Source organism: Pleurodeles waltl, chromosome 6, assembly GCF_031143425.1.
Source record: "Pleurodeles waltl isolate 20211129_DDA chromosome 6, aPleWal1.hap1.20221129, whole genome shotgun sequence".
In the NCBI taxonomy this organism is placed as follows: Eukaryota; Metazoa; Chordata; class Amphibia; order Caudata; family Salamandridae; genus Pleurodeles; species Pleurodeles waltl.
In genome coordinates this window covers 120,278,078-120,422,256 of record NC_090445.1, presented here as the reverse complement: position 1 = coordinate 120,422,256, position 144,179 = coordinate 120,278,078, and the positions used below count along the sequence as shown (strand labels likewise).

Sequence of the window (144,179 nt, the reverse complement as noted above, 5' to 3'; positions counted from 1 at the left end):
TCAATCCAGGATTCCTTTATAATGCAGAACAGCAACATACCCCAGCTGATGTCATAACTGCATCCAGCGAGTGCCTGGTTGATTGGTAAGTCACGTCTGTCCTGATGGTGGGGGTGTGCAGTGTCAGGTGCTACAATCATAAAGTGATTGACTCAGTGTTGCACTTATGTCCCATTCCTTAACAGGAGACTCCACATATCCAAACCATCCTTGGTTGTTTAACGCTGCTGAGGAATCCAACTACTCCAGAGGAAGTCTGCATCAATGAGACCCATGGAAGAACACAGCGGCCAGTGGAGCAGGCTTTCGGGCTCCTGAAGGCCACATTTCAAGTTTCTCTACAGGACTGGTGGAGCCCTCCTCTACTCACACGGGAAAGTGTGTCAGCTCACTATGGCATGCTGCATGCTCCACAACATCGCCCTGTGGAGGAATATCCTGTACATCCCAGAGGAAGGGTAGGCTGCAGTGCCACCGGGTGACACTCCTGAAGTGCCAAGTGACCACAGTGGTAAAGAGTAAAGAACTGACTTGCGAGATCAACAACTACTTCTCATGAGTGTATGTGATGTAATGACTGACTGTACAATGAACTGTAGTTGGGAGAATGTGTGAAGTTGAGTGTTTTGGAAACCGCTTGGGAGCAGATACTCTGCAATATGCAGCCAAAGGCTGCTTGACCTTAGACACATCCCCACCTTGATGATGTGGCTTTGTACATCAGTTTCCTTGCAACCTACTTAGTTTTCCAGTTGCTTGCTAAATGACTTGTGTCATAGGTATGGTTTCAAGGCTATACGCTTTTTTTTTTATCCTTTGTACAGGTACATTCACCATGACATCTTCAAATGGGTATTTCTAAATTGTGACATTAGCAGGTATCTGAGGCTGTTCTGACATTCAAAGTAGACATGGATTGTTCAAGGTAATGTAGGTTGCAGAGTTTAGATGTACGAAACCTGTACCAAGACAGTTTGCAGTGTTTGGGTGGAGGTATGTACGTGCCCATTGCACTTGTTTTGTGTCTTTTGGTGGGCCTGATGCATCACGTATCATGTGGTCAGAAAATATGTAGTCCTAGCTTTGGATCAAGTTAATTACTTCACATTGGTTAAACACTATGACCTGTATGCAGCTGTAGATGTGTTTCAACATTGCAGGCCACAGTGCCTGTACAGTAACACTAAAATATGATTGTGACATACCACAAGATGAATTGGATTATGATGTCCCTGTGATCAGGGACTGTTGTACTCCCATCTGTCTGTATCTCAGATTATGTGATGTTGAATTAGTTTGGTATGGTATGTGATAAGGCTTGAGCTGCTGACAACCACTTTAATGTCTGCCTATTCCACAGGACCATGTCTGACAAATTGCTACCTTCCATCGGCTGGGGGTCTGTACCTGTAAATATGTTCATTTACTAAGTATGAGCCACTCATTCTTGATTTCCAATAGTCCAGACATACTGAGAGCCTATAAGCTGAACGCTAAGATTTGTTTGGATTTGACCAGACACTTGTATGTATGTGTTGGTTTGTAATGGTTGCAATCCAGAGCTGGACTCTGTACCTGTAACGTGTCACTGCCTGCACAAGTAGCTTGTATCTTCAATGATGGTTCAAATGGTCTTGCATCTCTACATATCTAAATGTGAAATTCAAGATAGCAGACGGAGTTTGTGATGGCTGAATTTATTACAATGCTAATACAGAAAACAAATATCGGCCAAAGACAAAAATGTAAAGTGAAGCGGTCAGTGATGGTGAATGAAATCATTGGAGTAGATGCCACACCATTGGTAGCCCACCGGCCATAGTACTCCTCTTATTGGAACTGGTTGGTAGTTCAGGATCAGTCAACACAGTGAATGTTTGGCACACAAAGGAGGTCCTTTAGGAAGAGGTCACTTGATGGCAGTGGTGGCTGCCTTGCCATCCGCACCTCCTGGATCTGCTGCTACAGAGGCAGATGTGACTGGGGCTATTCGTTCTCTGGCAGGTCCCAGTGGCAGGAACTCATGTGGATGTGCCTGGTGTTGATGAGCCAAAGGAAGGGTTAGACTGTTGTTGAAAAACGCTGCTCAGTATGGTATGTCCCTCAGCACCCCGGTTAGAGAGACCATGTTGTTTTGTGGGCCTCCATCTGTTCCTGCATGTCTGTACATGTTCCTCTGTAACCGTTTGATTTCCCAGTTTTGTTAATACCTGGCCCATCAAGCCTTGGGACTCCTGATAGACCCCCAAGATGTGGCTGATAGTGTCCTGGCCAAGAACCGCCCCGGTGTCCTGGCCTTGCTGGTCCACAGGGTGCACTATCCAACTTGTTCCTGAACCCTCATTGTCCGAAGTGTTGCGCTGCAACTCAGAACCCAGGACCTTTTGGGGTCGGGGGGTGTTCAGTTGCCTAGGATGAAGAAGCAACAGGGTTTGGAGGTGAGGTTGTGGCCAAAGTGAGACTCAATGCTGGCATCTGATCAAGCCGCCCAGATGGGCCAGAACTACCCTCCATGTTTAGGAGTGTCATCTTCACTGAGGGCTTCATCCAGGTGGGTAGTGGCAGTCTGTTCTGTGGCCTTTGTGTGGCCAGCAGCAGCTCAACCTGTTAATGTAAAATGTACAATGGTACTGGTTGTATTGTGACTTACTTCCAACGGTTTAGAGTTACAGTAAACAGAGACCTTGTATAAAGTTAAGTTGCAGTTAATCCTGTGGTAGCAAATAGCCATGGTATTGGGTGTATTGACATGAATGAGGCATGGTAATTCATTTTGACTAAAACAGCTGCTGAAATGTGCAGATAATTTGCACTTGGGAGGATGGCCTGGAAATGCAATCTTGCCACCAGTACAGGCAAAACAGGGGCTAGGCAAGATATGGCTTTGGCCATTTGGAGGCCTAGTTGTGTGATGCAGGTAAACCCAGGACTTTGTTGTATATGTGACTGGAGCCATGTGCACAGTTTTGCCAATACCAATCCGGTGTGGCATCTTGAGGCTTTATGAATACTTGTTATACACACACTGGGTAGGGTGTCATTCCGGTCCTCAAATATTTTATCTTGTGTTAGCAAGTCAAGATGGAGCTATGCTGACAGATACATCTCCGATTTGGGCATGGTCTGTGCTTGGTCACTCCCAGGTGAGTATATTGAATTTGGGAGATGACAAATAAGAGTATTTGGACAACTGCCCACTGTGCTGGTGGTTGGAGTTAGAGTAACCGGGCCTATTAAACTTTGCAGTCAGGTCAATCCCTCTACTCCCAAACCAAATTTGTGAGTTGACAAGCGGGCCTTTGGACAAGAGTGCACTGGGCTGGCGGTTGGAGCAACACTTATAGAGCCTCCTGGCCTTAGTCATGTCAAGCCTTGTACTACACACTATGCAAATGTTATTCTCCCCCACCCCCAGGTGGGCCCTTTCAATTGAAAGAAACAGGTGTATTAGGCATGTGACCGCTGGTTTGGTGGCTGGCGTTGTAGACACAAGGCCTCCTGTGAGTTGCAGATGTCACTCCCTCTACTACACACGTTATGACCCCAAGTAAACTTAATTTGTGGGTTGACAAACTGGTCTTTGGACAAGAAAACACTGGGCTGGTGGTTGGAGTAACGATAACGGAGCCTTCTGGCCTTAGCAGTCATGTCAATCCCTGTACTACACACTATACAAATGTTATTTCACCACCCCCTACCCACCACCTGGTAAGCCCACTTCAACTGAGTTAAACAATGTATCGGCCCATGTGACCACTGGTTTGGGGGTTGGAGTTAGACACAAGGCTTCCTGGGAGTTGCAGTCAAGTGCCTCTACTCCAGACATTATACAAATGGTATCCTCCTATGTGAGGACAATACAACTGAGAGATAACAAACAGGTGTATTTGGGCAAGTGAACACTGGTCTGGTGTTTGGAGTTAGAAAAAAGGTATCTCCTGGGAGCAGCAGTCGGATGACTGTACTACACACACTATACAAATGTTAGATTTTACATATTTGTATGCAGACTGCATTTAGGTTTGGGCATACATTTACCTGTTGAGACATACCATGAGTCCTGGGATTATTGTATATTGAAAGACATACAGGCCCCATTTGGACATAAGGCATGCAATGGATCTTAGTAGCTGTGCAGTTGGGTCCAACAATACAGACTGACCGTGTCAACCCCCAGATACTCTGGATATTGAATGTTGGTTGGGTACATGAACAAGACAGGGTAAAAGCTGAACTATGAGCATGCATGACATTTCTTGGACATTTTTTGTTGCGACTTACCTGACTCCACTCCCCAGGTATGTCTGTCAAGCCTTCAGGATGGTCAAGACCTCCTCCTCCCAGGGAAAGATGTAATGGGATCTGGGAGGGCCACCACCAGTCTTCTTGGCCTGCAGCTGGTGCCTTGAGAACAGGTAACGAACCTTGCCCCTCAGGTCATTCAACCTCTTCCGGATATCCTCCTGTGTGCGCAGGGTGGTGCCTACAGCATTCACTGTCAACAAACCTGTCGTACATTTCAATTTAGCTACTGAGAAGAGTATGATGGGCTTGTGCTCCAAACAGTTGTGGCTCTACTCTAATGATTTCATCCACTGTGACTCTTACCTCATCTTCTGAAAAACAGAGTTTTTAGAAGGTGACAAGGTGGAATAAAATAAACAGGTGACAGTGACTTACTAAACAGGGGAAGCGTAAAAGGATGTGAATGGACAAAATGCGTGTAAGGTGTTCTATGGGATGGTGGGGGTGGAAAGCAAGGTGCCTAAACTATGAAGTCTACAGAAAACAAGGTGCTCTGGCTTCTGTATTTTGCGTTGGAAATACAAAGGATTGTGGTCTGTGAAGGGGGTGTTTTATGTCTTTTGCAGGTATGTCCACTGTGCCAATGTGTGTCAGCCATTGTTATTTTCATGTTCATCCAATGTGAACTAGTCTGTTACTTTGCTGACCGCAAACTGCTGTGGTTTGGACCGTCACTGGCTGACCCCCATGAAGGGACCGCCATCGTGACGGATTGTAATATGCTCAGCGGCTGGCCACAGTGCTGGAGGTCAGACTGTCTATTTCCAAACCGCCACACTGCTGGCAGGCTGCCATTTTTACTTGGTGGTCCTGCCTGTGTACCTCATAATAGGGCAATCTGAAAGACCACCTGCATGGGGGCCTGGTTTCAAGAGATGAGGAAATGGGGGGGCGGTCTGGTTTCAAAATTAGCAGTTTTTCCCTTTACCAGGGCTTATTTTATAATGTCCCTGTTTATAATTACACTTCACCCTACCCCCCGTCACCAAGGGTAGACTTTAGGGGTGACGTACAAATAAGGTAGTTTAAGACTTTGGAATTTGGGCTAAATTTTATTTTAAAAGCAGGCCTGCATTTAAAATAACACCAGAGCACCCATGGGTGGCCTAACCCCACTGGGGGCCCTGAACCTACATGCCCTACCATACACTAGGGACTTACAGGTAGGTTGTCAGAGCCAATTCTAATTACACCTAATTCGCATATACCTTTTAAACAGCACTGTCCATGGGCCTGGTTAGCAGAGCCCAGGACAAGCTCAGTCACTAACCAATCTGCAACTAGAATAGGTCTCTACCAGATATGTAGTTATCAAAAGGTAACTATCCTGTACATCTGATAGAGACTTCTGGTTACAGATTCCTTACCTTAGAATAGATACGCTAGCTAGCAATGCCATCCTCGCTGGTGGACTGTGAACCAAGATCACACTAGAAAGTCCTGCAAGACCGAACGACCAAAGTAGCTGTCTCGACGGACCTATCCAGGCAGTAATGCTTAGCTAACGTGTGCAGGGATGCCCACATAGCTGCCTGACAGCATGCGGAGTTCCTGGATATCTAACGCAGGGAAAGCAGCAATTGCTCTGGTGGAATGAGCATGCAAGCCTTAACCAAAAGGTAGCACATTTTGATGCAAAGAAGCACCCATCGAGAGATTTACGCTTTTGCACCGCCTTCCTTTTTTCACACCCACATAGCCAATGAAGAATTGATTGTCCACCCGGAAATCTTTAGTACGACTGAGGTAGAACGCCAAGACTCTTTTTGGATTGAGACAGTGGAGTCTCTCCTCCTCATGGGAAGGATGTGTGGGGTGCATAGAAGGTAGGCAAAGTGATGGACTGGCCTGCATGAAATGGTGTAACCACCTTAGGAAGGAAACTAGTGCATAACACTACTTTGTCAGGATGTACAGACAAGTATGGAGGTTGAGGAAAGGGCCTGAAGCTCACTCACCCTGAGAGCAGAGGTGATAGCAACCAGAAAGACAGTTTTGAAGGTGAGGAGCCGCAAGGGACAATTATGCATTGGCTCAAAGGGGTTACCCATCAAATAAGTAAATACAACATTAAGGTCCCACTGAGGCATGATAAATGGAGTGGGAGAAAATAAGTGGGTGAGCCCTTTTAGGAACCTACTCACAATAGAAGATTTAAAAAGTGAGGGCGGAATTAGATAGCCTAAGAAAGGCAGAAATGGCAGATAAATACCCTTTGAGAGTGTCCAAAGCACAGCCCTGCTGGGATAAAGAAAGAATAAACCAGAAGAACCTCTGACAGAGGGGCAGAAAGGGGATCAACTGATTTGTTGGTACACCATGCCACAAATGTATTCCAAACAACAGGAGTATACAATTTTAGTCAATGGATGCCTGGTTGCCAAGATAATATTGCAGACTTCGGGTGGAAGGGTAAAAGCCGTCAATTGTTGCTGCTCAAGCTCCACACATGAAGGCAGAGGTTGGACAGATTGGTGTGAAGAACCGTCCCCTGGTGCTGCGACAGAAGATCCACCCGAAGAGGCAGTCTGAGTGGAGGATCGATGGACATGCTCAATAGCTCTGGATACCTAACTCTCCGAGCCCAGTCCGGAGCCACCAAGATGACTTGGGCCTGGTCGTTCTTGATTTTCTTGAGAACTCTGGGCAGAAGAGGGATAGGCAGGGAGGCATAAAGGAGGCATGAGCTCCATTCGAGACGAAAAGCATTGCCAAGCGAGTGCCGCCTTGGAAACTCCAACATGCAAAACAGCTGACATTGAGCATTCTCTACGGAAGCGAACAGATCTAACCAAGGCTCTCCCCACTGCTGAAAGAGTCCTTGCGCCACCTCCTTATGGAGACGCCATTCGTGATCGGCTGTGCATCAACAGCTGAGTTAGTCTGCTCTGGCGTTGAGGGATCCCATCTGATGTTCCAGCCATGTCCAGAGGCGTAGTGTCTCCTGACAAAGGGTCCAGGACCCTACTCCACCCTGTTTGTTGGAGTACCACATGGCAGTAGTATGGTCCATGAACACCTGCACTACTTTTCCTTTAAGAGAGGGAAGAAATGCTTTCATACAAGCCTAATAGCCCGGAGCTCCAGCAGATTTATATGGAGTCCGGACTCCGCCGGACACCAGAAGCCTCTGATCTCCACCTCTCCCATGTGACCGCCCCAACCGAGAAGTGACCCATCTGTCATTATAGAGAGATCTGGTTGGGGAAGGGAGAGGTATCTGGTGTGGACCCACTTTGGATATGAAAGCCACCACTGCAGGTCTTTCACACTTCCCTCCAAAATCTGGACCAGGTCAGATAGATTCCCCTGATGCTGCGCCCACTGGAACTTCAGGTCCCACTGCAGAGCCCGCATATGCCATCTGGCATGTGTGACTAGCAGGATGCAGGAAGCTATGAGGCCCAGCAGCCTCAGAGTCAATCTCACCGAAACCCAAGACCAAGGCCAAAAGATCGGAATCATAGCCTGAATATCTTGGACTAGTTTGTTGGGAGGATAAGCCCGATATTGCACTGTGTCCAGAACTGTCCTGATAAAAGGGAGCGACTGAGAGGGAGTCAGGTGTGACTTCGGCATGTTGATAGTGAACCTCAGCATGTGCAGAAGGTTTGCCGTAGTCTGAAGGTGGGTGACTACTTTCTGGGGCGAGTCCGCCTTCAACAGCCAGTCGTGGAGGTAGGGGAAGACTGAGACCCCTAACCTGCCCCGATGAGCTGCAACCACCACCATCACTTTGGTGAACACCTGAGGGGTACTGGTAAAGCCGAAGGGGAGCATGGTAAACTGAAAGTGCTTGTGGCCTACCACAAATCTTAGGTAACATCTGTGGGCAGACAGGATAGGAATATGGAAATAAGCATCCTGCAAGTCCAATGCTACCATCCAGGCTCCTAGGTCTAAGGCAGACAGAACCTGAGCCAGGGTGAGCATTTTGAATTTCTCCTTCTTGAGGAAGTAGTTCAGGTCCCAAAGGTCTAGGATAGGACGTAAGCCCTTGTCCTTCTTTGGTATCAGAAAGTAGCAGGAACAACCACCACGACCTACTTCTGGCACAGGGACCTTTTCTATAGATCCCTTGGCCAAGAGAGCTGCGACTTCCTGGCGGAGAAGTGCCAAATGATCCTCCGGAAGGCGATGGAAGGATAGTGGCAGCATGTGTGGTGGAGCAGATTCGAAAGCGGGAGTAGCCCTTCCAAATGATCTGCAAAACCCACCCGTCCGTTGTAATATGTCCCCAGTGGGGCAGGTGATGGCGAATCCTGCCACCAACTGGGCGGGAGAGAGGGGACGGACTAGGAGGGTTTCAAGGCTGCAGCAGGGGCAGAGGTGGACTGGACAGACCTCTGGTTCCCTGCCCACGTGGGATTCCACATCTTCAGCCACGCAAAGGCTGGCCAGCGTACGTGGCACAGTGACTGTGTGGCAAACGCAACAGTGCGCCCCTTCAGTGTCCACAAAAGGGGCAAAAAGCGGACTGTTGTGGGCGAGAGGCAGAGGAAAGACAGAGGGACTGAGCCATAGCCCGGGAATCCTTGAATCTGTCCAAGGCCGGGTCCTCTGTGCCATCAAAGGGCATGTCCATGAGTGACTGTTGGACATCCGAGAAACCAGAAGAGCGTAACCAGGCGTTGCGCCGTAAGGCCACTGTCATTGCAACCGATCTGCCCAGAGTCAGTTGTATCCAGGACTGCTTAGACTTCTTAGCTGTGCCCGAAGACTTGGAGGAAGAACAGTGGTGGCTCCGCTAGAGACCTTCCCCTGGAGGTGGACCGGGACCTACGCGGAGTCAAGCACTGGGCTGCCATGAGCTTGAGTGACCGCTCCCTCAAGGCCTGGCACTAAGAGCATGACCAGGTGGTGGCACGCTCCAAGCACCACAAACAGACCCAATGCGGGTCTGTCACAGACATCATGCAGTGACAGTCCACACGGCTTGAAAACAGTCTTCAGGGACATCTCAACACACCAAACACTCGAAACAGTTGAACCCAGTCAACAAGAGACCAGGGCAGCTCTCTCCAGATCCGCGTGTGGCATGGAAAGAAAAGAACTCTCGTCACTGCACTGAGGCGGCATCTATGTACTTACTACTCCCAACGTCATCACAGCGACCAAGACGCCCACTGAGTCAACCTACACCACCTAGGGTATTGCTCGAAGAAAAAAATCTGATTGCGTCTGACCCCAGGGGGAAAATTCTAAGGTAAGGAATCTGCAACTAGAAGTGTCTACCTGATACATCAAAGTCTGAAAACCCAGGACTCACTGATTCAGAGGGTAGGCGGTGAACTGCACTGTCCAGAATGCTCTGGTGAAAAGGGTCCAACAGACGTGTGTCAGGTGTGATTTCGAACAGTTAATCCCAGCAAATTCAGGAGGTCTGCTCTACTCTGGTGGTGGGCAGTGACTAGCTGATGAAGACTGGCTCATCCCAGGCAGTCGTCAAGGTAGGTGAAGACTGGAACACCTAATCTCAGAAGATAGGCTGCAACCACCACTTTTGTGAACACCTGGGCACTAGTGAGACCAAAAGGGAAGCACCGCAAACTGAAAATGCTCATGGCCCACAGTGAACTGCAGGTAGAGCCTGTGGGCCAGCACGATGGCGATGTGGAAATACACATCCTGCAGGACCAGAGCTACCATCCAGTCTCTAGTGCAGACAGGAACAGAGCCAATGTGAGCATTTCAAACTTCTCTTTTTTTTAGGAAGCAGTTGAGAGGGCCCAACAGTAGTATAGGACAGAGGCTTCCGCCACCAGTAAATAGGGTCTGGTTGTTATTTCCACTGCTTCTGATGTGGGCACCTTTGACGGCTCCTCCTGGAAAAAGTCTGCACTTCCCGACAAACTAAGAAGAGCTGGTTCCTTGCAAGCCATTCTTGGGATGGTGGCGGGATGAAAGGGTTTTAAAAAAGGCATGTAGCTTGTAGGAAGTTGGCTCTGTATATACTATTTCAAAGTAAGAAATAGTGTGCACAGATTCCAAGGGTTCCCCTTAGAGGTAAGATAGTGGCAAAAGTAGATCATTCTAATGCTCTATTTTGTGGTAGTGTGGTCGAGCAGTAGGCTTATCAGAGGGTAGTGTTAAGCATTTGTTGTACACACAGGCAATAAATGAGGAACACACACTCAAAGACAATACCAGGCCAATAGGTTTTTATATAGAAAAGTATATTTTCTTAGTTTATTTTAAGAACCACAGGTTCAAGATTTACAAAAAATACTTTAAATGAAAGGTATTTCAATCCAGTATCTTAGGAACTTTGAATTATCACAATAGCATGTACAGTCTTGGCAAAAATGGCAATAAGCTATTTCAAAAGTGGACACAGTGCACAAATCAACAGTTCCTTGGGGAGGTAAGTAATTGTTAAGTTCACCGGTAAGTAAAACACTTACAGGGTTCAAAGTTGAGTCCAAGGTAGCCCACCGTTGGGGGTTCAAGGCAACCCCAAAGTCACCACACCAGCAGCTCAGGGCTGGTCAGGTGCAGAGGTCAAAGTGGTGCCCAAAACACATAGGCTTCAATGGAAATAGGGGTGCCCCGGTTCCAGTCTGTCAGCATGCAAGTACCCGCGACTTCAGAGGGCAGACAAGGGGTGTTTTGTAGGGCACCTGGAGGTTTGGGGGGGGGGGGGGGGGGGACAAGTAGGCACCGGGGCAGCCGGGTGCAGAGTGCAAACAGGTGTTGGGTTTCCAATAGGATTAAATGGGGAGATCCGGGGGTCTCTAACGATGCAGGCAGGCACGGGGGGCTCCTCGGGGTAGCCACCACCTGGGCTAGGCAGAGGGTCACCTGGGGGTCGCTTCTGCACTGGAGTTCGGTTCCTTCAGGTCCTGGGGGCTGCGGGTGCAGTGTGGTTTCCAGGCGTCGGGGTCCTTGAAGCAGGCAGTCACGGTCAGGGGGAGCCTCTGGATTTCCTCTGCAGGAGTCGCTGTGGGGGGGGGGGGGATCAACTCTGGCTACTCACGGGCTCGCAGTCACTGGTGAGTCCTCCCTGTAGAGTTAGTTTTCCACAGGACGAACCAGAGGCGTTGGGTGCAGAGTGGAAAGTCTCACGCTTCCGGCGGAAAATGTGTGGTCTTTAAAAGTAACTTCTTTGTTGCAAAGTTGCAGGTTTGTTGAACAGGGCCGCTGTTCTCTGGAGCTTCTTGGTCCTTTTAGATGCAGGGTAGTCCTCTGAGGCTTCAGAGGTCGCTGGACCCTGGGGGATGCGTTGCTGTTGCAGTTTTTCTTGAAATGGGGAGACAGGCCGGTAGGGCTGGGGCCAATGCAGTTGGTGTCTCAGTCTTCTCGGCAGGGCTTCAGGTCAGCAGTCCTTCGTCTTCAGGTTGCAGGAATCTAGTTTCTTAGGTTCTGGGGAGCCCCTAAATACTCAATTTAGGGGTGTGTTTAGGTCTGGGAGGGCAGTAGCCAATGGCTACTGTCCTTGAGGGTGGCTACACCCTCTTTGTGCCTCCTCCCTGAGGGGAGGGAGGGCACATCCCTATTCCTATTGGTGGAATCCTCCAAAATCAAGATGGAGGATTTCTAAAGGCAGGGGTCACCTCAGCTCTGGACACCTTAGTGGCTGTCCTGACTGGTGGGTGACTCCTCCTGGTTTTTCTCATTATCTCCCCTGGTCTTGCAGCCAAAAGTGGGGGCTGTGTCCAGGGGGCGGGCATCTCCACTAGCTGGAGTGCCCTGGGGCATTGCAAGACGAAGCCTGAGCCTTTGAGGCTCACTGCTAGGTGTTACAGTTCCTGCAAAGGGGGGGGGAAGGTGTGAAGCACCTCCACCAGAGCAGAAAGGCCCTCACCACATGGGGTCAGAAACTCGTCTCTCAACAGCAAGCTGGCACAGACCAGTCTGTACTGCACTGAACAATTGGGTAAAATACAGGGGGCATCTGTAAGATGTCCTCTGTGTGCATTTTTTAATAAATCCAACACTGGCATCAGTGTGGGTTTATTATTCTCAGAAGTTTGATACCAAGCTTCCTAATATTCAGTGTAGCCATTATGGAGCTGTGGAGTTCGTTTTTGACAAACTCCCAGACCATATACTTAATATGGCCACAACTGTACTTACAATGTCTAAGAATATACTTAGACACTGTAGGGGCATCTTGCTCATGCAGCTATGCCCTCACCTGTGGTATAGTGCACCCTGCCTTAGGGCTGTAAGGCCTGCTAGAGAGGTGCCTTACCTATGCCACAGGCAGTATTTTATGTGCATGGCATCCTGAGGGGGATTCCATGTTGACCTTTTTCTCCCCACCAACACACAATCTGCAATGGCAGTGTGCATGTGTTAGGTGAGGGGTCCCTTAGGGTGGCACAACATATGCTGCAGCCCTTAGGGACCTTCCCTGGTCACAGGGCCCTTGGTACCACTGGTTCCTTTTACAAGGGACTTATCTGTGTGCCAGGGGGGTGCCAATTGTGGAAACAATGGTACATTTTTAGGTGAAAACACTGTGCTGGGGCCTGGTTAGCAGGGTCCCAGCAAACTTCTCAGTCAAGTCAGTATCAGGCAAAAAGTAGGGGGTAACTGCAACAAGGAGCCATTTCCTTACAAAGCTGGTGTGTGGTGGGTACCAGAGGTACCCACCACCTTATACTAGGTCCAGGTACCCCCTGGTAGTGTAGTGTAGTGTAGGCTGTGTCTAGAAGGCAGGCTCTCTAGAGGCAGCTGTGGATGAGCAGCCAAGGATTATCTCGGAGACATGCAGTACCATTGTAGTCACACAGCACTTACACACATGAAACACTCAGTATTACAAAAAATAAAAGGTACTTCACTTTAGTGACAATACCAAAATTACTAAAAAGGCACTTCTCCAAAAGGAGGCAAGTAAACACTAACAATCAGAAATAGGCACAGGGTAGAAAACAGTGCAAAGGCAATAGTGACGCTAGGGGGAGCCCAAACCATATACTAAAAAAGTGGAATGCGAACACAGGACCCCCCCCCCCCCCCCCCCATCTCCCCTGCCTAGGTAAGTGGAATGTGTAGAAGGGAGCTGGGGGGGTACTAGGAAACCCCAAATGTAAGTACCACAGTGTCCCCCCCCTAGCAACCAGGAAGAAATTAGTAAGTTAGTGGATTTTCCCCAAACCACCCAAAAAGTAAGGGAAAGAAAAAAAAAAAAAAAAAAAAAGGCAACACCCAGGCAAGACTAAGAAGCCAGTGGTGGATTTCTGAAGACCTGTGGAAGAAGGGGACCAAGTCCAGAAGTCACAGAAGAGTTGATTGGGGGCAGGAGCCCCCACGCACCAGTCTAGGATTGCGGGAGTTGGTCGGCACTGCAGTCCTGGAGTCAGTGAAGAGTTCCTGAGGGATGCAGATGACGTCCCACGCTGGAACAATTGTAGTCTGGTTCTGATTTCACCAACAAGCCTTGGCAAATGTCTGGGTGGAGCTGCCGGGGACCAGCAAGGCCCTGGACAACTCCCCTGTGACCCCCCCAGTGGACCCTCAGTGGCACAGAAGCAGAGGCAGCACTCACAGGACAGGGACATTGAAGTCACGGAAGAGCCCACACAGCACTACTGGAGATGGGTCCCCTCGCTGCAGGACAGTGCGTCGCAGGAAGGAGTGCTGGAACTATACGTAGCCTGAAGATCCTTTGGCTGATATGCAAACGAGCCTTGGCAACTGCAAGGGATGCGGTGCATGGGAGTACTGCCCTGCGTGGGAAGGCAAGGGCTTACCTCCTCCAAAGTTGGACATCTGGCAGAGGACCAAGAGGACTACTCCGGACCACCACTCGTGATGCAGGATCCCTGCAGCTCAGGATGAAAGGAGATCCACGCAGTTGGTGTCTGCGGATGCAGGGAAGCGACTCCTTCCCTCCAAGGGAGATTCCTTCTTGTGCAGACTGAAGGCTTGCCACTCTTAGAGGATGAAAACAGTTGGGGAAATGTTGCAGAAGCTGGAAGGAGCCGCAGAAACAATGTTGCAAGCAAAGTCTTCATCATGGATGCAGACTGAGTTCCTGGAGGGTCCAGTTGCAGTTCCAGTGGTTAGAAGTCGAAGTATGGCTGCAGAGTCCTGCTGGAATCTTGCAAGCCGAAATCTGAGGGCCCACCCAAAATACACTAAGTAGCCCTGAAGAACGAGTTACTTACCTTCGGTAACGACTTTTCTGGTGGATACATTAGCTACCTGTGGATTCCTCACCTGATGAATACTCCCATGGCGCCAGCATTTGACGGAAATCTTCTTACTAGTCTCTGCACGTCGACGAGGACGTCACTCTAGCCCACGCGACGCCGTCTGACGTCATACAGGCAATAAGAAGTCCTCGCCGACGTGCCGATGACAGTACCAACATTTTTTACGTGCATGAGAATAATAATAATAACCCAATGCAATGAAAGAGCAAAGCAACATCTCTTAATATTGTAAATCACACAACATTGCAATAAAATAGCTGTAGATTTAATATAACCTTTTTTTTTTTTTTTTTTTAAACAAATAATGAAAATGTCACTTACCCAGTGTACATCTGTTCGTGGCATCAGTCGCAGTAGATTCGCATGTTCTGCAATAGCTCGCCATCTGGTGTTGGGCCGGAGTGTTACAAGTTGTTTTTCTTCGAAGAAGTCTTTCGAGTCACGGGACCGAGTGACTCCTCCTTTTGTCTCCATTGCGCATGGGCGTCGACTCCATCCTCGATTGTTTTTCCCCGCAGAGGGTGAGGTAGGAGTTGAATTGTAGTAATAGTGCCCATGCAATGGAGTGACTAAGTATGCACTTATTTAAGGTTGAGATGATACATATATAAATAATTGAAGGTAACTTCCAAACTGCTACAGGCTCCCGGGGAGGCGGGTGGGCACATGCGAATCTACTGCGACTGATGCCACGAACAGATGTACACTGGGTAAGTGACATTTTCAGTTCGATGGCATCTGTCGCTGTAGATACGCATGTTCTGCAATAGACTAGTAAGCAGTTATTTCCCCAAAAGCGGTGGATCAGCCTGTAGGAGTGGAAGTAGTCTGAAATAATGTCCTTAATACAGCTTGACCTACTGTGGCTTGTTGTGCGGATAACACGTCTACACAGTAGTGCTTGGTGAATGTGTGAGGCGTAGACCATGTGGCTGCCTTACATATTTCTTGCATTGGGATGTTTCCTAGAAAGGCCATGGTAGCACCTTTCTTTCTGGTTGAGTGTGCCCTTGGTGTAATGGGCAGCTGTCGTTTAGCTTTAAGGTAGCAGATTTGGATGCATTTAACTATCCATCTGGCTATACCTTGTTTTGAAATTGGGTTTCCTGCATGAGGTTTTTGAAATGCAATAAAGAGTTGTTTAGTCTTTCTGATGTTCTTTGTTCTGTCAATGTAATACATTAATGCTCTTTTGACATCTAATGTATGTAGTGCCCTTTCAGCTACGGTATCTGGCTGTGGAAAGAACACCGGAAGTTCCACTGTTTGATTTAGATGGAACGGTGAAATAACCTTTGGCAAAAATTTAGGATTGGTCCTTAGGACGACTTTATTTTTGTGTAGTTGTATAAAAGGTTCCTGTATAGTAAACGCCTGAATCTCGCTTACTCTTCTCAGGGAAGTAATGGCGATGAGAAATGCCACCTTCCAGGTTAGGAATTGTATGTCGCAGGAGTGCATGGGTTCAAAAGGTGGACCCATAAGTCTAGTTAGGACAACATTTAGGTTCCATGAAGGAACAGGTAGTGTTCTTGGTGGTATAATTCTCCTAAGGCCCTCCATGAATGCTTTAATGACTGGTATTTTATATAGGGAAGTTGAATAGGTAGTCTGCAGGTATGCAGATATTGCTGCAAGGTGAATCTTAATGGAAGAGAAAGCTAGGTTAGCTTTTTGTAAGTGAAGCAAGTAACCCACTACATGTTCTGGAGTTGTGTGTAATGGTTGTATTTGATTAATATGGCAGTAGCAAACAAACCTCTTCCATTTACTTGCATAGCAGTGCCTGGTGGATGGCCTTCTTGCTTGTTTTATGACTTCCATACATTCTTGGGTAAGTTGTAAGTGCCCGAATTCTAGGATTTCAGGAGCCAGATTGCTAGATTCAGCGATGCTGGATCTGGGTGTCTGATCCTTTGGTTGTGCTGTGTCAACAGATCTGGCCTGTTGGGCAATTTGATGCAGGGTACCACTGATAGGTCTAGCAGCGTTGTGTACCAGGGTTGCCTTGCCCAAGTTGGTGCTATCAATATGAGTTTGAGTTTGCTTTGACTGAGTTTGTTTACCAGGTAAGGAAGGAGAGGGAGAGGAGGAAAAGCGTAAGCAAATATCCCTGACCAGTTCATCCATAGGGCATTGCCTTGGGATTGTTTGTGTGGGTATCTGGATGCGAAGTTTTGGCATTTTGCGTTCTCCCTTGTCGCAAACAAGTCTATCTGAGGTGTTCCCCAGAGTTTGAAATAAGTGTTCAGTATTTGGGGGTGAATTTCCCATTCGTGGACCTGTTGGTGATCTCGAGAGAGATTGTCTGCGAGTTGATTTTGTATCCCTGGTATAAACTGTGCAATTAGGCGAATTTGGTTGTGAATTGCCCAATGCCAAATTTTTTGTGCTAACATGCTTAACTGCGTGGAGTGCGTCCCTCCCTGCTTGTTTAGATAATACATTGTTGTCATGTTGTCTGTTTTGACGAGAATGTATTTGTGAACTATTATTGGTTGGAAAGCTTTTAGTGCTTGAAAAACTGCAAGAAGTTCTAGGTGATTGATATGCAGTTTTGTTTGATGTACGTTCCATTGTCCTTGTATGCTGTGTTGATCGAGGTGTGCTCCCCACCCTGTCATGGAAGCATCTGTTGTTATTACGTATTGTGGCACTGGGTCTTGGAAAGGCCGCCCCTTGTTTAAATTTATGTTGTTCCACCACAGAAGCGAGAGGTAAGTTTGGCGGTCTATTAACACCAGATCTAGAAGGTGACCCTGTGCTTGAGACCACTGTGATGCTAGGCATTGTTGTAAGGGCCTCATGTGCAGTCTTGCGTTTGGGACAATGGCTATGCATGATGACATCATGCCTAGGAGTTGTAATACCATCTTTGCTTGTATCTTTTGTGTTGGATACATGCGTTGTATGATGGTGTTGAAATTTTGAATTCTTTGTGGACTTGGAGTGGCTACTCCTTTTGATGTGTCTATTATGGCTCCCAGGTATTGTTGTACCTTGCGTGGCCGAATTTTGGATTTTGTGAAATTGACGGTGAACCCTAGTTTGAAGAGGGTTTGTATGATATGATTTGTGTGATTTGAGCACTCTATTAACGAATGGGCCTTGATTAGCCAGTCGTCTAGATATGGGAACACATGTATTTGCTGCCTTCTGATGTGTGCAGCGACTACCGCTAGACATTTGGTAAAGACTCTTGGTGCGGTTGTTAATCCGAAAGGCAGTACCTTGAATTGGTAATGTATTCCTTTGAATACAAACCTTAGGTATTTCCTGTGCGATGGGTGAATTGGTATATGGAAATAAGCATCCTTGAGGTCTAAAGTTGCCATGTAGTCGTGCAGCTTTAGCAATGGCAATACTTCTTGTAGTGTGACCATGTGGAAGTGGTCTGATTTGATGAAAGTGTTGACTACTCTGAGGTCTAGGATTGGTCTCAGTGTTTTGTCCTTCTTTGGTATCAGAAAGTACAGTGAGTAAACTCCTGTGTTTATTTGTGTGTCTGGCACTAATTCGATTGCATTCTTTTGCAATAGTGCCTGCACTTCTATCTCTAGGAGATTGGAATGGTGTGTTGTTAAATTTTGTGCTTTTGGTGGTATGTTTGGAGGGAACTGTAGAAATTCTATGCAGTAACCATGTTGGATAATTGCTAGAACCCAAGTGTCTGTAGTGATTTTCTCCCATGCTCTGTAATAATGACCTATTCGTCCCCCCACTGGTGTTGTGTGGAGGGGGTGAGTGACATGTGAGTCACTGTTTAGTAGTAGGGGTTTTGGGGCTTTGGAATCTTCCTCTATTTCTAGGGAATTGCCCTCCTCTATATTGTCCCCGAAAACCTCCTCTATACTGTCCTTGGTAACTGGACGGTGTGGCTTGTGAGGTGCTGGCTTGTGTGCTTTGACCCCGAAACCCCCCTCGAAAGGGCGTTTTACGGGATGAGCTGTAATTCCCTCTGCTTTGCGGGGAGTAGAGTGCGCCCATGGCTTTGGCAGTGTCCGTATCTTTTTTGAGTTTCTCAATCGCTGTGTCCACTTCTGGACCGAACAGTTCTTTTTCATTAAAAGGCATATTGAGAACTGCTTGTTGAATCTCTGGTTTAAATCCAGACGTTCGGAGCCATGCATGCCTTCTGATAGTTACAGATGTATTAATTGTCCGTGCAGCTGTATCTGCAGCGTCCATGGAGGAGCGGATCTGGTTGTTGGAGATGGCCTGTCCCTCCTCAACCACTTGTTTTGCCCTATTTTGGAAGTCTTTGGGCAGATGTTCAATGAGATGTTGCATCTCGTCCCAGTGGGCTCTGTCATAGCGCGCAAGTAGTGCCTGGGAGTTCGCGATGCGCCACTGGTTTGCAGCTTGTGCTGCGACTCTTTTACCAGCTGCATCAAACTTGCGGCTTTCTTTATCTGGGGGTGGTGCATCTCCAGATGTGTGAGAGTTGGCCCTTTTCCTAGCTGCTCCTACAACAACAGAGTCTGGTGGCAGCTGTGTTGTGATGAAAGCCGGGTCTGTAGGAGGCGGCTTATACTTTTTTTCCACCCTTGGTGTGATTGCCCTACTTTTGACCGGGTCCTTAAATATGTCTTTTGCGTGCCGGAGCATACCAGGGAGCATAGGCAGGCTTTGGTAGGAGCTGTGGGTGGAGGAGAGTGTGTTGAACAAGAAATCATCCTCGACCTGTTCTGAGTAGAGGCTTACGTTGTGAAATTGTGCTGCTCTAGCCACCACCTGAGAGTACGCGGTGCTGTCTTCTGGTGGAGATGGTTTTGTAGGGTATGCCTCTGGGCTGTTATCTGACACTGGGGCGTCGTATAGGTCCCATGCGTCCTGGTCTTGGTCACCCTGGCTCATGGTGGTGTGAGCTGGGGAGTGTGATGGCGTTTGTGCTGGTGAAACGTTAATCACGGGCGGAGGAGAGGGTGGTGGTGTAACTCTTTTCACCACTTTTGGTTGTGGTGCTTGTTCCGTGTGGAACTCCAACCTTCTCTTTCTCCTAATGGGGGGAAGGGTGCTTATTTTTCCTGTCCCCTGCTGAATGAAGATACGCTTTTGCGTATGGTCCGCATCAGTTGCTTGTAGCTCTTCCTCAAACCTATGCTTCTGCATTTGGGAGGTTAGCGAGTGCTCTTCTGTATAAGAGCCTGAAGCTGGGTCGCTTGCAGTTTGTTTCGGCGTCGAAACTTTGTCTGCATGTTTTTTCGGCTCCGAGGTGACTTTTTTCTTTTTCGGGGCCGAAACCTCTCGGCGTCGATCTGTTTCGGTGCCGCTGTCTCGGCGTCGAGCCGTGTCCACACCGGCATCTCGGTGTCGAGGCTTGTCTCCAGCACTTTCTCGGTCCCGAGAAGGCTGCGTGCCGGTGTCTCGACCGGAGTCGGACGATCTCGGCACTGTTTGGGCCTTTTTCGGTGCCGACGGTCGGTCACCGATTTTATGGGTTGAGCCATGGCCTGGTGGCAGTGGCGTCCCCTGGGCCTTGTAAATGTTTCTTTGTGTGGTTTTCGACGTCTTACTCACGGTTTGTGTATCGTCGAATCCTTCGGAGTCTGAGTCTTGGATCGAGAAGGTACCTTCCTCTTCCTGTTCCTCGAACTCCCGTCGGGCTGTCGGTGCGGACGCCATTTGAAGTCTTCTGGCTCGACGGTCTCGGAGTGTTTTTCGGGACCGGAACGCACGACAGGCCTCGCAGGTGTCTTCGCTGTGCTCAGGTGACAGGCACAGGTTGCAGACCAAGTGTTGGTCTGTGTAGGGGTATTTATTGTGGCATTTGGGGCAGAAACGGAACGGGGTCCGTTCCATCGGCGTTCTTCAGCACGCGGTCGGGCCGACCAGGCCCCGACGGAGGATCGAAAAATTACCCCGAAGGGCACCGGAGCTCTTCGATCTTCGATGCGGTGTTGAATGTAAGTATGCCGATCCCGAACGCAACAATACCGACGAAAATCTTCCGAAATTAACTATTTTTTCTGTTCCGAAACTCGGAGCGACAGGAACACGTCCGAACCCGATGGCGGAAAAAAAACAATCGAGGATGGAGTCGACGCCCATGCGCAATGGAGACAAAAGGAGGAGTCACTCGGTCCCGTGACTCGAAAGACTTCTTCGAAGAAAAACAACTTGTAACACTCCGGCCCAACACCAGATGGCGAGCTATTGCAGAACATGCGTATCTACAGCGACAGATGCCATCGAACATATATTTATACATACGAATCATGTATATACCCAATATATATATAGATTTATATATAAATATACACATATATACAAATATCATACATGCAAAATGTATTGCAACTTTGAAGACCAAAAGGAGCACACTCAAGGATTGCTTGGAGAGACCAAAAAGGCAACGGGGAGGCGGGTGGGACCGTGAGGAATCCACAGGTAGCTAATGTATCCACCAGAAAAGTCGTTACCGAAGGTAAGTAACTCGTTCTTCTGATGGATACAACTACCTGTGGATTCCTCACCTGATGAATAGAGTCCCAAAGCAGTACCACGCCCGGCGGTGGGTGCCTAAATGGTCAAACCAAGAAATCCTGCAGCACTGACCGTGCAAAATGACCGTCCCTTCTGACCTCAGAGTCCAAACAGTAATGTTTCACAAAAGTGTGAAGGGACGACCAAGTTGCGGCCTTGCAGATGTCAACCACAGGAACACCCCTGGCCAAGGCCGAAGAGGCCGACTTAGCTCTGGTGGAGTGAGCTCTAATGCCCTCAGGCGGATCCTTCTTTGCCAAAGAGTAACAGATTTTAATGCAAAGAACAACCCACCTGGAGAGTGTTCTCTTGTGGACTGCCTTTCCTCTCCTCTTGCCCACGTATCCGACAAACAGCTGATCCTCCAGCCTGATATCCTTCATTCTGTCGATATAGAAGCTCAACGCCCTTTTTGGGTCCAGGCGATGTAGTCTTTCTTCCTCCTTTGAAGGATGAGGCGGAGGATAAAACGTGGACAAAGTGATTGTCTGAGCCAAATGGAAGGGTGAAACAACCTTCGGAAGGAAAGCAGCCTTGGTCCTCAACACCACCTTATCCCCATAAAACGTTATATAAGGGGGTTTAACCGATAAGGCCTGCAACTCACTCACTCTCCTTGCAGATGTTATAGCTACCAGGAATACTGTTTTAATAACCAAATACCTTAAGGGGCAAGAATGCATAGGCTCAAAAGGGGACCCCATAAGGAAAGTCAGGACCAAGGACAAATCCCATTGAGGCATAACGAATGGTTTTGGAGGATATTGATTCAGAAGACCTTTCAAGAATCTAAGAACAATAGGGGATTTAAATAACGATGGTTGGTCTGGAAGACAAATGAAGGCTGACAAGGCCGACAAATAACCCTTAATGGTAGCTACTGCACAACCTTTCTGCGCTAGAGACAGTGCAAAAGACAAAACATGTGACAGATGAGCATGTAAGGGATCAATCTGTCTCTCTCCACACCACATAACAAATTTAGACCACCTATTAGCGTAGATAGATTTAGTGGAGTGTCGCCTGGCCGCTAAGATAACATCCACTACATCAGGCGGGAGAGAGAAGGAACTCAGGTTGCCCCGTTCAATCTCCAAGCATGTAGGTGCAGACTCTGGAGGTTGGGGTGTAAAACCTGCCCCTGCGACTGCGAGAGGAGGTCTGCCCTGAGAGGGAGACGGAGCGGAGGGCACAGTGAGAGTTGGAGAAGGTCGGAGTACCATACCCTCCTTGGCCAATCCGGAGCTATTAAGATGACTTGGGCCCGGTCTTGGCGAATTTTCCTCAACACTCGAGGAATCAAGGGTATGGGGGGAAACGCGTAAAGCAACTGGTCGCACCAGGTTATCTGAAACGCGCCCCCCAACGCTCCCTGCATCGGATACTGGAGGCTGCAGAATAACGGGCAATGCGCGTTCTCCCGAGTGGCAAACAGATCTATCCGAGGAAACCCCCACATCTGGAAGATTAAACAGACTTGATCTGGATGGAGACGCCACTCGTGGTCTGCCGAGAATTGGCGACTGAGACTGTCCGCACGTACATTCAAGACCCCGGCCAGATGATTTGCCACCAAGCAAATCTGATGGTCCTTTGCCCAGGACCATAGCCGAAGAGCTTCTCTGCAGAGAAGGTACGACCCTACTCCTCCCTGTTTGTTTATGTACCACATCGTGGTAGTATTGTCCGTCAGGACCTGTACCGACTGACCACGAAGGGATGGGAGGAAGGCCTTGAGAGCCAAACGTACAGCCCGTAACTCCAACAGATTGATATGAAACACCTGTTCCTCTGGAGACCAAAGCCCTTTGATCTCCAGATCCCCCAGATGAGCTCCCCATCCTAGGGTGGAGGCATCCGTTATTACCGTGGCCACTGGTGGCGACTGCGCGAACGGCTTCCCCTGTGAAAGATTGTTGCCCGCAATCCACCACTTCAATTCCACAGCAGCATCTCTGGAGATCTTGACAGTACCTTCTAAATCTCCCTTGTGTTGAGACCACTGCCTTCGGAGGCACCACTGAAGAGCCCTCATGTGCCAGCGAGCATGCATGACCAACAGAATGCAGGAGGCGAACAGACCGAGCAGACGAAGGACCTTGAGGACTGGAACTACCGCTCCATTTCGAAACATTGGAACCAATTCCTGAATATCTTGAATCCGCTGAGGCGGAGGAAAGGCTCGACTCAATGTTGTATCCAGTACTGCCCCTATGAACAGGAGGCGCTGAGAGGGCTCCAGGTGAGATTTGGGCACGTTCACCGAAAAGCCCAGGTCGAACAACAACTGGGTTGTTGACTGCAGATGATGCGACACAAGCTCCGGGGACTTGGCTTTGATCAACCAGTCGTCCAAGTAAGGGAATACTGCTATCCCCTTCCTTCTGAGCTCCGCCGCAACCACTGACATCACCTTTGTGAAGACTCGAGGTGCTGAAGTAAGACCAAACGGGAGGACCGCAAACTGATAGTGCTGCGACCCTACCACAAACCGGAGATACTTCCTGTGCGACTTGAGTATCGGGATATGAAAGTAAGCATCCTGCAAGTCGACAGACACCATCCAATCTTCCTTGTTCAACGCCAAAAGCACCTGTGCTAGGGTCAGCATCTTGAACTTTTCCTGTTTGAGGAACCAATTCAAGATCCTCAGATCCAGGATTGGTCTCAACTGACCATCCTTTTTGGGAATCAGGAAGTATCTTGAGTAACAACCTCGACCCTTTTCCTGCTCTGGGACCAACTCTACCGCGCCCTTTGAAAGGAGGACTTGAACCTCCTGTTCTAGCAACAGGAGGTGTTCTTCTGAACAATAAGATGGGCGGGGCGGGATGAGGGGCGGGAACTCCCGAAAGGGAAGGGCGTAGCCTTTTCCCACAATGCCGAGAACCCAACTGTCCGTTGTGATAGACTTCCACTTGTGGAGAAAACGCTGTAATCTTCCCCCTACAGGAGAGGAGTGAGTGGGAAACGGTGGAAGCCTAAGGCTGCTTCCCCTGCTGCACCCCTCCAGAGGACGAGGAAGAGGCAGAGTGCTGTTGAGAGGCTCCTCTGGTACGGACCCCACCCCTCCCCCTAAATGACCTATAGGGGAGGGAAGAGGCGGGTTGCTGGAACCTCCCCCGAAAGGAAGAGGAATAAGAGCCACGCCCAAATCCCCGAAACCTCCTGAAAATTCTAGAAGAGGCAGAGGAAGAAGGAGCTTGCAGTCCTAACGATTTGGCTGTGGCTCTGCTCTCCTTAAATCGTTCCAAGGCTGAATCTGCCTTGGCTCCAAACAGTCTGTCCCCATCAAACGGGAGGTCCAGCAGGGTCGACTGCACATCCGCAGAGAACCCTGAGTTTCGGAGCCAGGCCTGTCTTCTTGCCACCACAGCCGTGCCCATCGCCCTGGCCACCGAGTCGGTCGTGTCCAGCCCAGACTGGATAATCTGGGTCGCGGCAGCCTGGGCGTCCGAGACCACATCCAAAAGACCCTGGGGAAGCTCCGTGAATGAAGACGAAATATCATCCATCAGCGCATGGCTGTACCTCCCCAGAATGCACGTGGCGTTGGTGGCCTTCAACGCCAAACTGCATGACGAAAATATTTTCTTGGACTGCGCATCCAGTTTCTTGGAGTCTCTGTCTCCAGGCACCGTCGGGAAGGAACCAGGCGCTGACTTTGAGGAACAGGAGGCTTGCACCACCAAGCTCTCCGGCGTAGGGTGTCTAGAGAGAAAGCCAGGGTCAGATGGTGCAGCTCGATACCTCCTGGCCACAGCCCTATGAACGGCCGAGGAAGACACCGGCTTCTTCCACACCTCCAACACCGGATCCAGCAAAGCCTCATTAAATGGCAAGAGAGGCTCAGCTGCAGCAGAGGCCGGATGCAATACCTCTGTCAGCAAATTCTGCTTTGCCTCTGCCACCGGCAAAGGCAGGTCCAAAAAGCTCGCTGCCTTCCTCACCACAGCATGAAAGGAAGCAGCCTCCTCCGTATATTCCCCTGGAGATGAAAGGTCCCACTCAGGGGAAGTGTCCAGCCCACTGGCTGTATCCAGACCATGCAGTCCGTCTCCAGAGTCCTCAATCTCTCCCTCCTCTAGGACTCGCTGGTACTCTTGTTCTTCTAAAAGACGGAGAGCACGCCTCCTCGAATGAAGTCTCTCCTCGATACGCGGAGTCGACATGGCCTCCGCCGACGTCGAAGAACGGCGCCGATCTCCAGAAGCATCTGACGCCGCGTCCGGCGCCACAGGCAGCTTCGGCGCCGAGGCAGGAGCCGGAGGACGAGGTCTTGGAGCCGATGGACCAACCGGAGTCACAGGGCAAAATCCTGACTTCGACGGAGGGGCAACCTCCGGGGCCGAAACATCCGAAGCCACCGGAGCGGCCACCGACGCCGGCACCGGCGCCGAGCCCACATTCCCAAAAGGGAGAAAGGGCATAAAGGGTGCCGGCCGAAGAGGCGCAGGATCACCCAACGAAAAGGCCAAGGGCCCCGAAGGACCAGCCGGAGCAGCTCCTGGAGCCATCTGCTGAAAGATGGTATACATCGCATTAAGAAACGCGGTACTATCGGCTCCAGGAGTGGGAAAAACCGGATACTGGGGTGCCTGGATCGAGGGCGACCCCGACGCCGGCCTCGACGTCTGCGACGCCGGAGAAAACACAAGAGGCTGCACCACCTCAATCACTGACGCCTGACCAGGTGAAGCCGGTGACGCCGGAGAGGGCAACGGCGTCGATGGATGCGGCGTGACCGTGGGGCTGACCTCCCAAGTCCTCCGACGCCGAGCCGAAGGTGACCTCGAATGAGACTCCTTGCTGGAGTGACGTCGTGAGTCTCTACGGCGCCGGGAGTCTCGATGACGCCGGTGAGACCTTGGCGAAGAAGACTTCCTATGATGTTTCTCCTTCTTCTTTGACTTTGCCATGAATAACTTGGCCTCGCGCTCTTTGAGGGCCTTCGGATTCATGTGTTGACATGAATCGCAAGTCGAGACGTCGTGGTCGGAGCTCAAACACCATAGACAGTCGGAGTGAGGATCTGTAACTGACATCTTGCCCCCACACTCTCGACAGGGCTTGAAACCCGACTTCCTCTGAGACATTGTTACCGCAGAGAAGACTACGCAGCAGACAATACACTGTAACCACGAAGGTAACAGTAACTCCCTCGAAGATAACCGTTTCGAATGCACGGAAAAAAGGGAACTGTCATCGGCACGTCGGCGAGGACTTCTTATTGCCTGTATGACGTCAGACGGCGTCGCGTGGGCTAGAGTGACGTCCTCGTCGACGTGCAGAGACTAGTAAGAAGATTTCCGTCAAATGCTGGCGCCATGGGAGTATTCATCAGGTGAGGAATCCACAGGTAGTTGTATCCATCAGAAAGAAGGATTTGTCACCTAGCCAGGTGAACACCTATCATGAGGTGGCTCTGACGTCACCTGCCTGGCCACTCATAACTCCCAGAAGTCCCTGCCAACCTTGGATTCAAGATTTCAGAACCGAGGGACCCTGTGGAGACTCTCTAGGCACCACCCCTGGGGTGGTGATGGACAGGGCGGTGGTCACACCCCTTTCCATTGTCCAGTTTCATGCCAGAGCAGGGACTGGAGGCCCCTGAATTGGTGTAGACTGGTTCATGCACGGAGGGTACCACGTGCCCTTTAAAGCATACCAGTGGCTTGGGGGACTACCTCTCCCAAGCCATATAAAATACCTATTTCCAAAGGGAGAGGGTGTTACCCCCTCACCCAAAGGAACTCCTTTATTCTGCCTTCCTGAACTTGAGCTGTTCAAGCAGAAGTGCAGAAACCAGTCTGAGGGGTGGCAACAGCTTGGGTTGCCTAGGTAACCCTGGAAGCCTGGTAGGAGCAATGCTGCAGGTCCTCTAAGGCAGTGGTTCCCAACCAATAGTCCAGGGACCCCTGGGGGGCCACGGAGCCTCCTTAGGGGGTCTGCGACTGCTTAGAAAAAGATTAGATCCCCAGCTTTCAGTAATGACTCACTTGGGGGGGGGGGGGGGGGTGTCCCCGGATTTCAATAAAGATTAGAAGAACAAAATGAGTAAGTCGACATGGCACTCCCCTCAGGGTGCCATGCCAGCCTCTCACTGCCTATGCAGTATAGATAAGACACCCCTCTAGCAGGCCTTACAGCCCTAAGGCAGGGTGCACTATACCATAGGTGAGGGTACCAGTGCATGAGCACTGTGCCCCTACAGTGTCTAAACAAAACCTTAGACATTGTAAGTGCAGGGTAGCCATAAGAGTATATGGTCTGGGAGTCTGTTTTACACGAACCCCACAGCACCATAATGGCTACACTGAAAACTGGGAAGTTTGGTATCAAACTTCTCAGCACAATAAATGCACACTGATGCCAGTGTACATTTTATTGCAAAACACACCCCAGAGGGCACCTTAGAGGTGCCCCCTGAAACTTAACCGACTGTCTGTGTAGGCTGACTAGTTCCAGCAGCCTGCCACACCAGAGACATGTTGCTGGCCCCATGGGGAGAGTGCCTTTGTCACTCTGAGGCCAGTAACAAAGCCTGCACTGGGTGGAGATGCTAACACCTCCCCCAGGCAGGAGCTGTGACACCTGGCGGTGAGCCTCAAAGGCTCACCCCTTTGTCACAGCCCAGCAGGGCACTCCAGCTTAGTGGAGTTGCCCGCCCCCTCCGGCCACGGCCCCCACTTTTGGCGGCAAGGCTGGAGGGAACAAAGAAAGCAACAAGGAAGAGTCACTGGCCAGTCAGGACAGCCCCTAAGGTGTCCTGAGCTGAGGTGACTAACTTTTAGAAATCCTCCATCTTGCAGATGGAGGATTCCCCCAATAGGGTTAGGATTGTGACCCCCTCCCCTTGGGAGGAGGCACAAAGAGGGTGTACCCACCCTCAGGGCTAGTAGCCATTGGCTACTAACCCCCCAGACCTAAACACGCCCTTAAATTTAGTATTTAAGGGCTACCCTGAACCCTAGAAAATTAGATTCCTGCAACTACAAGAAGGACTGCCTAGCTGAAAACCCCTGCAGAGGAAGACCAGAAGACGACAACTGCCTTGGCTCCAGAAACTCACCGGCCTGTCTCCTGCCTTCCAAAGATCCTGCTCCAGCGACGCCTTCCAAAGGGACCAGCGACCTCGACATCCTCTGAGGACTGCCCCTGCTTCGAAAAGACAAGAAACTCCAGAGGACAGCGGACCTGCTCCAAGAAAGGCTGCAACTTTGTTTCCAGCAGCCTTGAAAGAACCCTGCAAGCTCCCCGCAAGAAGCGTGAGACTTGCAACACTGCACCCGGCGACCCCGACTCGGCTGGTGGAGATCCAACACCTCAGGAGGGACCCCAGGACTACTCTGATACTGTGAGTACCAAAACCTGTCCCCCCTGAGCCCCCACAGCGCCGCCTGCAGAGGGAATCCCGAGGCTTCCCCTGACCGCGACTCTTTGAATCCCAAGTCCCGACGCCTGGGAGAGACCCTGCACCCGCAGCCCCCAGGACCTGAAGGACCGGACTTTCACTGGAGAAGTGACCCCCAGGAGTCCCTCTCCCTTGCCCAAGTGGAGGTTTCCCCGAGGAACCCCCCCCCTTGCCTGCCTGCAGCGCTGAAGAGATCCCGAGATCTCTCATAGACTAACATTGCGAACCCGACGTTTGTTTCTACACTGCACCCGGCCGCCCCCGCGCTGCTGAGGGTGAAATTTCTGTGTGGGCTTGTGTCCCCCCCGGTGCCCTACAAAACCCCCCTGGTCTGCCCTCCGAAGACGTGGGTACTTACCTGCAAGCAGACCGGAACCGGGGCACCCCCTTCTCTCCATTCTAGCCTATGTGTTTTGGGCACCACTCTGAACTCTGCACCTGACCGGCCCTGAGCTGCTGGTGTGGTAATTTTGGGGTTGCTCTGAACCCCCAACGGTGGGCTACCTTGGACCAAGAACTGAACCCTGTAAGTGTCTTACTTACCTGGTAAATCTAACAAAAACTTACCTCCCCCAGGAACTGTGAAAATTGCACTAAGTGTCCACTTTTAAAACAGCTATTTGTCAATAACTTGAAAAGTATACATGCAATTTTTATGATTTAAAGTTCCTAATGTACTTACTGCAATACCTTTCAAACAAGATATTACATGTTAAATTTGAACCTGTGGTTCTTAAAATAAACTAAGAAAATATATTTTTCTATACAAAAACCTATTGGCTGGATTTGTCTCTGAGTGTGTGTACCTCATTTATTGTCTATGTGTATGTACAACAAATGCTTAACACTACTCCTTGGATAAGCCTACTGCTCGACCACACTACCACAAAATAGAGCATTAGTATTATCTATTTTTACCACTATTTTACCTCTAAGGGGAACCCTTGGACTCTGTGCATGCTATTCCTTACTTTGAAATAGCACATACAGAGCCAACTTCCTACATTGGTGGATCAGCGGTGGGGTACAAGACTTTGCATTTGCTGGACTACTCAGCCAATACCTGATCACACGACAAATTCCAAAATTGTCATTAGAAATTGATTTTTGCAATTTGAAAAGTTTTCTAAATTCTTAAAAGACCTGCTAGGGCCTTGTGTTAGATCCTGTTTAGCATTTCTTTTAGAGTTTAAAAGTTTGTAAAAGTTTGAATTAGATTCTAGAACCAGTTGTAGATTCTTAAAAAGTATTCCAACTTTTAGAAGCAAAATGTCTAGCACAGATGTGACTGTGGTGGAACTCGACACCACACCTTACCTCCATCTTAAGATGAGGGAGCTAAGGTCACTCTGTAAAATAAAGAAAATAACAATGGGCCCCAAACCTACCAAAATACAGCTCCAGGAGCTTTTGGCAGAGTTTGAAAAGGCCAACCCCTCTGAGGGTGGCAACTCAGAGGAAGAGGATAGTGACTTGGAGGAAAATTCCCCCCTACCAGTCCTATCTAGGGAGAACAGGGTCCCTCAAACCCTGACTCCAAAAATAATAGTCAGAGATGCTGGTTCCCTCACAGGAGAGCAACACCTCTGAAATCACTGAGGATAACTCCAGTGAAGATGACCCCCTGTTAGCCAGGATGGTCAAAAGATTGGCTTTGGAAAAGCAGCTCCTAGCCATAGAAAGGGAAAGAAAAGAGATGGGCCTAGGTCCCATCGATGGTGGCAGCAACTTAAATAGGGTCAGAGATTCTCCTGACATCCTAAAAATCCCCAAAGGGATTGTAACAAAATATGAAGATGGTGATGACATCACCAAATGGTTCACAGCTTTTGAGAGGGCTTGTGTAACCAGAAAAGTAAACAGATCTCACTGGGGTGCTCTCCTTTGGGAAATGTTCACTGGAAAGTGTAGGGATAGACTCCTCACACTCTCTGGAAAAGATGCAGAATCTTATGACCTCATGAAGGGTACCCTGATTGAGGGCTTTGGATTCTCCACTGAGGAGTATAGAATTAGATTCAGGGGGGCTCAAAAATCCTCGAGCCAGACCTGGGTTGATTTTGTAGACTACTCAGTAAAAACACTAGATGGTTGGTTAACTGGAAATGAAGTGTGTGACTATGTTGGGCTTTATAATTTGTTTATGAAAGAACACATTTTAAGTAACTGCTTCAATGAAAAGTTGCATCAGTATCTGGTAGACCTAGGTCCAATTTCTCCCCAAGAATTGGGAAAGAAGGCAGACCACTGGGTCAAGACTAGGGTAACCAAAACTTCCACTGGGGGTGACCAAAAGAAAGGGGTTACAAAAACTCCCCAGGAGAAAGTGGGTGACACTAGAAACAAAGAAAAAGAGTCCTCTGTAGGCCCCCAAAAACCAGAACAGGTGGGTGGGCCCCAAGACACAACCCAAAACAAAGGTGGGTACCAGGGTAAGAACTGGGATGCCACTAAGGCATGGTGCCACAACTGTAAACAGTCTGGGCACCACACCAAGGACACTTCTTGTCCCAAAAACAAACCCCAGAACAAGATTCCTGGGGTAACCAGTGTAGCCATGGGAGATGACTCCTCAGATGAGGAGGTCTTCATAGCCTTCAACTGGAAACAGGGCCCAACAGGTGAGTTGGAGATTCCAGAGGGAAGTAGACACTTCCACCACCTACTGGTGAATGGAATCCCAACCACTGCCCTGAGAGACACTTGTGCCAGTCACACTATTGTGCATGACAGGCTGGTGCTCTCAAACCAGTACATCCCAGGTGAGACTGCCAGGGTAAGAGTTAGCCTAGACAGGGTCACTAAGAGGCCTGTGGCTTTAGTACCCATAGAAGTGGGTGGCACTCTTAGCTGGAGAAGGGTAGTAGTCAGTACAGACCTCCCCCTTGATTGTCTCCTTGGAAATGACTACCCAGAGGTTAGTCAGAGCCCAAGAGAGGAACTGGTCCAGTGCCAGTCCTCCCCCAAGGATTCTGGAAGTCCTGCCTCTGCAGTAAATGCCAGCAGGCCCCAGAAGAAGAAGAAAAGAAAACAGAGTAGGAAGGGTGGACAACCTTTAGCCAAGGTTACAGCAAACCAAGGAGATTCTGCTCCAGTAGGGGAGAACTCCAAAAATGGCCCTGATAAAGTCCAACCTGACCCACAAGAAGTCCTGGCTAGTCAGGCAACTGTTAAACCTGAGTGGGTGGCTCCTCAGCTAACAGAAGAAAGAGTGGAAGAAGGGTGTTTACTACAAGATGTGGTAACCCCCCACTCTAATACAGCAGACAGGCAACCTGAACCCAAAGAGGCCAAGAAGCGTGAGACTTGCAACACTGCACCCGGCGACCCCGACTCGGCTGGTGGAGATCCAACACCTCAGGAGGGACCCCAGGACTACTCTGATACTGTGAGTACCAAAACCTGTCCCCCCTGAGCCCCCACAGCGCCGCCTGAAGAGGGAATCCCGAGGCTTCCCCTGACCGCGACTCTTTGAATCCCAAGTCCCGACGCCTGGGAGAGACCCTGCACCCGCAGCCCCCAGGACCTGAAGGACCGGACTTTCACTGGAGAAGTGACCCCCAGGAGTCCCTCTCCCTTGCCCAAGTGGAGGTTTCCCCGAGGAACCCCCCCCCTTGCCTGCCTGCAGCGCTGAAGAGATCCCGAGATCTCTCATAGACTAACATTGCGAACCCGACGTTTGTTTCTACACTGCACCCGGCCGCCCCAACGCTGCTGAGGGTGAAATTTCTGTGTGGGCTTGTGTCCCCCCCGGTGCCCTACAAAACCCCCCTGGTCTGCCCTCCGAAGACGTGGGTACTTACCTGCAAGCAGACCGGAACCGGGGCACCCCCTTCTCTCCATTCTAGCCTATGTGTTTTGGGCACCACTCTGAACTCTGCACCTGACCGGCCCTGAGCTGCTGGTGTGGTAATTTTGGGGTTGCTCTGAACCCCCAACGGTGGGCTACCTTGGACCAAGAACTGAACCCTGTAAGTGTCTTACTTACCTGGTAAAACTAACAAAAACTTACCTCCCCTAGGAACTGTGAAAATTGCACTAAGTGTCCACTTTTAAAACAGCTATTTGTCAATAACTTGAAAAGTATACATGCAATTTTTATGATTTAAAGTTCCTAATGTACTTACCTGCAATACCTTTCAAACAAGATATTACATGTTAAATTTGAACCTGTGGTTCTTAAAATAAACTAAGAAAAGATATTTTTCTATACAAAAACCTATTGGCTGGATTTGTCTCCGAGTGTGTGTACCTCATTTATTGTCTATGTGTATGTACAACAAATGCTTAACACTACTCCTTGGATAAGCCTACTGCTCGACCACACTACCACAAAATAGAGCATTAGTATTATCTATTTTTACCACTATTTTACCTCTAAGGGGAACCCTTGGACTCTGTGCATGCTATTCCTTACTTTGAAATAGCACATACAGAGTCAACTTCCTACACCTGCCCTCTGTGCTAGAAGGACCTGCCATAGGGGCGACATAGTGACCTTTAGTGAAAAGAGTGCATGTACCCTTTCACTCATGGCTGCAATGGCATGCTTGCAGTAAGCATGAGCTCTCCATTAGCGGCAGAATACATGCTGCAACCCATGGGGATCCCCAGGTACCCTAATGCTCTGGGTACTATATACTAGGTACTTACATGGGGGCACCAGTGTGCCAAATGCAGGGGTGTAAAAACCAAGTTATGAGGGAGAGAACATAATCACTGGGGTCCTGGTTAGCAGGATCACAGTGAACAGTCACACTGACAACAGGTGGAAAATGGGGGTAACCATGCCAATAAAGAGGGTACTTTCCTACATCAGGGCATAACCCTTCTGGAGGTTCTGAAGCATCCACTTGTCAGACAATCACCAACCACTGACGTAAGTATTGCCCGATTCTGCTGCCAATGGGATGGCTAAGTGGAGGACACACTAAAGTGTTAAGGCTGCAGCAGCCAGAGGGTCTTGGACTAGACATGGTGGGATTGGGTCCTGCATCCTTTGCGGGCTCTGCAGTCCTATTCTTGAAAGGGCTGGGTAGGCTGATGGACCAGTTAAGGCTGGTATTGAAGGCGCCCGAATACCAACACCCCCTCGCTTCCCTCCCCCCACAGCCTTACCTGAGCAGCATGGGAAGCAGCTTTACAAGAGAATCCCATAAAACATGGGAATATCAGCCCAAGAGCCATGTGGTTTTTGACAGCAGGGCAAAGGTGGAAGAAAAATGCACTTGGATTCCTTAACCAGTGGTGTGGTAGGGAAGGCACTCAGGCTGACTTCTGCACTCAAGGCCTGAACCACCAGGTTCTAGGAGAGGAGGGCTGGTCTCCTGAGGCAGGACAGTGCAGACTGGAGAACCATGTGATGCAAGGTTTCACCCAGGACCATTGCGGCTATGGCTTCAATAAAGGACAGCATGGGTTCTACTGAGACTACTCCAGGCTGAAGAACCTCAGTTAAGACAGTCTTGACCTAGACGACTGGCACCTGGAGATAGAGGACCTCCGTCACTACAGATCACTTTGGCAAATGGTGCACCTTCCTCAGAGACTTGGCCCTGAAGGGAAACCATGTCAGCATCAGGGGAGATATCCAAGCTACTGGCACTGGAGGACCCAGATAATTGGTAGGAGGAGCTGGGCAGAGGACTATACAGCTTCTCCTTCAGAAAGCTAGGGGTCAGTGGGAATTTCAGGGGATGGGCAGTCCAGGACAGAGCTGGCAGAGACCAAGCAGTGCCAGGGCAAAAAAGGACCGGTGTCAGGAATGAAGATCGGCTTTGTGCTGGGAGGGACAGAGCCAGGGTGGGTGGAAGCACCTGTGAAGGCAGGGATCTGGTGGCAGATGCAGAGGGCCCAGCTGGCATCAAGGGCAAGTCTGCCAATGGTAACCTGGCAGGGGCACCAATCAATGTGGCACTTGTGCAGGAATCACTCCAGGAAAAAAAAAGAAAAGAAAAGCATGGAGCGGGCCTCAACACAGGCTCCATAGGTTGGAAGTGGGGGCCTGAAAGCACAATGTTGAGAAGGTTAAGTCAAAGAGAGCCTAGACTTGTGCTTTTTCAACTTACTCGACTGCAACAAGCAGGTCTTGGGGCACTCCCAGAGACTGTCTTCTTCCCACTCTAAGATCTTCCACAGGAATGTGCAAGGGTGGTGCCTACATAGGTACTGCAACATCACTTCCGACAGAACACCGAGCCGCACAACACCACCTACTGTGGCGCAGATGTACTGCTCAAGAGTTTACAGATCCAGTCTGACACGTGGGAAATATTCTAAGGCGAGGAATCTACGATTAGACGTCTGTCAGAAGAGCCTGGCAATCTGTCACTCAATTCTAGTTGAGACTTCATGGTCTGTAGTAGTTTCAAACTGTGCAGATATAAGCACTTCTTGATAGTGTACTGCACCCACCTGTCCCACTGGTGGTGAAGTCATTTTGCAAAGGCTATGGTCTCACCACAGAACCTTTGTTGCAATACGAGTGTTTCATAACCACGCCCCCAAACATGTCATTTTCATGTGAGGTATGTTACAGATTTCCAGTATGACCCTGTCAGTCATTCGTGGATGTATTACTCACCAAAGAGGCAGAAGTCTTTGGTTCCCCAGGCCTCCAGAGATTGAAATACAGTCAGTGTCCTACTGCTTTTATGGGCTCCAGGGGAGCTATCACAAGTCACCTCAAAAAAAGGGAGCACTTCTCCTAAGAAACTTGTATAATTTAGCCCAACAATAGAAGACAGGACTATGATCTACAGCAGCACATACACCAAACACCAAGACAACCAAGCAGACAAACATACTTAAATTAAGAAACTCAAAAGGATCAGTATTCCCCACTCACAAACGGGCTAGATCTAGAGTGGACTATGTGGCGAGTTGAGTGTTCATTAGTCACACCTCACTATCTAAAGTGATATTTGTTTTCAGCTGGACACTGAAATAAACACGATTTGCCTATAATGTACGCTGCTGTGTTTACATCCACCAAACACAATGACAACAGTGAATGATTAAAGTATCTGAATAGAAGAAAGATACGATTGGGAAGTTCAGTGAGAAGAAGGGGGGGGGGGGAGAAAAAAAAAAAAAAAAAAGAGACCTCCTACTCTTAATTTTTCCCCCTGTTAACTAAGGGTAGTCCAACTTTGTTTCTGCAAGAGTAACAATTCTATTCTACATTGACTCAAGTCATTCAGAACATTCTGGAAGATTACAGAGCTCAAAGCATTAGCACAGCACAACCTCACCCTCGCACCTGTTTTATAGGGCATCTTTAAGCAACGTCAACAAAACTACATTAAAAAAAAAAAACAATGTTGCAGTGTGAAAGACTGCTAACAAGATTAGCATACAGGATTACAAGGTAGGTAAGACGACAGAACAGGAACAAAGGTAGTCCTAACACCTTGGTTGAGTTTAGCTTGAACCCTAAAAGTGTCATAGTAGGTTCTAACAAGCTCGGAGGCACAGGCACCACATCCTTTCACACTTCATGATGGGTTGCACCCAGACCTAGAAACAGCACCATACAAAGCCCAGCCTATTCTAATCTGCAGGTAGGATCCCAGCTCTTCAGAACACTTAAGTGACGCCTTAATGATATGGGCCATCCTAGAGTGAAACTGAACACTATTTTTTAATGACCATCTGCCACTACATATGCATGCATTTAACAGCTTACAGGGACTAAAACACAGGCTACCGAGAGCACCCCACCCACCCCCCCCCAAATGAAACTACAAGTAAAATACAAATCTGATCAGGCAGCAAATGTTGAATAAAAAACAGAAATCCTTTCAAAAGACTTACACAAAAGAAGAAAAAAAAAACAACACTCATTGTTCCACAGATAAACAAGCCCACATGACCATGCACTGTGGGACACAGAAGCTGCCTTACAGTGTCAGCAACGTCTAACTGATGTTTTTTTGATTAATTGCATTTCCTTTTCAAGAATTAAAAATAAAATCACTGAAGTAACCTTTAAACATGTATTCTTTAAGAAATCCTTTTTAAAATAAATTCTATACAGGTGGTGACCTCCAAAGTACAGATGTACCATATAAGCTTTGAAAGTTGATACAAGCACAACATACACCAACAGCTACTAATTTAAATCTAGGTGGGTGCAATTACAATATTTCAGTAAACTGATCATGGAGTGTAATGGTCTCTGGCTTGGAAAATAGCTTACATCCAGCATTTGTCAAAGAATCATCCCTCTAGTGTTTTGAACAATAGATACAAAAACTGAAACAAAAATAGAGCGGCTTTATTTAAAAAAGAGAAAAGATGTGTTACCGGTTCATTAGCAAATCGTATTTCTGCATTAACTTCAACAGTTCAATAACCTCCAAAGCAGATGTGGTACACGTACAATACTTAAGTGCCAAGAGGATACCCAAAGGAAGTTGGAGAAAAAGTGGTAAATTTTTCCTACCAAGTTTTAGATACTTGACAAATACCTTTGTTGAATTAGTAACTGGTGAATTGGCTTGGTTACTATTCAGTCTCATCCAATGTAGTGCTTTAGTCTCAATACATCTATTTGAGCATTGTAGGGAAAGCAGTCACTACAGTATTTAATCCAATCCCAATAGAGCTACCCATGATTAACTAAAAATGTTAAAACGCAAAAGATGAGGTCAGAGCACCAGATAAATGATCTTCAAAACTAGAGCCAGCAGCTGAGTTCGAATCTAAACATGCATTTTTATGGAGTGATCCATTACTTAGAGAACTTCTGTTCAGTCCCAAGACACCTATGGAGGAGCTGGACGATGAAATAAGAGACGAGACACAGTGGACTGAAACTAGTCTGAGTGAGCTTTATTCTCCTGCTAGCCACAGCCCACAAAGGACAGAACAGGCAGCACTTATTGAGCCGATGCACGCCAGACTTCAGGAATGGCTTTAAAGGAACTCCACCCAAATCTTCATTTATTCCCAACACCCTCCCACCCCACAAAAAACCTCTCAACAAAAAAAAAAAAAAGTCCAAAGGCATAAGTAGAACTATGAGCCAGGCCCTGTCCCAGATGGGCAGTGGAGTCTAGCATCTGCTGTACTCAGCACAGATCATCCATTTTTCAACAGCCATTCTTTTTACATACTGGATGCTGTTACTGGCTCTGAGCAGCACATTTATGGATCTCAACCTGGCTCTTGAAGGCACATCTGATACCCTGTACAAGAGCTAGGAACGCTGCAGGTTGTACGGGCAACAGTCAGGGTCACCTGAGGGAATCGGGAACTTCGTTAAACTGCTTCATTGCATACGTACGTCCACCAGCCACTGAAGCCCCATCAGAAAACTAACCTTAATACGAGTCAGCAACTCTGAAAGAGGTTCATACCTCATGCAGAGGGGAAGAAAATAACTGCAAGTCATTTCATTGTAATATCTACTTATTGCTCTTTAGAACAGAGTTGAAGAGCCCCAAAAGCAAGAAATACCTTCCATCTTTTATTAGAATGTCAATGAGCTCAATGCAAAATGTTAAGGACATGGGTCAAATCAGCAGCACTCGTGCTACACGGTTTAAAAAAAAAAAATGAATATAAAGTGATGGGTCAGTCTTCTTCCACTCCGAAAGACCAAAGATACAAAATGTGTAGGGGGACGTGACATCATTTTATTAGTTTTCACCTGCAGTGGAAAAATAGAACCTTTTACAAGTGCTGTTTCATGTAAGCGCCAGTCGCTATATTTATATATATATTTATATTTCTTGCCTGTCATTTTAGTGCACCAAGACCTAATACCACATTAAATCCAATAAAAGCAGGGAAAAGGCCACATGAGTTAGTGGCGGCGTACCCACTTCAGCCCCCTTTTTTGTTGGAACAATAAATTTATGCTCATTTTGAATCCAAAATATTACCTGAAAGTCCAGTTTCAAACTCTTTGGCACAATGTTGTGGGCATTAGGGCTGTTCTTGTGGGAAATGCTGTACAGCTCATCCCTCTCTCCCCTTCCCAGATGTACAGAGTTGTTGCCAATTCAGGGCACTTTGTATTCGTCAAGTCCGAAATTGCTCATTTGATGGTAACATTTTAAGTCTGCAATTTCATCTTTAAATGAACAAAGATTTTGTTTTCAGGTCATTCACAGTTCTGTTAAGGAAGATAGACAGGTGTTCCCAAGGTGCTGCCGTTACAAGAGTCTGAACGTTTCCGCGATCAAACCTTTAATTTTACTTCTCTTGTGCTGTTTGAGAAAAAATTTCGTCATGAAATGCAACTGCTAACCTTTGTCACCTTAGGAAAGGTAAACTGCAAATGACGAAGCCAAGAATGTGGATACCACCTCACTCATACACATTCACTCCTGGACTGAAACTGCTCCAGTACAGCCTGGGTGTTCTTTCTCCCTCAACACCAATAGCAGGGCGTGGGAAGGTGACGGGAGCCGCAATTTACACCCAGGCTGCCATTTCAGTAGCATTAGGCCAGGCGTGAAACAAAAGCAACAGTCACTTCCGGCTCTGACCTGGCCCCCCAGACCAAAAGGCCAGCCTCTCCGTACACAGAAGGAAAGGCTGCTCTCGTTTTCAACATCGGTCCACGTTTCTCCTCTGACGAGAGCAGATGTTATGGTACGCTAGGTATATTTCAGTGCTCGCTTCCTTTCACCATGTTGCTGCGACGGGATTTCGATGTGGTGTCTTCCAAGCCTCACTCACTCACCCTCTCATTCCCAAACATTCAGCATCCGTGCACACTCCTCACGTCCAGGAGTTTTCAAAAGATTGGAGATCCAGTGGGGGTCTTGAGCATCGTCCCAATGGTAACAATCTGCAAGAAAATGGAGTATTACAGACTGAAACTGAGTAAGTCTAATCAAATCTTTATGATCATTTTCCACATACTATTCACAGGGTAGTACAAATCAACGCCATCCCAGTAGGTGTAATCCCCCTGCTTTCTCACCCAGGCTCAACTAACTGTCCCCCACCTCCCACCTCTCAATAAATCAGCATTAAGTAAATGACATCTTTCAAAGTCTACATCAACAGTTCACATTCTGCTCCCTCCAGCTTCTTCCCATCTTTCAACTGACAGAATTGATGTATCTAATACACAAGTCATTTTGCCAATTTACCTCCAATTTGAAAACCACGTTCAGTGCCCACTACCTCCACTCCACCATCTCTATCTTACTCTAATTGTAAACATCAGACACTTGCATAGACTGACACTGGAAGGAATATGATTGGATACAACTGGTATCTGGTCGGACTGAATAAGTCTGTCAAGGGGGATGGGGGGGGGGGGGGGGGGGGGGTCAAAAACCATAAGGTTAAAACTGGCATTTTATAGATTTAGACATTAGAACATAGACAAGTTTATTGTAGTACAAACTGACTGATGCATTTCAGGAAAAAATACTAAAGCATCCTTTTCATGCAATGATGGGACTATGGCTTTATTTTGTGCAGTATAAAGAACCAAGATTTTTCAAAAGACAGTGTTTTAACAATGAAATATTCATTCTACAGTGCTAAGCAGCAGAATGGCTTTAAAGTGAGGTATTTTAGGCTTCTGGTTGTAAATGTAAGGAAACAATAGGCCCCAAATAGAAAGCTGTATTTTTGAGGAAGATGCAGATTAAACAAAGCAACAGGTCGACTCTAGTGGTTTAAGGCCATTCTCTTCAAGAGGATACTCAATAATCATAAGCACTGAATATTACTGCCCTTGTGCAGTGAGCGCACGCTCGTGGGGATGACAATGTATATGCAGTACATAAATTGTATAATTTTAAAAGAAAAACATACATATTACACAGTTATTATTGCAGTCTATACTAAAAAGGGTACAAAAGTCACATTTTCATGGTTTCTTTTTAATAACTATGAAAATAAGACTCTAGGCATTCCTGTACATCAGAAAAAAAAGGAGACAACGTGCAATATTATCCTTTATTAAAGAGAAATCTGCAATGAAATGCAAAGACATTTTTAGCCAATAGGCTGTACCCTAATTACCATAGTAAATCAAATAAATTGCACTGTACCCTTTAGGCCTGCAGGACCTCGAATATCTCTCCATGTCTCAGAGGTGAGAGTGAGGTGACCGGTAATTAGGTCAGTTCTTTCAGAGAGGATCTCCGAGCACTTGCTCTTTAGTTTTTTTTTTTTTACTAAATAGGAAAAAATTACTAACAAAACAAAAAGATTGACTCTGGACTTTAAATACACAGTGTACTTAGAATTTTTTTTCTGACTGAATGTATTTTTTTCCTTATCAGTCACAAAATGCCATCTCTTTTTAACAAATGCCCCTTCTTGTGGGAGGAAGATGGCAATTTCTAAAAACACACTGTCTGCATTGCCTACTTACCAGTGTCTCATAACCATGAGACATGTTACCCGCTGTAAAAAAAAATTTTTTAAAGTACTCAGACTTCATAGAGGAGAGGCAGAGAAGGTGTGGGTGTCAAAAGCCTCTTTAAAGAGCCCTCCTCGCAGAAACAGAGAAAGATCAAGAGAGACAAGACATCCATCAACAGGTAGATCTGCAGCAACAGAAATCCCTCCGGTGTCAGGATCGACGCTAAGAATGCTAATTCGACCATCGATGTCAAGACAGACGGTGGAGAAGTCACTGTCGAGGCACTCTGATTACCCATGTGTTGACTGGGCTTTTGTAATGTCGAGGCAAGGTAGGTAGTGTAAGGAAATGCCTCCTTGTCATGGTTACCCCCCTGACCTTTTGCCTTTGCTGATGCTAAGTTTTGATTTGAAAGTGTGCTGAGGCCTGCTAACCCGGCCCCAGCACCAGTGTTCTTTCCCTAACCTGTACTTTTGTTTCCACAATTGGCACACTGTGGCATCCAGGTAAGTCCCTTGTAACTGGTACCCCTGGTACTAAGGGCCCTGATGCCAGGGAAGGTCTAAGGGCTGCAGCATGTCTTATGCCACCCTGGGGACCCCTCACTCAGCACAGACAATGCTTGGCAGCTTGTGTGTGCTAGTGGGGATAAAAAGACTAAGTCGACATGGCACTCCCCTCAGGGTGCCATGCCAACCTCACACTGGCTATGAAGTATAGATAAGTCACCCCTCTAGCAGGCCTTACAGCCCTAAGGCAGGGTGCACTATACCATAGGTGAGGGCATAAGTGCATGATAGCCATAGGAGTATATGGTCTGGGAGTCTGTCATGCACGAACTCCACAGCACCATAACGGCTGCACTGAAAACTGTGAAGTTTGGTATCAAACCTCTCAGCACAATAACTGCACACTGATGCCAGTGTACATTTTATTGTAGCATACACCCCAGAGGTGCCCCCTGAAACCTTAACCGACTAGCCGTGTAGGCTGACTAGTTCTAGCAGCCTGCCACACACCAGACATGTTGCTGGCCACATGGGGAGAGTGCCTTTGTCACTCTGGCTAGTAACAAAGCCTGTACTGGGTGGAGACGCTTTTCACCTCCCCTGCAGGAACTAACACCTGGCGGTGAGCCTCAAAGGCTCACCCCCTTTGTTACAGCACCCCAGGGCACTCCAGCTAGTGGCGTTGCCCGCCCCCTCCGGCCACGGCCCCACTTTTGGCGGCAAGGCCGGAGGAGATAATGAGAAAAACAAGGAGGAGTCAATGGCCAGTCAAGACAGCCCCTAAGGTGTCCTGAGCTGAGGTGACTAACTTTTAGAAATCCTCCATCTTGCAGATGGAGGATTCCCCCAATAGGATTAGGGATGTGCCCCTCTCCCCTCAGGGAGGAGGCACAGATGGCGTAGCCACCTTCAGGGCTAGTAGCCATTGGCTACTAACCCTCCAGACCTAAACACACCCCTAAATTCAGTATTTAGGGGCTCCCCAGAACCTAGGAACTCAGATTCCTGCAACCTAAGAAGAGGACTGCTAAGCTGAAAAACCCTGCAGAGAAGACTGAGACACCAACTGCTTTGGCCCCAGCTCTACCGGCCTGTCTCCCCACTTCTAAAGACACTGCTCCAGCGACGCTTTCCCCAGGGACCAGCGACCTCTGAAGCCTCAGAGGACTGCCCTGCATCTAAAAGGACCAAGAACTCCTGAGGCTAGCGGCCCTGTTCACCAAAGACTGCAACTTTGCAACAAAGAAGCAACTTTGAAACAACTCGTGTTTCCCGCCGGAAGCGTGAGACTTGGCACTCTGCACCCGACGCCCCCGGCTCGACTTGTGGAGAACAAACTTCAGGGAGGACTCCCCGGAGACTGCGAGACTGAGTAGCCAGTTGCCCCCCCTGGTCCCCCACAGCGACGCCTGCAGAGGGAATCCCGAGGCTACCCCTGACCGCGACTGCCTGCTTCTAAGAACCAGACACCTGGTAGGGACACTGCACCCGCAGCCCTCAGGACCTGAAGGATCCGACCTCCAGTGCAGGAGCGACCCCAGGTGGCCCTCTCCCAGGTGGTGGCTACCCAGAGGAGCCCCCCCCCCCCCCCCCTGCATCGCTGAAGAGACCCCTTGGTCTCCCATTGAAAACCCGACGCTTGTTTGCACACTGCACCCGGCCGCCCCCGTGCCGCTGAGGGTGTACTTGTGTCGTCCCCCCGGTGCCCTACAAAACCCCCCTGGTCTGCCCTCCGAAGACGCGGGTACTTACCTGCTGGCAGACTGGAACCGGGGCACCCCCTTCTCCATTGAAGCCTATGCACCTGACTGCCCTGAGCTGCTGGAGTGGTAACTTTGGGGTTGCTCTGAACCCCCAATGGTGGGCTACCTTGGACCCAAACTTGAACCCTGTAGGTGGTTTACTTACCTGCAAAAACTAACAAACTCTTACTCTTTTAAAATAGCTATATGTGATGTATGTGAAACTGTTCAAAGTTCCTAAAGTACCTACCTGCAATACCTTTCATTTGAAGTATTACATGTAAATCTTGAACCTGTGGTTCTTAAAATAAACTAAGAAAATATATTTTTCTATACAAAAACCTATTGGCCAGGAATTGTCTCAGAGTGTGTGTTCCTCATGTATTGCCTGTGTGTGTACTGCTCGACCACACTACCACAAAATAGAGCATTGGAATGATCTCTTTTTGCCACTATCTTACCTCTAAGGGGAACCCTTGGACTCAGTGCATACTATTCCTTACTTTGAAATAGTGCATACAGAGCCAACTTCCTACAGGTAGTCTGCGACAGCATCACCTTCGACCCATACGATGCCACACCGGACTAGACATCAAGATTTACTGCACACTGCTCAACACCGCCTGCGGCAACATCGACATCAAAAGACACCAGACGTGAACCATTATCGACATCAAGACAGAAAAGATGTCAACAGGACAGACCCAGATCGACAACACAACCAGATCATATCTATACATACAGACATTTTTTCAAATGCTTGTTAAGGATTTTCTGAAGGGCTAAACAAATGTTTTCCCTCCTATCCAATCACTCTCTCCGCCCCCAGGAAATAAATGTGGTACTTTCAAAACTCATGGGTCCACCTTTTGAACCTATACACAAGTCCTCTCTACAGCATATTACATGGAAAACAGCTTTTTTGGCACTATTGCCTCAGTAAGCAGTTAGTGAAATTCAGGCTCTGTGCTAAAGATTCGTACACAGTGTTCCATGATAATAGGGTAGTAATGAGAACCCACCCTAATTTTCTTCCCAACGTTATTTCTGATTCCCATTATGTCGCTCCCTATGTTCTTTCCCAAAACAAAACAAAAACTAGAGTACTAAAGTTTTAGCTAGATAAAACAAAAGACAGACAGTCTGATCACATCTGTGAACTATGGTCCAATGAGAACAGGCATCGCTGCTTCCAAACAAGCTATCTCCAGATGGATAGTGTCCTGCACTGTCTTTACCTACCAGATGACTAATAAGCAATTGACTGCCAGGCTGAAAGCCACTCGATAAGGGGCAAGGCAGCAACAAAAGCGCTCCTGAAATCTGCAAAGCTGTGACGTGGATATCAGAACATACTTTCACAAGACACTGTCTCAATTCAGATACTAAGAAACACCCAAGAGGGACAGGACTCCTTGCAAAACTTTTTTTTAAATAAAAAGGTAACCTGCTATTGCTTACGCTTGCTTCGTCTGCAGGGGTATGGGATGGGCTTGCTACTCTAATCTGTGCTTATGACTTGATGAGGATCCTCTGGAAGAGAGTGATAAGTTACCTGTAATCCTAGTGCTCTTCCAGAGGAATCCTCTTAAGTCATTACCCCCCCCCCCCCCCAAACTTCCCCAGACAAACCGCTCATACAACAGTTAATTCTTAGTGGTGTTGTTATTCATATCACCACAAAAAAAAAAAAAAAAACACAAATCTAACGGTCACCTCACCTCTGAGGCATGGTAGGATACTGGAGGGAGGTCCACATGCCATTTATTTGATTTACTGTGTTAATTTGGATACAGCCTATTGGCTAAAAAGGTCTTTGAATTTCATTTCAGTCTTCTCTTCAATAAAGCTTAATATTACACTATTTATGTAATAAGTAGTTTACAATGTCTTTTTCAGAAGCATGTAGTGGTTGAATTTGATTGTGGCAGTAATGAACAAATCGTTTCCATTTGTTTGCGTAACAATGTCTTGTAGTAGGTTTTCTAGCTTGTTTAATGACCTCCATACATTCTTGTGTAGGGTCTAAGTGCCCAAATTCTAAGACTTCAGGAGCCAGATTGCTAGATTGAGCGATGCTGGATTCGGGTGTCTGATCGGTTTGTGTTGAGTTAACAGATCTGGCCTGTTTGGTAATTTGATGTGAGGTACTACAGATAGGTCCAGCAGTGTTGTGTACCACGATTGGAGAGCCCAGGTTGGTGCTGTGAGAATTAGTTTGTTTTGACTTAGTTTACCAGATAAGGAATGAGTGGGAGGGGGAAAAGCGTAAGCAAATATCCCTGACCAACTGATCCATAATGCATTGCCCTTGGATTGAGGGTGTGGGTACCTGGACGCGAAGTTTTGGTATTTTGCATTTTCTTTTGTTGCAAATAGGTCTATTTTTAGTGTTCCCCAGCATAGGAAGTAATCCTCTAGGATCTGGGGATGAATTTCCCATTCGTGTGTTTGTTTATGATCTCGACTGAGATTGTCGGCCAACTGGTTCTGAATGCCTGGGATGTATTGTGCTATTAGGCGAATGTGATTGTGAATTGCCCAATGCCACATTTTTTGGGCTAAGAGACACAGTTGTGACAAGTGTGTCCTTCCTTGTTTGTTGAGATAATACATTGTCGTCATGTTGTCGGTTTTGACAAGAATGTGTTTGTGGGCTATTAGTGGTTGAAATGCTTTTAATGCTCGAAACACTGCCAACAGTTCTAAATGATTTATGTGGAGTTGTTTTTGTTGATTGTCCCATTGTCCCTGTATGCTGTGCTTGTTGAGGTGTGCTCCCCACCCCATCATGGAAGCATCTGTTGTGATCTCATCTTGAGGCACTGGGTCCTGGAATGGCCGCCCTTTGTTTAAATTTATAGGGTTCCACCATTGAAGCGAGAAGTGTGTCTGGCGGTCTATCAACACTAGATCTTGGAGTTGACCCTGTGCCTGTATCCATTGGTTTGCTAGGCACTGTTGTAAAGGCCACATGTGTAATCTCGCGTTTGGGACAATGGCTATGCATGAAGACATCATGCCTAGAAGTTTCATTACAAACCTTTCTTGGTAGTGTTGGTTTGGCTGTATGTTTGATGTTATATTTTGGAACGCTTGTACCTTTTGTGGACTTGGAGTAGCAATCGCTTTTTGTGTGTTGTGTTGCTCCCAACTATTGTTGTATTTGGGATGGCTGCAGATGTGATTTCTGGTAATTTATAGAAAATCCTAGTTTGTGTAGTTTCTATAACGTATTGCGTGTGAAGAAGACACTTGTTGAGTGCTGGTTTATATTAGCCAGTCATCTAAGTATGGGAATACGTGCATGTGCTGTCTCCTTATGTGAGCAGCTACTACTGCAAGGCATTTTGTGAATCCCCTTGGGGCCGTTATCCCGAACGGTAACACTTTGAATTGATAGTGCACGCTGTGTATTACAAACCTTAAGTATTTTCGGTGGGAAGGATGTATGGGTATGTGAAAGTAGGCATCCTTGAGATCTAAGGTTGACATGTAGTCCTCTTTTTTTTTTTTAGTAATGGAACCACGTCTTGAAGTGTTACCATGTGAAAGTGATCTGAGATGAAGAGATTCAGTGTTCTGAGGTCTAATATAGGTCTTAACGTTTTGTCCTTTTTTGGAATTAGGAAATATAGGTAGTAGACACCTGTTCCTTTCTGATGTTTGGGTACTAACTCTATTGCTTGTTTTTGTAATAATGCTTGGACCTCTAGTTGTAATAGGTCTAAATGTTGTTTGGACATATTGTGTGCCCTTGGGGGCACATCTGGCGGGAAATGTATGAATTCTATGCAATAACCATGTTGGATAACGGCCAGGACCCATGTGTCCATAGTTGCGTGTCCAGTTTCGGTAGTATGTGGTAAGTCTCCCCCCCAATGGTGTTAAGTGTTTGGGTTTTGTGACATTGAAGTCACTGTTTGGTTTGACTTTCCCTAGATGTTTGGAATTTTCCCCTTCCTCTTGGGAATTGTCCATCTCTATATGAGCCACGAAACCCTCCTCTCTGGTATTGTCCCTGATAGGTAGGTCTGGTTTGTGAGGTGGAAGGCTCTGGTGTTTGCATTTGAAACCCCCCTCTAAATTGTGGCTTTCTAAATGTGCCTCTGCTCTGTGGGGAGTAGAGCGTGCCCATGGCTTTGGCCGTGTCCTTCTTTAATTTTTCAATTGCTGTGTCCACTTCCAGCCCAAACAATTGTTCCTGGTTAAAAGGCATGTTTAACACAGCTTGTTGGATTTCTGGTTTGAAGCCAGATCTTCGTAACCATGCATGCCTGCGAATGGTTTCTGCAGTGTTGACTGTTCATTCTGCTGTGTCTGCCGAGTCTAATGTGGACCTTATTTGGTTGTTGGGTATTGCTGGTCCTTCTTCCACAACCTGTTGGGCACACTTTTGGTGTTCTTTGGGCAAGTGCTGTATAATGTGTTGCATCTCGTCCCAGTGTGCCCTGTCGTAGCGAGCCAGCAGGGCTTGTGAGTTTGCGATCCGCCATTGATTGGCTGCCTGTGCTGCCACACGTTTACCCGCTGCATCAAACTTCCTACTCTCTTTGTCAGGCGGTGGTGCGTCTCCTGACGATTGAGAGTTTGCCCTCTTTCTTGCTGCTCCTACAACCAGAGTCTGCTGTAAGTTGATGTGTTATAAACACTGGGTCCTTTGGGGGAGGTTTGTATGTTTTCTCCACCCTAGGTGTGATAGCCCTTCCTTTAACTGGGTTTTGGAAGACCTGTTTTGCGTGCTTGAGCATGCCCGGGAGCATTGGCAGACTCTGGTATGAAGGGTTGGGCAGATGCCAAGGTGTTGAATAGGAAATCATCCTATATTGGCTCTGAATGCATTGCTACATTGTGGAATGTAGCTGCCCTTGATAGTACCTGCATATATGCAGTACTGTCCTCTGGAGGTGACGGCCTTGCTGGTTAACAATCTGGGCTGTTGTCTGATACTGGAGCATCATATAAGTCCCATGCATCCGGATCATCCTGTGTCATCCCTGTACGAGTAGGTGACTGCATTGGAGGTGTTGTTACCGGGGACAGCTGTGGTGAGTGTAGTGGAGAAGGTTGTGGCGAAGGTTGTGGCGAAAACCTTGGTGGTGGGGTTTTATCTCTTGCCACCTTTGCCTTCGACTGCATTTCTGACTCATGAAATGCCAGCTTTCTCTTGGTTTTAATTGGAGGAAGAGTTTGTATTTTTCCAGTCTTACTGGATATGCAACCTCCTTTGGGTATGGTCTGGTTCCCCCATACTTATTTCCTGCTCAAATCGGTGTGTATGCATTTTGCTGGAAAGTCCTTGTTTTTCCTGTGTAAGAGCTTCTTTTCAGCTCCGAAGCCGCTTTTTTCAGTACCGATGCTTCCGATAGTCTTTTTCGGTTCAGACATTACTTTTCTCACCTTGGGTGAGTTGAACTCTCAGTGCTGAGATAGTTTAGAGCCTGAATCTTGACCGGAGTCAGATGTCTTTGGGAATTCTTTGCCCTTTTTCGGTGCTGATGCTTGGTCACCTTTTCGATGGGTTAAGCCTTGGCCTGCTGGCGGTGGCATCACCTTAGCCCTAACGATCTTTGTGAGAGTCTTGGACGGGGCAGTTTTACTCACTGTTTTCTTTATTGTCGTGGGTCGCTCACTTTCGGAATTGTCTGAGTCCGTCCCCTGGATGGAAATTCTTTCCTCCTCTTCGACGTCAAGTTGTTCTCTCGGTGTCAACGCCATTTGTAGTCTTCTGGCTCTTCGATCCCGTATGGTCTTTTTAGATCAAAACGCCCGACAGGCGTCACAAGTATCCTCCTGTGTTCTGGTGATAGACACAGATTACAGACCAAGTGTTGGTCTGTATAAGGATACTTCGAGTGGCACTTTGGACAGAAGCCGAAGGGGGTGCGGTCCATTAGTTTCGTCGATGGATGCGGTCGGGCTGACCAGGCCCCGCTGAAGAGCGGAAGCCCTGAAGGGCCGCCGGAGCACTTCTTCTATCGGTGTCGATACGCTAAAACTAAACCGGTACCGAGCAAAAGGATCACCTTCAGACTTCTCACCCACGCACACAAAGCCCTCTACGACAAGGGACCGGAATACCTCAACAGACGCCTCAGCTTCTACGTCCCCACCCGCCTCCTCCGCTCCTCTGGCCTCGCACTCGCTGCTGTCCCTCGCATCCGCCGCTCCACGGCGGGTGGGAGATCTTTCTCCTTCCTGGCGGCCAAGACCTGGAACTCCCTCCCCACCAGCCTCAGGACCACCCAGGACCACTCCGCTTTCCGGAGACTCCTAAAGACCTGGCTGTTCGAACAGCGATACCCCCCCCCCCCTTTTTCCCCTAGCGCCTTGAGACCCGCACAGGTGAGTAGCGCGCTTTATAAATGTTAATGATTTGATTTGACACACACAAACAGTTCAAGAAAAGATGTCCATGTATATTGAAAATGTCACTTACCCAGTGTACATCTGTTCGTGGCATCAGTCGCTGGAGATTCACATGTTCTGCATAGCTCGCCATCTGGTGTTGGGTCGGAGTGTTACAAGTTGTTTTTCTTCGAAGAAGTCTTTCGAGTCACGGGACCGAGTGACGACTCCTTCTGTCTCCATTGCGCATGGGCGTCGACTCCATCTTCGATTGTTTTCCCCGCAGAGGGTGAGGTAGGAGTTGTGTTGTAGTAATAGTGCCCATGCAATGGAGTGACTAAGTATGTACCTATTTAAGGTTAAAATAATATATATACAAATGTACAAAGTTGAAGCTAACTTCCAAACTGCTACAGGCTCCCGGGGAGGTGGGTGGGCACATGTGAATCTCCAGCGACTGATGCCACGAACAGATGTACACTGGGTAAGTGACATTTTCAGTTCGATGGCATCTGTCGCTGTAGATACACATGTTCTGCATAGACTAGTAAGCAGTTATCTCCCCAAAAGCGGTGGCTCAGCCTGTAGGAATGGAAGTGGTTTGAAATAATGTTCTTAACACGGCTTGACCTACTGTGGCTTGCTGTGCCGATAACACGTCTACACAGTAGTGCTTGGTGAACGTGTGTGGCGTAGACCATGTGGCTGCCTTACATATTTCTTGCATTGGGATGTTTCCTAGAAAGGCCATGGTACCACCTTTTTTTCCTGGTTGAGTGTGCCCTTGGTGTAATGGGCAGTTGTCGTTTTGCTTTAAGGTAGCAGATTTGGATGCATTTAACTATCCATCTGGCTATACCTTGTTTTGATATTGGGTTTCCTGCATGAGGTTTTTGGAATGCAATAAATAGTTGTTTTGTCTTTCTGATGTTTTTCGTTCTGTCAATGTAGTACATTAATGCTCTTTTGACATCTAATGTATGTAGTGCCCTCTCAGCTACGGAATCTGGCTGTGGGAAGAACACTGGTAGTTCCACTGTTTGATTTAGGTGGAACGGTGAAATAACCTTTGGTAAAAATTTAGGATTAGTCCTTAGGACGACTTTATTTTTGTGTAGTTGTATAAAAGGTTCTTGTATTGTAAACGCCTGAATTTCACTTACTCTTCTTAGAGATGTAATGGCGATGAGAAATGCAACCTTCCAGGTTAGGAACTGTATTTCGCAAGAGTGCATGGGTTCAAAAGGTGGACCCATGAGTCTTGTTAAGACAACATTCAAGTTCCATGAAGGAACAGGTGGTGTTCTTGGTGGTATAATTCTTTTAAGGCCTTCCATGAATGCTTTAATGACTGGTATCCTATATAGGGAAGTTGAATAGGTAGTCTGCAGGTATGCAGATATTGCCGCAAGGTGTATTTTAATGGAAGTGAAGGCAAGGTTAGATTTTTGTAAGTGAAGCAAGTAACCCACTACGTCCTTTGGAGTTGCGTGTAAAGGTTGAATCGGATTATGATGGCAGTAGCAGACAAACCTCTTCCATTTACTTGCATAGCAGTGCCTAGTGGACGGCCTTCTGGCTTGCTTTAGGACGTCCATACATTCTTGGGTAAGTTGTAAGTGTCTGAATTCTAGGATTTCAGGAGCCAGATTGCTAGATTCAGCGATGCTGGATCTGGATGTCTGATCTGTTGGTTGTGTTGTGTTAACAGATCCGGCCTGTTGGGCAATTTGATGTGGGCTACTACTGATAGGTCTAGCAGTGTTGTGTACCAGGGTTGCCTTGCCCAAGTTGGTGCTATTAAAATGAGTTTGAGTTTGTTTTGACTCAGATAAGGAAGGAGAGGGAGAGGAGGAAAAGCGTAGGCAAATATCCCTGACCAGTTCATCCATAGGGCATTGCCTTGGGACTGCCTGTGTGGGTATCTGAATGCGAAGTTTTGGCATTTTGTAAAGACTCTTGGTGCGGTTGTTAAACCAAAAGGCAATACTTTGAATTGGTAATGTATTCCTTTGAATACGAACCGTAGGTATTTCCTGTGCGACGGATGTATTGGTATTGGTATATGGAAATACGCGTCTTTGAGGTCTAAGGTTGGGATGTAGTCCTGTAGTTTTAGCAATGGTAACACTTCTTGTAGCGTGACCATGTGAAAGTGGTCTGATTTGATGTAGGTGTTTAGTATTCTGAGGTCTAGGATTGGTCTCAGTGTTTTGTCCTTTTTTGGTATTAAGAAGTACAGTGAATAGACTCCTGTGTTTGTTTGTGTGTTTGGTACTAATTCGATTGCATTCTTTTGCAATAATGCTTGAACTTCTATTTCCAGAAGTTCGGAATGTTGTTTTGATAAATTCTGTGCTTTTGGTGGTATGTTTGGAGGGAATTGTAGGAATTCTATGCAATAACCATGTTGGATAATTGCTAAGACCCAAGTGTGTAGTTATTTCCTCCCATGCTTTGTAATAATGACCTATTCTTCCCCCCACTGGTGTTGTGTGGAGGGGGTGAGTGACATCTGAGTCACTGCTTGGTTGTAGGGGTTTTTGGGCTTTGAAACTTTCCTCTATTCCTAGGGAATTGCCCTCCTCTGTATTGGCCCCGAAAGCCTCCCCTGTACTGTCCCTGGTAGCTGGACGGTGTTGCCTGCGAGGTGCTGGCTTGTGTGGCCTGACCCCGAAACCCCCCTCTAAAGGGTGTCTTGCGGAAGGTGCTGTAGGTTCCTCTGCTCTGCGGGGAGTAGAGCGCGCCCATGGCTTTAGCAGTGTCAGTGTCTTTAAGTTTTTCGATTGCCGTGTCCACTTCTGGTCCAAACAGTTGTTTTTCGTTAAATGGCATATTGAGCACTGCCTGCTGTATCTCTGGTTTGAACCCAGACGTTCTTAGCCATGCGTGCCTTCTAATGGTCACAGATGTATTAATTGTTCTTGCAGCTGTGTCTGCTTCGTCCATAGAAGAACGTATCTGGTTATTTGATATGTTCTGCCCTTCCTCGACCACCTGCTTTGCCCTCTTTTGTAGATCCTTGGGAAGATGCTCGATGATGTGTTGCATCTCATCCCAATGGGCTCTGTCATAGCGCGCAAGTAGTGCTTGAGAGTTAGCGATGCGCCACTGGTTTGCACCTTGTACTGCGACTCTTTTCCCAGCTGCATCGAACTTGCGGCTCTCTTTATCTGGGGGTGGTGCATCCCCAGATGTGTGGGAGTTGGCTCTTTTCAGAGCTGCTCCTACTATGACGGAATCTGGTGGCAGCTGTGTGGTGATGAAAACAGGGTCTGTAGGAGGTGCCTTATACTTCTTTTCCACCCTTGGCGTTATTGCCCTACTTTTGACCGGCTCCTTGAATATTTCCTTTGCGTGCCGAAGCATACCTGGCAGCATAGGCAGGCTTTGGTAGGAGCTGTGGGTGGAGGAGAGGGTGTTGAATAAAAAGTCATCCTCGACTTGTTCTGAGTGGAGGTTTACGTTGTGGAATTGTGCTGCTCTAGCCACCACTTGGGAGTATGCGGAGCTGTCTTCTGGTGGTGAGGGCTTTGTTGGATATGCCTCCGGACTGTTGTCCGACACTGGGGCGTCATATAAGTCCCAAGCGTCTTGATCCTGGTCACCTTGGCTCATGGTGGTGTGAGCCGGGGAATGTGACGGAGTTTGCGCTGGTGAGACGTTAATTACAGGTGGAGGAGAGGGTGGCGGAGTCACCTTTTTCACCATCTTTGTTTGTGGCGCCTGGTCTGTTTGAAACTCCAGTCTCCTTTTTCTCCTAATAGGGGGAAGGGTGCTTATTCTTCCCGTTCCCTGCTGTATGATAATACGTTTTTGCGTATGGTCCACTTCGGTGGATTGCAGCTCTTCCTCAAACCTATGCTTCCGCATCTGAGAGGACAGTGATTGTTCCTCTGTATAAGAGCCTGGACCTGGGTCGGTTACGGGTTGTTTCGGCACCGAAACCCTGCCTGTATCTCTTTTCGGCTCAGAGGTGGCTTTTTTCTTTTTTGGCGTCGAAACCTCTCGGCGTCGATCTTCGTCGGTGCCGCTGTCTCGGCGTTGAGCCGCTTCTACACCGCTATCTCGGTGTCGTTGCTTTTCTCCAGCACTTTCTCGATCCCGAGAAGGCTGCGTGCCGGTGTCTCGACCAGAGTCGGACGATCTCGGCACTGTTTTGGCCTTTTTCGGTGCCGATGGTCGGTCACCGAATTTAAGGGTGGAGCCATGGCCTGGTGGCAGTGGCGTCCCCTGGGCCTTGTCACTTTTCTTCTGTGTTGTTTTCGACGTCTTACTCACGGTTCTTTGATCGTCGAATTCCTCAGAGACCGATTCGTGGATCGAAAAGGTTTCTTCTTCCTCTTGTTCCTCGAACTCTCGGTGCGCTGTCGGCGTGGACGCCATCTGAAGTCTCCTGGCTCGACGGTCAAGGAGTGTCTTTCGGGACCGGAACGCACGACAGGCCTCGCAAGTCTCTTCACTGTGCTCAGACGACAGGCACAGGTTACAGACCAAATGTTGGTCTGTATACGGGTATTTGTTGTGGCATTTGGGACAAAAACGGAACAGGGTCCGTTCCATCGACGTTGTTCGACACGTGGTCGGGCCGACCAGGCCCCGACGGGGGATCGAAAACTACCCCGAAGGGCACCGGAGCGCGTCGATCTTCGATGCGGTGTGGACTCCAACTACGCCGATCCCGAACGCAACAATACCGACGAAAATCTTCCGATATTAACTAACTTTCCGTTCCGAAACTCGGAGCAACAGGAACACGTCCGAACCCGATGGCGGAAAGAAAACAATCGAAGATGGAGTCGACGCCCATGCGCAATGGAGACAGAAGGAGGAGTCACTCTGTCCCGTGACTCGAAAGACTTCTTCGAAGAAAAACAACTTGTAACACTCCGACCCAACACCAGATGGCGAGCTATGCAGAACATGTGTATCTACAGCGACAGATGCCATCGAACACATATTTACATAAAAAGTACAACGGCTAAAGGCTTCTGGGGAGGAGGGAGGGTGCATGCAGCACTACATGCCACAAACAGATGTACGCTGGTTAAGTGACATTTTTAGTTCGATGGCACGTGTAACTGCAGATACACGTTTTGCATAGACTGAAAAGCAGTGCCCTCCTAAAATAAGGAGTGGCTAGCCTGTAGTAGTGCTTGACCAAGAATTGCTTGTTGGCGAGATAGCACATCCACAGTAGTATTGAGTAAATGTGTGTGGTGTAGACCATGTGGCCGCTTTGCCTATGTCTGCCACTGGTATATTTCCTAGGAATGCCATGGAAGCTCATTTATTTCTAGTAGGATGTGCTTCAGGAGTTATTAGTTGCCTTTTAGCCTTGAGATAGCAAGTTTGAATATACTTTTCTATCCATCTGGCCAATCTTGGTTTTGAAGTATGATTACCCTTATGAGGCTACTCAAAAGCATAAAAAGTTGTTTAGATTTTCTGAGATCTTTGGCTTCATCAATATAAATAAATGAGAGCTCTTGACATCAAGAGTTCCACTGACTGACTGATGTGAAATTGTGAAACCACTTTGGATTTGTCATAAGTACTATTTTGTGCTGATGAATTTGGAAGAAAGGCTCTTCTAAAGTGAATGCTTGAATTTCACTAACTCTTACGGAAGTAATTGCTACCAGGAAAGCAACTTTCCTTGACAGAAATTGAAGAGCGCGAGAACGTATGTGTTCAAATGGTGGACCCATAAGCCTTGTGAGCACAAGGTTATGATTCCAGGCAGGAGCTGGTGGAGCTCTAGGTGGAATAACCAAGGCCTTCCATAAAAGCCTTTATGACAGGAATTCTAAACAGAGAAGTATGCTGTCTATTTTGAAGATAGGCTGATGTTGCCATTACATTAATTTTAATAGATGAATATGCAAGATTTGCTTTTTGTAGGTAAAGCAAACAAAATACAATATCCTGTGCTGATGCACTGAGTGGATTAATCTTTTGGGTTGACCATAACATACAAAACGTTTTTATTTAGCTACATATCTACTTGCAGGTTTACGTGCCTCCTTTAGAATGTCCGTACATTCTGATGTAAGCTGTAGATATCCAAACTATGACCTCAGGAGCCAAACCATCTGGTTGAGAATACTTGGATTGGGATGCCCGATCTGACCTTTGTTTTTGGGTCAATAGGTTTGGTCTGTTTGGGAGTTTGTAATGTGGTACCTACAGACAGATTCAAGTGTTGTGTACCAGTGTTGACATGCCCAGGTGGGAGCTATGAGTATCATGGTAGAGGAGAGGTGCGATGAAATTTGTTGACCAGAAATGGAATTAATGGGAGAGGGGGGGAAAAGCATAAGTAAATATCCCTGACCAATTGATCCACAGAGCATTGCCCTTGGATTGTAGGTGTGGGTACCTGGATGTGAAGTATGGGCATTTTGAGTTTTAGGTTGTTATGAAAAGGTCTATGTCTGGTGTTCCACACATGTGAAAGTAGTGTTGAATTACTTCTGGGTGAATCTCCCATTCGTGTATTTGTTGCTGCGTCCTGCATAAGAGGTCCGCTAGTTGGCTGCGTATCCCTAGGATGCACTCCACTAATAGGTGAATGTGAATCGCCCATTTCCAAAGGGTCTGTGCTAGAAGGGACAATTGAGATGAATGTGTCTCCCGGTTTCTGTAGATAAAACATTGTTGTCATGTTGTCTGTCTTTATTAAGACTGTTGTGTGTGAGATCTGTGGTTGGAATGCTTTGACTACCAAACACACTGCCAGCAATTCTAAGTGGTTTATGTGGTAAGTCTGCTGGATTGAGTCCCATTCTCCCTGCATTGTAAGATTGTGGAGATGGGCTCCCCAACCTGTTGTTGGTGCATCCGTGGTGATTATGGTCTGTCGCACAGGGTCCTGAAATGGCCGCCCTTTTGATAAGTTTGTGTAATTCCACCTTTGCAGAGTTTAAGTCTGGCGGTCCAACAACACTAGATCTTGCAATTGACCCTGTGCCGGACACCATTGTTGTGAGACACTATTGCAGGGGTCTCATGTTTAAACGTGCATTGGGCACTGTTGATATGCAGGATGCCATCATTCCGAAGAGTTTCATGATAAATCTTACTGTGTAAGTTTGATTGTACTGGAGATGAGATACGAGACAAACGCTTGAATTCTTTCTGGGTTTGGGTAAGCTAATGCAGACTGAGTTTTCAGAATTGCTTCCAAATATGGTTGTATCTGCGCTGGCCGAAGGTGAGACTTCTGGTAATGGATTGTGAACCCTAGACTGTGTAGGGTATAGATTGTTTATGATATTGACAAGTTTGAATGGTACTGGCTTTTATTAGCCAGTCATCTAGATAAAGACGTGTATACAATGTCCAAGGTATGCTGCAACCACTGCTATGCATTTGGTAAATACTCTTAGTGCTGTTACTCCAAAAGGTAGCACTTTGAACTGGTAGTGCTTGCCTGCTATTACAAACCTTAAGCACTTGCGGTGTTCTGGATGTATAGCAATATTGAAGTAAGCATGTTTTAGATCTAATGCTGTCATGTAGTCTTGTTTTTGTAACAGGGGGATGACATCCCATAGAGTGACCATGTGGAAATGCTCTGAGAGAATGTACTGATTGAGAGCTTTGAGATCGAGTAGTGGTTTGAGAGTGCCATCCTTTTGGTATGAGGAAGTGTAGAGCATATACTCCTGTCCCCTGATGATTGATGGGTACTACATCTATTGCACCTTCGAGTAGAAGAGATTCTACCTCTTGTTTTAAGAAATGTGTTCCGTAGAAAGTCTGTGTGAACGAGGGGGAATGTTTGGTGGAGTGGAGATGAGTTCTAGTCAATAAGCATTGTGAATAATTGATAGTACCCATTGATCTGATGTAATTTGCTGCCAATTATGGTGGAAACGTTGCAGTCTTCTTCCCACAGGAGATGTGTGCTGTGTGGGGATGGAGAGAAAGTCACTGCTTTGGTGAGGTGGAGGCACCTCTTGTGGCAGTGGATTTGCCCCTACCTCTGAAATTGTGTCCTCTATAGGAACCCCTGAAAGATCCCCTAGAATAATACTGTTGTCCCCGTTTGGGGTATAAAGCACCCTCTGAATTGGGGCTGACCAAAAGCGCCCCTAAAAGGTGTGGTGTAAAGGGCGCCCATGGCTTTTGCTGTATCGGAGTCCTTTTTTAATTTTTCCAATGGTGGTATCCACCTCAGGTTTGAATTCTGAGGACGGCAACTAAGCATGCCTTCTAATTATAACACTGGTATTTATTCCCCTAGCTGCGTTGTCAACAGCATCTAGGGCGGATCTGATTTGATTGTTGGCCATGGCTTGTCCTTCTGCCACTACCTGCTGTGCCCTTTTTTGGTATTCTGCAGGGAGATATTGAAGGAACTCCTGCATTTCATCTTAATGGGCCAGGTCATACCTGGCTAAAAGAGCTTGTGAGTTGCCATTCTTGCCTGCTGCATCAAATCTGTGGCTCTGTATCAGGTGAAGTAGCATCCCCTGTGGATGGACTATTTGCCCTTTTCCTAGCTGCACTGACCACGATCGAATCAGGGGGCAATTGTAGTGGAATAAAAAAAAAAAAGGGATCTGATGGTGCAGCTTTATATTTTTTATCCACCCTAAGTGTTTAGTACCATAGCTTTTGCCTACTCTTTAAAAATGTTATCAGCATGTTTTAGCATGCCTGTTAGCATCGGCAAACATTGATATTGTTTGGTAGAAGATAGGGTGTTGAAAAGGAAATCATCCTCTGAGCTCAGAGTGCAGCTGCACATTGTGTTATGTGGCTGCTCTAGCAATGACCTGATTATAGGCCGTGGTGTCTTCAGGCAGAGATGGTCTTGTGGGATACAGATCATGGTCATTAGATGGAACTGGGTCAGAATCTTACATATCCCATGGGTCGATATTATAAGGAGTGTCACTCATATAATCCCCATGTGAGGAAACACCCTCAAGGCAGTGGTGCTTTGTAAACATATGCACCAAAAAGCAGGCAGCCCCCACTCACTGCCCCAATGCAGGCATCCTTGCGCCAGGTGGAATGGGCTCTCTGGCCCTCAAGGGACCTCTTCTTGACCAGTGCCAAATAGAACTTAATGTAGACGACAAGCCATCTTCACACGGTCTTTTGCACTGTCCTGTCCTCCTTTGCACCAGAGAAGGACAAGAAAAAGAGGATAGAACAAAAGAATGAGGTAGACTATGTAAATCTTCAAAGTCCTTTTTGGATAAAGGCCATGTAGCCACTCCTTTTCAAGGGATGAGGTGAAGCAAAGAATGCAGTCAAGGTGTCATAACCTTAAAGAGAACCACCCAGATTCTCAATACCAATTTGTCCAGGAAGAAGTTAGTTTAGGGCAGTCGTACCAACAGCACCTAAAGCTCACAGAAATGGGGTGTAGACTATAAAACTTTGCAGCAGACCTGTGCACAGGCTTGAAGGGCATGCACACAAGGAGTGTTAAGAGCAGTTTAAAGTTCCACTGGGGCATCATATAAATAGTTTGAGAGGAAAGGAGTACAGTCTTTGAAAATTGCAATATATGATTAAAGGACAGCTGGCCCAATAAACACACAAGACTGAAAGGGCAGATAGTAATCTTTCACTGGTACCACTGGAAGGTTATGCTAGGCTAAGGAAAGAATAAGAACATCAGAAAGTTTGGCTGGGGCTAGCAGGGGGTTGTGTACAACTAGATAAATTTGTCCCAGCTTGGTTTGAATCTGTGAAAGGGGTCTGGCAGCAAGGAACAACTGCCACTCACCCTGCAAGCCAATCTGATAGGAAGGCAAAGGATCAGGCTCAGAAGCTCTGGATACACGTTCCTGGTCTAGTTTGGGGTAATCAAGAGGGCTTGAGTTTGACCTTTCCTGATCAACTTCAGAACTAGAGGCTAGGTAAATATGTTTGGGTACCTTGGAGGACACTCCAGTGCACATTCCAGAAACTGACAAACCGATCTAACCAGAGCTCCTTTCCCCTCACCACCCCAACCTCCCCCAAGTATACAAAGCTGTCCTACACTACCTCCAGATGGAGATGCCACTTGTGATTTGCCAGAAGCCTAGTCAGATGGTGCTCGGTCATTCAGGGATTCTGCTAAGTAGCTGGCATTCTGGAAGAGATTAGGTGTCAATCCATCTCCAAAGTAGCACAGCGTCCTGGTACAGTGCCCAGGACCATACTCTTCCTTGCCTGTTGCAGTACCACATGGCAGTATGTTGCCCTGAGAACCTGCAGCAGTCTCCCTTTGAGATATGGTATGGAAGGCTGAGGGCCAAGTGGATCGCCAGAATTTCCAGTAGATTGATTCAGAATAGGCTCAGGCAGAACACCAAGGTCTCTAGGTGAAATCTGCCATCCCTGATGCTCACTAGGATTTGAGGTCCCGCTGCAGGGCTCCAATGTGTCACCTGGTGTTGTGGAAGAGTAGGATGCACAAGGCCAAGAAGCCTGAGCTATCTTCTATGAGACTCACTGCACAGGTAAGTCCTTAAAAGCCACTGTGCATAAAATGTCCCCAATGAATAGAAGATTGTGTGGGGATTCAGGGGGTCTCAGTACATTGTGTATGTTACTGGCGCCCGCCTCCAGCAGTCACTTGTGGAGGTAATGGATGTCTGAAAGGCTGTGACCACCACTGGGGGTGTGGGGGGGGGGGGGGGGGGGGTTAACAATGGTAGGGCTGAAGGTGAGCATAGTATGTTGGCAGTGTTTCTGGCTGACTGAATCAAAGGTAACACCTGTGGGACTGCAAGACTGGTATATGGAAATAGGAGTACTGGAAGACCAAGGACACCACCAAGGTTTGTGTGTTCGGGACAGGTAGTATCTGAGCAGATTGAACATTCAGAATTGATCTTTCCACAAAGGAATTCACTGGGCAAAGATCCACAATGGCCTTTGATGAGCAGATTGTGTGAACAAGCAGCATTCCTTCTCTGCCGTTCAATAGCACTCTTGGAGAGTGCAAGCGTAACCTACATCAGAACGGTGAAGTGCTCTTCCAAGATTCGTTCTGGCATGTGAGGAAAATAAAGGTGTTGCACAGTCCCTTTGAATTATTTGTTGGACCCATTTGACTTAAACTGCCAGTCAGATAATATGAAGGGGGAGAAAGCCATCACCAGACTACTCTGTAGTGTTCTGAGGGGATGTTCTAGAGTCTGGGCCAAAAAGAGGATTGAGACCCTGCAGATAATTTAGTCGCACTAGATGCACCAAGTTAGAGCCAAGCAGATGTGGTTTCAGGAGTGTCCCTGTTTTCCATAAGGCCATGCTGTACCTGTAAGACAGAAATAGGTTTGGAAGTATGTACCACAGACAGTATTGGAGGTGGGTTTGATCTACCAATGATAATCCATCAATAGGCCTCCCAAACCAGAAGTCTGAATCTGACCAGCTATGAGATGCAGTCTTGCCTCTTTGAAGGCAGTTATCTGCTGTGGTGTCCCTGTCGACCCAAGAAACTCTTGAAAGAAGCACCACTGATTTGGAGACAATTAACTGAGTTCCTATGGGGGAGGAGAAAGCGGTCATCTCTGAGGAAACGTAAGCCTTCCAGAAAGTCTTGCTGCCGAAATATGAAAAACTCTGGCTTGGTCTTTCTGTAGGAAAATTAAATTGTGAGCAAGTAGTCTAGGTCCCAGCTGAGATTGTTAATATAATTAATATTAGCTCAGATCCTCTGATGACCCAGCATCTGCCATTGAAGCTCTTGACGTCAAAGTTCAGTGTCTTGGACCTTCATGTAGTCGAACTAGCATTAGACAGCAAACATGTTGGTGCAGAGGTATATTTCAACATCAGCTGGTGCCCCAAGAATGGCAGAAGCATCTATTGAGATGACAATGGACCCCCGAACCACCCTCCCCCCCCCCCCCCCGCCCACTTTTTGAATCTTCTTTCCAGGAAAGCCCTCTTGGGAGAGTGTACGATCCTAGCAGAAGGCTTCCACCCCTGGTGTGCTTTCTCCTCATCTTCAGCCGGAGGTCAAATTGCCCCGTCTTCTCCTCTGTCTAAGTGCTCTCCTTGTCATTTTCTGGCACAATTCACAATTTGTGACAGAGTGGGAAGAGTGTAAATATACACAGTGTGGATAGACGGCAGCCTGTTGTATTAGATGCAAAGAGGCATAACACCCCAAAAAAGAAAACTGCTCAGAGGAATAAATATAAAAAAAATAGCCCTCTAGTTGTCCATGACCACCTCCCATCATGAAACAAAGTGTTCAAAGATCACAAGGTAGAAAACAGGACTGCTACTAGGGACAAACTACTAGTTACAATGTATGCGGGCAGATGGTAGGTGCTAGGTTCTCAAAGTTTTGTGACCTAATTCAGTGTTAACCTAACCTACTGTAATCCAAACTTCTATATTGTCCTACGCTAGTGGTTGCATTTTGTTTATCCATCAAGGTGCTGCAATGAAGGCTCTTCTACTACTTTAAATTACCAATTTAAGAGAAAAATAAAAATATAATCCTAACCCGTTTTCTTTGGATAGGAAGTTAATTTGGAACTTTGAAGTGTCCACCTCTAGTGAAATTTTATCTGCTGCATGAAGAACAGTGTTCCGGGATTCCCTGCAGACTAGTGGGAATATTTCACTTTGACTATCAGCGAGGACCCTAATATGCAGATGACTGCCTGTTGCAAAATTCCCAAACTGAAAGCTAGGACTTCAGAATAAATCACAAAATAGAAGAAAGCATGTATAGCAGAACCAAGCTGCAACATCAGTAATTAAGGTTACTGTTGACCCAGATCAAAAATGCCCACTCTTAAGTGCAAGCTTCTCAGCTATCTTACCAAGCTTGATTCTTCAGTTTTCTCAGTTCCTTAGTTGCCCACGTTGATAGGGTCTTTGTTTTGGTCGTCTTTGATCTCCTCCCTTCTGTAAGAAGCTCATGGATCATAGGTCTTGCTTCTACTAGTTTCAGTACATCCTTACCAAAGGCCGTACACAAATCACTGCAAGGAATATCGAATATATATTTAGAGAGTTTAGAGAAGTCGCTTTGTAAGCGCACCAAAGATAAACACTTATTACACAAGCAAGAGCTAGTGCTTATTCAAAACAGCTTTGTTTACGGACAGTGTGGGCAAACCACATTCACTGACTTCACAACACAGTAACAATAAGCAACAGGTGGTAACAAACTTAATTGTGCAGATTCCCACTAAAATCAGGCTTTAAACTAAAGATACATTCCATGTTCCATAAGAGAGGGAAGTTTACTCACAGATCAACACCATCCTTAAGCCCATGCAATTGGAGAACCTTGTTTTGTTGAACAAGCTACCAAGAACACAACCATTAATGTTCAACTAATTCCTCTTTGCATGTATCCACATTCTAACCTGTTACTACTGATTACACATAAGTTGCCCTGCTGCACATGAGGTTTCACTTACCCTATTAATCCTGCTCCACAGGCAACTACTCCATCAGTGTGGTCTTCATCTCCAGCAATGTGATCAATGAAAGACAAGATAAACTCCACTCTGGGCTGCACAAGCATCACATCCGCTGCCAAGCATGGAAATTAAACTCAGTTGACACATCGCCACAGGACTCACAAATTAAATAGCATGATCTCACTAACGTTAAGACATTAAATATTTATAGTACAGTTTACACACTAAAGCATTCCATGGCGAAGGATGGAGGAACAAGAGCAATTAAAACTAGAAAGGCCCTACAGGAGCTCAATGCAGGAGGGAATAGGTAGATCTGAAGCTGCTTCAGGATGATTCAACATCCCAGGAAAATGCATGTCGAAATGAAGCTGCAACAGAAGCAATTTAAACGCCTTTTTGCTCACAGTAGGTGTAGGGACGTTGGCAATCAAATGAAACATTGTGCAGTAAACTTCCGATCCAAAGGTGGTTAGGTCTCAAGAATCTGGCCATCCGACCACCTAAAAACCTATTTAGCATCTGTAATATACAGGATGACCACGACCATCTGGGTCACTGTGGACAGTTTCCATTCCTGAATTTCTGGGTGATAATTAAGAGTTCTGGATGTTGCAGTCATGTTGTGTTCCCTTTGAACATATTTGACTGGCAAACCTGAAAATGATTTGTGGATGAAATGTTCACAGCTGGAGACAGAACTAGGACTAACTACTTAATTCCAGGTCACTGAGGCACTATTTCCCCACACATTTTTGTTGGTGGTAGGGTCGAAGGAGTTCCGCAAAACATTCAAGGACATTACAAACTCAAAAACAGGTAGCTAAAACCAAGCATGCCTGCAATACTGCCAAATATTACTCACGGTGCACATTCTCCTGATCTCCTTTAAGGCCCTGGATGATACCAGTGTAAGCTTCAAGGCACCCCTCCCTCAGCTCATTCAAGTAGTCCACCAAGTCATAATCTGTCTGAAAGTGGGAAACAGACATTAGCCTACAGAGAAATATTACATCTTTCAAAATGACAAGGACAGCAGCATAAAACCAAGAGAAAAATAACTTACTTTTAAAAGTACCCCACACTTGGATACTGCAGTGACAAGTCTATTACAAAAACAAATACCTTATTGTCTGGGTGTTTATTGGTTTGAGCCACGACGGACTTTGTCTGCACGCAAAGGTAAATTTGAATGAACATTGTTTACGGCACAAACATGAAAAGGCCCATACATTGCAGGATGGAAAGGTTAAGCAGAGCACCTTGAATTTGTAAAGGGAGGCAGATTCTTTAGTTTCACAAAAGACTCACTGTCAGCAGTCACCCGTTTCAGTGTTCCCAAAATAAAGGTTCGGGATTCTGTTCTACGGGTGGGCTTGAGGGTGCCCAAGACTCCCGCTGCGGAGTCAGGGAGGCTGTTCTAGGCCACCATAGGGGCTGCTGTGACCATGCTCTCCCTTCTGGTGGCGGGTGCCCTGGTGGCCACGGCACTTTTCTCGCTTCTAGCCTACCTTCTGAAAGAGGGATCACAACCTGCCTTCCTGAAACATAACACTAGAGACTAACCCTGGGCTCCTCAGAGTAGGATGCAATAGGTCTTCAGAGTGCAAACAGACTTGCAAAAGGTTTCTGCTAGGGGTGGCTGAGCAATAATCCTGCGGGCCTCCGAGGAGTTGAGGGTTTTTTTTTCTTTTTTTTTTGGTAATCCGGAGAATACTGGGGGAAGCTCTTCCCAGACCTGTTCTTAAAGGAGAACTGATGAGGATGTAAATGACCAAGATGAAAGAAAGACATTGCCATTTCAATTTGGTTAGGTATAAACAGCAGGGTTGTAGCAACACCTTTGACAGCACAAGAAAATAGTACGGATTCTTCATTTTAAAAAGTTTCCTCCAGCGTTTGACTAGATGGGATTTTTTTATTTCCTCAGTCACCTTTTACCTGCACCAGACAGACTGGTACGTGAGTCAGACATTCATTGCAGTGATGTGTATATACACAGCACCAAATGGTGAACTCTATATCCACTATTTTCCCACCCCATAGAACCATGTCACTATTGGGCAAGAGATCTTAAATGCCTGGGTTTACAAACATACTTCTGATCAGCCTTTATGGTGTTTCTGGGGCTGAACTAGTGTGGCAGAAAGCAACATAAAACATGTGGTCAAGGGTGGATGTGAAAGTGGGAGACTTACTAGGCAGGAAAGATCAGAACATTTAATGACTTAAGGCAGTGGCTTCTTAACCTGCTGATTTCTGGGGGACTGGGGTGGCCTTCCTTCTGTACCCTGTCCGCCTCTATTAGTGAATATCAATGCTTCAATCGGGGACACCAACCATTCATACTAGATTCTGTTAGCTTTGTGGCTGCAGGGCAAGTACAGCAAAGGATACCAACTTAATTTTTAACCTTGAAATAAATTCCTTCATATTCCCACAAAGTTTACATTTATTCAATTTTACATTGAGCTTTACAGGTATATTTCTAATAAAGTACATAAGCAGAAAAATGATTTTAAACACCTGAAATGTCAAATCAATATCCCCTTGAATGGCAGTACTATGAATCTGAGATAAAAAAAACAGACCACTATTATGGACACCCTTACTGATCTGCTTCCCACCCCTTCCTTCACTCCCACCAACAGCCACTATGCTAGTCCGAATTCTCTCCTACCTCAAAGCCACACCTGACAATGACCTCCATGCGAGTATTCCTGGTATGAACATAATGAGTCTGCTAACTCAGTAACACACACACTGTGTGGTGCCAGATGTGTTCCTGGCCCTTTACTTAGTCTTTTTTTGGATAGGCTTAGGTAGGACATAAGCAGTGCCTCAAAGACATTTTCTGCAAATCACGCCACTGCGTCAATACGTTTATAAAGATAGCAAATCAGTGGGTAGATGCAAGAACAAAGCTTTGCCATAAAAAATTATTTGAACTCAAGGCTAATCACCTTTTAGGAGTAGGCCCAGCCAGCTGGTCATGGATTTTTAACATGCAATTGGTCACATAATGGTACTGAAGCACTGTGCTGCACTGGCGACTAGAGTACCAATAGGATTAGTGAGCCTTTCTCCAAACCATGTCTTGTCAAATGATTTTGGATATTTTGTCCTAAAGGCCTATTTTCTGAGACACTGAATGCCTGAAGTGTTAAGTAAACATTAAAAACTGACACTAATGGGTCAAAATGCAATTTGTTTGTCAGGATCATTGTTCGAGACTTGCTGTATGTGTGTTAATTTTTGGCTGCTACATTTTGGAACCTCCATCCTGACCAGTATCAAGAACTTGTAATGGAGGCTCTGAAACCGCTGAATCACACGAACCCAGCACTGACATAACAGCATACAATAGCCAGGATTTGTTTTCCATGAGTGGGAGCATGACTGCCCTGAGCTTCATGGCCCCAATCTATAGAAAAGTGAATTGCTCAGCTGGATTTGTAGTTAGCCAGCTGTAGCTAGTAGAGTGCTGCAAAAGTTACTCAATTTGTCATTCTTTTCTGCTTTACCTTGTAGTGCACACCCAGAACAGCATGTGGGTGTGATTGCTGGAGGTCACAGTACCAATGCTGGTCTCATGAGGTGGCGAGTAGAAAGGGCTGTACAAATCGAGCCAGCCGTACTGAATGCCTATATTCCTGCATCCCTGTAAAACTACCACTTACTCAGATGAAAACATTACCCATTCTTTATGATCCTGGGGAGGCACTTAATGGCTCCACCAGACACTAAGTAGTATGGCTCCGCTGCACAAATGAAAATTTTCCCTTCCATGTCTTCCGGTGGGAATCAGGATGTCCAACACCTGTGAGAGCAAAGTGATGGAAGATGATGTAGGACATGCCAAAGACAAGTCTACCCATCAATGGAGGGGTTATTGATGCTGTAGGAAGCTGGCCTGGTGTGTTGTGGACACCCATAGTGATCCTCACTATGGAGTGCAGTGTACTCAATAGACTAGTAGTGGACATTCCTGTGGAAAGGAACCAGTGAGAGTGGTAAGGCAACTGCCACCAATGTAAGAAGCTGGCCTGGTGTGGAGGACACCTCTAGTATTTACAACTTATACCAGGTTCAGCCAACCCCCTATTACTTAGTAACAGGGTCTAGAAAGCCAGGGCTCTCGAGGGGTAGCTGTGGATGAGCAGCCAAGACTTATCTAGGAGTGTAAAGCACCTGCAATATCACACTAGTCACACAGCAACTTATCGCACATGAAAGAAACCACATAGGGTTACAAAAATAAAGGTACTTCATTATGGTAACACTAAACTAACTAGATTACGTCGCAGCAGTCTCCCAACTGTTATGTACACATACAGCAATAGTTAGGAAAACAAGCATTGGTAAGAAATAGTAGGGAATAGCTAAGGTCCTAGGGGAGGGCCAAACCATATACTAAAATAGTGGAATGCAAAGTTCTCCCTCCCCCCCCCCCCCCCCCCAACCCAAGGATGTGGCGTAGTTAGTCGGGAGCTGGGAGAACCCAGAACCCAAAGAGGTGAGTACTTAGTTGACCCTCCCCCACCCCACCCACAGTGACCATGACAGCAGAGGTACATTACCTGGTTTTCCCCATAGGCTATCAAGGGAACCTAGAAAAGGAACTTTGCAGAACAGGACCAGACCAGAGGAACCCAAAGGTGGATTCTCGAAGAAGAGTGTAAGGAAATGCCTCCTTGGCATGGTTACCCCCTGACTTTTTGCCTTTGCCGATACTAAGTTTTGATTTGAAAGTGTGCTGAGACCTGCTAACCAGGCCCCAGCACCAGTGTTCTTTCCCTAACCTGTACTTTTGTTTACACAATTGGCACACCCTGGCATCCAGGTAAGTCCCTTGTAACTGGTACCAAGGGCCCTGATGCCAGGGAAGGTCTCTAAGGGCTGCAGCATGTCTTATGCCACCCTGGGGACCCCTCACTCAGCACAGACACTGCTTGCCAGCTTGTGTGTGCTGGTGAGGACAAAACGAGTAAGTGGACATGGCACTCCCCTCAGGGTGCCATGCCAACCTCACACTGCCTATGCAGTATAGATAAGTCACCCCTCTAGCAGGCCTTACAGCCCTAAGGCAGGGTGCACTATACCATAGATGAGGTCACCAGTGCATGAGCACTGGGCCCCTACAGTGTCTAAGCAAAACCTTGGACATTGTAAGTGCAGGGTAGCCATAAGAGTATATGGTCTGGGAGTCTGTCATGCACGAACTCCACAGCACCATAATGGCTACACTGAAAACTGGGAAGTTTGGTATCAAACTTCTCAGCACAATAAATGCACACTGATGCCAGTGTACATTTTATTGTAACATACACCCCAGAGGGCACCTTAGAGGTGCCCCCTGAAACCTTAACCAACTACCCGTTTAGGCTGACTGGTTTTAGCAGCCTGCCACACTCAAGACATGTTGCTGGCCACATGGGGAGAGTGCCTTTGTCACTCTGTGGCTAGTAAAGCCTGTACTGGGTGGAGATGCTTATCACCTCCCCCTTGCAGGAACTGTAACACCTGGCAGTGAGCCTCAAAGGCTCACCCCATTTGTTACAGCACCCGAGGGCATTCCAGCTAGTGGAGTTGCCCCCCCCCCCCTCCGACAACGGCCCCACTTTTGGCGGCAAGGCCAGAGGAGATAATGAGAAAAACAAGGAGTCACTGGCCAGTCAGGACAGCCCCCAAGGCAAACTGAGCTGAGGTGACTGACTTTTAGAAATCCTCCATCTTGCAGATGGAGGATTCCCCCCAATAGGGATAGGAATGTGACCCCCTCCCCTTGGGAGGAGGCACAAAGAGGGTGTAGCCACCCTCAGGGCTAGTAGCCATTGGCTACTGCCCTCCCAGACCTAAACACACCCCTAAATTCTGTATTTAGGGGCTCCCCAGAACCTAGGAACTCCGATTCCTGCAACCTAAGAAGAAGAGGACTGCTAAGCTGAAAAACCCTGCAGAGAAGACGGGGACACCAACTGCTTTGGCCCCAGCTCTACCGGCCTTTCTCCCCCCCTTCTAAAGACACTGCTCCACCGACGCTTTCCCCAGGGACCAGCGACATGTGAATCCTCAGAGGACTGCCCTGCTCTAGAAGGACCAAGAACTCCCGAGGACAGCAGCTCTGTTCACCCAAGACTGCAACTTTGTAACAAAGGAGCAACTTTAAAACAACTTGCGTTTCCCGCCGGACGCGTGAGACTTGCTACTCTGCACCCAACGCCCCCGGCTCGACTTGTGGAGAACAATCACTTCAGGGAGGACTCCCCGGCGACTGCGAGACCGTGAGTAGCCAGAGTTGCCCCCCCCCTGAGCCCCCACAGCGATGCCTGCAGAGGGAATCCCGAGGCTCCCCCTGACCGCGACTGCCTGCTTCCCAGATCCCGACACCTGGTAAAGACCCTGCACCCGCAGCCCCCAGGACCTGAAGGATCGGAACTCCAGTGCAGGAGTGACCCCCAGGAGGCTCTCTCCCTTGCCCAGGTGGTGGCTACCCCGAGGAGCCCCCCCCACTTGCCTGCATCGCTGAAGAGACCCCTTGGTCTCCCATTGATTTCAATTACAAACCCGACGCGTGTTTACACACTGCACCCGGCCGCCCCGTGCTGCTGAGGGTGTACTTTGTGTGGACTTGTCTCCCCCCCGGTGCCCTACGAAACCCCCCTGGTCTGCCCTCCGAAGGCGCAGGTACTTACCTGCAGGTAGACTGGAACCGGGGCACCCCCTTCTCCATTGAAGCCTATGCGTTTTGGGCACCACTTTGACCTCTGCATCAGACCGGCCCTGAGCTGCTGGTGTGGTAACTTTGGGGTTGCTCTGAACCGCCAACGGTGGGCTACCTTGGATCCAAACTTGAACCCCATAGGTGGTTTACTTATCTGCAAAAACTAACTAACTCTTACTCCCCCCAGGAACTGTTGAAAATTGCACGGTCTAGTTTTAAAATAGCTATATGTGATTTATTTGAAAACTGTGTATGCTATTTTGATTATTCAAAGTTCCTAAAGTACCTACCTGCAATACCTTTCATTTGAAGTATTACATGTAAAATTTGAACCTGTGGTTCTTAAAATAAACAAAGAAAATATATTTTTCTATACAAAAACCTATTGGCCTGGAATTGTCTCTGAGTGTGTGTTCCTCATTTATTGCCTGTGTGTATACAACAAATGCTTAACACTACTCCTTTGATAAGCCTACTGCTCGGCCACACTACCACAAAATAGAGCATTAGTATTATCTCTTTTTGCCACTATCTTACCTCTAAGGGGAACCCTTGGAGTCTGTGCATACTATTCCTTACTTTGAAATAGTGCATACAGAGCCAACTTCCTACATTGGGGGCAGCGGTGGCATACAAGACTTTGCATTTGCTGGACTACTCAGCCAATACCTGATCACACGACTAAATTCCAAAAATTGTCATTAGAAACTGATTTTTGCAATTTGTGCTATTTTTCAAAAAATTTAAAAGTCCTGCTAGGGCCTTGTGTTAGTCCCTGTTAGCATTTCTTTTAGAGTTTAAAAGTTTTGTGAACGTTTGAATTGGGTTCTAGAAATAGTTTTAGATTCTTAAAAAGTATTCCAACTTTTAGAAACATAATGTCTGGTGCAGAAGAGAATGTGATGGAACTCGACCTCACACCTTACCTCCATCTTAAGATGAAGGAGCTAAGGTCTCTCTGCAAAATAAAGAAAATCCCAGTTGGCTTAAGACCCTCCAAACAACAGCTCCAGGAGCTGCTGGCAGAGTTTGAAAAAGCCAACCCCTCGTAGGATGACCTCCCAGAGGATGTTAGTGACTTGGAGGAGAATTCCCCCCCTTCCAGTCCTAATTAGGGAGATCAGGGCCCATCAAGCCCGGTCTCCAAAAATAATAGTCAGATGCTGCTTCCCTCACAGGAGGGTCCAGCACCTCTGTAATCACCGAGGAGAGCCTCAGTGAAGATGACCTCCTGTTAGCCAGGATGGCCAAAAGATTGGCTTTAGAGAGACAGCTCCTAGCCATAGAAAGGGAAAGACAAGAGATGGGTTTTGGTCCCATCCATGGTGGCAGCAACATAAATAGAGTCAGAGATTCTCCTGACATGTTGAAAATCCCAAAAGGGATTGTAACTAAATATGAAGATGGTGTTGACATCACCAAATGGTTCACAGCTTCTGAGAGGGCTTGTGCAACCAGAAAAGTAAACAGATCTCACTGGGGTGCTCTCCTTTGGGAAATGTTCACTGGAAAGTGTAGGGATAGACTCCTCACACTCTCTGGGAAAGATGCAGAATCTTATGACCTCATGAAGGGTACCCTGATTGAGGGCTTTGGATTCTCCACTGAGGAGTATAGAATCAGATTCAGGGGGGCTCAAAAAACCTTGAGCCAGACCTGTGTTGATTTTGTGGACTACTCAGTGAAAACACTGGATGGTTGGATTCAAGGCAGTGGTGTAAATGATTATGATGGGCTGTACAATTTATTTGTGAAAGAACACCTATTAAGTAATTGTTCAAATGATAAACTGCATCAGCATCTGGTAGACCTAGGACCAATTTCTCCTCAAGAATTGAGAAAGAAGGCGGACCATTGGGTCAAGACTAGGGTGACCAAGACTTCCACAGGGGGTAACCAAAAGAAAGGGGTCACAAAGCCTCCCCAGGGGAAGAGTGTGGAGACATCCAAAAACAAAAATAGTAAAGAGTCTTCTACGGGCCCCCAAAAACCTGCACAGGAGGGTGGGCCCAGAGCCTCTTCACAAAACAATTTTGGGTACAAGGGTAAAAACTTTGATCCCAAAAGTACCACTTCTAACTCCACTCCAGCTAACCCTGGAATGGCCAGTCTCCAAGTGGGATCAACAGTGTGCCCAGAGCAAATCAGGTGTCACACTGAAGCTACATTAGTCTGAGGGTGGGGTGGATTTAGCCACACTGGCTGCCTGGCCTCCTAACATGCAAAAATACAGGCAGCAGCTTTTAATTAATGGGACAAGTGTAGAAGGCCTGAGGGATACAGGTGCCAGTGTCACCATGGTGACAGAGAAACTGGTTTCCCCTGGTCAATACCTGGCCGGACAAACTTATCCAGTCACCAACGCTGACAATCAGACTAAAGTACATCCCATGGCTATGGTAACTTTAGAGTGGGGAGGGGTCAATGGCCTGAAACAGGTGGTGGTCTCCTCAAATATCCCGGTAGACTGTTTGCTTGGAAATGACCTGGAGTCCTCAGCATGGGCTGAGGTAGAACTGAAAACCCATGCAGCCATGCTGGGTATCACTGAACTGGTGTGTGTCAAGACAAGGGCACAAAACAAGGCTCAGGGTGAAAAAGTAAAGTTGGAGCCTGGAAAAAGGGCCCAGCCTACCAAGAGAAAAGGAAAGCCAACTGGGAAACCAGCTGCAACACAACAACAAAAAGAGAACCTCTCTTCCCAGGAAGAAGTTCTGCCCTCTGAGGGAACTGAGCCTATGGAGTTAGAACCGGATCAGGTTGAGCTCTTAGGCCCAGGGGGACCCTCAAGGGAGCAGTTGTGTAAGGGGCAAGAAACCTGTCCCTCTCTTGAAGGCCTTAGGCAGCAAGCTGCTGAAGAGTCCAATGGCAAGAAAACTGGAACACAGTCTATTGGGAAGATGGACTCCTTTACACTGAGGCAAGAGATCCCAAACCTGGTGCCACTAGGAGAGTGGTAGTGCCTCAGGAGTTTAAGGAGTTCATACTGACCGTAGCCCATGATATTCCTCTTGCTGGGTATTTGGGACAAACCAAGACGTGGGAGAGACTAGTCAACCACTTCTACTGGCCCAACATGTCCCAGAAAGTCAAGGAGTTGTGTGTCTCCTGTACCACCTATCAAGCCAGTGGTAAGACAGGTGGACACCCAAAGGCCCCCCTCATTCCACTTCCAGTGGTGGGGGTCCCCTTTGAAAGAGTGGGTGTGGACATAGTGGGTCCACTTGAACCTCCCACAGCCTCAGGGAACATGTACATACTAGTAGTAGTGGATCATGCTACTAGATACCCTGAAGCTATTCCCTTTAGGTCGACTACTGCCCCTGCAGTAGCCAAGGCCCTCATTGGTATTTTTACCAGAGTGGGTTTTCCTAAGGAGGTGGTGTCTGACAGAGCTACCAACTTCATGTCAGCATACCTGAAACACATGTGGAATGAGTGTGGAGTGACTTATAAATTCACTACACCATACCATCCACAAACTAATGGCCTTGTTGAGAGATTCAACAAGACATTAAAAGGCATGATCATGGGGCTCCCTGAAAAACTCAAAAGGAGATGGGATGTCCTCTTGCCATGTCTGCTTTTCGCTTACAGAGGTGCCTCAGAAGGGAGTAGGGTTCTCACCCTTTGAACTTCTGTTTGGCCACCCTGTAAGGGGACCACTAGCTCTTGTGAAAGATGGCTGGGAGAGACCTCTTCATGAGCCTAAACAAGACATAGTGGACTATGTACTTGGCCTACATTCAAGGATGGCAGAGTACATGGAAAAGGCAAGTAAGAACCTTGAGGCCAGCCAACAGCTCCAGAGGTTTTGGTATGACCAAAAGGCTGCAATGGTTGAATTCCAACCAGGGCAGAAAGTCTGGGTTCTGGAGCCTGTGGCTCCCAGGGCACTTCAGGACAAATGGAGTGGCCCTTACCCAGTGCTAGAAAAGAAGTCAGGTCACCTGCCTGGTGGACCAAGGCACTAGCAGGAGCCCCAAGAGGGTGATCCATGTGAACCACCTTAAGCTCTTCCATGACAGGGCTGATGTGAATCTGTTGATGGCAACAGATGAGGACCAGGAAGCTGAGAGTGAACCTCTCCCTGATCTCCTCTCCACAAACCCTAAAGATGGCTCAGTTGATGGAGTGATCTACTCAGACACCCTCTCTGGCCAACAGCAATCTGATTGTAGGAAGGTCCTGCAAAAGTTTGAGCTCTTTTTCCTAACCCCTGGTCAGACACACCTGTGTACCCATGATGTGGACACAGGAGACAGTATGCCTGTCAAAAACAAAATATTCAGACAGTCTGACCAAGTTAAGGAAAGCATCAAGGTGGAAGTCCACAAGATGCTGGAATTGGGAGTCATTGAGAATTCCGACAGCCCCTGCGCTAGCCCAGTGGTCTTAGTCCCCAAACCTCACACCAAAGATGGAAAGAGATGAGGTTGTGTGTGGACTACAGAGGACTTAATTCTGTCACCAAGACAGATGCCCATCCCATTCCAAGGGCTGATGAACTGATTGATAAATTAGGTGCTGCCAAATTCTTAAGTACCTTTGACTTAACAGCAGGGTACTGGCAAATCAAAATGGCACCAGGAGCAAAAGAAAAGACAGCATTCTCCACACCTGATGGGCATTATCAGTTTACTGTTATGCCCCTTGGTTTAAAGAATGCCCCTGCCACCTTCCAAAGGTTGGTTAATCAAGTCCTTGCTGGCTTGGAGTCTTTTAGTGCAGCTTATCTTGACTATATTGCTGTCTTTAGCTCCAGCTGGCAGGATCACCTGGTCCACCTGAAGAAGGTTTTGAAGGCTCTGCAATCAGCAGGCCTCTCTATCAAGGCATCCAAATGCCAGATAGGGCAGGGAACTGTGGTTTACTTGGGACACCTCCAGCCTAAGATCCAGACTATTCTGGACTGGGCAGCTCCAAAAACCCAGACTCAAGTCAGGGTATTCCTTGGCTTGACTGGGTATTACAGGAGGTTTGTGAAGGGTTATGGATCCATAGTGACAGCCCTCACAGAACTTACCTCCGAGAAAATGCCCAAGAAGGTAAACTGGACTGTAGAATGCCAACAGGCCTTTGACACCCTGAAACAAGCAATGTGCACAGAACAAGTTCTAAAAGCTCCAGATTACTCCAAGCAGTTCATTGTGCAGACAGATGCCTCTGAACATGGGATAGGGGCAGTTTTGTCCCAAACAAATGATGATGGCCTTGACCAGCCTGTTGCTTTCATTAGCAGGAGGTTACTCCCCAGGGAGCAGCGTTGGAGTGCCATTGAGAGGGAGGCCTTTGCTGTGGTTTGGTCCCTGAAGAAGCTGAGACCATACCTCTTTGGTACTCACTTTGTAGTTCAAACTGACCACAGACCTCTCAGATGGCTGATGCAAATGAAAGGTGAAAATCCAAAACTGTTGAGGTGGTCCAGCTCCCTACAGGGGGAGTAAGTGTTTGTTAGTTTTTGCAGGTAAGTAAACCACCTACGGGGTTCAAGTTTGGGTCCAAGGTAGCCCACCGTTGGGGGTTCAGAGCAACCCCAAAGTTACCACACCAGCAGCTCAGGGCCGGTCAGGTGCAGAGGTCAAAGTGGTGCCCAAAACGCATAGGCTTCAATGGAGAAGGGGGTGCCCCGGTTCCAGTCGGCCAGCAGGTAAGTACCCGCGTCTTCGGAGGGCAGACCAGGGGGGTTTTGTAGGGCATCGGGGGGGAGGGGAGGGGGAAACACAAGTCCACACAGAAAGTACACCCTCAGCAGCACGGGGCGGCCGGGTGCAGTGTGTAAACATGCGTCGGGTTTGTAATTGAAATCAATGGGAGACCAAGGGGTCTCTTCAGCGATGCAGGCAAGGGGGGGGGGGGGGGGGGGGGGTCCTCAGGGTAGCCACCACCTGGGCAAGGGAGAGGGCCTGCTGGGGGTCACTCCTGCACTGGAGTTCCGAGCCTTCAGGTCCTGGGGGCTGCGGGTGCAGGGTCTTTACCAGGCATCGGGATCTGGGAAGCAGGCAGTCGCGGTCAGGGGGAGTCTCGGGATTCCCTCTGCATGCGTCACTGTGAGGGCTCAGGGGGGGCCACTCTGGCTACTCACGGTTTCGCAGTCGCCAGGGAGTCCTCCCTCCCTGAAGTGATTGTTCTCCACAAGTCGAGCCGGGGGCGTTGGGTGCAGAGTAGCAAGTCTCACGCTTCCGGCGGGAAACGCAAGTTGTTTTAAAGTTGGTCCTTTGTTACAAAGTTGCAGTCTTGGGTGAACAGAGCCGCTGTCCTCTGGAGTTCTTGGTCCTTCTAGAGCAGGGCAGTCCTCTGAGGATTCAGAGGTCGCTGGTCCCTGGGGAAAGCGTCGCTGGAGCAGTGTCTTTAGAAGGGGGGAGACAGGCTGGTAGAGCTGGGGCCAAAGCAGTTGGTGTCCGTCTTCTCTGCAGGGTTTTTCAGCTTAGCAGTCCTCTTCTTCTTAGGTTGCAGGAATCTGAGTTCCTAGGTTCTGGGGAACCCTTAAATACTAAATTTAAGGGCGTGTTTAGGTCTGGGGGATTAGTAGCCAATGGCTACTAGCCCCAAGGGTGGGTATACCCTCTTTGTGCCTCCTCCCAAGGGGAGGGGGTCACATTCCTATCCCTATTGGGGGAATCCTCCATCTGCAAGATGGAGGATTTCTAAAAGTCAGAGTCACCTCAGCTCAGGTTGCCTTAAAATATTTTCTTAAAGATGACTGCCTTCTCCCCCATGGTCTCCAAATCCAAATTAATGGTTCAAATAACGGGTGGATGATGTGTCCAGCAAACAATTACGATGCTTTATGATTGTTGGTAGAAATCATCCTAAGTAACCACTCTCCACAGTCCATGGGAAGGACAGTAAATCCAGAAGAAGCATAAGTTATTGAAATCCATAAATTAAGAGTCATTGTTTGGTGGCAAAGGACCCTCTTGATTGGAGGACCCTGATCTAACATTTCAAATAGAATACCTTTTTTAATATTCCGGCAGATGGCACTGTTGTATTAGTTTAAGGATGATAAAGTCCGATGGGATGGACTGCTGTCTGCCCCATATAAGGGCTTTAAGCATAATATGGATAATGCAGCTATTTAGTGTTCTAGCTTATCTACCATTAAACAAGGAAGGTTGATCAGGCAACCACAAAAAAGCAGAAATAGCAGACTGATAACCTTTGAGAGTGCCCATTGCAGACCCCTGCTAGGTCAGAGAAAGGATAAACAATAGGACCTCAGAAAGAGGAGCAGAAAGTGGAGTCAGACTTGTCAGTGCACTATGCCACAAACATGGCATGCCACGACAGGCGTATGCCTTTTTGGGGGAGGGACACCTGGCTGCCAAGAGTATGTTACAGACTTCAGGCAGCAGGTCAAAATCTGTCAACTGTCACCGCTCAATCTCCACGCAAGAAGGCAGAGACTGGACAGATTCAGGTGGAGAACCCTCCCCTGTAACAGAAGATCCTCCGAATGGGCAGTCTGACCAAAGGATCGATGGCCATGATCAGCAGCTTGGAATACCAAGCTCTTCATGCCCAGTCTAAAGCCACATGGATTACTTCTGCCCAGAGTTCTTAAAAACCGGGCCTAAGTGGTATGGGTGGAAGGTCGTACAGGAAGCCTGAGTTCCACCCATGACGAAAAGCATTGCTGAGCGATTGCTGCCTTGGAAACTCCAACACACAATATTAATGACATTGAGCATTCTCAGCAGGGGCAAATCAATCTAACCAAGGCTCACCCCACAACTGAAAAAGATGTTCTGCCACATCCGGATGGAGATGGCATTTGTGATCCAGTAGACATTTTTCGGTTGAGTCTGCTCTGGCAGTCAGAGTCAGCCAGATGTTGAACCACCAGGAAAATACCCTGATGTTCTAGCCACATCCAGAGGCGCAGAGCCCCCTGACAAAGGGTCCACAACTTCACCCTGCCCTACTTGTTGCAGTACCACCTGACTGTGGTGTGGTCCATGAACACCTGCACTACCTTCCCCTTGACAGATGGAAGTGCTTTCAATGCTAGCCGGATCACGCGGAACTCCAACAGGTTGATGTGGAGTCTGAATTACAACACTGACCAGACTCCAAGCGCCACCTCTCCCAGATGGCCCCATCCCCACAGTGACATCTGTCACTATCATATCTAGTTGGGAATGTGAGAGTGGTCTGCCTGACACAATTGCAATTAGTTAACCACCATTGCAGATCTTGTGCAGTTCCCTCTAAGATCTGGGCCATGTTGACGAGATTTCCCCTGATGCTGCGCCCACTGGAAATTCAGGTGCCACTGCAGAGCCTGCATACGCGATCTAGCACGAGTCACCAGCAGGAGGCCATAAGGGGGGGCAGCAGCCTCAGTCATGCTCACTGAAATCCAGGACAGAGGTTAAAACATTGGTGTCATAACCTGAATATCCAGCCACTCAGGAGGAAAAGCCCCAAACTGCACTGTGTCCATTTAAGCTCCGATGAAAGGGAGCGTCAGAGTGGGACTTTGCACATTTATAGATAACGGCAGCGAATGCAGGAGGTCCGCCATGGTCTGGAGGTAGGAGTCAACAGCGGGGGCAAGCCCACCTTCAACAGCCAATCGTCAAGATAAGGGGAAGACAAACCCATGATCCACACAGATGAGCTGCAACCACCACCATCAACTTGGTGAACACCAGAGGCGTGCTGGTAAGGCCGAAAAGGGAGCACAGTGAACTGGAAGTGCTTGTGGCCTACTGTGAACTGCAAGTAATGTCTGGGCAGGCAGGCAGGGAATATGGAAATAAGCAATATGCAAGTCTACTGCTACCATCCAATTTCCTGGGTATCGGGCAGAAAGAACACGAGCCAGAGTGAGCTTTTTGGACTTCTTGAGGAAGAGACTGAGGGTCCTAACATCTAGAATAGGCTTGAGGCCTATCCTTTTTGGGTACCAGAAAGTAGCTGGAATAGCAACCACAGCCTATTTCTGGCATAAGAACCTTTTCTATGGTTCCCTATGCCAAGAGAGCCATAACATCCTGAGAAGTGCCAAGTGATCCTCCATCTGACCGTAAGATGGTGGCATGGATGGCTGGACTAGTCTCGAAGGGGAGAGATTAGTCCCTTTGGACTATCTGCAAAATCCACCTGTCTGACGTGATGGATAGCCAGCGGAGCAGGTGATGGCGGATCCTGCCTCCGACTGGTCCCTGGTGGGGAAAGAGTAGGACTAGGAAGGTTTGGAGGCCACTGCTAGGGGGCAGTGGACTTAACAGACCGCTTGCCCCCTGATCCACAAGGGCAGTGGATCCCACATCCTGGCCACATATGCTGGGCAGCATGCGTGGCACTGACTGGAGATGAATGGATGTGGGTGTGCCCATTCTGTAGCCAAAAAAATGGGTGAAAAGCAGACTCAGGGGACGAGGGGCCACCGTGAGGCCCAAGGACCTGGCCGTAGCATGAGAATCCATGAAGCGTTTGAGGACAAAGTCTGCTTTTTCTACGAAGAGACAGTTGCCACCAAAGGGCTTGTCCCCTGAAAAAGGCGGCGTGGTGCTTTAGGGCCACTGTCGATGAAATCACTCTTTCCAGTAGGTCGGCTGTGTTTAGTCCACATCAGATCACGAACTTTGCAGAGTCTCTCCCATCAGCAACTGCTTGGGAAAGTACAGGCTGGGCCTCCTCTGGGACCTAAGGCAGCACTTGGGCAACCACATCAAACAGCATATAGGAATACCTGCCCAAAAGGCATGCAGTGTTCACTGACCGCAATGCCAGGCTGGTGGAAGAAAACATCTTCCCAAGTGTGTCCAGCCTCTAATTCCCTTTCTAGGGGTGTGGATGGGAACACAGCATAGGAGATCGAGGCTTGGATAACAAAGCTCTCAGGGGTGGGGTGGGGTGTTGCGTAAGGAAACTAGGGTCACCTGGAGCAGGGCGATGGCTATGGGCAGTTGTCCTGTTCACAGGAGTCCCTGTGCTGGGTTTTGACTGGGTACCCAGTAGGACATCCGTAAGGGCTTCAACGAAGGGGAGCAGGGGTTCGGAGAATAAAGCACCTCTGTAAGGTGGGTTACTTCTGGCTGCCACTAAAGGCAACTCAAGGTCCAGGATCTCAGCTGCTCTTTTCACCACCACAGAATAGGACGTTCCCTCCTCTGTAGGGACAGTAGGGGGAGAAAGCATACAGTATCTGGGGAGGTATTCAGACCACTAGTTTCAACTAAGTCTGTACACCAGTCCATAGATTCATGGAGCTGGCATTCCAAAGGATCCAGCTACCTCTCCCATTCCTGACCGTAACCTGGCCCATAGAAATAAGGCTCAGGGTCCGACATGGGGGGAAAATCTGCATTGCAAGATGCCCATCTAGCTCTGTCGGAAACCGCAATGAAGATGGGGGGACAGCACCGTCCGAGGGCACTGGCAGTGTCTGCGTCAGGAGCGGCATTGGGGAAAGTAGAGTTAGTACGACCGACAGGTCTGGATCCAAGCATGGATCTCTGGGTGCCCCTCTGAGCCAAGACTGAAGCGAAACCTGAAGGGGCGAGCCAGAAGTGTCAGACTGCACAGAAATGAGGTGCATTGCCTCATAGAACTCTAATTTGGGTAGGGGTTACTCCAGCTTCCAGAAACTCAGGGAGGCGTAGAGTCAGGTCAGACACAAGCTCTGCAGAGGGAGGCCTAGAGCGACTATGCTCCCACTCCTTTGTCGGCTAACAGATGAAGTGAAGTTGAACTGTTTGCCTTCTTATGCATTAACTTACCTGATCGTCCAGAGGACTTTGAGTGGGACTACCACAAATGTGGACTCTGCGACCGATCCAGAGACCTTCCTCTCGACCAAGACTTGCGGAGTTGAGCGTTGGGCTGCCATTAGTTTCAGGGAGCTCGCACTCCAAGCCTTCGGATGCATGGCCCAACACAAAACACAACTTCAGGTCTTGGTTGTGCTCCAGGCACCAAAGGCGCCAGATGACAGGACCCACAGGGCTTGAAACCAGTCATCTTCCAAGACATCCCTTCATGCACAAGGAGTTAAACAACAACAACAAAAAAACAACAAAAAAAAACAACCTGACAAAAAGTCAAAGAAGACTAGTCAAAAAATTACTGAGGGGTTGCTCTTTCTTCAGATCAGCGCTGGCTTGTAAAGAAAAGAACTGACGTCAGCACACCGGGGTGGTGCCAATATCAGACCTGCGACGGACGCAGGGCCAACCAATGCTACCCAAAGGCACATAGGAGTACCGCTTGAAGAAAATCTTCTGATCCAGACTGACGTCTGGGGAAAATCTTAAGGTAAAGAATCAGTAACAAGATGCTCCATTAGATATAAAATATCTGCTTTTTATCGTCTGCTTCTCTTGTGCCCCTTTGTGCTGCACCAACAGCATGATGTGTATCTACGGGCAATGACACAGCAGGTCTTTATAAAAGTTGAACTTGCATCCTTACATGCAAGTTCTGTTACGGTGGTGGTGGTTGGTCGGAGAGCCATGGTCTACCTATATCCAGTCAAGATCAGATAACTACGCCAGTTGAAATCCTCTCCCTCCCTCACCAATTTGATCTGGTTTTAAGTCCACTTTAAACAGTGGACTTCAAATCATCTTTAAGGTCTGCTCGTGTGTAGACCTTGATCCTCTTTTTGGGACTATCATTCAGCTCATTGAAAACTGGTTTCAATTTTTATGGCACAGAAAATAATGTGTCCTTAAGACAGTTGGTGTCAAATTTTGTTGATTTAAAACTGGCCTTCTGAGGGTTGTCTTACCTGTGCAATAGGAGAGGGGTGGGTATTAAAGGGAGTCATAGTTTAACATACTGCAGAGCAGTAATTTGGAATCCTTAAAACATGGATTGGATCCAATTATCTGTGCTCGCATTATTAACAGTACACAATATGCAGTCTCTGCTACTTTCATGCTCCAATTTCTTAGAACACACAGTAGGAGACAAACTCATGTAGATCTAGTGTAGTGCGCTCCACGTCTTCTTTCAATGTCTAATACGTTTCTTTCAGTGAAAGGCTTTGCATCACACTTAAACCCATGATTGGGCAAGCAAGTGTTAAGGGCATGGAGATGTCTTCAAAGATGGGTTAGTGTTACAGTAATGACAGAATGTAGACCTGCATAGAAACGTTGCAAGTGAGTAGGTGAAAAGCAGTATTCTTCTCCCACCCCAACCTAGTAGCAGTTGGCATTCAACCTGTTCAACATCACAAATGAATGACAAAACAAAAATAGTGTACATCAAAGTTCAAATTAAATCTATGCTATCCAAGCCTCCATTGCCCCAAAATTCCTCCAACTCCACAGTGCTCGCGGTATTTCCCAGTGCATAAATTAGGAGTCCTTAAAAATTTGCCCACTGAGCCCGAATCACACTTGACTGTTCCAAGCAACATTAATATTGGTTCTAGATAACTCAAATAGAGATCCCTGCAGCCTACAGTTCCAAGATGCTAAAAGGGAGAGGATGGGTTACCGAATCTTCTCCAGCAAAATGAGCAATGGATAAAGAATTTATGTAAGCAAATTTTTCATTTACCTTATCAACCTGGGCTTGGGATGCTTGCTGCAGTGTGTTCAATACAACTTCAAGATATTTCTTAAACTCTCCTCCAATAGCGAGGGCAATATCGCCAAACACGGAGAGAATCTGAGGTTTTACCGACCGATGAACGTTCTCATTCTGTTAATGAAAGTTTGATTTCTTTGAATCCAGCAGCAACAAGCTTGCACAGGACTTACTCTTAACACAAACAGTGCAGCTAGAAAACCATTCCCTTAAGATAATTACCCCAAGATTCTCCAGCAGCAGTTGCATGACCTCATCACAGAAGGGCAAAATGTTGGTTTGTAGGGCTCGACACAAGTCTCCAACAAGGCCCACAGCAGCCAGACACACCTGCAATGAAGGTATGACTTGTTATGCAAAACCACTGTTTGCTTCCTACACAAACAACCGTGACCTGTTTAGACATAAGCAGTTTTTAATAATTACAACAAATGCATGAATAGGCCCACTCTGTACTAGGGCAAGTACCAACGATAGGTTAGGTACAGCCAATGGGAAGCCTGTTAAACCTGGGGGGGGGGGGGGGGGGGGGGAATCACGTTGTACTGGGGTGGGAGCATCACGTTGTACTGGGGTGGGAGCATCACGTTGTACTGGGGTGGGAGCATCACGTTGTACTGGGGTGGGAGCATCACGTTGTACTGGGGTGGGAGCAATCACATGGTCAAAAGCGGGGCACAGGTAATTCTCCCAAATTGGACACATTGGAACCATTTAAATATGCAGCACTGTTACGCAGTAGTGGATCACTGAAAAATGTTGCTATACCTGGTACTCTGCATAGTTCTTCAGTCCAATTCCCAAAAACGGTTTAAAGGCATCCATGTATTTGAGGAATTCACCACCCAACACTGCAACACAAGGGTAAATTAAAAGATATGTATCTTTCTGTGAAGAACACATTTTCAAGACCCAGAGTTGCTCACGAATGAACTTCATTTTGTGTGCGCTTTTTTGTTGTTGAAGGCTAAGCCGCTGTCTAAAGTGTTCACCATTTGCTGCAATGTAAAGACGACCCTGAAAAAATAATCTTCAAATCCTTGGAGAACGGAAACTGCTGCTGCTCCAATCTTCAAAACAGACCAATTTCTGCTGAACAAACATCCCATACAGTCCATGAACGAGTGCCAGCTCAGAGCTATGTCCAAAGATACACTGCTTTTCCACATCATTAATTTAATAGTGGCTGATTACTAGGAAGCTATTACCTCACCGCCCTCTATATTGGTCACAAGACATTACATCCTCCAGAGCTTGGCAATGCACTTGAGGCAGATTCCAGTATGTCAAAACATCAACAATAGTAACAATAGTAACCAGATCAATGCACAGGTTAACCATGCAAAAGTAGGTATTTTAAGTGTTTGCTCCCCAGACTTTACACAATTATGGGGTAAATGTGTCTGAACCGGTTGCACAACTGCACCAACAGCTGATTACCACCATAAGTAGTGTTCTAAAAAGGTGACAATGAACCAACGGTCTTGGAACCCAAAGGTTCAAACTATGTTAAACCCAGGGGCACGCCTAACAGAGTGCAAGATGTGGAGTAGTTTCCAGAACTAGTGGCACAGGTCTAGCATTGGTCCACCTTTATGAGCCACGCCTCCCATGACTAACCTTCCACTAAAGTGCTGACCGCCATCAAGGCATCCTCTTGCACACCACCTGAACCAGCAGTGCCCTGAAACATCCTGAGAAGAGAGGCCATCACCACATCAGATATCTGCAGGGCATCTTGATGTTGGACTTTCCTCAAGACATTCTGAAACAAAGGGAAAAATACAATACATTAACCAATTTTACATCTCATGTTTCTTGGTCAAGACTCAAGAAAGGAGCCTCAGAACTGTCACAATTCTGTCTGTGTTCCACTTTTTTACATTTTGGTGTTTGCAACAATAGGCTGCCTTCAAAGCAATTTCAGGGCCCACATAGGCATGGTAAATAACACTGCTAATTGCAGTGCTATAGAGTTACATGTTGTGCACATTTCTACCATCTAGTATGGGGTGCACAAGTTGCAAGAGGGAAAAACCAAGTATCAATGCTTAAAAAGGTTCTTACTTTAGCAATAAGGGAGAAACAGTTTCTATTTGGCATCATAAATTTCTGCAGTTGATTTACAAGACTCGAGCAGAATAAGCACATTTTCAGGACATTTCAGATATTCAAACTCTAGGACCTCAGTTGCCAAATCTCAAGCTTAATTTTTATTAACCTTGAAGAGTTTAAAATTCGGCTCTCAGGGTAACTGATGCAGGTGGACAGATAGCACAGAGAAAGAACCATGGCTGTCTTGCCCACCTCAGATTGATGACAGCAAGCATTATGAATGTTTGTCTCAACTTCTTCACTAAAGATAGAGATAATGTTGAAAAAGTATATACCAATATCATTGAACAGTTCATCTGTAGTGTGTTGCTAACAGACTAATGGTGTAAACCTGGAGGCAAAGCTTAGCCATTTGGTGTTTTCTACAGTGGAAACAGTTTGGGTACTCTGGCGTATTTCTGGATGCAATACACAAGTTACTGTTATTAACCAGTACTATCTTGTTGCCAAATATCAAGTAAAACACTCACAAGTGCTAAGACTGCAACATGAATTTTCTGCTGCAACAAGATACCCTTAACACATAACTTGTTACAGTACTTAAGACATCTGCCTCAAGATACCCAAGCGAGTGTCAAGCATGTGGCAATAGTCACCTGTGATTTAGAGCAGACAAATCATTTGCCCAAAACATATTGAAGTTGCTCCACTGTAGGAAGCTGGCCTGGTGTATGGTGGGTACCTATGGTACTTATTCCAGGTATCTCCTCTTAGTGAAGTGTAGGCAGTGTCTAGAAGCCAGGCTCTCTAGATATGGATGAGCAGCCAAGGTTTATCTAGAAGACATGCAAAGTTCATGTAGTCACACAGCACTTACACACATTAACCGGTTCTGTGCCTTGGACGAGATGATCTCGTCCAAGGCTACAGTTCCCCTGTGCCTTGGACGAGATCATCTCGTCCATGGCACAGGGGAACTTGGGGGCACGCTAGCGCGCCCCCCGTTCACCCCCCTCAAGTCGGGATGGAAGGGGAAGACCTTCCCCTTCCACCCCCGACCCCCCCCTGTGACGTCAGCGCGCGAGCGTGCACTGATTTGTCACAGGGGCCTCCCTAGTCGCGCTGGAAGCTCTGCTTCCAGCGCGATTTGCATTTCTTTTTCAATCACTTGGGAGGCCCGGAGGGGCTTCAAAGGGAAGGAAAAGTATTTCCTTCCCTTTGAAGTCCCTCCGAGGGTTTCAAAAGCCGGATTGCTTGCAATCCGGCTTTTGAAACCCCACTAGACACCAGGGATTTTTTTTATTTTATTGTTATTGACAAAAGGGAGCGACCCCTTGGGCAAGGGTCGCTCCCAGGGGGGGCATATTTTCGGGAAGGCCTTTTCTGCCCCCCCTGGGGGCAGAAACCTCTAGGCACCAGGGACCATTTTTTTTTTTTTGGGGTGGGGAGCGACCCCTTAGGCAAGGGTCGCTTCCCTTGGTGGAAAATTATATTTTGGCCATTTCTGCCCCCCTTGGGGGCAGATTGGCCTATTTTGATGAGGCCAATCTGCCCCCAAGGGGGGTAGAAACCACTAGACACCAGGGAGTTTTTTCTTTGCGTGAATTTCACGCAAAGGGAGTGACCCCTTAGGCAAGGGTCGCTCCCTGGGGGGGGGGAGCAAATTATTTCTGCTCCACCCCCCCCCCCCGGGGCCGGCTGAGCTAGAGGCCAAACTCCACAGGTAGGCACTTTGCAAAAAACACCTCTGTTTTCTGTGAAAAAATATGTTCTGTCCACGTTGTGTTTTGGGCCATTTCCTTTCGTGGGCGCTAGGCCTACCCACAGAAGTGAGGTACCATTTTTATCGAGAGACTTAGGGGAATGCTGGGTGGAAGGAAATTTGTGGCTCCTCTCAGATTCCAGAACTTTCTGCCACAGAAATGTGAGGAACATGTGTTTTTTTGGCCAAATTTTGAGGTTTGCAAAGGATTCTGGGTAACAGAACCTGGTCCGAGCCCCGCAAGTCACCCCTCCTTGGATTCCCCTAGGTCTCTAGTTTTCAGAAATGCACAGGTTTGGTAGGTTTCCCTAGGTGCCGGCTGAGCTAGAGGCCAAAATCTACTACAGGTAGGCACTTTGCAAAAAACACCTCTGTTTTCTCCCAAAATTTTTGATGTGTCCACGTTGCGCTTTGGGGTGTTTCCTGTCGCGGGCGCTAGGCCTACCCACACAAGTGAGGTATCATTTTTATCGGGAGACTTGGGGGAACGCTGGGTGGCAGGAAATTTGTGGCTCCTCTCAGATTCCAGAACTTTCTGCCACAGAAATGTGAGGAACATGTGTTTTTTTTAGCCAAATTTTGAGGTTTGCAAAGGATTCTGGGTAACAGAACTTGGTCCGAGCCCCGCAAGTCACCCCATCTTGGATTCCCCTAGGTCTCTAGTTTTCAGAAATGCACAGGTTTGGTAGGTTTCCCTAGGTGCCGGCTGAGCTAGAGGCCAAAATCTACAGGTAGGCACTTCGCAAAAAACACCTCTGCTTTCTTTCAAAAAAATGGGATGTGTCCACGTTGCGTTTTGGGGCGTTTCCTGTCGCGGGCGCTAGGCCAACCCACACAAGTGAGGTATCATTTTTATCGGGAGACTTGGGGGAACATAGATTATCAAAACAAGTGCTATTGCCCCTTGTCTTTCTCTACATTTTTTCCTTCCAAATATAGGAGAGTGTGTAAAAGACATCTATTTGAGAAATTCCCTATAATTCACATGCTAGTATGGTCACCCCGGAATTCAGAGATGTGCAAATAACCACTGCTCCTCAGCACCTTATCTTGTGCCCTTTTTGGAAATGCAAAGGTTTTCTTGATAGCAATTTTTTACTCTTTATATTTCAGCAAATGAATTGCTGTATACCCGGTATAGAATGAAAACGCACTGCAGGGTGCAGCTCATTTATTGGCTCTGGGTTCCTCGGGTTCTTGATGAACCTACAAGCCCTATATATCCCCGCAACCAGAGGAGTCCAGCAGACGTAACAGTATATTGCTTTCCATAATCTGACATTGCAGGGAAAAGTTAGAGTAAAACGTAGAGAAAAATTGATGTTTTTTTCACCTCAATTTCAATATTTTGCTTTTTCAGCTGTTATTTTCTGTAGGAAACCCTTGTAGGATCTACACAAATGACCCCTTGCTGAATTCAGAATTTTGTCTACTTTTCAGAAATGGTTAGGTTTCTGGGATCCAGCATTGGTTTCATGCCCATTCCTGTCACTGACTGGAAGGAGGCTGAAAGCACAAAAAATTGCAAAAATGGGGTATGCCCCAGTAAAATGCCAAAATTGTGTTGAAAAAATGGGTTTTCTGATTCAAATCTGCTTGTTCCTGAAAGCTACTGAGTTTAGCACTGCAAACCCTTTGTTGATGCCATTTTCAGGGGGAAATCCACAAGCCTTCTTCTGCAGCCACTTTTTCCAATTTTTTTGAAAAAAAAACCGAACTTTTCACTGTATTTTGGCCAATTTCTTGGCCTCCTTCAAGGGAACCCACAAAGTCTGGGTACCTCTAGAATCCCTAGGATGTTGGAAAAAAAGGACGCACATTTGGCTTGGTTAGCTTATGTGGACAAAAAGTTATGAGGGCCTAAGCGCGAACTGCCCCAAATAGGCAAAAAAAAGGCCTGGCACAGGAGGGGGAAAAGGCCTGGCAGCAAAGGGGTTAAAGAAAACTCAGTTGTTCAAAAATAAAGGTATTTTATTTTTGGAAATCACAAAATATTAGAAAGGTAACCTACCCTTAGGAGGTAAGTAATAAACTAAATATATACACTAGTAATCCAAAAAAATAGAAAAGTAGTGCAAACAGCAATAACTAATATTAAATGGGGGGAGGGGGGGAGATATGCACAAACTATATACTAAAAGAGGAATGCAACTGAAACTCAACCTATTAAGCGTGACAAATGTGTGTTATGTACTGCTGATGGATGCAGCTCTTTAACAGAAGCCATCTAGATAAAGAATGGCATGAACTGCACTGCCGTGCAGATGTGCTGTGACCACCACTAGGCATTTGGTGAATATCCTCGAGGTGGTGAGCCCTCCTCCCCCGAAAAGCAATGCTTTCAATTGGTAGGGTTGCTCACAACTGAAGTAGAGATGATGCCCCAGATGGATGCGGATGTGAAAGGTGGAGCCTTTGAGCCAGAAGATTGTCATAGGATCACCTGTGCAGAGCAGCAGAATTACATCATACAGGCAAGTCATTTTTAAACACCGGAGGTGGAGGATAGGCTGCAGCAGCCAGTCTTCCTTGAGGATTAGAAGCATAAGGAGTAGACTCCTTGGGTGCAGAGGAACAGGTTCTAGATCAGCCTTGCAGAGTAAGGTTTGCATTTCTTGCAGTATTCTGATGTTCTTAACCAATTGCATGACTACAAGGTTGGAAGTTTGGGGGAATGCTGTGAAACAGTCACGAAGCAGTATCGCTGTTGGACAATTTACAGGAACTACTGTCAGAGGTTGTCTCCTCCCACTACGGAAGGAGGAACTGGATCCTACCCTACCACTATTGTGGGATCAGAGGGCGTGTTATAATAGGCAATTTATAGGCTGGAGGCAGAGGAGTCTTTGCTGTCTCAGCTCCTTTCCTGTACTCTTACCTCCAAAGCCACCTGTTCTAGTCTTTTGATATGGTCCTTATTGAAATGCCTGATTAAATTAGAAATGCTGAAGGGGTCCTGCACCATTAGCACACAAGGTAGTTTAGTAGTTTTTGGTAGTTGTGTCACTAAAATAGAGGCAACCCTCCAATAGGAGGTAACACTAGAAATCAGAAATAGGTATAGAAACCAACAGCAAACATTGCAAATAGCAATAGTGGCCCTAGTGAGAGCCAAAATCATAAAAATAAAATAAAGGACTGCAAACGCAGGATCCCCACCTAAGTGGAATGTGTAGAGAGGAAGTGGAGGAACTAGGGAACCCTAGAATGGGAGGAAGAGTCTCCGGGGGACCCTCAGCAAGGTAGAGTCCAAAGAAGAATAGGCAGCCCCCATAGGGGAGACACTGGAAGAAGAACCAGGAGTCAGAGGAGCCCACGCAGCACAACTGGAGAAGGGTCCCACGCAGCAGGAGAAGCACACAGAGGTCTGTGTGTCACAGGAAGGGGTGCTGGGGCTATACGACACCTGAAGATCCCTTGGAGGAGATGCAAACAAGCCTTGGTAGCTGCAAGGAACGCAGTGCACAGGGGTACTGTTCTGTGTGGGAAGGCAAGGGCTTACCTCCACCAAAGTTGGACAGCTGGCAGAGAGGACTACCCCGGACTACTACGCGTGATGCAGGATCCTCATCCCAAGCTGTGTGAGGAGATCCATGCAGCCAGTCATTGCAGTTGTGCCTGCGGATGCAGGGGAGTGACTCCTTCCCTCCAAGGGAGATTTCTTCTTCCTTCTCATACAGGCTGAAGACTTGGCACCCTCAGAGGATGCACAGCTGTGGAAACAGTGTTGCAGAAGCTGGAAGGAGCAGTGGAAACCGTGTTGCAAGCAGTCTTCGTCGTGGATGTAGATTGTCGGTTTCTGGTGGGTCCAGTCGCGGTTCAAGTGGCTAGAAGTCAAAGTAGAGGTTGCAGAAAAGTCCTGCTAGAATCTTGCTAGCCGAATCTGAGGACCCACCCAAGAGGGAGACCCTAAGTAGCCCTGAAAGGGGGAATTGGTACCCTGGGTGATATATACTACCCTGGGTACCATATATTAGGGACTGACATGGGGGCACCAGTATGCCAAATGTGAGGTGCAAGTGGTTCAAGTAACCAAGTTTGAAGGGAGAGCATAATCACTGGGGTCCTGGTCACAACTGATTGTGAGGCCATCACCAAAGTGGACTCAGTTTGTATACTTCAAGCCAACTTTAATCTTGACATGTCAGTAAGTGTGTGCCAATTGCTACAGTAAAGGCGCAAGGCTGTGATGGATGACTAACTGGGCTATTTGGCGTTTGATGAAGAGTGGTTGTGTTCTACGGTCCAGATTTTTTTTAGTTTACAGAATGTGTGCAGTTACCCAGACAGCTTCTTAAAATGCTAGTTTTTTCTTCAGAGTTGCTGGATCTGCCTTTTGTTTGCGGGCGAGACAATCTTATCTGATTGAGAAGGGATGTAAATCTTCACCTGCTTGATATCAGGCTATGCTGGTAGCTTGATGATCATGGTTATGTTGCTTGGTGTCAGAACTGATCTTGTAATAGAATGAGGCACACAGGAACAGAAAAGGTGAAGTATGGCTCCAGCAGGATGAACCGTTGATGGTGCCAGAGGTACTGGTATCTTCAATATAATGGGTGCCTGGATGCAGGTTTCAATGCGGCCTCTGAAAACTGTTCATCTTCCTAAACTGAGCCCTAGCTAGGAGATGGGTTTGTGGACTCCAATTTAGTTGGCCTCCTAGGATACCGGGTGGACATTCTCCTTCTGAATAAGTTCCCTTGATGCTTTTAGAACCAAAGGCTGTGTGAGGTCCTGGCACTGCCATCTCCTAATGCACCCCAGAGGTGTTCCCTTCAATATCCACTTGGCTTTTTATTTTTGATGGCCTGACAGGCCAAACAGTTTAATTTCTCCTTATCTCTGGGCAAGCAAATTTGACAGGTGAATGATCTAACCACAGAAGCTCACAGCAGGAATGCACTACTGCACTTGAGGCAACACTGGAAGAGACACAGCTTCCATAACCTAATACCCCCTTACCATCATTTTCCTACAGCTAGGTACCAAGCAAAAAAAAAAACACAAAAAAAACACACACAAAAAAACACACACCTTAAAGGTGTGTAAGGAAAAGCCTTTCTTGTATGGTCACCCTGCAGGTTTTTGACTGATGCTGCTGGTTTTTAGACTGAACATGCACGGAGGTTTGCTAACCAGACCTCAGTGCCATGACCCTAAACTTTGTATAGCTATACCCAATTGACATACATAAACTTACCAGTAACTCCCTAGTATATTGTAACCAGGGCCTGACTCCAGTGGCTGCAGCACTGACTGTGCCACCATGTGTGTGACAAAGGTAAAAGTCGTCTTCCAATCTGCAAATGTAGACTGGAAGAGCAGTTTCAAACTGCTAGCCCACCTATTTAATAAAATGGCAAAGTCAAATGTTCCACTGAAACATGCCACCCCCATGGCAGGCCCTAAGGCAGGGTGCAGAATACTTTATTGGTAGAACACGTGGTTTACGTATTCCAATAGTAGAAATATGAAACTTTTTTTTTTTTTTTTTTTTTAAGTACTACTTTTTTTAAAGTAAATACTTGGTCACCCCGTTGACAAGTGCAGGGTTACATATTGACCCCTCAGCTGTGCGACCAAAGTTAAGGCTTAATTGGTTAGCAAGTTTGCCAATCTGTTGTGCCCTTAATTGGGGGGGGCGGGGGGGGAAAAGAGAGGGAAAGAGAGGGAAAGAGAGGGAAAGAGAGGGAAAGAGAGGGAAAGAGAGGGAAAGAGAAAGAAAGAGAAAGAAAGAGAAAGAAAGAGAAAGAAAGAGAAAGAAAGAGAAAGAAAGAGAAAGAAAGAGAAAGAAAGAGAAAGAGAAAGAAAAAGAAAGAGAAAGAAAGAGAAAGAAAGAGAAAGAAAAAGAAAGAGAAAGAAAGAGAAAGAAAGAGAAAGAAAGAGAAAGAAAGAGAAAGAGAAAGAAAGAGAAAGAAAGAGAAAGAAAAAGAAAGAAAAAGAAAGAGAAAGAAAGAGAAAGAAAGAGAAAGAAAGAGAAAGAAAGAGAAAGAAAGAGAAAGAAAGAGAAAGAGAAAGAAAGAGAAAGAAAGAGAAAGAAAAAGAAAGAAAAAGAAAGAGAAAGAAAAAGAAAGAAAGAGAAAGAAAGAGAAAGAAAGAGAAAGAAAGAGAAAGAAAAAGAAAGAGAAAGAAAAAGAAAGAAAAAGAAAGAAAAAGAAAGACTCCCTCCTGCAGGAAGCCACGTGGGTGTTGGCCCAAAGGTGACCTTCAAAGATGAAGCTGCCTTTGAATAGCAATTGGGGAACACTTGGGAGAGGGGCAGCCCCATTGTTTAGACAGACTAGCTGGCACCTGCGAAGGAGGGACAACCTGCTGTCAAACACGTTTTTGAGGGATGCTTAGAGGGGTTCTGCCATCTTAGGAGTGGGCAGAATGGTGCATCCCAGAGATTGCCAGATGCCACACCTCCCAGTGAGTGGTCATCAGGAGGAAAGAAACAAGGCAGCCCATTGGCTATTAACCACATCCTGCCCTCGGAACATAAGGTATCCATGGCACCCAGATCTCGTCTGCAAGGACCACTGAAGAATTGCCCTGCTACAGTATGAAACAGGCAAATAGGTTGCACTGGTGTGGACTGTACCTGCTTAACCTACTGGCTTGCAAAACAGCGACTTTGCCCGCTGTACCCTGCTGAAGGAGAAGTCGTCTTCAGGGCCCAGCCAAAGCCAAGAGACTCCAAGGGTAAGTTAGCTGACCTGTTCACAGCACAAGCACACTCAAAGCTGCACCCAAGTTTGCTGAGTACAGGAGAGTAGTCAGCAAACAGCCTGGTCACCCAGAAGCAGAGTTGTTGCCCACAGAAGGATTTGCACGTGACCGATACAGTTAAGTGGTAGTCCAGTGGAGACTAGGCTTCTACCAGCACCAAAAGAACTTCAAGAGACAGAGACCCTGTGACCAGGACCGACTCCGCCTTTTTGTGGACTGAAGATTAGCTGCAGGAAGACCCTCCGGCGACCACATTCACAGCATCCTTCATCCCTTGCATCAGGACCACTTCCACAGTAATCCATTGTAAAGGGGATAAAGTGCCTGGAACTGACTGCCTCACCTGTGAAGGTAACAATCTGAGGGCCTTGTTGGTCCCACAGGCTGGCTCCCAACTGGATTTGATTGCCTGAGCTGAGCGCAATGGAGCTAACCCAACTTTTTGGTGAAAGAGTTGGGGTCAAATTTGTTGAATCTGCCAGTGCTTGTTTGCAGTTGAGTGAAATGCTTTTATTTACTAAACCTTATAAAATCTATCTCCAGAACCCTCTGGCGGACCTTTTTATTGTGGTGTCTAAAATAATCTATTTTTATTAATTGGTGTCATATTCCTTTGTTAATTTCTTCAATTGTTTTGGTGCTGTTTAAATGCTTTACACTGATTTTGTTGTGTAAGCCTTGCTGCTCTGAACCAAAGCTACTCTGGGTTGAGCTCCAGGTTCAAACTAAATCTAAGGGTTCTAAAAAGAGATACTAATTATTACACAGTTAAGCTATTATGTTTTAGCCATGTTGTACACTAGTGTGGCTGCTGTTCAGAATAACTATACGTTATTGGCAGTTTATGTGTATTGAAAAGGGAGGATTGGGCCTGGCAAGAGGTTTACTAGAGCGGCAGACCCTGATCCAGAGATCTGGCCCGGGACCAGGGTTCAATTTCCTTGGACCAGATAATTCTCGCTTCAGTACCTAATCTAATTAATGGGTCCCACTCTAACTCTGGGCAATAGCTTGCTTAATCTCCACAACGGCCCTGACAGCGCTTAGATGCCTGGATTCACCCTGGGGGCTGCCTAGGAGTGGGCGCCTCACAGGGAAAAGCCAGGAGGGGGTTCCACAGCGGTATGCGTACAGCGCCTTGAGAACCTAACGGGTGAGTAGTGCACTATACAAGTGCGAAGTTTTAGGTTTGACATGTTTAAAGTGCTATTTAACTGCATGACACCGTAATTGCTGTAGGACCTCAAGTCGCATTTAATATACAGGCCCTGGGTACATGTTGTACCACTTTACTAGGGAGTTACAAAGTAAATTAAATAAGCCATTTGGATGCAAGTCCAAAGAAGAGAGCACAAGCACTTTAGCACTGTCAAGGCACACAGATGAGTAGTTGAGTATAACAAACATAACTCCCTATTGATTCGCTTCTGCTGTCTAACTATTAATCAAGACATTGATCCACATTACCTCCTAAATGAAGTGCTCTTGATTAGTCCAGGATTACATGCTTTGTTGGAAGAATGTTAATACCTCAGAGGTATGAGATGTAGGGTAAAAGGAATGAAGGCATAAGAGAAGGGGAGGCAGAAAAGCAGCAGGAGAGAAAAAAAAAAAAAAAGGGAGACAGGACAAGCAGGATGAAGAGATGAGGAAGAGAAGGCGATGAGTGAAAAAAAAAAACATCAAAGTGGAGAGAGGAAGGAGAGTGACAGAAGGTGGGATAGAGGGTGAAGGCTACAGAAGGAGCAGAAACAGAAAGCAATCTTAAAGTATAGTCTACTAATTATCCTGGAATAAAGCAGTTTTCTGTGCTGTTCACTCACCATAATGGTCTGGCCACACATCTACTTTGGCACAGACTATATCACAGCAGATTCATCAAGCATTCTAGGAAGGGCTTCTTGTTTCCTGTAGCACATTAATTCCGCAAGCGCCAAATAACTTATTAGCAATTACATTAACGAGGAAGTGTAAAACTGATGGAGCATCTGCTCTACTGCCTTTCCCCAATAGTTCTTTCCCCAAATATGGGCTCTCTAAATAAATAGGGGGCAAATTTAGGGAGCTCCGGGGACTACCTCCGGATGGGAGGAGTCACACTTCAACTTTATGAAGTACCTTAAGACCAGAAAACGTAAGCGGACGCTGTGACGTGCCACAAGTTGACAACTTAATTCTCATCCTTCATCGGCCTTGGTCTGAAGGGGATGGAGCCCCCTCTAAAATATAATTTTTTTTGGGGGGGGGGGGAGGGGGAGGAAATCAGTCAGCCCGACTTCTGCCCTGGATTTAACTACTGCAGCAAAGGTTCAAACTGTTGCTCAGAGGAAGGAGTGAAACCTATATAGGAAATAAACTGGGAAAGCAACATTTTCTTATCTAGTTTTTCACCTGCTTAAAAAAAAAAAATGTGCATTATCATCAACAGCCTGGACTGTCACCAAGCAATATGTTTATTTTTACAGCTGTAGTAAAGTCACTGTTTGGCATGGTTGCCCCCCACTTTTTGCCTGTTTAGCATTGTGCTTAGTCTGTTTTCACCGGGATCCTGCTAACCAGGACCCCAATGATTCTGCTCTCCCCATTTGGTTGCTTTGGTACCCTTTACACCCCACAATTGGAATACTGGGGCTTAGGTACCCAGGGTACTGGTACACCAGGGGTCCCCGATGGGCTGCAGCATGTATTATGCCACCCATGGGAGCCCAAGCAAACTGTCTGCAGGCCTGCCATTGCAATCAGTGTGAAAAGGTGCATGCACCCTTTCACTATAATTGACTGCACCAGGTCACTGTAATTCACCCCTATAGTGGGCCCTTCTAGCCCAGAGTACAGGTTTGTGTGTGAGGGCACCCAAGAATGAGCAAAGGTGCCCCTACAAACTCCAGTGCCAATACACTGGACTTTGTAAGTGCGGAGAAGCCATTTTATACGTGTACTGGCCATGGGTCACTACTTTTGGTCCAGCTATATAATGGTAACTCTGAACTTATGCATGTTTTGTATCAAACATGTCAGAATCATACCCCAATACTAATTCCAGTATTGGTGGCATGATTCCATGCACTCTGGGAGCTCCTTAGAGGAGCCCCTGTAAGAAGCTGGCCTGGTTTGTGGTGGACACCTATTGTGTTGGCACCTTATAGCAGGTCTCCCCTCTTAGTGATATGTAGGAAGTGTCTAGGCAGCCAGTGCTCTCTAGAGTTCAAAATCACTATAGCCACACAGGACTTTCACACAGGAAAAGAACTATATAGGATTACAAAAATAAAGATACATTATTATAGTACCACACCACTAGATTGCTCCAGTTGGAGGGAACTGCCTAATAGTAAAGTACACACTAATTATGTACAAATTAGCAATTGGAAAAAAGCACAGAAACAACAATTTTTGGCAAAAGTATTAGAAAATATTGACAGCCCTAAGGGAGGGCCAAACCATTTACTGAAAATGTGGAATGAAATATAGTACCTCACCCAAGGATGTTGAGTGAAAGGGGAGCTGGCGGTACTAGGAACCCCAAGAGGGGAGTACGAGAGTGACCCCCAGCAACCAGGAGAGCAGAGGTAAGTACCTGGTTTTCCCCAAAACTAACAAGAGGACTTACCAAAAGGATTGTGCAAGACCCAGACCAGACTGGAAGAGCTTGAAGGTGGATTCTGGCAGGAGAGGACCTGCAAAGGAAGGGGACCAAGTCCAATTCGTGATTGAGTGTCAGGTCATGGCAGGAGCCACTACCCACTCTTCTGTGGAAGCAGGACCAGGTCGACGAGGAAGAAGACGATCAGCTGTGCAGCGCAGGAGATGAGGTGTGCCTGAAGTGATGCAGATGGTGTTCCACCTCAGCTGTCTGGTTGCAGTAGGTCACCAAAGCCAGAAGACCACCAACACGCCTTGGCAAATGCAAGAGAAGACTGAAGAGGACCAGCAGAATGGAGTCCGGGGTGACCCACAGTAGTTGGGAGAGCCAACAGAAGCAGTCGCAGCCCCTACAGGCAACCCACTAGCAGCAGGCACAGTAAGTCTCAGTGAGGCCCAGTCAGCACACCTGAAGAGGAGTCCTACATAGCTGGAGCAGCAGAGAGGAGACTGCTGGGGACCAGGGCTACACAGAGCCTGAAGATCCCTTGGAGAGGGAGCAAACAAACCTTTGCAGCTGCAAGATTTGAGGTGCATGGGGGAGAGGCAAGGGTTTACCATCTCCCAAGTTCAATAGCTGGCAGAGAGGACCAAGGGGACCACTCCAGACCACCACCTGTGATGCAAGGTCCACGTAATTTCAGAGGAGAGCATATCCATGCAGCTGGTCATCAATGCTGCATGCAGATACAGGGGAGTCACTGCTTCACTCCAAGGGAGATTCCTTCTTACTTTTTGGCGCAGGATGGAGTCTCTTCTGAGGATGCACAGCCTGGGAAATGTTGCAGTTGCTAGCAGGAGCCGGAGAAACAATGTTGCAAAGCGGAGTTGCAGAAGTTAAAATATATATATATATATATATATATATATATATATATATATGAGTAGTCCTGCTGGAATCTTGCACATTGAATCTGAGGATCCACCCAAGAAGGAGACCCTAAATAGCCATGGAGCAAGGTGACCACATATCAGGAGGGGGTTGTGATGTCACCTGTCTGACCTGGCCACTCAGATGCTCCCAGGGGCCTCAGCACATCTTGGATTCAAGATAGCAGAATCAAGTGGCCACCTGGGGGAGCTCTGGTCACCAGACCCATAGTGGTGATGGACAGCAAAGTAGTCACTCCCCTTTCCCATGTCCAGATTCGTGCCAGATAAAGGACTGTGGGGATCCCTGGACTGGTGCAAACTGGTTTATGTAAGGAGGGCACCAAAAATGCCCTTCAAAGCAAACTGTGGCTTTGGTAAGCTACCCCTCACAAGCCTTGTAGCACCTATTCCCAAGGGAGAGGATGCTGCCTACTAACACAGAAAATCCTTTGTTCTGCCTTCACCTGGTCAAGGAGCTGGAGGGCAGAAACCCATCTGTGGGGTGACGACAGCACAGGCTGCCCAGAAAACTCCAGAAGACTGGCAAGAGCAATACTGGGGGTCCTCTAAGGAGCCCCCCCCCCCCCCCAGAGTGCATGGAATCATACAACCAATACTGGCAACAGTATTTAGGTATGATTCGACATGTTTGATACTAAACATGCCCAGCTTCAGAGTGACCATTATGTGGCTGGCCACAGGTCCAGTACAAAGGTACAATAGCTTCCACGCACCTACAGAGTCCAGGAAAAAGAAACTGTAGTCTGTAGGGGTACCTCTGCTCATGCAGGGGGGTGCCCTCACACATAGGTACTTGTACCCTGCCCTCTGGGATAGGAGGGCCTGCCACTGGGGTGCCTTACAGTGACCTGTAGTGAAAGTGAGCGTGCACCTTTTCACGCAGGCGGCAATGGCAGGCCTGCAGACATTCTGCATGGGCTCCCATGGGTGGCATGATACATGCTGCAGCCCATCAGGAACCCCTGGTGCCCCAATGTCCTGGATACCCAAGTACCATATACTAGGGTCTTACATGGGGGGCACCAGTATGCCAAATGTGGGGTGTGCTAAGTCCCAAGTAACCAAATTTGGAGAGAGCAGTCACTTGGGTTCTGGTTAGCAGGATCCCAGTGAACACAGTCAAGATACACTGACAGCGGGTATAAAGTGGGGATAACCATGCCAAAGAGGGTACTTTCCTACAAGTACTTTTATTTTAGCAACATTGTGTGGTTCCATTCATGCGAGATAAGCTACTGTGTGACTACTGTGATATTGCAAGTGCTTTTCACTCCTTGATGAGTTTCGGCTACTCACCACAGCCACCACGAGAGCCCTGGCTTCCTAGACACTGCCTCACTAATAGGAGTTGCCTGGACCTGCTATAAGGTGCAAATACCATAGGTTTACACCACACACACCAGGCAGGTTCCTACAAGAGCAATTGGTGTGGGTTTTAATGTTTCCTGCACAAACGTTTGTCAGATTACATTTTCTATTGCATACCAATCTCTCCTGATGAAACACTCGGCCTGGGTGACAGAGACCATAGAAAGGAAACTGGTAGCAGAAGGAAATTGGTCTCAGCATCCCATGGGAATCACCTTACATTATGTAGAAACAGGAGCCTGGGCACAGAGTCCAGTTAAATCACACGATTAAAAAACGGAGGGAGAAACATGCAAAAGCAGAGTAAGTGGATACCAGAAAAAGACATCGAGGGGAGGGGGAGAGGGAAGAAAGACAACAACAAGAGGCACGTAGGCACCTGAGGCCTTACATACTGGAGTCCTTGCAGTACCGATTACCAGCTGTGGGGCGCTGTGCTAATAAAAAAGGCACAACAGTGAAACATGAAAGTGGGCGCAGTGCTGATAACATTTACAGGCCTGTTTTCAACCGTGCACGAAATACCAAGACTTTATTTTTGGGGGGTGAGAGAAAATCACGGTGCGAGAGGGGAGACTTCCCATGCCAAAATAAATTACACAAATTGCAGAAACAAGCCTAAACGCACACAAGTGAAATGCTACAAGTAATGGGGCGCTGCTTCATGGCAGTGAAGAACCGATAGGAGGGGAGGGCGGGACACAAATAGGAAAGATTAAACTCTTGGAAGCAAGGATTTTTAAAAAGACACCAAAATAAACAAATGGAAACTAAAAGGCAGTGTAAGGAAATGCCTCCTTGGCATGGTTGCCCCCTGACTTTTTGCCTTTGCTGATGCTATGTTTACAATTGAAAGTGTGCTGAGGCCTGCTAACCAGGCCCCAGCACCAGTGTTCTTTCCCTAACCTGTACTTTTGTATCCACAATTGGCAGACCCTGGCATCCAGATAAGTCCCTTGTAACTGGTACTTCTAGTACCAAGGGCCCTGATGCCAAGGAAGGTCTCTAAGGGCTGCAGCATGTCTTATGCCACCCTGGAGACCTCTCACTCAGCACAGACACACTGCTTGCCAGCTTGTGTGTGCTAGTGAGGACAAAACGAGTAAGTCGACATGGCACTCCCCTCAGGGTGCCATGCCAGCCTCTCACTGCCTATGCAGTATAGGTAAGACACCCCTCTAGCAGGCCTTACAGCCCTAAGGCAGGGTGCACTATACCATAGGTGAGGGTACCAGTGCATGAGCATGGTACCCCTACAGTGTCTAAACAAAACCTTAGACATTGTAAGTGCAGGGTAGCCATAAGAGTATATGGTCTGGGAGTCTGTCAAACACGAACTCCACAGCACCATAATGGCTACACTGAAAACTGGGAAGTTTGGTATCAAACTTCTCAGCACAATAAATGCACACTGATGCCAGTGTACATTTTATTGTAAAATACACCACCGAGGGCACCTTAGAGGTGCCCCCTGAAACTTAACCGACTGTCTGTGTAGGCTGACTAGTTCCAGCAGCCTGCCACACCAGAGACATGTTGCTGGCCCCATGGGGAGAGTGCCTTTGTCACTCTGAGGCCAGTAACAAAGCCTGCACTGGGTGGAGATGCTAACACCTCCCCCAGGCAGGAGCTGTGACACCTGGCGGTGAGCCTCAAAGGCTCACCCCTTTGTCACAGCCCAGCAGGGCACTCCAGCTTAGTGGAGTTGCCCGCCCCCTCCGGCCACGGCCCCCACTTTTGGCGGCAAGGCTGGAGGGAACAAAGAAAGCAACAAGGAGGAGTCACTGGCCAGTCAGGACAGCCCCTAAGGTGTCCTGAGCTGAGGTGACTGACTTTTAGAAATCCTCCATCTTGCAGATGGAGGATTCCCCCAATAGGGTTAGGATTGTGACCCCCTCCCCTTGGGAGGAGGCACAAAGAGGGTGTACCCACCCTCAGGGCTAGTAGCCATTGGCTACTAACCCCCCAGACCTAAACACACCCTTAAATTTAGTATTTAAGGGCCACCCTGAACCCTAGAAAATCAGATTCCTGCAACTACAAGAAGAAGGACTGCCTAGCTGAAAACCCCCTGCGGAGGAAGACCAGAAGACGACAACTGCCTTGGCTCCAGAAACTCACCGGCCTGTCTCCTGCCTTCCAAAGATCCTGCTCCAGCGACGCCTTCCAAAGGGACCAGCGACCTCGACATCCTCTGAGGACTGCCCCTGCTTCGAAAAGACAAGAAACTCCCGAGGACAGCGGACATGCTCCAAGAAAGGCTGCAACTTTGTTTCCAGCAGCTTTGAAAGAACCCTGCAAGCTCCCCGCAAGAAGCGTGAGACTTGCAACACTGCACCCGGCGACCCCGACTCGGCTGGTGGAGATCCAACACCTCAGGAGGGACCCCAGGACTACTCTGATACTGTGAGTACCAAAACCTGTCCCCCCTGAGCCCCCACAGCGCCGCCTGCAGAGGGAATCCCGAGGCTTCCCCTGACCGCGACTCTCTGAAACCTAAGTCCCGACGCCTGGGAGAGACCCTGCACCCGCAGCCCCCAGGACCTGAAGGACCGGACTTTCACTGGAGAAGTGACCCCCAGGAGTCCCTCTCCCTTGCCCAAGTGGAGGTTTCCCCGAGGAATCCCCCCCTTGCCTGCCTGCAGCGCTGAAGAGATCCCTCATAGACTAACATTGCGAACCCGACGCCTGTTTCTACACTGCACCCGGCCGCCCCCGCGCTGCTGAGGGTGAAATTTCTGTGTGGGCTTGTGTCCCCCCCGGTGCCCTACAAAACCCCCCTGGTCTGCCCTCCGAAGACGTGGGTACTTACCTGCAAGCAGACCGGGACCGGGGCACCCCCTTCTCTCCATTCTAGCCTATGTGTTTTGGGCACCACTTTGAACTCTGCACCTGACCGGCCCTGAGCTGCTGGTGTGGTGACTTTGGGGTTGCTCTGAACCCCCAACGGTGGGCTACCTTGGACCAAGAACTGAACCCTGTAAGTGTCTTACTTACCTGGTAAAACTAACAAAAACTTACCTCCCCTAGGAACTGTGAAAATTGCACTAAGTGTCCACTTTTAAAACAGCTATTTGTCAATAACTTGAAAAGTATACATGCAATTTTTATGATTTAAAGTTCCTAAAGTACTTACCTGCAATACCTTTCGAATGAGATATTACATGTAGAATTTGAACCTGTGGTTCTTAAAATAAACTAAGAAAAGATATTTTTCTATACAAAAACCTATTGGCTGGATTTGTCTCCGAGTGTGTGTACCTCATTTATTGTCTATGTGTATGTACAACAAATGCTTAACACTACTCCTTGGATAAGCCTACTGCTCGACCACACTACCACAAAATAGAGCATTAGTATTATCTCTTTTACCACTATTTTACCTCTAAGGGGAACCCTTGGACTCTGTGCATGCTATTCCTTACTTTGAAATAGCACATACAGAGCCAACTTCCTACAGGCAGGCTGTCAGCCCACAAAGTATATACAATGTATCGAAGAGACAGTGGAAGCGCGGTCTAGACTCAACCTAAAAACAAAGCATATAATCTAAGATTAACTTGCAACCTCTCTCCTCAACACTCGATAGCAGGAGTGAGTGAAGCACGAGCAACAGCTACATATCCCACAACCACAGTACCTCAGGTCATCGCACTGCTGCCAAGTTAGAAACATCTATTGTAATATCCAAATCTATTTCAATCGTACCTTTAAACTAGAGGTTTACAAATAATATTTATATCAGGAGCAGACATTTGCCCAGTAATCTCCTACACAACACTTAGGCTTCCTTTTAAAGACAAATTATGCCAGCTGTAAGGAAGATGCCAATGGAGATGTATTTTGTTAATTCACTCAGAGAGACAAAAGCTGGACTAGTAGTCTGCCTGGGCCCGAAAAGTTCTTTCACTCAGTCATGTGACATGGTGTAGGAAGTTGGCTCTGTATGTGCTATTTCAAAGTAAGGAATAGCATGCACAGAGTCCAAGGGTTCCCCTTAGAGGTAAAATAGTGGTAAAAAATAGATAATACTAATGCTCTATTTTGTGGTAGTGTGGTCGAGCAGTAGGCTTATCCAAGGAGTAGTGTTAAGCATTTGTTGTACATACACATAGACAATAAATGAGGTACACACACTCAGAGACAACTCCAGCCAATAGGTTTTTATATATAAAAATATCTTTTCTTAGTTTATTTTAAGAACCACAGGTTCAAATTCTACATGTAATATCTCATTCGAAAGGTATTGCAGGTAAGTACTTTAGGAACTTCAAATCATGTAAATTGCATGTATACTTTTCAAGTTATTGACAAATAGCTACTTTAAAAGTGGACACTTAGTGCAATTTTCACAGTTCCTGGGGGAGGTAAGTTTTTGTTAGATTTACCAGGTAAGTAAGACACTTACAGGGTTCAGTTCTTGGTCCAAGGTAGCCCACCATTGGGGGTTCAGAGCAACCCCAAAGTCACCACACCAGCAGCTCAGGGCCGGTCAGGTGCAGAGTTCAAAGTGGTGCCCAAAACGCATAGGCTAGAATGGAGAGAAGGGGGTGCCCCGGTTCCGGTCTGCTTGCAGGTAAGTACCCGCGTCTTCGGAGGGCAGACCAGGGGGGGTTTTGTAGGGCACCGGGGGGGACACAAGCCCACACAGAAATTTCACCCTCAGCAGCGCGGGGGCGGCCGGGTGCAGTGTAGAAACAAGCGTCGGGTTTGTAATGGAAGTCAATGGGAGATCTAGGGATCTCTTCAGCGCTGCAGGCAGGCAAGGGGGGGGTTCCTCGGGGAAATCTCCACTTGGTCAAGGGAGAGGGACTCCTGGGGGTCACTCCTCCAGTGAAAGTCCGGTCCTTCAGGTCCTGGGGGCTGCGGGTGCAGGGTCTCTCCCAGGTGTCGGGACTTAGGATTCAAAGAGTCGCGGTCAGGGGAAGCCTCGGGATTCCCTCTGCAGGCGGCGCTGTGGGGGCTCAGGGGGGACAGGTTTTGGTACACAGTCTCAGAGTAGTCCTGGGGTCCCTCCTGAGGTGTTGGATCTCCACCAGCCGAGTCGGGGTCGCCGGGTGCAGTGTTGCAAGTCTCACGCTTCTTGCGGGGAGCTTGCAGGGTTCTTTAAAGCTGCTGGAAACAAAGTTGCAGCTTTTCTTGGAGCAGGTCCGCTGTCCTCAGGAGTTTCTTGTCTTTTCGAAGCAGGGGCAGTCCTCAGAGGATGTCGAGGTCGCTGGTCCCTTTGCAAGGCGTCGCTGGAGCAGGATCTTTGGAAGGCAGGAGACAGGCCGGTGAGTTTCTGGAGCCAAGGCAGTTGTCGTCTTCTGGTCTTCCTCTGCAGGGGTTTTCAGCTAGGCAGTCCTTCTTGTAGTTGCAGGAATCTGATTTTCTAGGGTTCAGGGTAGCCCTTAAATACTCAATTTAAGGGCGTGTTTAGGTCTGGGGGGTTAGTAGCCAATGGCTACTAGCCCTGAGGGTGGGTACACCCTCTTTGTGCCTCCTCCCAAGGGGAGGGGGTCACAATCCTAACCCTATTGGGGGAATCCTCCATCTGCAAGATGGAGGATTTCTAAAAGTCAGAGTCACCTCAGCTCAGGACACCTTAGGGGCTGTCCTGACTGGCCAGTGACTCCTCCTTGTTGCTTTCTTTGTTCCCTCCAGCCTTGCCGCCAAAAGTGGGGGCCGTGGCCGGAGGGGGCGGGCAACTCCACTAAGCTGGAGTGCCCTGCTGGGCTGTGACAAAGGGGTGAGCCTTTGAGGCTCACCGCCAGGTGTTACAGCTCCTGCCTGGGGGAGGTGTTAGCATCTCCACCCAGTGCAGGCTTTGTTACTGGCCTCAGAGTGACAAAGGCACTCTCCCCATGGGGCCAGCAACATGTCTCTGGTGTGGCAGGCTGCTGGAACTAGTCAGCCTACACAGACAGTTGGTTAAGTTTCAGGGGGCACCTCTAAGGTGCCCTCTGTGGTGTATTTTACAATAAAATGTACACTGGCATCAGTGTGCATTTATTGTGCTGAGAAGTTTGATACCAAACTTCCCAGTTTTCAGTGTAGCCATTATGGTGCTGTGGAGTTCGTGTTTGACAGACTCCCAGACCATATACTCTTATGGCTACCCTGCACTTACAATGTCTAAGGTTTTGTTTAGACACTGTAGGGGTACCATGCTCATGCACTGGTACCCTCACCTATGGTATAGTGCACCCTGCCTTAGGGCCTGCTAGAGGGGTGTCTTACCTATACTGCATAGGCAGTGAGAGGCTGGCATGGCACCCTGAGGGGAGTGCCATGTCCACTTACTCGTTTTGTCCTCACTAGCACACACAAGCTGGCAAGCAGTGTGTCTGTGCTGAGTGAGAGGTCTCCAGGGTGGCATAAGACATGCTGCAGCCCTTAGAGACCTTCCTTGGCATCAGGGCCCTTGGTACTAGAAGTACCAGTTACAAGGGACTTATCTGGATGCCAGGGTCTGCCAATTGTGGATACAAAAGTACAGGTTAGGGAAAGAACACTGGTGCTGGGGCCTGGTTAGCAGGCCTCAGCACACTTTCAATTGTAAACATAGCATCAGCAAAGGCAAAAAGTCAGGGGGCAACCATGCCAAGGAGGCATTTCCTTACACAACCCCCCCCCCCAAACGAAAGAGGATGAGACTAACCTTTCCCAAGAGAGTCTTCATTTTCTAAGTGGAAGAACCTGGAAAGGCCATCTGCATTGGCATGGGCAGTCCCAGGTCTGTGTTCCACTATAAAGTCCATTCCCTGTAGGGAGATGGACCACCTCAACAGTTTAGGATTTTCACCTTTCATTTGCATCAGCCATTTGAGAGGTCTGTGGTCAGTTTGAACTAGGAAGTGAGTCCCAAAGAGGTATGGTCTCAGCTTCTTCAGGGACCAAACCACAGCAAAGGCCTCCCTCTCAATGGCACTCCAACGCTGCTCCCTGGGGAGTAACCTCCTGCTAATGAAAGCAACAGGCTGGTCAAGGCCATCATCATTTGTTTGGGACAAAACTGCCCCTATCCCATGTTCAGAGGCATCAGTCTGCACAATGAACTGCTTAGAATAATCTGGAGCTTTTAGAACTGGTGCTGAGCACATTGCTTGTTTCAGGGTGTCAAAGGCCTGTTGGCATTCCACAGTCCAGTTCACTTTCTTGGGCATTTTCTTGGAGGTGAGTTCAGTGAGGGCTGTCACAATGGATCCATATCCCTTCACAAACCTCCTGTAATACCCAGTCAAGCCAAGGAATGCCCTGACTTGAGTCTGGGTTTTTGGAGCTACCCAGTCCAGAATAGTCTGGATCTTGGGTTGTAGTGGCTGAACTTGGCCTCCACCTACAAGGTGGCCCAAGTAAACCACAGTTCCCTGCCCTATCTGGCATTTGGATGCCTTGATAGAGAGGCCTGCAGATTGCAGAGCCTTCAAAACCTTCTTCAGGTGGACCAGGTGATCCTGCCAGGTGGAGCTAAAGACAGCAATATCATCAAGATAAGCTGTGCTAAAGGACTCCAAGCCAGCAAGGACTTGATTCACCAACCTTTGGAAGGTGGCAGGGGCATTCTTCAAACCAAAGGGCATAACAGTAAACTGATAATGCCCATCAGGCGTGGAGAATGCTGTTTTCTCTTTTGCTCCAGGTGCCATTTTTATTTGCCAGTACCCTGCTGTCAAGTCAAAGGTACTTAAGAATTTGGCAGCACCTAATTTGTCTATGAGCTCATCAGCTCTAGGAATTGGATGAGCATCTGTCTTGGTGACAGAATTGAGCCCTCTGTAGTCCACACAAAACCTCATCTCTTTCTTTCCATCTTTGGTGTGAGGTTTGGGGACTAAGACCACTGGGCTAGCCCAGGGGCTGTCAGAGCGCTCAATTACTCCCAATTCCAGCATCTTGTGGACTTCCACCTTGATGCTTTCCTTAACATGGTCAGACTGTCTAAAGATTTTGTTTTTGACAGGCATGCTGTCTCCTGTGTCCACATCATGGGTACACAGGTGTGTCTGACCAGGGGTTAAGGAGAAGAGTTCAGGAAACTGTTGTAGGACTCTCCTACAATCAGCTTGCTGTTGGCCAGAGAGGGTGTCTGAGTAGATCACTCCATCTACTGTGCCATCTTTTGGGTCTGATGACAGAAGATCAGGGAGAGGTTCACTCTCTGCCTCCTGATCCTCATCTGTTACCATCAACAGATTCACATCAGCCCTGTCATGGAAGAGCTTAAGGCGGTTCACATGGATCACCCTCTTGGGGCTCCTGCTTGTGCCCAGGTCCACCAAGTAGGTGACCTGACTCTTCCTTTCTAGCACTGGGTAAGGGCCACTCCATTTGTCCTGGAGTGCCCTGGGAGCCACAGGCTCCAGAACCCAGACTTTCTGCCCTGGTTGGAACTCAACCAGTGCAGCCTTTTGGTCATACCAAAACTTCTGGAGCTGTTGGCTGGCCTCAAGGTTTTTGGTTGCCTTTTCCATGTACTCTGCCATTCTAGAGCGAAGGCCAAGTACATAGTCCACTATGTCTTGTTTAGGCTCATGAAGAGGTCTCTCCCAGCCTTCTTTAACAAGAGCAAGTGGTCCCCTTACAGGATGACCAAACAGAAGTTCAAAGGGTGAGAATCCTACTCCCTTCTGTGGCACCTCCCTGTAAGCGAAAAGCAGACATGGCAGGAGGACATCCCATCTCCTTTTGAGTTTTTCTGGGAGCCCCATGATCATGCCCTTTAATGTCTTGTTGAATCTCTCAACTAAGCCATTAGTTTGTGGATGGTAAGGTGTAGTGAATTTATAAGTCACTCCACACTCATTCCACATATGTTTCAGGTATGCTGACATGAAGTTGGTACCTCTGTCAGACACCACCTCCTTAGGGAAACCCACTCTGGTAAAGATACCAATGAGGGCCTTGGCTACTGCAGGGGCAGTAGTCGACCTAAGGGGAATAGCTTCAGGATACCTGGTAGCATGATCCACTACTACCAGGATATACATATTTCCTGAGGCTGTGGGAGGTTCTAGTGGACCAACTATGTCCACACCCACTCTTTCAAAGGGAACCCCCACCACTGGAAGTGGAATGAGGGGGGCCTTTGGATGCCCACCTGTCTTACCACTGGCTTGACAGGTGGGGCAGGAGAGGCAAAACTCCTTAACCATGTTGGACATATTGGGCCAGTAGAAGTGGTTGACTAACCTCTCCCACGTCTTGGTTTGTCCCAAATGTCCAGCAAGGGGAATGTCATGGGCCAATGTTAGGATGAACTCTCTGAACAGCTGAGGCACTACCACTCTCCTAGTGGCACCAGGTTTGGGGTCTCTGGCCTCAGTGTACAGGAGTCCATCTTCCCAATAGACCCTATGTGTTCCATTTTTCTTGCCTTTGGACTCTTCAGCAGCTTGCTGCCTAAGGCCTTCAAGAGAGGGACAGGTTTCTTGCCTGTAAGGAAATGCCTCCTTGGCATGGTTGCCCCCTGACTTTTTGCCTTTGCTGATGCTATGTTTACAATTGAAAGTGTGCTGAGGCCTGCTAACCAGGCCCCAGCACCAGTGTTCTTTCCCTAACCTGTACTTTTGTATCCACAATTGGCAGACCCTGGCATCCAGATAAGTCCCTTGTAACTGGTACTTCTAGTACCAAGGGCCCTGATGCCAAGGAAGGTCTCTAAGGGCTGCAGCATGTCTTATGCCACCCTGGAGACCTCTCACTCAGCACAGACACACTGCTTGCCAGCTTGTGTGTGCTAGTGAGGACAAAACGAGTAAGTCGACATGGCACTCCCCTCAGGGTGCCATGCCAGCCTCTCACTGCCTATGCAGTATAGGTAAGACACCCCTCTAGCAGGCCTTACAGCCCTAAGGCAGGGTGCACTATACCATAGGTGAGGGTACCAGTGCATGAGCATGGTACCCCTACAGTGTCTAAACAAAACCTTAGACATTGTAAGTGCAGGGTAGCCATAAGAGTATATGGTCTGGGAGTCTGTCAAACACGAACTCCACAGCACCATAATGGCTACACTGAAAACTGGGAAGTTTGGTATCAAACTTCTCAGCACAATAAATGCACACTGATGCCAGTGTACATTTTATTGTAAAATACACCACAGAGGGCACCTTAGAGGTGCCCCCTGAAACTTAACCGACTATCTGTGTAGGCTGACTAGTTCTAGCAGCCTGCCACAAACCGAGACATGTTGCTGGCCCCATGGGGAGAGTGCCTTTGTCACTCTGAGGCCAGTAACAAAGCCTGCACTGGGTGGAGATGCTAACACCTCTCCCAGGCAGGAATTGTCACACCTGGCGGTGAGCCTCAAAGGCTCACCTCCTTTGTGCCAACCCAGCAGGACACTCCAGCTAGTGGAGTTGCCCGCCCCCTCCGGCCAGGCCCCACTTTTGGCGGCAAGGCCGGAGAAAATAATGAGAATAACAAGGAGGAGTCACTGGCCAGTCAGGACAGCCCCTAAGGTGTCCTGAGCTGAGGTGACTCTAACTTTTAGAAATCCTCCATCTTGCAGATGGAGGATTCCCCCCAATAGGGTTAGGATTGTGACCCCCTCCCCTTGGGAGGAGGCACAAAGAGGGTGTACCCACCCTCAGGGCTAGTAGCCATTGGCTACTAACCCCCCAGACCTAAACACGCCCTTAAATTTAGTATTTAAGGGCTACCCTGAACCCTAGAAAATTAGATTCCTGTAACTACAAGAAGAAGGACGGCCCAGCTGAAAACCCCTGCAGCGGAAGACCAGAAGACGACAACTGCCTTGGCTCCAGAAACTCACCGGCCTGTCTCCTGCCTTCCAAAGATCCTGCTCCAGCGACGCCTTCCAAAGGGACCAGCGACCTCGACATCCTCTGAGGACTGCCCCCTGCTTCGAAAAGACAAGAAACTCCCGAGGACAGCGGACCTGCTCCAAGAAAAGCTGCAACTTTGTTTCCAGCAACTTTAAAGAACCCTGCAAGCTCCCCGCAAGAAGCGTGAGACTTGCAACACTGCACCCGGCGACCCCGACTCGGCTGGTGGCGATCCAACACCTCAGGAGGGACCCCAGGACTACTCTGATACTGTGAGTACCAAAACCTGTCCCCCCTGAGCCCCCACAGCGCCGCCTGCAGAGGGAATCCCGAGGCTTCCCCTGACCGCGACTCTTTGAACCTAAAGTCCCGACGCCTGGGAGAGACCCTGCACCCGCAGCCCCCAGGACCTGAAGGACCGGACTTTCACTGGAGAAGTGACCCCCAGGAGTCCCTCTCCCTTGCCCAAGTGGAGGTTTCCCCGAGGAACCCCCCCCTTGCCTGCCTGCAGCGCTGAAGAGATCCCGAGATCTCTCATAGACTAACATTGCGAACCCGACGCTTGTTTCTACACTGCACCCGGCCGCCCCCGCGCCGCTGAGGGTGAAATTTCTGTGTGGACTTGTGTCCCCCCCGGTGCCCTACAAAACCCCCCTGGTCTGCCCTCCGAAGACGCGGGTACTTACCTGCAAACAGACCGGAACCGGGGCACCCCCTTCTCTCCATTCTAGCCTATGTGTTTTGGGCACCACTTTGAACTCTGCACCTGACCGGCCCTGAGCTGCTGGTGTGGTGACTTTGGGGTTGCTCTGAACCCCCAACGGTGGGCTACCTTGGACCAAGAACTGAACCCTGTAAGTGTCTTACTTACCTGGTAAAACTAACAAATACTTACCTCCCCTAGGAACTGTGAAAATTGCACTAAGTGTCCACTTTTAAAACAGCTATTTGTGAATAACTTAAAAAGTATACATGCAATTTTGATGATTTGAAGTTCCTAAAGTACTTACCTGCAATACCTTTCGAATGAGATATTACATGTAGAATTTGAACCTGTGGTTCTTAAAATAAACTAAGAAAAGATATTTTTCTATATAAAAACCTATTGGCTGGATTTGTCTCTGAGTGTGTGTACCTCATTTATTGTCTATGTGTATGTACAACAAATGCTTAACACTACTCCTTGGATAAGCCTACTGCTCGACCACACTACCACAAAATAGAGCATTAGTATTATCTATTTTTACCACTATTTTACCTCTAAGGGGAACCCTTGGACTCTGTGCATGCTATTCCTTACTTTGAAATAGCACATACAGAGCCAACTTCCTACATTGCCCCTTACACAGCTCCTCCCTTGAGGGTCCCCCTGGGCCTAAGAGCTCAACCTGATAAGGTTCAAGCTCCAAAGGCTCAGTTCCCTCAGAGGGCAGAACTTCTTCCTGAGAAGAGAGGTTCCCTTTCTTTTGCTGTGTTGCAGTTGGTTTCCCAACTGACTTTCCTGTTCTCTTGGTAGGCTGGGCCATTCTTCCAGACTCCAGCTCTACTTGTTCACCCTGTGCCTTGCATTGTGCTCTGGTTTTCACACACACCAGTTCAGGGATACCCAGCATTGCTGCATGGGTTTTTAGTTCTACCTCAGCCCATGCTGAGGACTCCAGGTCATTTCCAAGCAGACAGTCCACTGGGATATTTGAGGAGACCACCACCTGTTTCAGGCCATTGACCCCTCCCCATTCTAAAGTAACCATTGCCATGGGATGTACTTTTTTCTGATTGTCAGCGTTGGTGACTGTGTAAGTTTTTCCAGTCAGGTATTGGCCAGGGGAAACCAGTTTCTCTGTCACCACGGTGACACTGGCACCTGTATCCCTCAGGCCCTCTATTCTAGTCCCATTAATTAAGAGTTGCTGTCTGTATTTTTGCATGTTAGGCGGCCAGACAGCTAGTGTGGCTAAATCCACCCCACCCTCAGAAACTAGAGTAGCTTCAGTGTGGACCCTGATTTGCTCTGGGCACACTGTTGATCCCACTTGGAGACTAGCCATACCAGTGTTACCTGGATGGGAGTTTGGAGTGGAACCTTTCTTGGGACAGGCCTTGTCTCCAGTTTGGTGTCCATGCTGTTTACAGCTATGACACCAGGCCTTTTTGGGATCAAAGTTTTTACCCTTGTACCCATTGTTTTGTGAAGAGGCTCTGGGCCCACCCTCCTGTGCAGGTTTTTGGGGGCCTGTAGAAGACTCTTTACTATTTTTAGTTGTCTCATCACCCTTCCCCTGGGGAGTCTGTGTGACCCCTTTCTTTTGGTCACCCCCTGTTGAAGTCTTGGACACCCTTGTCTTGACCCAATGGTCCGCCTTCTTTCCCAATTCTTGGGGAGAAATTGGTCCTAGGTCTACCAGATGCTGATGCAGTTTATCATTGAAACAATTACTTAACAGGTGTTCTTTCACAAATAAATTGTACAGCCCATCATAATTACTTACACCACTGCCTTGAATCCAACCATCTAGTGTTTTCACTGATTAGTCTACAAAGTCAACCCAGGTCTGGCTCGAGGATTTTTGAGCCCCCCTGAATCTAATCCTATACTCCTCAGTCGAGAATCCAAAGCCCTCAATCAGGGTACCCTTCATGAGGTCATAAGATTCTGCATCTTGTCCAGAGAGTGTGAGGAGTCTATCCCTACACTTTCCTGTGAACATTTCCCAAAGGAGAGCACCCCAGTGAGATCTGTTCACTTTTCTGGTTACACAAGCCCTCTCAAAAGCTGTGAACCATTTGGTGATGTCATCACCATCTTCATATTTAGTTACAATCCCTTTAGGGATTTTCAACATGTCAGGAGAATCTCTGACCCTATTTATGTTGCTGCCACCATTGATGGGTCCTAGGCCCATCTCTTGTCTTTCCCTCTCTATGGCTAGGATCTGTCTTTCCAAAGCCAATCTTTTGGCCATCCTGGCTAACTGGATGTCCTCTTCACTGGGGCTATCCTCAGTGATTTCAGAGGTGTTGGTCTCTCCTGTGAGGGAACCAGCATCTCTGACTATTATTTTTGGAGTCAGGGTTTGAGGGACCCTGTTCTCCCTAGATAGGATTGGTAGGGGGGAATTGTCCTCCAAGTCACTAACCTCTTCCTCTGAGTTGCCACCCTCAGAGGGGTTGGCCTTTTCAAACTCTGCCAAAAGCTCCTGGAGCTGTATTTTGGTAGGTTTGGGGCCCATTGTTATTTTCTTTAGTTTACAGAGTGACCTTAGCTCCCTCATCTTAAGATGGAGGTAAGGTGTGGTGTCGAGTTCCACCACAGTCACATCTGTGCTAGACATTTTGCTTCTAAAAGTTGGAATACTTTTTAAGAATCTACAACTGGTTCTAGAATCTAATTCAAACTTTTACAAACTTTTAAACTCTAAAAGAAATGCTAAACAGGATCTAACACAAGGCCCTAGCAGGTCTTTTAAGAATTTAGAAAACTTTTCAAATTGCAAAAATCAATTTCTAATGACAATTTTGGAATTTGTCGTGTGATCAGGTATTGGCTGAGTAGTCCAGCAAATGCAAAGTTTTGTACCCCACCGCTGATCCACCAATGTAGGAAGTTGGCTCTGTATGTGCTATTTCAAAGTAAGGAATAGCATGCACAGAGTCCAAGGGTTCCCCTTAGAGGTAAAATAGTGGTAAAAAATAGATAATACTAATGCTCTATTTTGTGGTAGTGTGGTCGAGCAGTAGGCTTATCCAAGGAGTAGTGTTAAGCATTTGTTGTACATACACATAGACAATAAATGAGGTACACACACTCAGAGACAAATCCAGCCAATAGGTTTTTATATATAAAAATATCTTTTCTTAGTTTATTTTAAGAACCACAGGTTCAAATTCTACATGTAATATCTCATTCGAAAGGTATTGCAGGTAAGTACTTTAGGAACTTCAAATCATCAAAATTGCATGTATACTTTTCAAGTTATTGACAAATAGCTACTTTAAAAGTGGACACTTAGTGCAATTTTCACAGTTCCTGGGGGAGGTAAGTTTTTGTTAGATTTACCAGGTAAGTAAGACACTTACAGGGTTCAGTTCTTGGTCCAAGGTAGCCCACCGTTGGGGGTTCAGAGCAACCCCAAAGTCACCACACCAGCAGCTCAGGGCCGGTCAGGTGCAGAGTTCAAAGTGGTGCCCAAAACGCATAGGCTAGAATGGAGAGAAGGGGGTGCCCCGGTTCCGGTCTGCTTGCAGGTAAGTACCCGCGTCTTCGGAGGGCAGACCAGGGGGGGTTTTGTAGGGCACCGGGGGGGACACAAGCCCACACAGAAATTTCACCCTCAGCAGCGCGGGGGCGGCCGGGTGCAGTGTAGAAACAAGCGTCGGGTTTGTAATGGAAGTCAATGGGAGATCTAGGGATCTCTTCAGCGCTGCAGGCAGGCAAGGGGGGGGTTCCTCGGGGAAACCTCCACTTGGTCAAGGGAGAGGGACTCCTGGGGGTCACTCCTCCAGTGAAAGTCCGGTCCTTCAGGTCCTGGGGGCTGCGGGTGCAGGGTCTCTCCCAGGTGTCGGGACTTAGGATTCAAAGAGTCGCGGTCAGGGGAAGCCTCGGGATTCCCTCTGCAGGCGGCGCTGTGGGGGCTCAGGGGGGACAGGTTTTGGTACACAGTCTCAGAGTAGTCCTGGGGTCCCTCCTGAGGTGTTGGATCTCCACCAGCCGAGTCGGGGTCGCCGGGTGCAGTGTTGCAAGTCTCACGCTTCTTGCGGGGAGCTTGCAGGGTTCTTTAAAGCTGCTGGAAACAAAGTTGCAGCTTTTCTTGGAGCAGGTCCGCTGTCCTCGGGAGTTTCTTGTCTTTTCGAAGCAGGGGCAGTCCTCAGAGAATGTCGAGGTCGCTGGTCCCTTTGCAAGGCGTCGCTGGAGCAGGATCTTTGGAAGGCAGGAGACAGGCCGGTGAGTTTCTGGAGCCAAGGCAGTTGTCGTCTTCTGGTCTTCCTCTGCAGGGGTTTTCAGCTAGGCAGTCCTTCTTGTAGTTGCAGGAATCTGATTTTCTAGGGTTCAGGGTAGCTCTTAAATACTAAATTTAAGGGCGTGTTTAGGTCTGGGGGGTTAGTAGCCAATGGCTACTAGCCCTGAGGGTGGGTACACCCTCTTTGTGCCTCCTCCCAAGGGGAGGGGGTCACAATCCTAACCCTATTGGGGGAATCCTCCATCTGCAAGATGGAGGATTTCTAAAAGTCAGTCACCTCAGCTCAGGACACCTTAGGGGCTGTCCTGACTGGCCAGTGACTCCTCCTTGTTGCTTTCTTTGTTCCCTCCAGCCTTGCCGCCAAAAGTGGGGGCCGTGGCCGGAGGGGGCGGGCAACTCCACTAAGCTGGAGTGCCCTGCTGGGCTGTGACAAAGGGGTGAGCCTTTGAGGCTCACCGCCAGGTGTTACAGCTCCTGCCTGGGGGAGGTGTTAGCATCTCCACCCAGTGCAGGCTTTGTTACTGGCCTCAGAGTGACAAAGGCACTCTCCCCATGGGGCCAGCAACATGTCTCTGGTGTGGCAGGCTGCTGGAACTAGTCAGCCTACACAGACAGTCGGTTAAGTTTCAGGGGGCACCTCTAAGGTGCCCTCTGTGGTGTATTTTACAATAAAATGTACACTGGCATCAGTGTGCATTTATTGTGCTGAGAAGTTTGATACCAAACTTCCCAGTTTTCAGTGTAGCCATTATGGTGCTGTGGAGTTCGTGTTTGACAGACTCCCAGACCATATACTCTTATGGCTACCCTGCACTTACAATGTCTAAGGTTTTGTTTAGACACTGTAGGGGTACCATGCTCATGCACTGGTACCCTCACCTATGGTATAGTGCACCCTGCCTTAGGGCTGTAAGGCCTGCTAGAGGGGTGTCTTACCTATACTGCATAGGCAGTGAGAGGCTGGCATGGCACCCTGAGGGGAGTGCCATGTCGACTTACTCGTTTTGTCCTCACTAGCACACACAAGCTGGCAAGCAGTGTGTCTGTGCTGAGTGAGAGGTCTCCAGGGTGGCATAAGACATGCTGCAGCCCTTAGAGACCTTCCTTGGCATCAGGGCCCTTGGTACTAGAAGTACCAGTTACAAGGGACTTATCTGGATGCCAGGGTCTGCCAATTGTGGATACAAAAGTACAGGTTAGGGAAAGAACACTGGTGCTGGGGCCTGGTTAGCAGGCCTCAGCACACTTTCAATTGTAAACATAGCATCAGCAAAGGCAAAAAGTCAGGGGGCAACCATGCCAAGGAGGCATTTCCTTACACATGGGCTATCAGGAGCACCTCTAATCAAACAGTGATTCTCTCTCTTCCTCTAAGCCCAGAACTTCGTTTTGAGACCAGAAATACGTGCTGCATCTTACAAATGAAATGGCATCTCAGTTGTTATGGTTACTCCGAGACATTTTCACATTAGTTTTGGGAGGGAATGAATAAAAGGTAGAAGATTCCTGATGGTCACAAATAAATCAGACTAACTGCAGATCTAATACTAGCGAAGCTTATGGCAAAGTCCTACAGTTACAATAGTGCTACACCCGAAAGTCAGACCCTGCACTGACAGGATGTTGTGTGGCAAGCAGAGAAAAGAACAAAAGGTCTCACCTGGAGAGTAGCGCAAAGCAAAGATTGAAGATCATTGAACTGAATACGGTCAGATGTGCTCTGGATGTGTGACTGGGGGAAGGAAAAAAAAAAAAGTAAATGAACAATCGAAGTACAAATCTATTAATTTACAAAACAGAGCATTTAAGGTTCTAATCAGCGCAGTTATATTTCACTATAGCGCTGCAGTGACATCCCAAAGGGCAGCTCAAAACATCCATAATCAGTAAGCCAAGTTAATTTCAAAAGGATACCATGGCCCTCAGATTTTGCAGACATCCAACTTGTCTGCCACCACCCCCCCCCCACCAATACCATGGACCATACGGTCTGAGTAAACAGAGTAAGTGGGCCCTACTCCAAATCAGACAGGTGAGAGTGGCATCAGAGAACCGGGATACTACTACATATTAAAAGAAAGACTAATTCCTTAATGCACCCTTGAGACTGGCCCTTCCCTGTTTCTTACCTCCATCTGGAGAACCTGCTGTAACCGCTCCATGATGACAAGAGTCGTTTTCTGTACAGCAGGGTAACAGTCCTTAGCGCTATTTTTCACTATCTCCATTAGAGCCTCATAGGCAGCACTTCTGAGGTTGTTCTGGTGCCCATCGGGTCTAGACGCAAGAGCAAACAGTATGAACCAGAGTATTACATGCAAACAGCTCGTAGAAAGAGCTGTACAGACATAATAAAACTGAGCAATGTCATAACATTAGACTAGAACAATGGAAGTACACTCACATTGAATCAGAAACCATACAAAAAGGTATGGGACACCAAGCATCTCAAGCAATGACTGCAAATTAAGAAAAAAAAAGTGCATGGTGTACTATGGCATCCAGCTTGAGCCTGGTATCGTAAAGTTGTAACACACTGTCCGTTAGCTCATTTTGCCCTATACAAAAATCTGATAAAACCTTTTAATTTTTTTTTATGACAAAAAAAAAAAAAGTTAAGAAAGACTGTAGTCTCCATTACCTATCTGTGGTTTCCAGGAGTTTCTGCACAATGAGTTCAAAGGAAGATGACAAGCAATAGGTTGCTGGCTCTTCTTGATCATCGGCCACATCAGCAGCTTCATAGGCAGCTTCAGCAAGACTGGAAAAAGCCTAAAAAAGAAGGAACAAGAAGAAACCAAACACTTAACTCATCCAAGATACAGTGGGTGCCAAGATGAAGCACAAATAAGATTTAACTCCCTAGCGCATATAAGTCTCACTAGGCTACTGCACCAAGGGCTGAACAAATAAGCAGCTATCAGCCAATAGCATCCATCAAACCTCTGACATGAGTTTCACATTAACAGCCAACTAGAACGTCTCAGATGTAAAACTGTCTAACCATCTGCCACAAATTTCTTCCACACTGCCCTTGTCCAGACTTACCCAGCAGACGTTAGATGCTACTCTTGGCTCTGCACCCAGGTTCTCGATCAGGCAAACCAGCAGGGGTGCCAAGTACATATCGTTGATTGCCGCCTCAGGAAGCAGTTCACAAATTCGCCCCACTGTCCATGCAGTTGTGTCACGAACCACCACACTTGGGTCCTTCATTAAATCTATGAGTGTGGGCATTGCCTGCAGTAAAGTACAGTATTAGATCGCAAAAAAGAAAAGAAAGAAACAGCCCTGAGGAAATAAAGCTGGGTTAATAGATAAGATTTTAAAGAGGGGGAAAAAAAATAAAAAAGTTAACTGGGCCCAGATGGGTAACAAATCCACATTGCTGACAATAGGAGAGAGTCTACAATTACAGGTTAACTGGGGGACAACCAAGACCATATTAGACACTCCACTGTATGGGTAATGAAGGTTGGGGGCTAAAATTATCACCATCTACCCAGAATGAAAACTGGAATAGTGGTTTAATTGGCAGTCACTATCTTGATCAAACAGGATGTTTTTCTTTTGATTCAAAATAACTCATAACACTTGGAGAATCAGGAGAAGATTACCAATAAGTCAGGAATGCCAAACACTAGCGCCAGGTTGGAGCTGCAAGAACGCTCATGGAAGTGAACAAATGACCACTACAGATAGTCTTCTTCACTTCACTAATGACTAGTAGCTAGGAAGGCCAATTTTATAAGAGAAGCTGTCACATTTGTCCAATCGAGCATTGCACACGCTGGCCAGATCATGTCCCTGAATGCAGAAAATGTATGTAATCAAGTGTAGAAATAGCAATAAACATGTTTGGGAAAATAAGCTAGTGATGTTTTCCACTGACATCTACCAATATGGATACTTCACTGAAGATAAATTAATGGTTTGAAGGCTGCTGTTCTACCTGGATTTTGTATTAGTTTGATGACAGCACATTTTGCCACTTACAATGTAATTTTACTTGGGCAAATCCTATTATCTACAGATTCTATAGAACACATCTAATTAGAAACACCAAAACTCACAAAACTGAGGAAGTTTGCAGACCCAAGACAAAAGCCTGGGACAGTCCTAAGAGACCGGTTACTGCCATCTTGAGAGGCTGAAAGGTATAGCAGTTCCAAGAACAACAAATTAGGCAATCATTTTTATAAAACATCCGGTGGCTCAGTGGACTAATGCAGCCACTTAATTTGTGTTTGACCTCATGGTCACAGGTTTAAGTATTGACAGGGACACTTGGCCCTTCAACTTGCTGAGGTGGCCGAAAGGATCACCAAGTTGGGTAACATCTATCTGCCAGCAGCCCTAGAAGATTAATGAATGAAATCACTTTACTTCCGTTAATCTAACTGGAGGATTTGTAGAGTGCGAACAGCATTCAGAAAAGAAAAAAAAAAAAAAAAAAAAACACACTTCAGGAGTGGCGAAGGGTGATCTTTACACCTATTCTAGGAGGAGAAAAAAAAAAAGGGAAAATTGCTCCGACAGTAATGGAATCAGCAAAATGACACTTGATAGAAGAGGAAAAGCTGTGGATGACAAGTTCTTCAAAACACAAGTATTAGAGAGCAACCAAATTATGTCCACAAACAGCTACTAAAGATAGGTCAGACCTGAATTACTAAAGGCTTCAGCTGATTAGGTTCTGGCCCCTCTAGGATGCATCCAAACGCCATCACTGCTGCGTCCCTGTATCGCCAGTCAATATTTTTTATGTGTTCTTTGATGAAGGGAAGAACATGAGGGACAATGTCGTCTTCACAGCAAGTGGACAAAAGCATGAGACACACGCCAGCTGCTTTACAAGGGTTCCAATCATCATCGTCATCATTCTCATCCTGCAAGGTAGAGCACAGGAAGGAGGAAAACCATCACTGCACGCATGTGAATACCCTGCCAAACCCTCTTGCCATGCACTTGAGCATTTTAATATCTTCACAACAGCACTGTCGAGGTCCCCACTCTCCACCCCCATGTCCAATCTAAAGGACCCAGACATTAGACTTACCATTATGTGTCACCAACAGGTAACCTATTTTCATGGAGTAAAATTCCCAAAGTTTTTCTTTACACAGATAGAAGACAGAAGACTGCGGAAACAAAATATGGCTTGTGCCCTCAACTGCAGAATACTTTCACTTTCAAATATGCAAGCTGCATCTGCACCACCATTCAAGGCTCTCAGTTTGATAATTATGTATTCAAAACTCATTTCACAAGCACGTTCTTTTTCCTAAGGTGATCACCACACTACATTAAACCTCTTGTGTACACAATTCCAAGGCCTGAGAGCAGAAATTGATTGGAACCTACCTGTTTGGTGAGTGTTTGTGTCAGGATAGGTACCAGGTACTGCAAAGCTCCCTTGGCATAGAATTTGCTGGTGTGTTCTGGTGGTCGACCTTGCTCAGAGGCCTAGAAGACAAATCAGTTTGGCACACTAACTATACCATATTACAAAATGTTTAAAAAATTATGTTCTAAAATGTTACTCCTTTAGTTTATATGAAGTACTGTTAAGTAAAACTGAAGCCAATTCACATCTTATGGAGAAAAATAAAAATGAGTAATAGCAATCTGAAGACACATGGGAAGTAAAGTGGGTAGTGATGAGTGGGTTGAATGGTGGCTAGTTCACCTTTACATAAAAAGTCAATAAGGCTACTGGTTGAGAGAACAAAAAAACAACTCATTATAATGGACGTAAGGGGAACAGCTATTGAAGTAAGCTCCTGCGGCTACCAGTTACTTTCACACAGGTTTAACGTGTTTGCCAATATGTTTTTATTCCGAATGGGATTCATTATTGTGGGCTCTCGCTTCAAGACTAATTTACATTCAAGGTCTCGTAGATGTATCTCTTTGCTGAATCTGCAATAAAATGTAACTTTTTTTATGTTTGCCATTTTTTTGTGGCACAGGCACACTAATTATGAAGGCTTTTTTTTAGCATTAGATAGGGACACCCTACATTTTACTTCTTGGAAATCTAACTATGAGTCGTAGTTGCACCTCACCACAGAGAGAACATTTCAGTGCAGGATGGCAACACCACACTGCTGAGGTAGGGACAGTGCTAGAAGTCAGTTCTACAGTAAGGACAGAAACATACAAGGGCCTCCCTATGGTTATTTTTCGACAAATGTTGAGAAATCACCAAGACTTCTACTCATAAGTTATCTGGATCTGCTAGTATAGGACCAGTTATTCCAACTTCCAATGTTAAGTCAGGTAGATGTTTAGGTGCTTGAAGAAACCCTTAGCAAACACTTCCTTACTGCTACCTCTATTCTCTGAAAAGGCTAAATGTTGCAATGTGTTTGAAGGAGGGGAGCCCCTGTCACGAGATCATTTTAGCACCTTGCTTGGGCACATTTTAGCTTAGGTCTGCGGCCTGTGCCCTTTTACCCAGTTATTTTATTAATTTTATTTAGTTTTGAAATGGCTAGCTTTAGATGGATGTTTTATTTTCTAATCGCTTGCTTTCCTGTGAAAGCTTTGCTGTCCACTCCTTTGCACGACATTTCACCCTGTGCCTCTGCTGAAGGCTGTACATGATAGTTTATCTAGTAGTGCTGCCACAAGAGTGCAGAGCCAGCCTTTGAAACCTAGACACAGTATCACGTCAGGCCTGTTCTCAGAAAATGTTTTGTTATTAAAACACACAGGCCAAAGGAGGTTAAAGAGGTCATTCCAGCCAGAGGAGCCATCCTATACTGTGTGCCACTTCATCGCTGCTTTGCTGATTGGCAGCCCAGTTTCTACAGCCAACCAAGGAGACTGCCAACCGAACCCTGTTTTCAGGTATGTGGCTGGGGCTCCTTCCATGGACTAGTATGGGCAGAAAGGGCCATCACTGCTATCGTCATACATAGATGCTAGAAGTGTAGGTAGGAATTCTTAGATACACGTTTGTTACAGGATGCTGGAACTTTATCTGTTTCTCACTAATGGTCACAATTAGCACTGTGATACGTGCCATTCTAATAACAGCTCACATCTTTTAACATAGAACATAGTAATTTCAATACATTGAAAACTGTCCTGCATCTCGGTCTGCCTTTGCTTGCAAGATTTGTGCAAATTAGAGAAAGGGGCAAGATCTGCAGACCGTAAGTTCTCAGAGAAGTCAGTGTCTGGTTTTCTAGACTGTCACAAACCACCTTTACTTCCTAGGTCTGGGCGTGGTGCTACTAAATAGCCAACCTCCAAACAGTGAAGTAATGTCTCAGTCACCCAAACATGGTGGTGCTGCTGCTCGAATACCAGCAGTCTTGCCGCCCCCTCCCCCCCCCCTCCCATGGTAAAAGTACTACACAGTATTTACCCATGCCTTTGTAAGGAAGTTCCTTTTTTGTCATGTAGCCCCCAGATTGTGCCACACCTATAGGACAGGTTACTTAGCTCCACCAACCAGAAAAGGGTTCTGTATTCTGGGACACTTGACAGGAAGCGGTCATCAGAAAGGAGGGAATGAAGTAGCCCATGGGAAATCTCCCCCAAGGGCACTTTCGGGGGGGGGGGGGGGGGGGGGGGGGGCAGCAGCACCCCAGAACTCTGGTCTTATTAGGCCTAGGGGAAGAGGACCCAAGAATGACTGCACTGCCACCCTTTGACATGGCAAAGATGCTTCACTGAAGCTGGACTGCATCTGCTGTTCTTTAGGCTAATGAAGATAGGACTGTGCACGTGGTGTCCTGCTCATTGAGAAGTTGTCCCTCCAGCACAGCCAGAAGCAGAGACTCCAAGAGTCGGTTGACAGCCTTCCTGTTCACAGCACAGGACCACATAAAGCTGAAGAAGCCTCCCTGGGCAAGCTGGTAGCCCAGATAACCTGATCATCTGTCACCATTATTGCTGGAACTGAACTGAAGATTGCTTTTCTCATGAATGTTACCTGATTTGCCCAAAGTACTTCCAAGTAACCACATTCATCTTCAAACAAATTTGAACTTCTTCAGCAAAACGTTATCAATTTGCCAGTAGTGGTTCACGGTTGAATGAAAAGTTTTGATTTATTATTTCTTCTATACAATTTCTATTTCTCTGGAACTCTTCTCTGGATAGGTTGTTGTTTTGGGGGTCTATAAATTCATGAAATATGGTCCACTTTATAAATGTGTCGGATTTCTTTAAAGTCCCGTTTTGCTTCTATTGTTTTGGTGCTGTTTAAATGCTTTAAACGGGTTCCTTTGTTAAAGCAGGACTGCTCAGAGCCCATAGCGAGCCAGGGTTGAAAGAAGGCTTAAACAAAAGCGGCCTCCTGCTAATAGGAAAGGAAGTGTATTAAACTGTGAGGCCTCACAACCACACCCCATCCCATTTCCTCAGAAACCTCAAAGCCCAAGAAATGGTAAAGTACAAAAACAGACCCAGTTTCCCCAAAATGTAAGTAGAAATTGTCACAAATGTTTGGTCAATACTGAAACAGTTAGGTTTATCCAATGCCTTCCCCTCTCTTGCAAAACAAAGTAAACAAAATGGAAACCTACCTCAAAAAGAAGTGAAGGACGCATAATCTCAAACCCAGATCCAACTACGAAGCAACTTATCACTTAAAACAGGGCTCGAAAAATCCACTCGACCACTCACATTGTCAAGTCTTATTTTATCAGGTCGAGCTATTTTTAATACTTACTCGTCCCTTCTGGCGAGCTGACAATGAACAAGTGTTCTGTTCAGTTGAAGTGTGGAAGGACAATAAAAGCGGCCTTTAAATTTTGTTCTTAGTCACATTTACTCTGTGTTCACAGACAGAGGTCAAAAGTCAGTTTTTCTTACAATTAATTTTCCTTCGGACTGCAGAGTTCAAGGACTGTGTAAGGTGAACTGTTGCTTATATTTTACATTCTATTTCAGTAGTTGTGAAAGCGCTTTAGATGTGTGATGAAAAAATATTTTAATAGAATGAAAACAAATCACAATACTTTACATCTTGATGTGCAAAGGATATGTTTTCTGAAACCCAATTTTCAGAGATTGTTATTACACTATATAGTTTTATCAGTAAAGCTGCAAGTGTAGAGGTTTTTGGTCATTTCTTGGAAAGTTACTGTGTGTAGACGACAATAAATTGGGTGAAACAAAACCAGGAGTTACGCAAGACATTCTTAACTATGCTTAGGGAGTGCTTACCATATCATGGTTTAGTAATATATTTATTAAAATTGAGCGTTTAAACAAACTGAGAAACACTCCTTCCCTGATCGCAATGTTAGTAAACTAAAATAAATCCTATGTTATGTGGGCTAGATTCTTGTGATGCATCCAGCAAACTTTAGTCTACTTAATCAAACTAAGGTTTTTTTTGTACTGCAGAAATGCTGAGCTCCCATATTAGAAGGCGCAATCAGATGTGAAAATTAAGAAAAAGGAGTCTCTAAACTATTTGCCTAGGATCACACGAGACCCGTTTGCGGGTAAAATACATGAGTTAGGTTGATTAGATTATTTAAGTTACTCGACTTGCAGGTCTAGTAACTTTATGATTTTCGAGCCCCGCTTAAAAACCCTTCCCCACATTTCTTAACAATTATCAAACTAACCTCAGATGCCTCTATAGCAAGGTCCATCTCTTCATCACACACATTGGACCAGAACTCTATTCCCTGCAGGGCAACCTCATCTATATCACTCTTCATGGCTTCCACAGTAATCTGCCAAAAAATAAATAAATTAGTTTCAACTATAATCAAACATATAAGGAAGGATGAGGCACCCACACATGCAACAAACCTTTGCACTGGATATCAGGACTGTTTCATCATCAGACATCAGCCTATTAGGGAATCAAGTATGCACAATCAAGGCTGAAGGCTAAATAACGCCAAGAATATCACCAGCAGTTTACAATACCTATCATGCAGCACAGGCTCTTCATGATCCGATTGGCATTATATGGCAGATTAAAAATTTACCTAGAAGCAAAGAAGTGACTAAAGCTCTCATTTACTCACAGTAAATTGAATGTTTTTTACTCACAGCAAAGAGAGCCGGTCCCATGTAGGTTTCCATATACTGGTAGTACAAGGACATTATCTTCACTAAATTCTGCAAGGCAGCAACTCGCACCTACACAAAAAGGAGGCGTCTGATTACAGTGGAACAAATGAATGCAGGTATCGGACAGAAAACTGCATGCTTTACAAACTGTAAATTATTCACTGTACCCATGACACTTACAGCTAACATGTCAGTCAAACTGGAAAGTGGTAAACAAGGTTATCTCCACAATAAATTTCCAGTAGCTAATACAAACGTTTTCCCCACAGGAAATTTGAAGTTTTAAGCAAACAATTATACATATGAGATGGACAATCAAGACAGTTAAACAAAACTGCAGCTTCTTCTTTGAAAAAGGTATTTTACTACTTGCACAAGAGCAGGAGTGTGTGAAAACACAAAACAGTACTCAAACACCACGGAACAATGATGTAAAATGGAAGTGAATGACTGACACTGGCTGCAGACGATCATCCTGAGAAGAAAATATAACTGCTGGGCCATTCATAAGTCTGGTATTTTCAAAAATTATTCTGAGTGCTATTCTGACATAACAAACAAAATGCCAGTTGTTCAAAGCTGTACCACCTTTTCACACATACACTAGGAAACCCAATACTCAATCCTCAGGTAAAACGGTATCCTCCAGTTCTCTGGCAAACAACAAGACCTGCATTATACTCACTCTTGTATCGGGGCACTGGGTTGCTTCACAGACTACTTGCATTATGAAGTGCCTTTCAGACTGCAAAGGAAGCAAAATAAGTGAATGCAATACACTAACAATGAACATAAGATAAATCACAATAACCAGCTCCCTTCCCCAGACTAAAGCTTTTCATACTACTAAAGGGCATGCCAGTTTCCCTTTTAAAATGAAGGTTAAAAAAAAAAATAAAAAAAAAAAGGAGGCCAACATCTGTAATTTCACAGTATGCTTTTGCTAGTCCTCACCTAAACATAGGGCTCACCACGTTTGACATCATAGAACTACTTAGTCAGTCTGGTGATCATTAGCAATCCAGACAGTTGCAATCAAATAGCTCTTTAATCGTCCACACCAGTAACCCATCCACACTCTCTGCAACTCAACACAAGCTCTCACCAGTCCACTGGAAAACCTTTGTAGCCCTGCAAAGGAGACTGAAGAGGACAGGGCCAACACCATTTATAAAAACCAAAATGGAACTCTGCATCAATGTATTTGTTTTAAGGCCAACTGAACATGATCAGGAGCATGCTGGGCTTTTAACAACAAGAACGTTCTTTACAGGGAGGCTTTAAGTGGAGGTTCTACTTAAGATGTTTGTTGTATCACCCTTTGGCACGGAAAAGGAGCATTCTTGGTCTGAAAACAAATTAAATGGCTAGGAAGCAAGTTGAAAAAAAAAAAAAAAACCTGTAGAAATGATACAAAGTAAGAAAAACGGGTTACACTTGCAGGCTCTGAAAAACGAACAGAAATGCCTTTTCTCATTTGTAAGAGAAACTCAGTTTCAGTATGGAACAGAATCATATTAGGCACCTAGAGGCAAAATGAATCGAATGTTGTTCAAAGACAGAGGAAAATAGGGAACACGGTTCTGGATCATTCAAAACTCATAGGTTTTGCTGTATTCACACTAGAAATTGTGACCAAGCTAAAGTTGATGGATCCCAGAAACCATGACTAGAGCTCTGATTTTTTTGATACATAAAGTGTTCAATAATAGTTTTGAAAATCTCGGAGAGAGATTTATGAATGGTTTAGAGAACAACATGAACAGACGTGATAAGAAAAGAGAAAAACAAAAACAAAACAAAACACTTTAAATGAAGGACTGGAGTAGCTGTCAACTTGAAACGAACTGGAATTATCAATAGGTCTCACCTATAAGACCTTTTGGCTTTGCCAATATTTTTAGTCATTCTGTCCAGGATGGCTTAAAAACAAGCATTTGCAATGCAATAGGTCTCACTTTCACATGCGCATGACTTTGGCGTTGTAGTGGGAATGTCTGTCTTAAGTGTTTTGGTTTGGAGTGTAGTCGATGTATGTGGGATTATGTGGGTTGTACTGGAATTGTTAGTTGTGGAATTGTGTGGGGTGGAGTGTATTTTTGTAGTGGAATTAAGCAGCATGGCAAATAGCTAGGAGTGAGATCTGCACAGGATAGAAAGGAATATAGGGCAGGATAGGTAGTTTGCGCAGAAAGTGTTGAAAGAACCCCAGACAGTGGAGCAGAAACTGTGCAAGTAAGAGAAAGAAGGGGACAGCAGGCCACAGACACATAACGAGGGAGGACATGTTTATGCAGATGATGCCCTAAGAAGAGGAGGGGTGTGGCGGACTAGGCATGAGAAGAAATCAAAAGTAGATGGTCTTTATTTGCCATCCCTAACATTCGGCAGGTTCGTAAAAACAACGTTAGGCACCTGCAGTTATGTTTAAACTTAATAAGCATTGGGAAGGTGTTCACAAAGCAGGATGTTAAAAATACATAACTTTACACTGTAGGTAAAAAAATAATTCTCAACCATTTGTGGTTCATTATATGTATTTTTCGTTTTACAAATGTACCAAACTTTATCAGGAACAGCAGAGGTTACTGAGAGCACTTCAATGGTGAAAGCTTCCAGTTTTTATGACGAAGATGTGGTGTAACTGCCAGAGTGTGTACGAAAAAATTAATGTGTCCTTGTGTAACATAACTGGTGCTCACATAAAGAGATCCAAATACCTTTGGTTTTGGTTTGCGCTACAAAAATGCAAAAGATAAACCTGAACACTGGATGTTTGTTTATTCATGTGAGACATGAACGGGACAAGGGAGAGATAGAGAGTTAAACAGGGAGCTAAAGCGAAGACGACAGGCAGCCCCACAGAAAGAGAAAGACGGGGAGCAATAGAGAAGCATTGAAGGGAAAGACTAGGATAGAAGATGTGGGTATGGCTAGAGAGGGGGACTTTGAAGACTTTCAAGCTCAGGACCTGCGTTCCGACACCTTCGGAGTGTGGGACCAAAAAAGAAAAAAAATAATTTTATAAATGAGCAGGCCTCCACCCTCGCTCCCACCACCGAGAGAGGGAGAGAGGCATTGAAGGGAAAGAGTGGGCAACTTTGAAGACTCAAGTTCAGGAACCGCATTCAAGCCTGCGATCCGATACCTTCTAAAGGACAAAGTTAAAAAAAAAAAAAAAAAAAAAAAGTAAATAAGCAAGCAGACCTTCACCCTCGCTCCCGCCACAGGGGACTACCCATAGAGCCACCGATGAAGAGCAAACATGACCAAGATAACGGCCGGATGTAGAGCCTTGTTTACAGCGAAGCTAACCTGAGAGCAAGAATGCTCTGCACATTAGCAGTAAATGAAGGAAAAAAACGAAATAACAAGTCCCCTAAAGAAGAGATAAACAGGACAAAGTGTATTTACACAGTAGTTGGTCCCTGCTCCCAAAGAGAACAAGCATTTTGCAATGCAATAAGTCTTGCATATTTCAAAAAGTTGTCATCTTTTGACAACATTGCCCACGAGCAGAAAAAAAAAAAAAAAATATGGAAATTGACAAAAGATAACTTAACAAAATAAAACTTAGCAATTTTGTTTGTCCTGCTGGGCACTTTTTGCCAGTCACAAGCCTTCTTTTTGCAGGGCACTGGAAGTTAAAATGAACAAGATAGTACCTTAAACACATTGGGAGCAGCGGACCAGCACTAATTAAGTTGAAACTAATTAGTCCTCGATTCCCTGCTCCACAAGGAGCAACGGAAGTGATGACAGGCCTGCCTTGACGAATTACATGGCAGTGAAGAAGAGTGCCACGCAAACCATCAAATGGTGAGCGACAGGCGGGCTCCAAGCCTTGTACTGAACACAGCAGTCTTGCAAGCGAGACGCATACGCTAGCGGATGCACTCGCAGGCTCGACCGTAAAAAAAAAAAAAAAAAAAAAAAAAAAAAAAAGACACAAAATGGCAAGACTGACCACTTGCATGGAAGGATTTTTAAATGACACTGAAACAAACAAATTAAATACTTTTAAGCCCACAGAGGTATACAAGAGTCCGTACGCTTACTCAACCATAAAGCTACATTCAACATAACCAATAAACTAAAAATACTAGTTGAGAAAAAGTGGCTGGAGAGAAGGGTGTCAGACTTCCAGATTTCAAACTACGCGACTAGTTGTACGTTCTTTCCATTAATTACTGGAAGTCCAAATGATTAGCTAAATTTGACCAGAGATCCACTTACTAGCTCCTGAAGTGACATTAAAAGTTATATTCTTTCAGCTGGTTCTCTTAGTACCGTCACACCCCAAATCAATTAAAGGGAAACACAGGTTAAAGAAAAAAAATAACAACAAGTCCGTTATGTTCAAATCCTGCTTCAGTGAAAACGTTTGACTGCACAAGCAGTAGTCCCATTAATAAACCTAAGCAAGGTACACAACTGCAGCTTGAGTAAATACTGTTGTAGAAGCATTAACTATAAATGTACTATCTGATGCGTAACAGAACCTCGACACCACCAAACATGTGCCCTAAACTCAAACGGCAAGAGACTTTAACCATCCAAATTGTCTGCATTTACAGGCATAAGTGCAAATGTATATTTACGCAAAAGCTTAATTTATGTTAATCCTGGGGCGAAATATTGGTGATCTCTTCCATCACACCCTACTAAGCATCTGCATTTTACCCTGTGGCTCCACAACCCAATCTTACAATAAGATAGCTAATGGAAGGCATGCTCCTCTCACTAGTGATTTCATTTTCTTCTGCTAAAATGTGGGGGAATAGCATGCAGCCAAAAGTCAACTGTATGAACAGCCCACACACACATTGAAAAAGAAACCCACAAATATTACTTGACAAATCACTGTAGCAGTACACGCAATTAGTTCAATTTAGAAGATCCAGCTAAAAACGTTGGTTTCTTATCGAACCTTTTAGCAGTCTTGTAGTAATGCTGGGCATGTCCCTTTCAAACGTCATCTTGGGAAACTCAAAAAAGGATACTGCGGCTCACTACAGTTAAGAACCTTCACCCACCACTGAAAACAATAGCCTTGAAGAGCGGAGTGACATCACTGGGTAGTCAGTTAAGTCAGGAAGCACAGGGCTTGAGACAGTGCAGTTGTATGCTCCAAGAGCAGTGTGAACATAGGCTCTTATAACATACAGATTTGCCACCACTATACTTTCATAGCAACACTTCATGTGTGCCAATGTTGCAAATACTACATTCTTGCTGTAGGTGCCTCAGCAGCTTACCTCTTTGTCAAAGTTTGCTTTTGTAAACTCCAAAGAGTTCAACAAAGCATTGGTGGCAGCCAACTTCACATTGTTGCTCGGCTCCTCCTTCCGCATGCCCTGGATGATTGCGGTTAAGATCTCATTTGATTTATCCTGTAGTTGCTCTGGATCCTATTAAAAAAGGAAAAGAAAAAAAAAAAGTCACACACAAAACCAATCCGTGCAGACGGCAAAAGACAATTGATTGTAATATACTAACTGTTGCACATAAATGAGCCTGTAGTAGGTAATCTATGAAACACTAAAATCTACCCTTGTTCCAAACACTGAAAACGGTTAAAAAAAAAAAAAAAAGCTTGCATGCAGTGTAATGCGAACCACTATTGCACAAAGGAGAGAGATAAACAGTGGCCATGATTCAGAGTGATTTTGTAGAAGCGTGGATTCTACCACATTAAACTGAAGCGCATGTGGGGGAACATTGTGTCACCAATTCAAGCACACAGTATGGAGTCTCAAAATTGTTAACCTCCATCGCCCAGAATTTTGAATAGTTTTTTCCATGCAGCAAGCAAACATGGGGCCATCCAGATTCATTAATTTCACAGGGACCAGATCATCCCTATATTAGAAACATTAAAATATTTTCACACAAGGCACTTCTACTGCATTTACACAGTCCTGCTTGTATCAGTAGAAATTGTCTGCAACTCAGGTCAGGAGGAGGTTAGGTGTTACCACACTTCACCTACCAAAATTATCTATCGTGAGCAACAAAAGACTAGCAGGATGCCTACGGAGTCCCAAAACAAGAATTAACTGCAATTTACACAATTAGGTGAGATAACCAAATCAGATTTCTATAGTTAACTGAACTTAAAAGCTAAATAGGTCTCATTTGCTTATTTATACCAGCTAAACTGCAAATGATCGTCCACCAATATATAAAGAGCAGAAGATCTCCATGGATCATGAAACCTATAAAAATGTTCCCATCGCATTAAAACAGGAAAGACAAAGTCTTACGCCATCCAATGAGAGTATTCATGAAACCGAACATGCGTGACCATGAAGACATCAAGTACTGCAAAAATGCATAAACAATCCTAGTAACTTATAATGCACTCTCTGCAAATCATAACCGGTTATGGAAGGAGGGGAGGCAAGGTGTCCAACCGGTACCTTTAATGATTACCTTCAATGATTACCTTCACCCTTATGCAGAGATGCTGTCCTTTCAATCTAATTCTTGTATATAGGCCGAAAATGTCTCTATAAATACATCATTTTCAATCCACATATTATTTACACCCCATTAGCTAACAGCAATTAGAGTGGATGGACAAAACGTCTAGGTCTTAACAGTGCGTTTTTAATTGCACCAAGCAGATGCACAAAATATGCTGCCTCAGCTTGTAACCCACCACTGATTTGAAATTTGTAAGCTTTCCCGAAAAACCAAGAGCAGCAAATTAAAAACTGTAGATGCAACAAGCATTGACAAAGCCAAAAGCCCTTGTCTATGAAAGCTTTTGGCTTTGTTCTGCCATGATGTACACACCACATATACATAATAAAAAAAAGAAGTGCATTTTGAGCTGTCTGCTTCCCAATCCTTTTGGTCTTTCCTCCTCCACCAAGCCAATCCCCCGACCCCACCCCCAAGTGTGTCCTTCTCTCCCACCCTTGGTCTCACCTCGTCCCTAACCCCAATTCCAAAATAAAAACAGGGAACAGGTTGGGGGGGGCAACACAAGACGGTGGGAAAGAGGATGCAGATGCCAGAGGAAGCTCTAGAGTGAATAAGGGAGCACACGGCCAATGGGGGGTGGGCTGAAGAGGCCAGATCATGCACACGGAGAGGCATCGGTAAGCACAGACAATGGTGGGCAGGCAGGGCACAAGGATGGGGGAAGAGGTACCCAAGAGAGCCAGCTGGGGAGAGAAAATAAAAATAAAAAAAAACATTTCTAGGGTGCTTAAACAAAAAGATAACAGTGGAAACTGAAATGTGAGCAGTGAAATGGCACAGTAATCTGTTCATACTCCAGGGGAGGGACTAGCATGAGGAAGCTGCCAAATGAAAAGCAAGCAGAAAAGATAAACAATAAAGCCAAGCAATGGGTGAGTTCTATTCACACTAGAAGATAACAAAAGGTCCTACAGTTGTAGAAGGGGAAACCTAAAACCAACACTTGATCTTATACAGCAACGAGCATGGCTTCAGTGTGCTTAAAGTAGTGCAGAAAGGACTAAGAAGGTTAAAGAGCAACAGTAAAGGTGGAGTGAGAGGAGTTCTTAAGAGATTAACAGATTAACTTGCCATCCTATTTTCTCTGCCACAGTGTCAGTCACACAATATCTAGAAGCGTCAGGACCTCCAGTATATTAAATCAACTATGTTGACCTGGAGAGCAAAATGGACCACCACGTTTTCCTGGTGAATACCTATAAATGCAACCACCAAAAATATAGGTTGTAGCACCCAAGCGACTTCATTGAACAGAAAGAACCATCCTCAACACCAAATAGAGGAAAATAGCCGTATTTTAAATTTAAGAACAAAAAGGCAACAAAGTAAAACGAGTGGCAGATTTGCAGTGGTGCATAGATAAACCAACTGAAAGGACCACTCAATACTATGCAGAAGGAAAACAGACTAATCTTGTGCAATGGGGTCTTGTCAATAAGGTAGATTTGCAGCTCAATGAATGCAGGAAAATTATGGATGTAAACAATTACATGTGAAAGCATAAAATGGTACGTAAAAAATAAATTAAAGCAAACCACCTGTTGCTGCTATGTCTTTTTCACTAATCCTATAGGTTAGAGAATGCCATGTGGTGGTCAGGATGGACCTGGATTCTCTGGCTGACCAGAGTACTGCAGCAAAATAAGAAAATTAGCAGCTATACTACACACTATGCTCCAAGCACCTGCAGTCTTTCAACTGTTCTGAATAGGGATTTTCGGTAGAACCTAATCATAACGTCACCTGAAGAACCCAGAGAGCAGCAATCAATACAAAACCTTCATAAAGTACTGTGCTCAGAGTGCAGGTTGAAGGTCTGTTGCTGAAACTGTACCCATGCAGTATCAAGCATACCAACAGAACTGCTCAACAAGACTTAGCACAATGATTACTTCGAACTATATCTAAGGAAAGTAAGTACGGAGCACTTACAATGTCCTGGCAGATGTAGCCGATGGCCTCCAGTGTTGATTCTTTCATGGACTCAGTGCAGTTCGGATTGGTGACGTTTGTTACCAGTTGTGGAATTAGCTGTGGCCACTGATCTACAGGGATCTCTGCGCAAGCAATACCGGCCACACATTGCGATGCAGAGCTGGGCCTGTAAGTCTCTGTGCCCAAAGTCTGCAAGACCTAGAAAGGAGGGGGAAAAAAAAAAAATAGATGTTTGCAATCAGGAAGCACATTTCATTGAAGAAAAGTGCTGATTCAATGAAAGTGAGGCAGGCCAACGCTGACAATTCAAACAGAATAGCTTAAGTCACTTCGGTAATAAACAAAACATGCATCACTTCACATAGGACCTGTGATTGACACCAAGGGATTTATAACACTTGCAAACGCAGAACTTGTGGGCCCCACCTCACTGAATTATCCTAAAGCACATGAGGAGCCCAGTAAATAAAATAAAAAAATTCTGATTGCTGTTACAACACAGAATGATGGTGCTGTAGAAGTTAAGTGAGGATTTCTGCAAGCATGCACATTTCTTTCGCACAAACATCCACTGTATCACTCGAACTCCAATTAAAGCTAAATGTTGGCAGCTTCACCAGGATTGACCTGCACTGAATATTCTGTCATTACTGGTAATGGAAGTAACAAGAGGATAAATCGAGACCTGCATTTCTAGAACACAACCGTAAGTCAGCAGGATAATCCAAAATGCAAAAGGTTCATGGAAGTCACAGGAAAGCACCTGTAAATAACTTCCTTGTGTTTGCAATGTTCTATTATACTATTGCTAAATCCAACTGACCTCTAAACCAACCAGGAAGCTGTAGTTTTTCCATGTAAAGGATGCACACTGTGGACAGTGCAGCAAATTACAGCACTGAAAACAGAACAACCCTGCCATCTTGCATGTTCCTTTGTGTGAATCGCCAGAAGGAGAGACCAACTTCAAAGACCGGCTTAACTCTCAAGCTCCCTTGAGACACCATCAACAGCTCCATGTTTGTGTGCTCATTCCAAGCGCAGAAAATGAAATGCTTCTCAGCAGTTCCAGCGTAAATAATCTGTTGTGTTAGCAAATGGAGTTTCCCTCCAACTTCCCCCCCCCCCCCCGCTGCCCCCCCTCAAATCCTGGAAGGTGTGGGAGGCAGACATTTTTGCCCTTGTTAGGAATACATTTCCAACTTTTTTCAGTTTAGGATGAGTTGGGAGTTGAACTGGTGGAGACCCTTAATGTAGGTTTGCAGGTGTGAAAACATACATGGCTGAACTGAAAGGGCATTCCAACTCCGAAAGTACTGCTCCCTGTCTACTTCTAGCCTCTGTACGTAGATTTGGAAAAAAAAAAAAAAAAAGTATCAAAACGAGAGTCCTGTACAAACCCTGGCATAATCAGGGCTCTCATATAAATGAGGACACTGCTGTAATTTGTCATATCACTGAATAGCAACAAGTGACTAGTGGATTTTATTTTTGTTTTTACCATCAAAAGTAGATTTATGATTCATCCTGTCTCACAGACAAGTAGATGTGATATAAAATTACACACCCCTGAAAATAAGACTAGCACGTCTATGAAGGCTTAATTCACAACTACTGGAACAGTTGTGCCACAGAAGCTTTTTTTACAAAGAGGAATGCAAATGTTGCAGCTTTGCTCCACAGAACTACGTTTATTCCACTGGGTTAATCCGGACTAAAACCTAAATCATGGATTCACAGTGCTGCTGAGCTACCAGCTAAAACACTTAACCTGATTAAATCAGGGCTGCAGATCCTTAACTTTAACATAGGACCACGCCAACAAGTTTTTATAAAAGACTTTAAACACTTTGCTCATTTTCATGGAACGATCTAAGACCTTCCTGAAGCCATTAGATGGCAAAGTTAAAAAAAAGTGGTATTATTAACAACACACCAGGGCTACATGAGATGGAAGGCGAATTGGTAAAGTTTTATTGTTAACATGATTAGGATGTGTCTGAGTACAATTAAATAGGTGTGCTTCCTATTTTAATATTCTGTCCTGATGATGACCAGCCTGAATTCATTTCTTTGATTGGGGTTGAAAAGTCGACATTGTATTAGAAATTGTGGATGACTTTGAAAAATTCAGCAGGCTCACAGTACCTATGGCTATAGGTGCTTATTTGAGACCTGATGCTTTTAACCACAGTTTGGTTTTAATTTTCATGTAAATAGCACTGCAACACTTACTGACACAGGATTCACTCACACTGCGCCGTTATACAGAAGCACCTCGATTACTTTAAATTGTGAATTTAAGTTTCCAATAAATGTGATATATTACTCACAAACCTCATAGGTACTGAAGTTTCTTTTTGGTACAACCACTGTCGTGGCAGTTAATTCATATCCTTCCCCCAGAGGGACCACAACATTTTTTTTTATATATTACGGACTAGAACCCAGCCAGAATTATTTCACTAGTAACTGTAACTACAAGTAACGTGAAGCATGACTCAAGCAGTTGCCCTGAATACAAGTCAATGGATATAATATACATGTAAGAGCGGTACCATATTAAAGTTTGCAATAAGTGCTTGGAACACTGGCCAATACTCGAGTCTTACGTTAAAGCACAGACCTAGAAACACCAAGCAGCTGCATTAGATTTCACTATATTTTACAGTAAGGTGCAGTCTTCAAGAACATCCAATCTGAAGTTTGACTTTTGTGAAATACTTTTGCTATAGTACACAGCACAAAAAGAAACACTTTGCCGTGCTTAATATACTGCAATCAATGTGCTATGCAACTTTCCACTGAACCAAGAATCAATAGTATGTAAATTCAACCTTCATTCTTGTTCTACTTTTGCTCTTCCAAACTTTCCTTAGGAAAAGAGGCAGCTGCAATCAGGAGGTGATGCAATGAAGTTATCACATCAAAATGCAACCTGGAGTACTTACATAGGTCTTGACTTCGCTTCGAGCATTGGCATCGATCGCTAGCCATCTCTGCTGGTACTGCGCCTTCACATCTGCATCCTTTGACGTTAACGAATTCTTGATCTGTAGGCCAGATGCAATTCGGGCAACCTGGCTATTGCCTGGATTTGCAAGGACTTTCGACAGTTCCACTAAGAACGTCGGCTGCAGAAAAATGGAAGGGCGCGTGAGTGAGTCTACATCACAATCATAAGGCACAATTAGAAAGAAAAAGAAATATGCTGCGGTTGTAAAGAAGCTTCAGTTTGCCTACAAGTAATATCAAGAGTATACACTGATGCACCATCTTCTGAACTTCACATGACCATGTATCAGTTACAGATGAGAAAGCCCCGGGAGAGCATTTCTCTAGTGTACTGCAGATCTTCAGGCCTCTTCCTTCATACACTGATCTACTGCCATCAAGTGCGGCATGCTCACAGCACCCTAGGAAACTCTCCACACACCTACTAAGGTCAGTAAGCATTCAGTCACATTATGCACATATCCAATGACACAAACACCCTACCTGCACACCCTCAGATTTAAGCAACCAGATCACACCGCCACCGTGGAGGAAGTGGCCTGCCAAAGAGGAAGAGATGGACATAGTGCAGGACATGGAAAAATGCAAGGAGGATGGATGACACGTGCAGGCAGACCACAAAGTAACAATAGACATTCATATTGCCTGCCTCTGTCCAGTATTTGTCAGCGCATTAGAGGATTCCCGACACTTCCCCTCTGCCCAGAAATCAGACAAGGAGTGAACGAGATCCCTTTCCAATAGTGTGAACTCACTAGTCAAGACTCCTCAAATGCAGTAATTGAATAAGACTATAACTTATTCATACATTAGCTGGGATAATCAATGTTGTTTCAGCCCAGTTAGAGAAGTGAAATGGTAAAACTGCTCCAAAGATCTCTTCGAATAATTACATGTCTGGTCAAGCCCCATCTGATTATTGCCAAGGCTTATATGTTTTAGGCTTAGACCAGGGGAGTAAGACTGGCTGAAATGACAATGGCAACTAGCTAAATTATTTTATGCCATCACTTTCACAAAATCTGCAAACTTGCAAAGGGAAAAGATGAATTTCAGAACAAGGTAGTGAATATAACCCGTCCTAAAATCTGTGGAACTTGAGTTAGGCAAAGAAATGTATCTGGGTTCCTTACGCAAGTAGCTGTATCAAGAGTGCTCAATCTAGGGAAACAACGAGTGTCAACAGGCCTAATTTAGAACTTATTTATCAAAGAATAAATTATAGCCCAGAGAATTCCCTACTCAAGTTAGCCAGGTGGGATTCAGATTACTTGGGCCTCAACTGGCCTGGTTCAATTGCGCTATTTAGAAGTTGTACTGGGACCCATCCCTCCTGGGGTAGACAGAATGATCAGATCTACGTGGCAAAAGGGATAAGAAAATTATCTAATTTCTTAGCATTTAAAACCACTTCAATTCATTTTTGAGCCTCCTGAGAGTCACATTTCAGTCTTAGATAAATAATACAATTAAAAAAATATATAACATACTGGAGACCGGTTTAAAGCTAAAATATCAAGACAGCTCTTCAATGCCAAAATTAATATGGCGTTACTGTAAGAATGAAGAACATTATTAACATTTAACACAGGCTAAGCAAAGGTGCTTAAGACATTCCGGAGATTCATAAAACTAGTCTCAGACAGGACAAGTGTGCGGATAAAGGTCGATCGACCTTGATAACATTTTGCCTCATGCTATTAATGCAATAACGAGATAAATGAGTTTAGAAAACTGGAATTTACTGAAGCTAGTGTATCTACTTGAGGCACACAAAGACAGCATTTATTTTGCATGGGCTGTAGATGAATGGACTACATCTCCACATACCCCTCTATTACAAGCAGCACTGCACTGCTGGATTAGTCTGAGGAAGTTGTTCGCCATCAATTGCTGACTGCCTACCTTGCAGCCTAATAGCCTTTCAATAGTACTGGATGCATGCCAGTCATACTTGAGGAGATGTTTGTCATCCGCGTATAAAAGCATTGAGAGTCATACGGACAGGATCAGTCTGAACAGGTTTAGAATATACATTTGAAACAATACTGAGGATAGAGCAGACCCATGGGGTACTGTATTAGGGAGGGAGACATCCTTAAACTAAATGGAGAAAGACGCAATGACTGAAATCGGTTTTTCCAAGTAGGAGTAAGAGGCAGCCAGGCCAAAGCCTTGCCAGCTATCACCACAGCTCTGAGAATAAGCATTAAATGTTTCTAGTATCCAATGAGTCATGGCTTCCTGTGTCCCAAGTTCGCAGAGAGCTTTAGGGGCGGCATCCCACCTTGTTGACCCTTAGCATGTCAGGCCTGTAGCTTGTGAAGAATGGCAACACATACATGCTCTGTACTGCACCCTATTGAAACAATATGATGACCATAAATCACAGGGAAATTGCAGAACTTGCATTCTGGGGAGTGGTTTTGTTGGAACAACTCGACAGTCCCCGCAAGCCCCTGTATTGTTTATTCTATACAAGTAATAGTTTAAGTTATGAATGTGTTTCCTTGTCTTTCAGCAAACTTGTGAGGTTTAAATATGCTGTTCAACTTGGACGCTTTCTTAAGTGGCAAATGTACTGATACTAATCTTAATATGTAATCACCCAACATCGTTTGATTTTGAAGATAAACTTTTTCTCCTGTTATTTTATGAGTATCTGAAACTTAGTCGTTATAAGATAAAATGCAGTCGTTATAAGATAAAATGCACACAATACCATGTTCTGTGCCTGCCTATGTGGTAACTCACCACATATCAGGTGAGGTTCCAATGAACCCCAACCTTCTGGGTGGTACAAATATTTCACATATGCCTTAACTACAGTCAGCTGCTGGATGACATTAATACCTCTACACAGTTATATTTCCTACCACTGATCCTGCCCAAGCATTCCCACACTATCCATCACAACTTTATTTATCCCTCGCGAAGCGGTATTTGTCACCCCTGAGCAGCCAATCACCCTTTATTTCTTTAATGAGATGACACTAAGGGAATGGGAGACATGAAATGTGTTTTTGAGGGGGGGGGGGGGGGTGCAAACAGTCTAAGGGAGAGCCGAGCCAGGGGGTCTGGTCCCAACAGCCAAAGCACGAGCCATCAAAATAGGTACATTAGGTGAGAAAAGGATAAAAACTTTGTAAAGAATAAAAGTGTACGTTTAACATCTGTCTTAGGTACGTGCTATATCAAAGATTAAGTTTGAACAGACTGTAGTGTAATATCCCCCTCTCCACCTTTTAACACCAAAAGCCAGTGTTTTGCGTTGTTACTCAATCCGCATCATTGAATTAACGCCAGAATATGGAGTTCAACAAATACACTCATCTCATAAAACTACAACTATACAAATATCCATAGTCATCAGGTTTAAACTGGTGTTTTTTCTGTTTGGAATGTTGTCACAGACACCAAGATTAAACGGCAACGTAACATTCTGTCAGCAATCATGCAGCAAGAGCAATATCTGTAAGGGATTCGAGATATATTTTTTGCTAATCTCCTACAACCACGTATACTCAAGTCAGGGTGCCAGAAGTAACGTTAATATAAAACACCATCTCGTTACACAGCTGGCTCTCCTGCTTTGACAGGCGAATTTTAAGTAGAGGCTTAACACCTCGGTGACCTCAATAGCCTTTCAATAGTGCTGTTGACCTCAATCAAATAGTTGACAGCGCAAAACCATCCTTGGAGCCCCCAGAATTTGCACTTCGAGTTACTGTACATTGTCATAGACTCCATAAAACGATGTATGTCTTCAGAAAGGCAGTCTATCATAAAATCCGTTTTCACTTTAAAGTATGGGGCATGGTATTGTCTCCTGCGAACCTTCACTGCAAAATCTGAGAAAGGAGAATGTATCCTTCTCCTCGCCAAAGCACTGTGGTGCCCTTCCGTTATCTACCACGGTGGGCCTAACTTCCCTTAAGACCCACGCTTTCTCCCTGTTCCCACATGGCCTGGGCCCGGCTTTTTGCTCAGCCACATATTGCTTTAAGACCGCCCTCCTCTGCGCGTCCATTGGTTGCTTTCTTGCCTACTATTGGACGAGCAGGTCCCGGCTCAGTATTCCTCGCGGCGCCATTGGCCGGGCCACCACCCTAAGGCTTTCCCGCTGAGGCCTTGGCCGACAGAGCAGGCTACGGCGCACTCCCAGGGCAGCTGTAAGTAGCAGCCCTGGGGGTGGCAACGCCCCCATTTTACAGTAAAGCACCCCCAGGCCTTACCAAGTTCTCCTGCGCCGCCTGCTCCAGGAACTTCTGTGCCGCCTCCAACTCCGCTCGGTCTGTGGGGAGAGACAGGGTCAGAGACAGCAGCCCTTCTCCGAAAGAGCTCCCTTCCACTCATGCCAGACAGTCCGCCCCATGACAGACAGCATGCCCGGCCCCCCGCAGACAACTCCACTCGCCCAGGTCAATTCTAAGTAAAATAGGATTTGCACCACCCCCCCACCCGAGCAGACAATTGACCCCCCCACCCCCTCAAATAACTCACTAGACACCCCACCCACCTTCCCAGCAATACCCACACCCATACTGTACGCCCGCCTCTCAGGACAGGCAGCATCTCCCGCCAGCCGACAAAATCGAAACCGGGAAAACACCCAGTGTTAGGAGCACAGTCCGTTCAGAAATGAATCTCATTCTTCCTAGGATTGCAGCCCCTGAGAAGGAATATACTGATGCCAGAAGAGATCAGATAACACCTATACCTATGCGAAAGAACAAGCAAATGCCAGGGGCGATGGGATTCAGATGAATAATCCCACCACTACTTATACATCTCTAGAAAGGCACAGGCAGGTGCAAGGACAGAAAGGGTCACAGACAGAAAGTCTGCCAGACACAAGGGCTTATCAGAGAGCTCCATCCGACTCAAAAACCCCTGCCAATCAAGGAGATGCCCCAACACACCTAGACAGTATCAAGGTAAATCAAGTTCTGCATAAGGCCACTATCCTCCATCACAGAGGTACTGGAGGTCCACTCCTCCCGGTGATCCACAACCCATAAGAGAGTCCAGGTACCCTACGTGCAAGAGGGCCCGTGGGGAGACGCGTAGTTTTCAACCCACTCCTTCCCCAAGAAGCAGCTTAGGCCGCCCTAGCATTTCAGAAACAAGTGACCCCCCAACCACTCCTACTTCTCCAGCTGTCACCCTAGTCCCACGCGCTACCACCTTAATATGGCACTCTTCCCCACGCCCCAAGATCGCCATTCAGTGTCCACCCGTTACACTACTTCCTTGGGATTAGTCCGTCACTGCCACCAGAGGATTTGGCTGTTAGTTCCCCTCTCCATTTCCCCCCTTCCACCCGGCCTGTCAGCGCCATACCGGGGGAGACGGTCTTCTCTAGAATGGTGATGAGCTCCATGGTTGCGATCAATCAGAGGACCAGCACCTCTGTCTGTTAGCGGGACCGGTATGTCCCTCCGCGGGCGGCAGCAGTGAGTCCACGGGGCTACGCGGCGGAGGTGCTCGTGCTGGCGGCAGCCCCGGCGGAGGGAGACACAAGAGGGAAGTGACGAGAAACGGGGTGGAGCCGAGCGCGCCGGCAGCGGAGTGATATGAGGCCTGCCAACCGGGTCGCGTTCTGATTGGATGAACGAGGGCGGGAGACACTAAGGCAGCGGGAGGACATGGCCGCGCGCGAGCCGGCTTCACGATGCATTATGGGGGATAGAGGAGGGGCAATGATGGCACGTCAGGAGGCGGCGGAACGTGCGTCACCGTTGGGGTACAAAGAGTGCGTAAGGTGGGGAATGAGAGAGAAGCCCAGCAGCAGGGTGTGCTGTTTCTGGGTGTGGGGGACGTTGTTTCTTTTGGGCTGTCATTTGCAGCGCTCATGGAGGATAAGGGTCTAGGGAAAATCGTAGGCCAGCTATCCGAGGGTGGAGAGGAATTGTGGCATTTAAGTGGGACAATAGTTGCTAGGCCGAGTAACTTTTAGCATGTGTTCCAAAACTACCCACACCCCTTCGTTTCTATATTTTACACTGTATTCAAAAGTACAAAGAATCACATTTGCTTGTTAGTTTAAATTTTAATAAGGAAAATATTGTTAGAAACCACGTAGTCTCAGATGTAGGAGCCACTACTTTTCTGTTTGGAAGAGGGGCAAGGACAGCCTTGGGGAATTTTCAGTGACCCTATAGAAAGTGCCAGTCGGCTGAGGACTGAAGACTTCTATTAATGTGTACAGTTGTATAGTTCTGAAGTGAAATAGCAAGCAAGGAGACCATGTCACAATCTAATCATGCTTTATTGTTAGCTACGTTCTAGAAAGTATTTAGAAATATGTAAACAAAAAAAAAGTGATCCTTTCATCATCCTGCACCAAGCATACAAGGGTGGGAGAGAAAAAGGGAAGTGTAGGAAAGTCACTTTTTTGGCATGGTTGCCCCCCCCCCCCCCAACATTGTGCCTGTTATCGGTGTGCTTAGGCTGTTTTTGCTGGGATTCTGCTAACCAGGACCCCAGTGATTGTGCTGTCTGCTTCCAAATTTGTTTGCCTTACTACTTTGTACATCCCACAATTGGCATACTGGTGTACCCCATATACGTCCCTAGTATATGGTACTGTAGTACCCAAGGAGTTGGGACACCAGGGGTCCCCCATGGGCTGTAGCATGTATTATGTCACCCATGGTAGCCCATGCAAAATGTATCTACATGCTGTCTGAAAAGGTGCATGCACCCTTTCAGTGCTGGTCACTACACCATGTCACTGTAAGTCACCCCTATGGTAGGCCCTTTTAGCCCAAAGGGCATGGTGCATGTTCCTGTGTGTGAGGGCACCCCTGCATTACTAGAGGTGCCCCTATGAACTCCAGTTTCAATGCACTTTACTTTCTAAGTGCAGGGAAGCCATTTTACCCATGCACTGACAACAGGTCACTTACCTGTGGTCCAACTACATAATGGTAACTCCAAACCTAGGCATGTTTGGTATCATACCCCAGTACTAATGGCAGTATTGGTTGCATGATTCCATGCACTCTGGGGGCGCCTTAGAGGACCCACTCAGTATTGCTCCTACCAGTCTTCTAGAGTTTTGCGAGCAGCCCACACTGCTGCAGCCCCTCAAGCAGGTTTCTGCCCTCCTGCTGCTTGGCTAGCTCAAGCAGGACAAAGGATTTCCTGTGGGAGAGGGGATGCAATGCCCTCTCCCTTGGAAATAGGTGTTAAAATGCTGGGGAGGGGTAGCCTTCCCACACCACCTGCTTGCTTTGTAAGGGCATATTTGATGCCTTCCTTGCATAATCCAGTTTGCACCAGTCCAGGGACCCCTGGTCCCTGCTCTGGCGCGGAACTGCAAAAAGGGAAGGGGAGTGACCACTCCCCTGTCCATCACCACCTCAGGAGTGGTGCCCAGAGCTCCCCCAGGTGGCCACTTGATTCAGCCATCTTGGAAACAAGACGTGCAGAGGGTCCTGGGAGCATCTGGTTTGCCAGGACAGGTATCTGACGTCAGTGACCCCCTCTGATAGATGGTCACCCTGCAGAGTAACCAGCCCCCTGTTAGAGCTATTTATGGACTCCCTTGCAGGTGGGTCCCCAGATTCGGCGTGCAAGACTCCACCAGGACTCTTCTGCATCAATTTCTTCTGCTCCTGGCCACTGGAACCGCTGCTGGACGTCACAGGAACCAAACAAGGCTGCAACTCCCGAAACAACCTCGCCTTGCTACATTGTTTCTCCAGCTCCTTCCAGCAATTGTAACATTTCCATGGCTGTGCATCCTCTGGAGTCAACAAGACCCCAGCTGAACGAAAGAAGCAAGAAGGAATCTCCCTTGGAGTGAAGGAATCACTCCCCTGCATCCACAAGCACCAAAGGCAACTCCAACCGGCTACCGGAATCTCCTCTCTGCTGGAACCGCCTGGATCCTTCATCACAGGTGGTGGCTCTGAGTGGTACTCTTGGTCCTCTCTGCCTTCTGTACAACTTGGTAGACAGTAAGCCCATGCCTCTCCTTGCAGGATAGAATCCCTGTGCAACGCGACTCTTGCAACTACCAAGGCTTGTTGACTCCTTCTCCGAGGAAGCTCCAAGTAGCCCCATCCTCCAGCACTTTATCCTTACAAGGCTAGTCTCCTCACTTCTGCTCCAGCGACGTGGGACTCATCTCCAAGTATGCTGATTGGGCCTCACTGCAACGTACTGTGCCTGCTGCCAGTGGGTAGCCTGTAGGGGTTACAACTGCTTTTGCTGGCTCTCCTGACTGCTGAGGGTCAGCTTGGACTGCCCTCCGAGTCCCCTGGACCTTGCTGGTCCTCTCCAGCTCCTTAAATCCCCTTCTGTCCAGATTTGCACTTGCCAAGGGCTGTTGGTGGTCCTCCTGACCACGTATCTCTCTGTGACCCGGCGACCGGTGTCAGGCAGCTTCTGCACGATTTGAGGGACTCCTCTTCAGCTCTTGGGCTCCGCAGCTGACCATCTTCCACCGTCAAGCCGGATCTTCACCTACAGAAAGGTGGGCAGTGTCTCCTGCCCCACCTGGACACTCCTGCATGGA

General features: G+C 46.8%; 1 protein-coding gene across 1 annotated transcript; it reads right to left on the bottom strand.

The window, feature by feature from the left end:
- Positions 1-37,185: 37,185 nt before the first annotated feature.
- Positions 37,186-141,332, bottom strand: KPNB1 (karyopherin subunit beta 1). The gene is made up of 22 exons (XM_069237502.1): positions 140,996-141,332; positions 139,888-139,946; positions 135,589-135,771; positions 132,635-132,835; positions 129,469-129,621; positions 124,896-124,955; positions 124,190-124,279; positions 123,754-123,864; positions 119,522-119,623; positions 118,822-119,046; positions 117,206-117,397; positions 116,799-116,929; positions 116,287-116,434; positions 115,818-115,889; positions 83,616-83,760; positions 82,764-82,846; positions 82,218-82,325; positions 81,966-82,109; positions 63,585-63,690; positions 62,717-62,831; positions 62,111-62,272; positions 37,186-39,175 (listed from the first exon to the last, which is right to left on the bottom strand). Coding segments are annotated over exons 1-22 (2,631 nt in total). The 5' UTR covers positions 141,036-141,332; the 3' UTR covers positions 37,186-39,174.
- Positions 141,333-144,179: the final 2,847 nt, after the last annotated feature.

Excerpts from the sequence above, each read along its gene's own strand:
- KPNB1 (XM_069237502.1), bottom strand. The coding sequence starts at position 141,035 with ATGGAGCTCATCACCATTCTAGAGAAGACCGTCTCCCCCG. Across the intron at positions 62,832-63,584 it reads AGATCAGGAGAATGTGCACC|CGGATGTGATGCTTGTGCAG; the intron begins GTGAGTAATATT and ends CATGCTTGGCAG. Across the intron at positions 62,273-62,716 it reads TGTGGAGCAGGATTAATAGG|TGATTTGTGTACGGCCTTTG; the intron begins GTAAGTGAAACC and ends TATTCCTTGCAG.